The 113,633-nt window shown below is 43.9% G+C and overlaps 3 protein-coding genes across 3 annotated transcripts in view; 2 read left to right on the top strand and 1 right to left on the bottom strand.

Annotated features, from left to right (window-relative positions):
- The first annotated feature begins 5,706 nt into the window (after positions 1–5,706).
- Positions 5,707–65,813, top strand: SACM1L (SAC1 like phosphatidylinositide phosphatase). The gene is made up of 20 exons (XM_083188141.1): positions 5,707–5,934; positions 19,787–19,884; positions 24,777–24,851; positions 25,471–25,598; positions 25,777–25,926; positions 32,268–32,327; positions 39,226–39,259; positions 39,874–39,975; positions 42,784–42,869; positions 45,320–45,406; positions 46,465–46,533; positions 46,881–46,960; positions 52,680–52,778; positions 58,224–58,362; positions 59,770–59,839; positions 60,179–60,251; positions 62,335–62,428; positions 63,157–63,249; positions 65,031–65,088; positions 65,222–65,813. Exons 1-20 carry the CDS (start codon positions 5,906–5,908, stop codon positions 65,356–65,358), a joined length of 1,761 nt encoding a protein of 586 aa, XP_083044267.1. The 5' UTR covers positions 5,707–5,905; the 3' UTR covers positions 65,359–65,813.
- Positions 65,814–77,435: 11,622 nt separating this feature from the next.
- LOC146080654 (small nuclear ribonucleoprotein Sm D1-like) lies at positions 77,436–82,304 on the bottom strand. Its single transcript, XM_083188139.1, has 4 exons — positions 82,128–82,304; positions 81,338–81,414; positions 78,785–78,976; positions 77,436–77,669 (listed from the first exon to the last, which is right to left on the bottom strand). Exons 1-4 carry the CDS (start codon positions 82,139–82,141, stop codon positions 77,593–77,595), a joined length of 360 nt encoding a protein of 119 aa, XP_083044265.1. The 5' UTR covers positions 82,142–82,304; the 3' UTR covers positions 77,436–77,592.
- Positions 82,305–108,758: 26,454 nt separating this feature from the next.
- The window catches only part of LOC146079578 (thread biopolymer filament subunit gamma-like), a 17,281-nt gene continuing 12,406 nt past the window's right edge, over positions 108,759–113,633 (top strand). The window contains exons 1-3 of the mRNA XM_083186297.1: positions 108,759–108,910; positions 111,053–111,993; positions 113,572–113,632. Coding sequence (XP_083042423.1) covers positions 111,266–111,993; positions 113,572–113,632 — 789 coding nt within the window. The 5' untranslated portion in view covers positions 108,759–108,910; positions 111,053–111,265. The remainder of the gene's footprint in view (positions 108,911–111,052; positions 111,994–113,571; position 113,633) is intronic.

Genomic DNA, 113,633 nt, shown 5'->3' with positions numbered 1-113,633 from the left:
CAATGTAAGTGTTAGTGGCTTAGTTAGGCAGCCATAGCGGACAGACAAACTGTTCACCATCAGTATATCTGACACTTTTGTGTGATATGTGTTTTCTTAATAGCCTCTACTGGACCCTGTTAGATTAGACTCCACCGACTTGTGCTTTCTCCATCCTAATACTTCCCCAGGGCTCCCACCAAGAGCTCCCTCCTGAAACGTCATGCATTTACACTTTCACTCCGCGCTGTTCTAGTGTCCCATGGCAAACAGGGTGTTCGCTGGGTGCATGCGAATGTGTGGTCGGTGGGCCGGGCCATTTGCATATGGGAACGCCCAGCATTTCATAGGTGTTCCCATGCCGGGGCGGCAAGCTGACATCAACGGATGTCAGCTGCCTGCCACTTCCTCCTGAGCGTCCACGCATATATAAGTGATTTGAGAGTCACTTTTATATGCATGCACCTTTGCCATCATTTGATGGTCGCTAACCATGGAATGATGTGGGTGGATCCTTCTAGGCTGCAAATGGATGTTATTGTGTAATATCCATTCGCAGGCCCTGCAAGGGAATCACCCTTGCAAATGGGTGGTGGCCAGGCCACCATTTGCAAGATGGGGTTTGGTGGTCTAGCAAAGCTGCGGATTTGCAGCCTTACGAATCAACCAGAATAACCCCCATTGTCTCTGCTCCGTCTCTCATTGACATGTCTAGCCCCTTGACCACCAGCTCCATGACACCTGATACCTATGCCAGCTTACCATCTCCGAAATTGCAAACGTCTGGTGAGCCTGCAGTTCTGCCTAAAACTCCTGACTGTCATACAGTCATCCCCTGAAATTGAGCTTGTTTGCTGCACTCTACCTCCAGCCTGCCCGGGGCCCTCTAGTTGTTCACTATTCCTGATTAGCTGCTTTCCCCAACACCACAGCTTTTTCACTTGTCCAGCATACAGATAGTCTCTCGTATACATTTCACCATCTTTACTCGCACCCTGCTGTACCCCCTTTCTGCTTGTCTTGTGATGTGTGATTTTTTTAATTGACTTTTCAATAAACTGTTACAATATACATAACAAACAAAACAGACAGTAACTATGACTGTTATATAGCAAAGCGTATCCAAATAAATGTCACAAGATCATTTTTTTAAGTAACCAGAATGGGGGGGAGGGGATACACAAGAGGGAGTTAAGGTAGAAACGAAAGATAAAGAAACTGGTGAAGGAATGACCCCACTGAAAAGGTCAGCTATGTTGAGAAACACATACATGAAAGCATGATACATGAGATGAAGATACAGTGGAAAAATAAGCCAAGCAACAATAGTCACAGATATTAAAATAAATATATCAAATTAGAAGCACGTCTCAATCGATTTTAAGCAGTATTATCTTATAAAATATGGTTTTGGGTTGCCTCATCAAGCATGTTAATGAAGGGCTCCCATTTTTTATAAAACCTTTGACCCCTTCACTAATTGCTGGGATAGGCGAGAGTCTGTCAAAATACAAAACTTGTATCAATTTTTTTTTTACTTTGGATCAATAGATCTGCTCCTACAATATCCGATGTATTAAAACAACAAGCGCAACTTAATTTTTTTTTTCTGGACCTAGAATCCAATTCTTAAAATTCCCACAAGAGTCAGGGGATAAAGTTGTGGAAATCATAAAATTAACAAAATTAATTACCTTATGCCAGAACCATTTTTAATTTCCCACAATCCCAAGCACAGTGGAAGAATGCAGCCTGTGACATTTTACAGTGGGGAAGATACATAAGGAAGAATGGGCGAGGATACCTCAAACAAGAATTGAAAGACTCTTGGCTGGCTACAAAAAGCATTTACAAGCTGTGATACTTGTGAAAGGGGGCAGTACAAGGTATTAACTCTGCAGGGTGCCCAAACTTTTGCACATGCCATTTTTTGTTTTCCGTTATTTTGAAAGTGTAAATGATGGAAATAAAATCAAACTTTTTTTTGACATGTTATAAGAATATCTAATCTGTAATTTGATGCCTTTTGGAAAGTTTTCCATCTTTCCTTGGCTTCCTTTTGCACATTAAAATTAAATTTTGCCTGGGGTGCCCAAACTTTCCATCCCCACTGCTACATATTACCCTGATTCTAATGCAGTCACATGTGTACGTTGGGCAGGGGAAATGTACGCTCTATGAATTATCCTAATATGAACTTCCTGCAGGTAAAAGGATTTTAAGATTGGATTCATATTGGGAGAATAAATCTGGCAATAAATGTAGTGAGGGGATATCAGCAGATCATTTGGAAAAAGTATTTTTCCAAGCACCCGATGAGGAAAGGGATGGAAGTGGACCATGCAATAAGCTAATCATATAGGGAACAGTGGCAATTGGTTTAACATTAACATTGGTTAACATTTTACCTACCCGGAACATGTTCATCTTGGCTCATTGGCGTTCTCAAGGTGTCATCAATTTTTCTATTACTGAGGAAACCATTAAACTTGCAGCGATTCTGTTTTGCAGCAGCTCTAATACTGATACAGGGGAGGACACTGCCACTCTAGCCCCCAAAGCTCATATCTATTCAAAGTCACAAAAAGTGAGGAAACCATTAAAGATGAGGTAGCTATAGCAATGGATAGTTTTGCTTGAGTTGTTGAACTTGGTACCCGGATTGATTTGTCGCAGAATCTGACAAATGCCCTTAATGCGACTAAGCTTCAATCCCATGGATGAAGGATGACCTGTTACTAATCCTCAGATTCTTAAAGAAGCTAGGTCACAACCTTAGATCCAGTTCATTGGGACTCGATCACTAATATTTTGGTATTTAACCAATTTGACCCACCTTAAGCGCAGAGAGATGTGACACCGATCCTTCATCAAAACCAAATCAAGTTTGGATGTGGATTCCTTTTTTGCTTTCCCAAGAACACATGGGACTTTTAGTGGCTAGATCTTTAGTGGCAAGACCATACGCACTAAAGGTCCAGAAGAAGCAGAACTTTGAAAACTAAACCTTTCCACTGCTGTGACCTCCTCTCTTTCTGCTACTAGAAGTTTGCTACCCTACAACTTCCCTGCAACGAGTGTGGCAAGTGGTGCCTCTAGTATACTTTTAATCAGACCACCTTATCTTTGAAGCATTTTTTTTTATTTATTTATTCAACATTTTTGTGTATTCTGTTGTGCCTTATCCTCTAAGTTACATACAGTGGTTTTCTCCATTTAATCCTATCTGCAGACTCTTCAGTACACTACCACTGTTGATTTTCAAGCCAATGGCTGTTGGATACTATACTTTCAGGATTGACCACACTCATTGTTGCCATGCCAATCGCCAGGTGTGGCATACATGGCGATTGCTGCAATCCCATCGCCATGCTAGCGTGTCTAAATAGCTCCCAGAGGTAATAGAAATGCATTGCGTGGTGATGGCACAGCATTGCGATTCCATGCCGCAGGTGCGACATAGGCATGCCAAAAAGGCACAAGTGGCCATAGCACAGCAACAATGAGTGTGGCTATTTCTCTATAGAATGTTTTCATTTACTGAAATAGCTTTCTTTTTGCTTTTGTCTATATATTGTAAATGGTTATAAGTTTGCTAATATAGGATACATGTTCCACTACACTTTACATATATTACAATCTTTGATATCAATCACATCCCCAGTGGGGCTTACAAAAAGGAAACACGTACAAACTAGGGTTATTTCTTTTTGGGGGTCAAAAGCTGGTTTACTTATCAGTTTATACTTGGAATGTGGGAAGAAACTGAGGAAGCCCATGCAAAGACAAGCAAAACATAATTTGCCTAGCAGCTTACATAACCAAGGCAGCAGAATCCATTTTAATTGCACTGTGTACTAAGCATGGCAACAAGGAAATAGCTGACTGGCAACACTGTTAACCATTGCAACAGCAGCCGATTTGCTTTCAATGTGTATTAAGCATGGCCATCAAGAAATGACTGTTTATCAATGCCCAGAACCATAGCATAGCATAGCATTTAGCTTTGTTGTGTAACAAGCATGGCAAACAAGAAATGTGCCTATCATCACCCATAACCGGCATAGCTTTCAGCAACAGCTCTGCTGGAGGCGGCTCACCCCTTTAATGATGTAGGAGCCCCTGCTGATTTTAGCTTATCAAATATTTTGAAAACATACTATTTAAAAAAAGTTGGGGGAAAGCCCCCCCCCCCCCCCCCTCAAAAAAAAAGGTTAGTTACCTGGGTCACTACTCTGAGTCAAAGTGTAAACAGGTCACCCAACCTACCCAGTTTACAGCATGCTAAGAGCCCATACCTCTATAACTGCAGTGTCTTGTGGGAACATGGAAGCAGACAGTAGCGCTGGCTGTGTAAAGGGGGGTATGGGATGTTAGGTTGACATGAGTATTTAACTTTTTTGGTGTCTTTCTCCACATGAAGCTGTATAAGTGTACGGCAAGTGCAAGTTTGGCACTCTATTTAAAAATAAAAATCATGAATAACCTTTTCATGTCGATCTTTTGCTTGTCGACCTTTTGACCATGTCGACCCTTTTCATGTGTCAACCTTTTGACTGTCAACCAAATTACTGCATCCCGTGTTAAGGTGTGTGCCAAAAGCTGCATGATGTAGGCAATTTCCTTTAGTGGGCATGGCCTAATGGTTCCAAGGACAGGCAGCACAAGTCCCAATCTACAAGTTTTCTGGGCATTTAGAGATGATGTCCATTCCAAGCGCAGGCCAAAATGACAATGCACCGCAGTGGTAAAGTCCATCCCAATCTGGCCCAGCCTGGAACAACTGCATTCCAAATTTGGGGTCATACTCCACTCTGGACTTTGTTGGGAAAGGCAGGGCCGGTGCAAGCCACCGGAGCGCCACAGGCGAGTCGGGGTGGGGGCGCCCCGGTGCCGGGGGGTGGGGGCGCCCCGGTGCCGGGGGAGAGGGAGAGGGGGGGTACCTGTGTAAAAAAATTGCTGCCCCGGCGTCCCTGCACTGCTGGGGCGGTCAGGGGTGTCCGTGCCGTAGGGGTACCTGCGGCGCCGTCATGTGTATAAAGCTGGCTGCGGCCGGCGGGGTCCCTGTAGTGAATAGCAAATAACTAGCGCTTCCCGCGCCGCCGCGCGCATAGTGCTAGTTATTTGCTATTCACTACAGGGACCCCGCCGGCCGCAGCCAGCTTTATACACATGACGGCGCCGCAGGTACCCCTACGGCACGGACACCCCTGACTGCCCCAGCACTGCAGGGATGCCGGGGCAGCAATTTTTTTACACAGTTTGCTGGGGGTGAGGGGCGAACTGCCGCCCTCCAGGTGCCGGCGCCCTAGGCAAATGCCTAGAGCTGCCTAGTGGTGGCGCCGGCCCTGGGGAAAGGGGGTGTAAGTGAAGCACCACGGACAGTGCTTGTGCATGCTATCTCTCTCTCTCTCTAGATAATAGATATAGCTATTTAATGCATTCAACAAAGCCCTCTAGACTGAGGGTAAGAACACAGTAAACAAAACCATAAAAGTTATACTGCACAATTAATTTAAAAAGCTGGGACAATGTTATAAACTAACAACACATCTTCACTATTCGGGTGTGAATTGAAAGTATAAGCACCAATTGGGATTAGGGAATAGGAACTACTTGTACTGCAGTGCCTGCCTATTCACTTAGTACCCTTTCTCAGTTGATCGCTATATGTAGAAGTTTGAGTCCAGTAGCGCACCGTCTATGTGTATGTCCTTCAGCATCTGGCAGTGAGTGTGACTGTGCCGGCCGCCGTAGCGCTGGTGGAGATGTTACGTAGGAGGAAGTGGCTGTGCAGAATAATGTGACTTGCGCTGTATACGCTGGCCCTGTCGCTGCCATAGAGAGAGCAAGAGAGATCACAGGCCGGGTATATGTCTGACATTCGGCGTTGCTGAGTTACACAAGACACTACCAGCTTAGAGCCATGGCGCTGGTTTATGAGAACCTCAAACTGTGAGTGATCATGTGGAGACTAATGTTTAGCTAGTGCTCCTGCACCGTGACATGTTAGTGTGTTTACCTGCATTTGCATAATTTTTATTTTTTGAAAACCTATATTTCTATTTATTTTTCACCTAAATCCGGTCCTCCAGCTGATCGGTGCACGGGAAGCCGGTGTCCCCATCTTGCTTCATCAGCTATGTTTACCTTTTCCCAGTCCTTTTACCTTGTCTTAACTAATATACATCATGTGCTGCAGCCACACCTTGTACGTGGTACAATATGTTTGCACTGTTCACCTGTTTGTAGAGCAACATATGTGTGTTCGTGTGACATATATAGTTGTACATGCTACCACACTCCTTGTTCTGGTCTACACCGCACCACAGCTATTCCTGTCTCCACACTGTATTGAGCTCCGGTTACCGCACTTTGCTGCAGATGTACAAGCCGTGGAGAGACCTTTTCAACCAATCAACTCCTGTCATTTTTCGTACCGTGTCAATTTAGTTAATTGGTTCTTAATCCCTAAACTTCATTTATACCTGTTTGTGTAGGTTTTCACTCTGACACCTTTTTACCTAGTATGCCTTTAACCCCTTCAGTGGTATGCCCAGAATTTTGTAGTCATGTCACTAGTAAATTGGTGTGCGCCCCTCGCTCACCCCATAATCTTACATATGCCAGGCCCCCCGTCACCTATTGTCCTGTTGCCTGAAATTCGCGAACAGCCCATGCTCGCTGTCCAGGGGAGCAGGGGTTTCTACAGAAGAGCAACAGCCCCTTCAGTGGTTAGTTTTTCTGGGGCAGAACAAATGCTTGCCGCAGGAAAACCCACCACTGGTGGTGTTTTAATGCTTTTGACGCACAGCCACACCTCCAGCTCATGTCAAAGTACTGTCCAAAGGTGGTGAATCATAATGCAAATCTATTAGGGTACTTATATGTTAGTTGGGCGCCAACTAAGCTATTTGCTTAGTTTTCCACGTCCACTCGCGGGGCTCGGCACGCTTCGGGCTCGATGGCTCACTGCGCTCCCACACTATATAAAATCAACTCCATGCCGACATGGATAGTGGGGGTATGAATGTACTAAGTATAGTGGGCGCCCAACTAACATATAAGTACCTCTATTAGTATATGGACCATAATTATTAGGCTGCTATCTTCTTATGAGACTGAAAGTAGAAATAAAGCAATTACACTGGTGAACATGATTTTCACAAGAGAACTCAGTAGTGACTCTTGTGCAGTTTTAAATTCTGAATTCAGATATGTAATTAGGCTTTTTCCATCAGGCATAGTGTGTTTGTGACAGTTACTTTTCTTTTCCATATTTTAGTGTAAAGGTGCCCACAGACACACCGATCCCGGCATGCGTTGTGGGCTTAACTAGCACACATAGCATCGCATCGTATGCCTTGTGCATACGATGTGCATGCGATGCGATGCTATGCTAGAAAAAGCTAGTACAAAAGGTATGTGCAGCACATACTTTTTGTACTGTACGATAAGGTGCCGCGGGAGCGCGCACCCCATCGTATAGCATCGCACCGCCGGGATCGGTGCGTGTGTGGGCACCTTTAGCCTCTCATTGAGAGACAGAAAGACAGGGGCATGCAAAGACTGTCCCCCACTTTCCCCTCTCACCTCTGTGTGGAGCCTCCAGCAGTCTGCCTCCTCCATGGAGCCTGAACAACCTTTGTATCTCCAAAGGCTGGTCAGAGAATCAGAATCCGTTTTATTTGGCCAGGTATAACTGCGTATACTAGGAATTAGATTTAGATTGCTGTGCAACATCCAGGTAGGTAACAAGTGACAGTACAGATAAGTACCCTGTCCTGCTGTGGGGTTAGTGGTGGGCCAGCAGGTCAGGGGCCATGGCTGGTGGGAGAGCCAGCTTGTAAGGCCGTGTGTGTGTGTGAGAGGGGGGGGGGGGGGCGAGTCAGTGTGGCGTGGGACTGGAGTTGGGCCTTCTTTGGGCTGATGTCCACCGCTGCTGCCCCCTGATACTAGAGCCATAACTCCTTCCGAGGGGACATTGGCTGATACCAGTGTGTGCCTGGGGGCTGGGGATCCTGCTGGACAGGATGTACTTGGGATACTCAGGCCGCGTCTGGGGGTTATGCTAGGGGCCGTGGCACCGCCTGTCTCTGCTCGGAGGTCGCCGCTTCCTGTGCCGGGGATACTACGTGCTCCTCCGTACTCAGCACTCTCCCCCTCCGTCCTTCTCCCATCCATAAACCACAGCACCCCTTCTCTGGGGGCCGAGGATGGGAGCTCCGAGGATGGAGGATCGGCGCTCACATGGATGCAACCATCCCCGGCGCTCCTCCAAATGGGCTCAGCACATTGGGGCCAATTCAGACCTATTTGGCCAGGTCCGTCCGAATTTGGATGCTGACCAATGGTCTGGCCGCTGTGCATGCGTATTTTCCGTAATGCCCCAATTTCGCTTAAAACCTAGCAGCTGCTGGTGACTCCTGGGTCATACAGTAGCTGCGAGTGCCATAGAAAGGAGGAAAACTCGTTTGATGGTAAGTAGCCTTCGAATAATTTCTCCTCCATAGGCTCTGAAGACATGCAGCCCAGCGAGCAGGTTTGAATTGTCCTGTGGCCCCCGTGTATTAGTTGTTAGAATATTTTCAGAAATGCTAAGAATGCAGAAAATAATTTCTGCTTATGGTGAAAGTTCACACTACTATTAAAAAAGTGCTGTGTACTTTAATTTGGGTGTAAATAGGTGACCTGGGTCTCACAGAAAAATGTGTTAGATACGAGTTTAGTGGATCCTGTAAATGTTTATTTACCTCCACTGCATATTAAACTAGGTCTGATGAAACCATTTGTAAATGCAATTGGTAAAACTCTAGCATTTGAAATCTAAATTTCCAAAGTAAGCTTTGCAAAATTGAAAGAAGCCATTGAAATGGGAGATAAATGAGATCCGTACTGAATGATTACTTTTTTTCAGGAACTGTTAAATCCACTGGAAAAAGCAGCCTAGTTGTTATTCATTTTATAATATAATCATAAAGCAGAAAACTATTGTTATATGTAAGTGATTTAGTGAAATCATACATGGCAGTAAAGCATGCATTTAAATCGTTACTTCTTGGACTCCAGCCTAGACTTCTTCCCAGAAAATCTTGGGGCTATCCTTGGTGACCGTCGGCAGAGTTCCGCAATAGAAAAGAGGTACTGAGGCAAAGTTCCAGTATGCTGGCTGACTATGGGGGGTATACAATCTCGGTCCCAACAGTCGGGTTCCTGGCCCGTTTTAGGCCTGCTCGCCAGTGTATCGGCAGGTGGAATTCAATGTCCTGCCTGCCTATCGGCAAAAAGGGGGCGTGTTTGCGAAAACGGGCGTGGATTGTTGAGATCCGACCATGATCTCGACAATCCACTGTCGTTTTTGGCAAAACAGGCCCGACTGCTTTTAAAGTCGGGTCCATTCTGAATAGCTGCTTCTTCAATGCTGTAGACCAGGGGTACTCAATCTATTTTGCTCTGGGACTTCATCAAACAATAAAAATAATTACAGGACTCCAGCAAGTTACTGCAGAAGGTCATCACGTCACATGTGTAGTCAGCAGACAGCACATGCATGGCAGCATTGTGGAGGCACAAAATGATTTGAGGAGTCAAAAATAACAGACAATTTAACAGATTTTTCAGACTCCTTGAATCACTGGCTGAGATTAGAAAAGTCATCAGCCTGATGGTCAATAACATGGAGGGGGGATGAGGGGATCGTAGAATGCACACCCAATTTACATGAGGTGCTATCATGCTGGGACTTGTAGTTCTGCAAAGAAAAACACGTGGTGCAGATGCACACTCCATACTATTAATCAAATCAATCAATAATAGAGGTTCTTGGTATATTCATTGGCCAAGAAATATTTGCCCACCAACCAGCTTCACGGTGACCTCATTTCTGGTGGGTCCCTAATACTAAGTTTGAATCTGGGGTGCGGAACCCCAAAAAGGCCAGCATAAGCCAGTTACCCCAGGGCAGCACACAAGTGAAAAACTAGGCTATAAAAGTGTGTTAATAAGAAAGAAGCAGGAGCTAGAGGTTAAAACGTGTAGTCAGGACCCCATGCTGAAAAGGTTCAGAACCACTTTGGGGTCAGGACCCACAATTTAATAACCGCTTCTGTAGACTACGAATAACCCCATACATATTAAGCATATTTACTTTAAAAAACAAAATTGTCAGCACACTGTATAACCTCATACCAGTCATACTTAAGCGGATGTATTGGATTGGCATGTTTCGCATATTGAGCAGTGTGTATGCGCGCTCCCACGGTTGCTTGTGCAGATGCTAGGTTGGATATGCAGCATATCAAACCTAGCAACGTTGCATGCATGTTTAGGAAAGACAGGACAGTGAGCATTCTGTCCTTCATTAACATTATTCCAGTGTGATCTGCACTGATGGGGATTTCAGAAGGACTCCCCTTTGCTCCTGTGTTTACCTGGCAATTTGCATAGTGTTCATTCTAGCACCCGTTATATTTGAAAACTCATGCAGTTCCTCTTCCCTGCCTGGGGTGTCGCTGTCTGCTGTGGTGTTTCTAGCACAGGTCTGGTTTGTATATCAGTGCTGATATACAGACCATACTGTGCTAGAAGCACTACAGCAGACAGCGAAACCCCAGGCAGGGAAGAGGAACTGCATGAGTTTTCAAATATAGCTATATAGGGTGCTAGAATGAACACTAGGTAAGGCTGGTCATGCTGTATAGCAAATAAGCTATCGGGTCCCACTAGAAGGACAGTAACAGAACATGAATGGGAGCTACACCCCCTGTGTGAGCCCTGACAAGGAACTATGATAGCAGGACTAGTCCAGGCTGACCTCCCCACCCCCCTAGAGAATGTGTGTCCAGGACCCTCACCTCTTCTATACCGGGTGCTCCATAAGGGCTCCGCTCTGATACCCGCCGCGGCCACAACAAACAGCCTATGACAGAGAACCCACTAACTCTAGGCAACTTCCATCCTATTCCTCACACAAATCCTTGGTTCTTTTACCATCAACTTAAACATTGGTTTGACCAAATTAATATTGGCCTTAATACTTTTCAGACCCTCGATGTAAGATTTAGGCTGTCTGAAACATCCTCCTATGGCACTATATATCCTATTGGTACTGTTAAAATGGTAAACTGACCTCCAATGTACTGTTACCTTTAAGCAGTGGGAATATATTTGCATTTCTTCCATTGACTCTGAGTTACTTAAGATATGGGGCCAGATGCACTAAGCTTCAAAAGTGATAAACAGTCCCACAAATCTGCCAGTTATGTTCTAGGTCACATATAATATTTATTAGAGCCACAAATGCTCAACCATGGCACAACCCGATTTGCTAAAGTGGTATCTAAAACTCAATTCCACTGTAGTCTTCCATTATGACTAGAGAGGTTCCATACGCCACAGTCCCCTCTTCTCCTATCATGTAGTGTTTTACATGTCACAGCGGATAAGTCTGTTCCCCCCCCTGCAAACTCTATTTCATAGTCCCCCTCCCCTTTTTATTTAAATGGTGGACATGGATGTCTGAATTATCAGTACTGGAATTTGTTTTCTATTTATCTGTTGGCTGTAGCTGACCTGTCTCCCTTACACCGATTTTGTTTTTTGTTCCTCACTTGTTCTATCTGTTACCTCATGACATTTTCTGCATTTTCTGAATGTTTAAAAAAACCATAAGAACAATTGAGCAATTGTATGATTATTAAATGTGCATCTACAGAAACACTGCCCCGTGTTCTGCTGGCTCATCATATCTGCATCATGTTTCCTGAAAGTGTCACCAGATGAGTGGAGAAACTATCTCAATTTTCCTATTTCTTTTCCTGTTTACAGTGGAGAGCATGTGACCTTTTGGGAAAGGGGAGAGTAACTAAGGGATATCTGCAGCTTTTTAAAGTTAAAAATGAGTTCTGCAGTAGCTGACCTACTGTTTGATTGTGAGCCTGGGGGGTAGCAGCATTCAAATGTAACACATTCCTGAACATTGAAGGGTTTTATACTTCCTTGGAATTAAAATATATCCCCTGATATCCAGGGGCTGGCTGACAACTTTTAGTCCACAGCACCGGCCCATAAGTAACAGAGCATCCTTATTATTATACTTTATTTTTATGGTGCCACAAGGGATCCGCAGTGCACAGTTACAGAATACATAAATGAATAAGCAAAACAGAAAACGCTGAACCTGGGCATACACTTGAGCAGCCCGGGACCTTCATGGACAGCAGGATCGCATGCGATATATCACATGTGGTCATTTTGCATGCAATATATTGCATGTGATCCCAGCCAAGGCTTTGAAGGAATTTAGCAGATTGCTCATGCTGCCGATGTGACTCTCAGGCTCTTGTGCAATGTGCATTGGACAGTGCATCTCATCACAATAAACAAAAATTATAGTGAAGCACCCCACAGATGGGATCAATCAGTACACAAACATATGAATCATACCATCCAATTTATGGGGAAAAAATGTCCATGTCCATTAATCAATCAACCAATTTATGTGGAAGGGAATGTTCATGAATGTGTTCACCGTTCAGTGCTCAGAGACCATAAAATGAAGAAAATATATGGGTTCAGTCACAAACTGGTAAATAACAGTCCTGAATCAGATAATGATAAAGCCTCCTTTAAGACCTGGTGTTCTTTTGTATGCTTTTATGGTTCACCTCGAGCAGTCTGAAGAAGTGTAAACTCACATGCATAAAACAGGGGACATACTCATCAAGGTTTCTTAAGGGTGTCAAATTCACACCCACTCACACTTAACGTAAGACCAGGACCGGCGCTACCCACTCAGCAGCTCCTGCAAAGCAGGGAGACGCCATGCTGAAAAGGCGCTGTCTCCCTCCCTGCTCTGCTAAAGCTGCCTCAGCCCTCACTGTCACTGCCTCCTGCATGCCGCCCGCAGCGCCTGTCTAACAGCGGGCGGCAGTATGGAGAGGCTGAGCAGCTCCCTGCACCGTGCACACATTGTCCTCCTCCTGCAACCTACCCCCTCTTCCTCACGGACACTTGCGCTGAGGCATGTAGCGCTGTCTGTGAATGCCTGGATGACATGTCATGTCAGGATCCGCCCCCTACCAATTGCCTCCCCTTCCTTCCCTCTTCTCAGTGTGCTGTGCCAGTGCCGCTGCCAGTCCTCAACACTCCGTCCCCTCTATCTCCTCCCCTCTTCTTTCTTCTTCCATCTCCTCCTTCTCTCCCCTCCTTTCCCCCTTAGTCACGAGTGCTGCACATACTTTTTGTACTGCTTTCGAATCGCATCGCACACACATTGCATGCATGCCGTGCGATGTGATGCGATGCAATCTAGCCCATAACGTATACGATTCTCGCAGCGTGCATGGGCACATTTGTATGGGGCAGCAATGTGCCTGCAACATTTTGCGGACACAGCACTGAGATGGTGTATGCATACATGTACATGCACCCGAGATCCTCCATAGGATTGCATGTTGCATACACTCCCACAATCGGGCTGCAGCTTGTTGCAATGGCAATGTGAAAGGGCGCAAAATGTATGGTTTGCAGGAGGGTGCCGGACACCCTAGCACCGGCGCTGCGTAAGACCTCCAGGGTGCTTACGTTTATGCTTACTTTTTTTCCCAGCAGTGATCCTCTCTTAAAGGTTTATTTTGTGTCCAGGTAAAAAAAAAGATATTTCTCCATCCAGTGATAAATTAAACTTTTTTATTTCTTACACATACTTTTTATTTCTTACACATACCACAAGAACAGCAAAAATAAAAGCCTCCAACCCAACCAACCACAAAACTGAAGGAGAGCACCAGGGAAGCCACCGGAGCACGGAAGAACGAGCGGGACGCAGAGTGGTGGCGGCATCTGAGAGACCGCGGCGCAGAAACCTTACAGCCAGCGCGCCTAGACGAAAGCAATGGACCAGCGCCGGGACCAGGAGGAGGTGAGTTGGCTAGGTCCGTAGACAAGGCACCGAGGTGGGGAGGAGTGATCAAAAGCTCCACCTGCCCACGGCCCATGTCAGACGCCCCACGCCCCCCCACCCGCAGCATCGGACAGGGATACAACCGGACACCTGCTCTGTCGGTTGAACGGGAGAGAGGACATAAGGAGCGCCCAGACCTGCCACCACTAAGCCCCACCCGAGTGACGTCCGCCAGCACTACCCACGAGACGGCCCCTCACCCTCTGCAGAATCAAACAACCACTGAAAGCCGGCCAGTAACAACACAGCATTCGGGACGTAGCACAGCGGGATGCCGCAGCCACGGGAACTGCAGACACTTTATCAGCTACCTCCCTGGGCCCTTCCTATCGGACAGACACCCAACCCCAGACCACCCCCCTTGCCCACTTCAATTCAGACTCACAGGAGTCAGACCTACTTGCAGTATTTTCGGATTGTAAAAATATACCTGCATTTACTGTATCGCACTAACCTTTGTATATGTATATGTTCTTGCACCTTTATTGTATATGTAAGAAACCCCTTTTTACCAAGTAAAAGTTATTTGCACAGTAGTACCTGCCCATTGATTTTATTCGTCAGTCCACCAACCGCACCAACACTTTCTCGATTTAAAAGGGGTAGAGCGCTGCACTTAACACATTGAATACTTGCTCAACCCCAAACCGGACCAGTCACCCGGAGAGTGAAGCAGCTAACCCCGCACAACGTGGGTCAGTGCGAAGGAGCCAAAGTAAACTGAATATGTGAGTTTGCACGATGTGACCCTTTAAAAGCATATAAAAGAACACCGGGTCTTAAAGGAGGATTTATCATTACCCATTCCCTAATTTAGGGCTGTTATTTACCAGTTTGTGACTGACCCCATATATACATATTTCTTCATTTTATGATCTTGGAGCACGGAAGTGTGAACACATTCATGAACATTCCCTTCCACATAAATTGATTGATTGATGGACATGGACATTTCCTTCCCCATAAATTGGAGGGTATGATTCATATGTTTGTGTACGGATTTATCCCATCTGTGGGGCTTTTCACTATAATTTTTGTTTATTATGTATCATTTTAACCAGGCTGATAATACCTGGTTTTAGTGTTTAAGCTGACCCTTTTTTGCGCCGAAACAGTATATTTCTCTGTTTAGTGCATCGCATCAGACCTGCTGTCAGTCACATGCAAGTTGGGCACTTTTCATGTTATTGATCGCTGCAATCACGGGAAAAGTGCCCAAATAGCATGGAAATCACCCTAGTCACTAGTGTATGGTGGGGGGCTTTATAGTTCAAGACCATAAAGGGCAAGTATAGGGTATTTAACCAGAGTTGCATCAGCAGACGATATTGAAATAAGATTAGGGTGACAGAAAACCACAGGATTTGGTGCCTTTGAAGGGACTATGGCATTCTTTAAGAGTAGAGGAAGTACATTAGGGAAGAGGGCCCTGCTTGTGAGAGCTTACATTATCCGTAATCCAATGTGTTTTCAACCAATCGTGGGTTCATTTTTGTTTGATAAAAACATCTGCTAATTGGTACCGCTATCAACCAAAATGGCATCAGGGCAAATAGGATTTTCCCCTTAGTACTGTACCTTGTACATATCCCAAAATCCCTGTGTAGTGAGAGAGATTCCCATACAGGATCTACATACAATTTGTTTTCCACCACAGAAAATAAAAAAAATAAAAATTTACTGAACATACACCAACCTGGATTATTATTTTTTTTTTTTTACTGTTTTTCTCTGCTGTTCTCTCCCCTCTTTTCTTTTCCTTTAACTGGCTTCTTTCCTTCTGCTCTTTCCCTACTTCTTTTATACCCCTTTTAAACCGCCACAAAACCCCAGGTCAGCGGCGGTGTAAACGGGACTTCTACCCAGGTCCTGAGCTGGGTAGAGGGGCGGTGTAAATCGGTACCCCGGTTCATCCGACCCGGCTCCCATGTACATGAATGGGGGACGTGCAACCTACGGACCGCAGCGTCCACAGGTTGGACAGGGGGTCACAGACAGCCTGCACTGCTGTCTGCTATACTCCGCAGACAGCAGCGGCGGCAGCGGAGTAGGTGAATGGATGCCTGTGTACGGCATCCATTCACCTCCCCAGACGACGGCTGAGGGCAGCCCAGCAGCTTACCTTGGTGCTGGGCTGCCCCCAGCACGGCGATCAGTGTTTCCGGCGAGGATCCCTGCGGATCCGACCCGGCTTGGATCCTTCTTCCAAATTCCCGGGTCGGATCCGGGATTTTTGGTGTAAAAGGGGTATTACTCTCCACTTCCTTTTAAGATTCAGGATACAGCCAGCGGTGGGCTTTCCATGGCTGCCTATATGGGAGTCACCTAATGAAAGAGGCCACCAGGGGTGGGGAATAATAATAAGCTGCCCTCCAACTGCTGCTGAACTACATATCCCAGCATGCCTAACACATTTTCAGCATATCCGGATAGAAAACTGTGGCAGAGCATGCTGGGCCACTTATATCTTTTATTATTAATTGAATAATTATGGGAGCCTCCTTTTTAAGAATGGGACTCCCATTTTTACAACCACTTTTATGTTATTTCTTTTTATTTATTGATTAATGCCTAATGGGGACACAAAATTAAATCTGTGAGGGAGTGGTCCTGGTTGACACGGCCCCCGGCAGCATGGCGGCCGTATCACTAATAAACTGTTATTTCTGCTGCCGCTCCCTGACCCCCCGCAGGCTTGCTGTGTGCTCACACATTTCACACAGGAGCGGAGCACTCACCAGCTGTACACAAGCCATGCAGTAGTTCCCACTGTGATACAGCCGCCTATGCGCGGCAGCACGGCTATATCCCAGATTGCTATATAGTTAATTTTGGACCTAAATAGCATCCGTTGCCCTTGTAGGACACAGGTCTGCTGGTGAGTAAAAATTACATGACCGCGGCTGCCGCCGAAAGTCAAGTCTGAATGAAGCTCGGCTGCATCAGGAGTATACACTGCACCACCAGGGCCCTTTTGCTCTACCCGGCACCATGTCCCCCGGCACAGTCCGCCTCCGGTGATATCCTTCGGTCAACATCTGGGAAGCAGACAGAATAGGAAATCTAGATGAAGACTAGTATCAGATATGTCTTGGTTAATAGTCTTCCAGTTTCTTTAAAATCCTTGTACCACACAGAGGACCTTTCAGTGTTCTGTTTGTCCTTTTGTATTTTTTTTTTTTTGTGCTGTTGCTACTTGGAGGACCATATTGAATGGACCTCCTATACTGTCGCCTGGAGGAATATTTGTTTGTTTTTGTCTGTTCTCTATGGTCATTGGGACCAAATGTAATAGGGTGTGAGAATCAGAAGAAGAGTTTTTTTTTTTTTTTTTTTTAAAGCAGCAATCCTCTACACTGAAAAAAAACAGGTTGATTTTTGCCATGTAAATGATTGCTGCTTTAAAAAAAAAATGGGAAAACTCTCCCAAAATCCCTCACTTTCTAATTCTCACACCCTATTACTGTATTATGGCATTGCTTAAACGTTGAATGAAGTCCTCACTGCTTTACACGCTAAATATTTCTATGTATTGATCAACTTGAATAATGAAAGAGCCAGAACCATCACAATAAATTTTATATATATTTTTTATTCCCATTATGAAATACTTTTTAGGCGTATTCAGTTGGTAATCATAGCAGTAATGTTCCAGTGTACTGACCGTTTGCCTGCACCTTGTAACCACCAGCATCCCTTTTTTGGAACAGGGAATAAATATTCTAGTAAGAGTGTTGTATGAAACCCTAAAATGGTACTATTCTGACCATGGCTATACTATGGCTTTGATAGTAGAAGGGTGAGAAGAGTAAAATGGGAACTATGCTTTAATACAATTTATGTTATGTGCAAACAAAAATCGTGTAAAGTTTCATTTTATTGCAGACTATTCTGGAAGACAAAGGAATAAAATAAAGTGTGTGCTCTTGTGAATTCTTTCTGTTTAGTTAATGCAATAGGTTGTTTAATCTAACAGAATAGTTAATTGTTCCAGGATGTACAGTATATTAAGCACCAGGAAGTCTAATTTCCATACAATAACAATGTTGATACAGGATCTCCTAAGGTTTGAATACAATTACATCAGACTTTTTATTTGCTTGGGGTAAAGCAGTGTACACACGGGGTGATTCTTCTAAGTGATTTTGACTACATTGTCAAAATCTCTTAGAAGGTTTGCCTTAATTTCCCAATGTGTGCACAGCGGGCGATAGTGATGCACGGCCCAGGAATGTCGCTATTGCCCTGCCAAATATTATATTTATATGTATTCGGTTGCTGCTGGAGATGGCTGACCGCTTATCTCAGTCAGTGTCCTAGCCTCCACCCCTTAAGACACTCTGTTGCTCTTGCACAGCTGACGTGGCAGAAGTCCTGCTAAAGGACCATGCAGACAACTGAGGAAACTTACTGAAGTCTGCTTTTGCCCTTCTGTACTAAACCAAAAATGTAATAACCTTACTTATGGTCCAAGACTAATATTCAGTTGGCAGTAGTCTGTCAGGAAGGATAATACTACTGAGGGGGTGCCGGACGGCTCCCCGACAGTCGGGATTCCGACAGTCAGTACTCCGACGTCGGAATCCCGACTGCTCCCTCGTGGGGGTCCACGACCCCCATAGAGGGAGAATAAAATAGGTGGCGAGCGCAGCGAGCCGGCACGGGGCTTCATTGCGCTCCCCACGCTGTGCAGTCGGGATTCCAACGTCGGAGTACTGACTGTCGGGGTATTATACCACACCCCTACTGAGGTGGGTTATGTACATGATGTGACTCAATTTCCCATTTCAGTGTTGGGCGTTTAGCATAAGAACAGCAGATGGGGAAAAAAACAGTTTAGCATGGTAGAGACACCCCAATGACTTTACTAGCAGTTTTTACCACACGATCTAAAGTGGCATGCTCAGCCGCAGTACAGTTCCCAAACCATACTACAATCCCATACATTAAAACACTCTCCACTATGCCTCCAATAAAACCTAATTACAGTAGCTTACTTGTCTCTGAACACACAGCCCTGAGTCTTCTAAGAAAGAGACGCTGCTGGGCTTTCTTGATCACAGAGGTGCAATTCAATGACCAGGTTAAATCATCCGAAATATATAAACCTAAAAATTTAAAAACCTTAATGGGCACCCTCCATAAATGTGGGGAGTATTGGCCTACCACAACCTCGCCTAAAATCGATGATCATCTCCTTGGCTTAGAGTAGGGTACCTCGCTCTGCTGCCCTTGGCAGAGGTTACTAGTCCCAGTCATAGTACACATGGGTGGTAAATGATCACAAAGTAAGAATGAAAAGGCAGCCATTGTCTTGTTGACCTTTTGAACCTTTTGACCTTTAGCACTGTCTACCTTTTAACTGACCCGAGGATTGTTTCCCTGGAGCAGTGGTTCTCAAACTCGTTCCTTAGGACCACACACAGTTCACGTTTTCCAGGTCACCCGACAGGTGCACTCATTACTGAATTACACATTTTAAAGGATCCACAGGTGGAGCTAATTATTGCACTTGATTCTGTCAGGTGACCTGCAAAACATACACTGTGTGGGGTCCTGAGGACTGACTTTGAGAACCTGTGCCCTGGACTCAAAAACTTTTAAGAAGACATTTATCATTCTGGGAAATACTCTTTCTGGCAAATGTATTTCATGTTAGCAATCCTGAATGGAACATATTGCAGCTAGATAAATTGCATTTCATTTGTTTCTGTAATAGAGGAAGGTTTGGATATATTTGTGTATATCTGTGCATGCTTTCCTGCTAATGTTTACTGTACTAAAGCTTTTGATTTAATGAACAAAAATGTTTATATTAATCTTGTGTTTAAAATGTATCTTTAGACATACAACGCCAGAAAAGTTTTTTGTGGAAGCGTGCGATGATGGAGTTGACGATGTTCTTACAATCGATAGAGTGTCCACAGAAGTTGCTCTTGCAGGTACTCTTTACCCTAGAATGTCCAATAGTGTTTTCAATTGAATTTCCCAACTGAAGCGTTGAATGTTGTTGGTCTTGTGCCTCTGTATAATTGAGCGGGTGCTGGGCGGGGTCCAGACAGTCGGGATCCCGACAGGCATTTACCCAACGTCGGGATCCCGACTGTCAAAACACCCGACAGCCAGGTTCCCGACGGCCACCGGCTATTTTCCCACGTGGGGGTCCACGACCCCCATAGAGCGTAGCGAGCCACCGTGCCCGCAGTGTGGCGAGCGCAGCGAGCCCGCAAGGGGCTTAGTTGCGCTCACCATGCTGTCTGGGTCCGGCCAGTTGGGCTAATGACTGTCAGGATCCCGACTGTCGGACCCCTGTACCACACCCAAATGAGCAATATGCCTTACGGTGATTTCACATTTGCTAGTCTTCATTCTAGCACTGCTGTGGTGTTTCTAGCACAGATCTGGTTTGCATAACAGTGCTGATATATAGACCACACTGTGCTATAAGCACTACGGCATACAGCGACACCCCAGGCAGGGAAGAGGAACTGCATGCGTTTTCAAAGATTGCGAGTGCTAGAATGAACACTAATTTGCTATGGCAAGCTCTTTCTGTTTCACTAGTTTATTTGGTTTTGTTGACCAAACTGAAGAATCATAATCAAACTTTTTTTTCTATTCATATTTTATTATCTCTTTTATTATGTCTTTTATCTCCACCAAAAAGTTTTGTATAGCCTTGTGTTGATTATAGCATCCTGCATCTTTCAAAACCCATATTATGCTGTGTTCTCACTGCGAGTGAGAAAGACACTGCTTTTACCTGGCATTAAAATGCCGGGGACTTCCGCGCTGGACCCCCGTTCTCACTGCAAGGCAAATTTCCAGGTGAAGAAGTTCTACCCGTGAATTTGCCTTTAAACACGGGTTTTTCGGCAGTGTGAATGGGTCAACCCGTGTCTGCATACCCGGATCTCAGACACGGGTAAAAAGAAGGGTTTTACCCGTGTCTGAGATCCGGGTATGTGACCCGTTCACACTGCCAAAAATCCTGTGTTAAAAGGCAGATTCCCGGGTTGACATGCTAGACCCGGGAATTTGCCTGCAGTGAGAACGGGGTATTATTTATCTTTCCTGCCTGGGTTGTTGCTCTTTGTTTTGGTACTTCTGGCATGCTCTGGTCTATAACTCAGCTTTGGAATACAGAATAGTGTGCTTGAAACGCCACAGCAGAGAGGGACTCCTCAGGCAGGAAAGAGGAACTACATGGGTTTTGAAAGGCTATAGGCTATAGCCACACTATATACTTTCAGTAATGTTTCAATTTGCATTTAACAAAGAAAAAGTGTTTTTCCTAAATTTATGGGTTGATGTCAATTAAGTCCAAGTGTGTGTGTGCGTGTGTGTGTGTGTGGGGTGGGGTGGGGGGTTGAGTTGATGGAACAATGTAAAAGTGATGGTACAGGCACCTCATAGTGCCCCCATCTGACAATTACCCCCATATCTAAAAAATACTTAGGGAGTATTTAATTAGCTGCAGTAATTTTACTGCAGCCTACTGATTTGCCGGGGCTTGTCCGTTAGCCCCGATACTTGGCACTTATCCGGTATTTTGCATTGCGTGTCTGAAGTACACAAAACATGTTACTGGATAAGCCGCCCTCAGAGCTGCGATAACATGTTGGATCTGGAGACTTATGTAGGGTACACACCAGGACGCATCGTGAGCGGTTCGTCAGTGGCTCGTCCGACCCGCTCACGGTGACGCGGGGGGGCACGACCCGCTCACAATGTGCACCGTGAGCGGGTCTGATCCGATGGCGACCCGCACCCGGCTGTATGGTCGTCATTGAGATCCTACCTGCAGCAGGTAGGATCTCAGTAACGACCGACCCGCGGGACCGCGCATCGGATCGGTATCGGTCCACACCAGGACAGAAAAGGGCCCAATCAGCACACAATCTACATCCAATTGGTCGGAATTGGATCTAGATTGAGGGGATCGGGCCCTAGTCGTCCTGGTGTGTACCCAGCATTATAACGGATCCCATGTGTTATTGGCCAAACACTGGCCATTTTTAGGAGAAGAAAAATAACTGGCTTATTGAATACCCCCTGTATCAGCAGTGTTAATAGTAAGATCTTGGCAGTTACTGGACTCCATTTTTCAAGCGCATTTATGATCATATTAGTGCCGTTTTATCATGACATCACAGAAATATTTTTGACTTGATCGTTTCTGATAACAATATTTATTATTAGTTCTTATAGTAAACGCCAAAGTCTTGACCATCAAAAATGCAGACACAGACGAACCACAATGCTGACAGCTAAAATATTGACACAAATAATACAGAACACAGTTTTTATGTGTTTTAAAAAAAAAAAAAACAATTTACCATACCAACCCGAAGTGGGTGAGCGCAGCAAACCATTTGAAGAGACGTGGCACACTTAAACCGTGTCCACGTCGACATCACAACTGTTGGCATTTTTTTTTTCAAAAATATGTTTTATTGAGCCTCATGTATCAACATTGTTACAAACATCAGAATTAGATATATGACAGTATTTTATGAGGATCAATTCACAATTTTCAAAATTTTCCAAAAATAGTTAACATATAATATAGGTAAGGGAAAAAAAATGGTACAAAGAACATGGCATGGCAACTTCGGTAGTGGTAAAACAATAAATTGAGCAATGATTTGCCAAGAATAATTAGTAAAGCCTTAGCATTCAGATAAAAATGCAAGCCAAAAAATAGTAACAATACTAATTCGATAGTACCTAATAGATATCAACTTCGAGATATCCAAATAACTAACTAAACAAATAACAGCCCGCCTTTAGCACCAGGCCATCCACCCATCCATGGACCGATCCAGCCATCCAGCAGAGGATACATGGGAAAGAGAAAAGAGTGGGAACAGAATATGGAGTTAAAGTGCACAAGGAGAGGGGGTCTCAGGAAATATGGCATCTAAATGGTGACAGGGGTCTTATTCTGGAGGAGATGTAGGTTATACCATGAGGTGGACTGGAAGCATAATTGGATTGCCGATTTGGTCCTAGGTGGTAAGATTTGGATATATTTATCCCAGCATTGGAATAGGGTTGCGGTCATGGATTCCTTATGAAGGGACGTCTGTAGCCAATCCATGGTAAATAGGAAGAGCAGCCTAGACGTCGCCATCTCCAAGGAGGGGGCCAGGGTGTGTATCCACTGCTGCTGAATGGCTTTTCTGCCAACAGCGGACAGGATCACCAGGAGTTTTTTGTCGTGCTTGGGGACAGAGGATTGGTCTGCAACGTATCCAAACAACGCCCATGCCTCATTACACTGAAAAACCAGTTTCAATGAAGAGGTGGCAAAGTTGTGTAGGGTGTTCCAGAAAGCCTGGATATGTGGGCAGGACCAAAAGCAGTGAAGTAGGTCAGCATCATGGGAGTGACATTTGGGGCAGTCAGAAGAGTCAGCGGTGCCCATTAGGTAACCTCGCTTGGGGGAGAAATAGGCCCTGTGTAAAATTTTGTAAGACATCTCCTGATAGGAACTAGCCGGAATAAGTTTGAGGTTGGATAAGAATGTGTCTAAAATGGTTTCAGGCTCTAGAGTTGTGATCTGCGATGACCATTTGTGAAGTCCCTAGATATCCGAGACGGTACTGTTGGCATTTTAACATGTCGGCCACTTGATTGTCGGTAAATGATACTGAACCCCATTAAGTTAGTCATTCTTTAATAAATGAGAAATGGAAGGTACACATTGAATCCCACAGCAAGTAAAATCCAAAAGTCTGTGGGGAATATAAACTTGCTTTGCAATTTAAACATAAGGCCCTGCTCATTGCTATACTGGAAGATAAGCCCCATTGTTCCACCCTGTGAACCCCATGTCTTTCCTAAATCCTGTTTGTGCATGTGGGTGTATGCTGAAGCATTCATGCAATTGGTCTACTCAGTAAGGAATGCACTTGCGCCCATTGATTTTATTGTGCATTACCAAGTAATGAGGTTTTCACAGAACATCGACAGTCAGTAGGTTGACACCATATGGTTGACACAAACAAAAGGTCAACATGACAATGGGCAAAGCTTGAAAAGGTCGACAAATGTTTTTCACAATATTTTCCATTTTTAGATTTTTACATACTATACCATCTACATGTGGGAACAGCCGAAGCATGACAAGTGATACGATACACTAATTGGGGGTCCACAGTTGTCGACTCTTACATTGCTTGTGTTGACCTTTTTCCCCACGTTCTCCTTGTGCATGTCAACCTAGACATGCCACTTAATTACGGTCAGGTAATCCACACCCATTTACTATAGGGTACAGAGATCCTGAAAGTGGTTATTAATCTTCAGGGCAGCATGGTAGCACTGTGTTTAGTGCTTTTGCCTCACACTACTGACTAATTGGCTTCAGTTCCCACCATGGCCCTATGTGGAGTTTGTATATTCTCGAAATGTTTGCATGTGCTTCTTCCATGTGTTCCAATCTCCTCGCATGAACTCCAAAAACATGGTGGTAGGGTAGTTCTGTGCAAATTCCATTGAGTAATACAGGGGGAGAGAGGTGCTATAGAAAGTATTATAATGTTAACTAGACGTCTAGGAAAATGTTGGGAGAATAGTTAATTGGCTCCAAACAAAATTAACCCTAGAATGTCTGTGTGGATGAGAACAATCTCCACTGGGGCAGGGACTGAGGTGAATGTTCAAATATTCTCTGTAAAGCTCTGGAATATGTGTGTGCTATTTTATATAACTGTTAAATAAATATACTGGATACGCATTGGTGCTTTGCTTATTTACAATGGCAACATTGGAGTAGAAGAGTGTTGTGTGTGTTTTTCTTCTTAATTATCTGTATTCTCTCTTTCAGCAAAGAAAGACATCCCTCCGTCAGCAATCACACGACCTATATGTGGTATATTGGGTACAATTCGTCTAGTTGCTGGTGAGACAAATTATTACAATTTAGTGCCGATCTGTTTCGTTGTTACATACTTGTTAATAATTGCAGCATAAGACATACATTGTGATGGGAATATCACAAGTTTATACAAGGGATTCCCATTTTACATTTATGTCCACATGAATGGGTTGACCTTAGTGAACAGTGAAACCAATCTAGAGTTAAATGGCTCGTGGACCCCCACGAGGGAGAATAGCCGGTGGCCGTCGGGAACCAGTCTGTCGGTGTTTTAACAGTCGGGTAAATGAATGTCCGGATCCCGACTGTCGGGACCCCGTCCGGCATCCCTGTATTATACCTTTTTGTTACATGACAGCAATGTATGCTAAGGCAATTTTCATAGACATTGATATTGAAGCTGCACTTCAATTATTATTATTTTATTATTATACACTAAACCTAAATACACCCATCAGCCATATCATTAACCATTTTATTGGCTAATATTTTTTCTTCAAGAAAAATGCCAAGGAATTCAGATCCCTTGCTTTACAGATGTATGTATTTATTTAGTGATTTATTTATTTTTTGCTTCTAGGTGGAATTCCTAGTTTTAAATGGTTAAAGCATTGATAGGTTCTCTCTGATTTTTATTTACCAGGAATGTATCTGATTGTGATTACGCGAAAGAAGAAAATAGGAGATCTTCTTAATCATTCCATTTGGAAAGCCACAGATTTTGACATAATTTCCTATAAAAAGACCATTTTACATTTAACTGATACTCAGGTGAGTTTTTGTAGAAAATGTACAATTATTTAAAATACCATGTTTTGTAATTTGCTATGCATATCAATTGGAAGCCCTCAAGAAAAGGAGGGTACATGCGCTTCAGAAGTTTCAAGTTGAATTTCAAACTGAACGCCTGTAACCGGGAAGATAAATACTAACAGTGGCTGTTACTCAGTTGCAGGATAACAAAGCCTTCCTTTCCATGATCAGCCATATTGTCAGTGTGGACGGATTCTACTTTTCCACCTCTTATGATCTGACCCATACTCTACAGAGATTATCCAACACAAGTCCAGAATTCCAGGAAATGAGCCTGTTGGAAAGGGTAAGAGAACTATGCAAATAATATTACATTTTAAGTTCAAATGGATCACACATGTATTCATATAAAAACAAGCACCTCACTTTTGCTACAGTTTTTTTAGCAATACTAATACACCTTAAGGCAGGGGTTCCCAATCTTTTTCTAATCACGGCACCCTAGAGTATCAGAATTTTTCCAAGGCACCCCAGGCCCCAAAAAATATATATCAAATGAAGTAGATTGTGTTTATATGTGCTTCTTAGGGTCAGTTATGTGGTAAAGGGCAGGATTTCGTTCTGATTGTACACATTTTATGATTGGCAGCCGCCAGCACTGGTTTTGTCCAGAAATAATTGATCATAAATAATTTGAATTGGTCCTGGACAACCAACCCGAGGCACCCCTGCAAGTGTCCCAGGGCACCCCAGGGTGCCGCAGCACACAGTTTGGGAACCACTGCCTTAAGGGATATTTTATCCAAAGAGAGACATTTTGTTGGAATTTGTACTTCATTTAGGCAACAGTCATGGGTATTAATGGGCAAGATTAACTTGAGCTAAAAGACCACATGGTAACGGTTGTTGTTATTTTTTTAATGTATAATTATTTAAATGGTACCACAAGGGTTCCGCAGTGCCTAACAATACATAAATGAGTAAAGAAATATAAAATTGAATTTTAAAGGGAAAGGGGAGCCAGTGTAGGAGAGGGGAGGTGGACATAGGGCCTTATTCTAGTTCACTCTTAGAGGCAAATTCCTTCTTAGCTGGACAAAACCATGTGCACTGAAGAGGGGTAGATGTAACAGGTGCAGAGAGAATTAGATTTGGGTGGGTTTTTTCTTCAAAGTGAGATCTATATTGCAGTGTAAAAATAAAGCAGTCAGTATTTTCCCTGCACAGAAACAAAATAACTCACCCAAATCGAATTCTATCTGCACATGTTACATCTGCCCCCCTGCAGTGCACATGGTTTTGTCCAGCTAAGAAGAAATTTGCCTCTAAGAGTGAACTAGAATAAGGCCCATAGTACGTTTGGAGAGGAAGATTAAGGGCAGCAGCATGGAGGATAGATTGGCGTGGAGAGAGGTGTTTGTCAAGAAGGCCAGAAAGGAGGAGATTACATTAGTCCAGTCTGGAGATGACTAGTGAGTGGATGAGGCTCTTTGTAGCATCCTGGGTGAGAGAGGGTCTGATGCTAGAAATATTTTTGAGGTGGAAACGGGACTGTGAGATGTTAAATGTGTGGTTTAAAGGAGAGAGGAGTAAAGAATAGCGCCAAGGCAGCATACTTTATGAGTGAAATTGTGGGAGGTGAGGTTATTTGGGAGGGTGGGAAGATGATCAGCTCAGTCTTTAAGGCCCATACACACTGGGTGACTTTAAGCTGAAAGCCGCTTAGTTTACACATTTGAGCGGCTTTCAGCTTGAAAACCGGCCAGTGTGATGCGCGGTGATGTATGCTCATCGCTGGCCTGGCCACTCATTTGCTGGTATTACCAGCTGATGAGCGATGGAACGGGGACAGCTTTGCATAGCGTCCTGGTTTGGAAAGCCATCCACCCCAGGGAAAATCACTAAAAAGGGGGAAAAACCCTCAGTGTGTATGCAATGATCAATTTTCCACGTAATCGTAATGCATACACGCTGGGCAAAACACCTAGCGTGTATGGACCTTTTAGACATGTGAAATGTAAGAATGCACTGGGACATCCAAGAAGCAATAGGAGTGAGGAAAGAGGTAGAGAGATCAGAATCACTATTGCTGCTTCACCTGCAGATCCTCTCACAGGACAAAGTATCTCATTCTTCAAGTTCTGGATCAAGTTCAACATTGTCATGTAATCGAATCATACTGTAGCAGTGTCACACTCTCCTGTATCCTTCATTTTTCATTATTCCACTCACTCACCTAAGTGTGCAATGATGCATTCATAAACATACTTGAACACTTTTATCTGTTTTACAAGACTATCAATTATCAATCAGAAGCCTAAACACAAATACACTATGATCCTTTATGCTCCATTAACTACGGTTCTACTCTTTGCCGGAATGCCAGCTTGGTGTGTAGTCGGTGCAGATTTCATGGTGATTAGTACAGCAGCTCTGTACAAGGTCTGTGCTGATGTACAAGCAATAAAAGTCTCCTTAAACGCTTTCTTTAAATTGTAAGATGCCCCAAAATACTGCTTCTGCCCATTCTAGTAGCCTATACTCCTCACTTCTCTATGAACACTGTGTGCAACTGCTGCTCAGAATAATGGAATTTGTGCATTGTATGAAAATAAGCCATGCAACGGATTCAGTATTGAATCCCGGCGGTCGGGATCCCGGCGTTCAGAATCCCGACGCCGGAATCCCGACAGCCGAAATGCCGACAAGGGGGGGACGTGGATCGCCCCCCCTTGCGGGCTCGCTGCGCTCGCCACGCAGCGGGCCCGGTGCCTCGCTACGCTTGGCACGCTATTTTATTCTCCCTCCAGGGGTGTCGTGGACACCCCAGGAGGGAGAAAGTGTCGGCATTTCGGCGGTCGGGATTCTGAACGCCGGGATCCCGACCGCCGGGATCTTAACTGCATCCCCATGCAACATATCATTGTTTGAAACATTTTGGGCCAGATGTATCAAGCTTTAAAAAGTGATAAAATGGAGAGGGATAAACAACCAGCCAATCAGCTCCTACCTGTCATTTATTAAACCAAGCCTGTGACATGACAGGTAGGAGCTGATTGGCTGGTTGTTTATCACTCTTCTTTTTATCACTTTTTGAAGATTGATACATCTGGCCCTTTGGCTTAATTGCAGATGTGCTGTGGCGTCACCTGGTGTGATTGACACAAAAATGTCATTGTGGCTTCACGGGCCAGGGTGTGACTTCATGGGAGCGTACTGACCTCCACTTTCTGTAACTCCGGGGGTCCAGGAGATGCTGTATGTCTGCAGTGCCAACTTCTACACTGACTTGTATGTGTAGCACCCTGCTGGTACTGTGTGGTCTATCATCAGTGGGTGACACTTGGAACTGCAGATGTGTCTTGCTACTGCCTGCAGTGTTGCTGCTGTGGTGCGCATGCATTGTGGGAGCACTGCAGCCACGGCTTTCCTATCGAAGCAAATGTACTGTGCGTTTGTGTGCTTGTATCTGTGACTCTCAGGCGGCATTCTCATTGCATATGAATTACATATGAAAACTACTAATTGCACATATTTTGCACAGTAAATTTTTATAGTTTCAGCTTAAGTAACTAACTATTTTTTTTAAGGTTCTAATAGTCAATTTTTTTGTTCTTGCTTTACTCTCAATAGAAATGTAAGTTTTAAAATGTAACCATCAAATCATTACTATAAAAAGAGTGCAGTACAAAGGAACTACTTTCTTTGTTTGGCTGGTCAAGCCTTTTCATTTTTGACCTCTAAAAACCTACTATATTCCACAAAAAATCTTTGATAAATACTGTAGGCCTCATAATCACTTATTCCAACTTCTACCATAGCCAGCTACAGTATGTTCTATTCTTCAACCAGAATAAGGATACTTCAGTAATGGAATATCACAAAGCTTCATAAGCAAGTTTCTTACAATGCAATGTGCCATTTTTGTACTGAAAATAAGCATGGATGATGTCACCCGGAATGTTCTCCAAAGCATTCTCTGTGATCAAATGCATGCTTACCAACTCTCACTGGAGGGATATATATGGTCATTAGGTTGACATTGGTAAGGTCGACACAGGTTTTTCACAGTTTTTTTACAACATGTGCCGACAGGTGGTATTTCATGCTCTACCATACTCTAGGATATAAACCACGAACCACGCGAGGGGACGCAGTGTACTTTTTCGGTGTCCATGTTGACTTTGACATTAGGGACAAAAAAAACCCATGTTGACCTTTTAACTGTCAATCTTCCCTGTGTTGACCTAATGCTTACGTTGACCTCTTTCATGCGTCGAACTAAGGCCTGTCGACCTTCAAGGGTCGGTATAATGCATGTTGACCTAATGATTCACACACAGAAGGAATGCTACAGGCAGTCTACTACACTACAGTTCACTGCAAATTTTTGAAAGCTCAACTTTTGGTGGGAACTGGTGTTCCTGGGCGCCTCCTGTCCATGGGATTTGCAGTTTTGCAAAATGTCTCTGAATCTGGCCCATAGTCTCTACAATATAAAGCATTAGAGCACTTAGTACAGCCCAGTAAACTTTGTCTAGAATAAGTATGGGAATAACTACTGCACCATTCCAGCTCTGTCTGATACAGGTACAACTCTGATTTTCCGGCATCTGATGGTCCGGAACCTCTTTTAATCTGGACACATCAGATGCTGGGGAAATTTAGGATTTGGGAGGGTTTAGAGGGCAGCCGGAGGGAGAAACTTGCCCTGCGGGTATGAAAAGCGCGATGCTGACACAGTGGCAGGTATTCAATGCTGTTTGCGAGTGGTGACAGCGAGCAGGGCTTCCTGCTCGCTGTCACCACTCACCCTGACAGCATTCAACACAGCCTCCGCATCCGCCAATTCCCCCTCGCTCCGTTTTTTGAGCGAGGGGGAATTGGCGGATGCGGCTCCAGAAGCAGCGAGACCCACGGCTAAAAACTGCGAGTTTTCTGCAGCAGCCGCGGGTCTCGCTGTTTTGAGGAATTCTCGCCGTCCTGTGACGGCGAGGATTTCCCCAGTACATTGAATAGAGCGAGCGGCCGGCGCGGGGGTTAAACAGCGAGGATCGCTGGTTTTCAGCAATCCTCGCTGTTTAACCCCCTCGCCGGCCGCTCGCTGCGGCATTGAATACCCCTATGGCAGTCCTGCTGCTGTGTGTAGCAGGGTGGGGAGAAGCAGCGCTGCTGGCTGACAGTGAGTCACGAGGGGAGACGGCCTGCAGGAGAGAGCCGTGGAAGAACGAGTGCGATATAGCACTATTACATCAACAACTAAACTGTTAAGGCACACTCAGCTAGTAGATATTCTAGGCAAGGAAAGCTCAGGATATCAGCCATAGACATTTGTGGAGCAGCGACATCGTCTTCAATCAATGCTTTTAAAAGTCATTGGAGGAAATTTACTAAGGTGTGTATTCTACTTCACATGTGATGTTGCTATGGGCAACCAATCAGAATCTACTTCTTATTTATTTAGCACCCTCTAGAAGATAGTAGACCGGATCTGATAGGTTGCCCATAGCAACATCACATGTGAAGTAGAATACACATCTTAGTAAATTTTCCCCATTATGCTTTAGATATTACAAAGCACCGCCTAGAAATTTAAGGGGCATTAAATAATTGCGTTCACATCTTGGAATTTTGTCTGTGTATTTGCTCTTCCTGTATTAGCTTGGGTACATCCCACTGTGAGGCTGCCATGGAGTCAGAAGAAAATTTGTTTTTGCGCAGAGACTGATCTGGAAAAGCCCTCAAAAAGACACAGGGCAGCAGATTTCTAGAAGTATTTGTGTACGCCATTTCCTTCAAATGCCAAATGTTGGCCACTCCACCTTTCCCTTCCCTCTATCCCTATAATCTTCAATTTATCTGCCCTGTCCCTCAAAGGGGATATTTCCGCATGGTATAGCATACACATAGCTTCTGTGAAAACATGCAGTTATTGTTTCAAACCAAATATTAGGATGGTCTGCTAATCTAAAATGTCACTCTAAATACATTCATTGTTTAGAAATACTTGGCCAAAAGTTTCCTATTCAGAAATTGTGAAAAAAAAATTAAGTAAATTGTTTTATATATCATACAAAGGTTTAATTATGGATGAGGGACAGGATTAGCTTCTGTTCTTGACACATTTTATTATTGACAGCCCACCAGCAATGTTTTTGCCTTTTACATTGACCATAAATAATTTGAATTATTACCCCTGCAAGTGTCCTGAGGCACCCCTGGGAGCCCCGGCACACAGTTTGGGAACCACTGCAGTAGTGTATTTTATTGTTAGGCATTGTTAATTTCTTACAAATGGCCCGGGATTCTAGTTACTGTATGTGTTTACATATGATTGGCCCTTTCATGCATGGCAGTGTGAGGTCAATGGCTAGGGAGGCATTGGCTAGCATCACAGCCAAATTATAAAACGCACAAATGCCTGAAAATAATTAGAATAATAAGAGGTGATTACATTGTATATAATACTGCAGATACTATAAGTTGTTATTTTGTATCATTTGTCCTTTTTATGTATGTATGTCCTTACGTATGTATACTGTTTGATGTTACATGTTCTTTGGCTTTTGTATATCCTTTTTTCTGTCACCTACCTTTTTTCAAATAAAGAGATTTAAAAAAAAAAAATATATATATAGAACAGTTTCAGGAAAAAACTAACATCCTGTTTGTGTGGTTTATTTTCAGGCTGATCAGAGGTTTGTTTGGAATGGCCATTTACTCAGAGAATTTTCTGCTCAACCTGAGGTACTGTAATCTAAAACTTAATTTCTTATTAGATCATAAAGCATAAGTTATAGTAATAAAGTACATGTTCATTAATGTTCTGGCTAGTTAGGATTCGTGACCTGATTCTTAATAAACACATAAATATAGCTCAGTGAACCTTCCACAGTAGTAGTTCTGATATTTCTCTTTCCTCCACTAGGTGACACTGGAGAGTTACAGTGGGGAATAGAAGGTGACCACAGGGAGCTTGGGCACTTTAGAATAAATTAACAGTGACTAACTCCTCCCCTTCTACTTCCTCTCCTAGGCAGTCTTAGCATGTGCCCTGCGGGAGCTGGGTGCGTTCAAGGCTCACTCCTGAGCTTTATATATTTTTTAATGTAAATTGATACTACAATCAGCAAGAGGACAGGCAGGTAGCTCCCTGTCCCTACCTGCCTGCGACGCGGGCGCTGTCGGCAGGTCCGGTCGCAGCTGCATGCAGCTTGCCTCCGGTACCTGGCTACAGGATCCACAGATTCTGAGGTCCCGTCGCCGCTGCTTGCAGCGCGCCTCGAGGACCTGTCAGCATGCCGCACCCGGCAGCTAAGGCAGGGGTAAGTATAGCACTGATCTCCCGTTAGCGGGGGATTCAGTGTAAAAAGCCGCGGCAGCGCACTTTTCAAATACAGCGCCATTACTGAGGAGCGAGAGCGCGGCATGCTGGGTACTTCCGCTTCCTCCGTCTTTGTAGGAGTGGCAGCCATTGAAGCAGCAGCGTGATCCGCGGCTCCCTCGAGGTGTCTGGAAGTGCAGGTGACCCTGGTTCAGTGAGTCACAGCGGGACATAGGGGGTCAGGGCGGCTTGGACTGTGTCCAAAAAGGTCCCTTAGCCGGCGCAAGTTATATTTATATACAGTGCGCGTATCAGGCTTGTGGCAGACTCTGCCTTGTTTCTATACCTCCTCTCCTGTCCAGTATTTCCATCTTTTTCACTTTCTGTGTAAGATTGCTGAGTGTATGATGGCTGGTAAAAAGATTGCTTGCAAGAAGTGCAGCAATAAATTCGCGCCACACGCGGAGGGCGCCATTTTATATCCCTCATGTGCTGCATCCCCAGCCCCCACCCCTTCAACATCGGGGCAGGATATACCTGTATGGGCTTCCCAATTGTCTACAGTGATTTCTCAGCTAGCTTCTGAGTTATCTTCGGCTAGACAAGATAGGGATGCAGCCAGGGATCAGCAGGCAGAGTTAACTTCTGCTGTGGAGAGTCTGTCCAGAGCATTTCATGCAGACCCCTCTACACCCCCTCCCCCTAGACTGGCTTCTGCTAATAGGATGTTTCCTCAGGTCCCTCTGTTAGATGATACAGATGATGACATGCCAGCTCTAGAGGAGGGTGAATTTCATGACCCTGATGCTCAGCCTGATGCTCCGCTTATACAGGACACTGATGTCCCCTCTCAGGGTTTAGAGGACTTAATACAAGCAGTCAGGTTAACCCTCAATGTCACAGAGGAGGTGAGACCCGCTGCGCGTCCCTCAGTGTTTGCTAAAAAGCAGAAACAGTCTGCATATTTCCCAGCCTCAGAGGAGCTGGATGAACACTTGCAAAAAGCCTGGTTACACCCAGACAAAAAGTTTCAGGTGTCTCAGAGATTTTTCACTGCCTATCCTTTTCCTAAGGATGCTAGGAAGGCATGTGAGACGCCACCTGCTGTTGATTCTTCGGTATCACGCTTGTCCAAAAAGACAGTGTTACCCATTCCAGGAGCCTCTACCCTTAAAGATGTGTCTGATAGGCGGTTAGAGAGTGCTCTGAAGAACATTTATTCAGCCGCAGGTCTTTTACAACGTCCAGCACAAGTGGGATGTTGGGTCAATAGGGCCATGGAGGTATGGGCATCCCAGGTGGCCTCCTCTCTAGACCCAGGGGCAAGTGATACGTTGCTCTTAGTGGAACACATACGGGAGGCGGCAGGTTACCTGGTAGAAGCCTCTTCAGATGTTTGTATGCTTGCGGCTCGTATCTCTGCCCTCTCAGTTTGTGCTCGCCGTACTCTTTGGTTGAGACAATGGAATGCAGATGCCGATTGTAAGAAAGCGGTGGAAGCATTACCTTTTGCTGGTGAGGCCCTCTTTGGTCCAGAATTGGACAAAATGATTTCACAGGCTACAGGGGGTAAGTCTCAGTTCCTGCCCACTGCAGCCCCTCCCCCACGTAGGTCATTTCCTACTACTGGAGGGCAGTCCTTTCGGTCATTTCGTCCCACCCCCAGATTCAGGGGTAGGTCGAGGGGAGCGGCAACTAGCTCCAGAGGCTTCCGAGGAAGAGCAGAGGTTCAGCCAGCGCTCCAATCCTGGATGCAAAGGTTACCTCCAAGCCCTCGGCATGACTCTCCCAGCTCCTGTCCAGAACACAGGGTGGGGGGCCGGCTGCTGTTTTACCATCAGGTATGGGCCGGTTCATGCCAGGACGCATGGGTAAAGGACCTGGTAGCAGTAGGCTACAAGATAGATTTCTTGTTGCCTCCTCCTCAACGGTTTTTTCCCACAGGTTTGCCAGCTTCTCAGGAGAAAGGCAGGGCCTTGCAGGCCGCCATTCAGAAGCTCAGGGATTTAGGGGTGGTTATCCCGGTCCCGGAACCGCAAAAGGCAAAGGGATCTTATTCCAGCCTTTTTCTAGTTCCCAAGCCGGATGGCTCGGTAAGACCCATCTTGAACTTAAAGCAGCTCAATCCCTTCCTGCGGTTCACTCGCTTCAAGATGGAGTCACTGCAGTCTGTCATTGCAGGCCTGGAACCAGGGGAGTTTCTTGTATCCATCGATATCAAAGATGCATACCTGCATATCCCCATCTGGCCCCCTCACCAGGCATACCTGCGGTTTGCTGTCCAGAACTGTCACCTTCAGTTCCGAGCCCTCCCATTCGGGCCTCTCCTCTGCGCCCCGGGTGTTTACCAAAGTGATGGCTGTCATGATGGAGATACTCAGGGCTCAGGGAGTTACAATTGTCCCTTACTTGGACGACCTTCTGTTGAAGGCTCCGTCCAGGGAGGTCCTTCTGCACAACATCCACCTGACACGTCAGACTCTGGAATCCCATGGTTGGATGCTCAACATCCAGAAGTCACAGCTGACCCCATCGCAGAGGATCCTGTTCCTAGGGATGACTCTGGACACGGTCCAGAGAAGGGTGTTCCTTCCCATGGACAAGATCTTGTCCCTACAGGAAGCGGTTCGTCTGGTGCTGCAGCATCGAACGGTCACAGTTCTCCTTTGCACAAGGCTGCTGGGAAGGATGGTGGCCACGTTCGAGGCGGTGCAGTACGGGCGGTTTCGATCTCGCCCCTTCCATCTGTGTCTGCTCCGCCAGTGGACAGGTTCACACCTGTTTCTACAGCAGCGACTCTCTCTCTCCCATCAAGCTCGAGCATCACTGGCGTGGTGGCTCAACTCCAGCAACCTGCAGGAGGGGCGGAGGTTCGCCATACACAATTGGACGCTCCTCACCACGGACGCCAGCCTCAGGGGATGGGGAGCGGTCACGCTGGGCCTCCACTTCCAGGGACTGTGGACCCCGGAGGAAGCACAGATGTCCATCAACGTGCTGGAACTGCGAGCAGTGTATTATGCCCTGCTCCAGGCGGAAGTGGTTCTCCGGAACAAGGACATCAGGGTGCAGTCGGACAATGCCACGGCTGTGGCTTACATAAACAAGCAGGGAGGCACCCGCAGCCGTGCAGCAATGAGAGAGGTGAAGAGGATTCTTTGCTGGGTGCAGGAGCACGCAGGGGCCGTGTCTGCCATTTTCATACCAGGCGTGGAAAACTGGGAGGCAGACTACCTCAGCCGCCGAGACGTTTACCACGGAGAGTGGTGTCTGAACCCTCAGGTCTTCCAGACCTTGACTCGTCGGTGGGGTTGTCCGCAGATAGACATGATGGCCTCCAGACACAACCACCAGTTGCCCCGATACTGCGCTCGGACAAGAGATCCACAGGCAGTGGCAGTGGACGCTCTCACGGCACCCTGGACGGATCAGTTCCTTTACATCTTCCCTCCAGTGCCTCTCATCCCTCGGGTTCTGCAGAGAATCCGACGGGAGTCGGTGACAGTGCTGTTCATCGCTCCAGACTGGCCTCGCCGGTCGTGGTACACGGTTCTAACAGGCCTGTTAGTAGACGAACCATGGCCTCTGCCTCTCTGCGACGACCTGCTAACACAGGGTCCGTTCACCTGTCCCAACTTACAGCATCAACATTTGACGGCATGGCTGTTGAGAGGTCCATCCTGAGGAAAGCAGGGATCCCGCAGGCGGTGATTCCAACCATGATAGGAGCTAGAAAGCAGGTTACCTCGGTGCATTACCACCGCATCTGGAGGGCCTATGTGGCCTGGTGCGAATCCAGGAGGGTCTCTCCTGTGAACTTCAAATTAGCCAGATTGCTGCTGTTCTTGCAGAAGGGCTTGTCCTCAGGACTCCGGCTGGGGTCCTTGAAGGTTCAAGTATCCGCCCTCTCCATTTTTTTCCAGAGGAGGCTAGCTCTTCTTCCTCAGGTACAGACTTTCTTCCAGGGGGTGTTGCGGCTGCAACCTCCCTTCAGGCCTCCTACTGCTCCATGGGACCTGGATGTAGTACTGGCGTTTCTCCAGTCCTCTGTATTTGAGCCTATGGAGGAGGTGGAACTAAAATACGTCACTTGGAAGACTGTCCTACTGCTGGCCTTGGCTTCGGCTAGAAGGGTGTCGGAGCTGAGTGCTCTCTCTTGTAAGCCACCCTTCTTGTGTTTCCACGAGGATAGAGCGGAGCTGCGCACCTCTAGTGTGTTTCTCCCAAAGGTGGTCTCGGCATTCCACATTAACCAACCTATTGTGGTGCCGGCCTTTAGGGAGGACTCACAGAAGTCTAGAGCGCTGGACGTGGTCCGGGCCTTGTGCATTTACGTGGCCAGAACAGAGGCTGTACGTAAGTCAGATGCTTTATTTGTACTCTGACTCCTTACGTCCTGGTTGGCCCGCTTCCAAGCAGGCCCTGGCCAGGTGGATCAGATTGACAATTCGTCAAGCTTATGTGGCTTCCTCTAGGGTGCCACCTTCTTCGATTTCCGCCCATTCTACAAGGTCGGTGGGTACCTCCTGGGCGGCTGCCCGTGGAGTTTCTCTACAGGATCTATGTAGAGCGGCTACGTGGTCTGGTCAGAGGACCTTTGTCCGCTTTTACAAGTTTGACACCTTTGCGGCAGCTGCTTCGCGGTTTGGCCGTTCTGTGTTAAGGGGCTCTCAGCGTCATCCCACCCCTGTTGGGAGCTCTGGGACGTCCCCACTGTAACTCTCCAGTGTCACCTAGTGGAGGAAAGAGAAAAGGGGATTTTGTACTTACCGTTAAATCCTTTTCTCAGACTTCATAGGTGACACTGGACGCCCACCCGACGCTGTCTCTCCTGGTTACTGTTTAGTTTCAGGTTGGGTTAATTACCTGATGTTAAGAGACTATTATACTTAGTCTGAGTTCGAAGTTTTACTGAAGGTTTTATGAATGGGTTCATTCTGTTATGAATGCTATTCTTCAAACTATACGTTCACTCTATGGGAGTGTGTGTGTGACTGGTTATGTTATGTTTGACCTCCTCTCGGAAGTGTGTTGTTTTTCCTTTCTTCCAGCTCCCTCCGGGCACATACCTAGACTGCCTAGGAGAGGAAGTAGAAGGGGAGGAGTTAGTCACTGTTAATTTATTCTAAAGTGCCCAAGCTCCCTGTGGTCGCCTTCTATTCCCCACTGTAACTCTCCAGTGTCACCTATGGAGTCTGAGAAAAGGATTTAACGGTAAGTACAAAATCCCCTTTTTCTCCAGATGCATGGATCTATTATTTTTATAGTTAAGGGGGAGAAATCACCTGCACATACATCGCTGGAGTGGTTCCGAAAGGATGACCGTATAGCTTTCTCATTTATCAAGATTTTTTAGTGCAACTTTCCTTCTGAAAGGGAAGGCTATATCTATATCTAGTCCATGATAAAAAAAAAAAAACTAAAATCGTTTGCCCAGAAAAAGTGTAATGGATGATGGTGTTGGTTGAATCCACATCGGAAGAATGGTCTTCCTAGCAGCTGCAGAGACCGCAATGAGAAATGTATGACCTTCCTCTGAAGTATTACTACCCGGTGGAAAAATGGCACAAATACACTTTTAAAATAAAACTTAAATTTTTTTATTATTTTTGCATAGGCTATGGTGTTTAGCCACACTAACAGAGCGAATATACAGAAACCATTTTAAGCAATATTTTTAAGATCCAGTTCTGCTAAAAATCCTAACAGTAATGTAATTACAAATATAATCACACACAGGTTAGGGCTCCTCATTCACACTGTAACTATACCAATTTTTGCTCAATTATACCCCTTTCACATCGCACCTAATTACCGGGTTCGTGCAAGTTTCTTGCCAGTTCAACACTGTAATTGGTGCAATGTGAAAGGGGTTACTGGTTATAGCTAACCAGTAGCAACACGGCAATATGAACCGGGTAAGAAGGGTTCTTACCGGTTCGTTGCTGTGCAGTGTGAACGGGTTAATTGGGTTGAGCGACCCGTTTCCTGTTCACACTATGGAGGAGGCAGTGCTTGGAGCAGCGCCAGCTCTAAGCGCTGCCGCCTCCCCAGCCCCCAATGGCGCTCCGCTGTGCCCCCACATGACTTCAGTGAACCGGCAATATTGCTGATTCGCTGATGCGATCTGAACAAGCACCTGCAGGGTCACACTGGGACTGAACAGTTTAAAAGCCCCGGTGCATCCCTGCATTTGCGGTCTGAAAGCAGTATAAATAAAGTGACCTTCTAGAATGCATTCTAGACATTTATGAAATATGAGGTCCTGCTGGGATGGTTTTGACAAAGACACTTCATTTTTATTTCATTTTTTTTTTACAGATTCAGAAATTTGCTATGCCAGTCATTCATGGATGTATCCTTTTGAAATATTCCCAGTGAGCATTGTGTATGATAAACTGCAATGGATTACTTATGACTTGTTGCCTGTTTTAGTGGCTCTTATGCTACAGTGCATGCAGATGGGTTTTTCATCCTAAAAAAAATCAAGCAGGCAATCTTTTGCAAAGCTAAAACTAAGGCAGGTATTCAATCCTTTGTTTCCCCTTGTGCAGTGAATCCTGTTTTGGATTTGCTGCACAATCGCCGGGTTCCGGAGGGCTGCAGCATTCGCTGCCAGCCCTCCCTCACCCCCTATTCAACGCCTCAGGAGCTTGCTGCCCCAGGCGGGGCGAATTTTAACCCCCCCCGGCGAATGCCGCCGGGGAGCTGGGGGACGGCTGCAGGCAAGGAGATTGTTTTTTTGTTCAATGTTTTAAATGGCTCTGTTAATTCACCAACCCCATTTCCTTATAGAAACCTGAAAAGAAATGAGGGAACTGGATACCCTACATCAAACAGTAAAAAAAAAAAAAAATAGTGGAATTGTTTATCGCTCTGGGAAAGGAAAATTCTTGTTAAAATAAAAAATACTTATAATAATGTCGTAAATGTTATTTAAGTTATTGTTTTCCTTAAGTTAATTTACAGTTATTGCTATACATTCCTGTTCTATTAATGGAAAATATTTTGATTGGATTCTTGTCTCTAGAAGAAGCTGTTTCAGAGCCGGTGTACGATACTATGTTAGAGGTATAGTAAGTCTGTGCTCTCTACAAGAAAAATTGATTTTCTCTGAACTATGATATGCAGCATGTCCATATCAAATTGAATGAGGTAGTGCTGCGCTGGTCCCGCTCCATGCATATGTAATGAGTGGGACCAAGTGCAGTGAATACTAATGAGCGGGTCCTGCCCCCCCCCCCCCCCCCCCCCTGCTTACGTCGTGTTAAGAAAATAATAATTAAAAATGTATGTGCTGTATGTTTTTAAATAAATAGACCCTTCATAGAATAAAAAAAAAAACTAATTTTTTTTTTGTTACCCCCAAAAAAGGAATAGAAATCCTTTATTTTAAAAGAACACATTCCAGTTCACCTAAAAAAGATGTCAAACTTAAAATGTCTAAGACTAAACGGATTATCTTCCCACCCTCCCGCATAAAATCTAACCATCTTTCATCCTAACTGTCTATGCTCACTGCTACCCCTTCTGTGTTACCCTTCCCTTTAGAATGTAAGCTCTCACGAGCAGGGCCCTCTCCTCATGTACTTTTCTTAGAATATATACATCTCTGCCACCCTGATAATTGCTTCAGTGTCCTGTCCCTTGATGTAACTATCCTTATTTACCATGTACTTGTCCTAAATTGTCTTCTACTCTCATTCGTTATTTGTTTTTTGGTCATTTATGGATTGTTTGGTGCTTGTGGCGCCATATAAATAAACGATAATAATAATAATAATAAAAAAAAAAAATTTAAGTTGATGGAAAGATATTACTGGAGATCAGTCCTTTCCACATGCAATTTTACAAAATGGGAATTCTAAATCATTAAGGTCACAAAACTTTTGTCACCAGATTCTTCACTTGCACTTTAATGCAATTTAATAATAAAAACAAATCCTTCTATAGATAAATAAAACAAATGTGTTCTGTGTAAATATAAAGAGTAAACAGGAAGGTAATCTCCACTGTAAAAGAGATGCTACCACTAAAAATGAAGATATTTTTTTATTAAGGAAATTAACAAGCATTGACTATTCGCCCTATTTCTTGTGTTCCCCTGAGAGCTATTCAATTAGCCCAGAAGCTGGCTCTTATTTTTGAAGGACCTGTTGAGGGGGAAAAAAATGGGCTTTAATTGAAAAAAATTTTCAGGGATAATTGTATTCCTTTATGTCACTTATTTGCTGCTGTGTTTAAGTGTATAATGTAGAACAACTGCTTCTATTTTCCTTTATGCCTAATGTATCCCTTGGTAGAAAAGGCAGTCTATACATAATTTATATGTACTATTTATGTCCTTTGTCATGTCAAATATTGTTTGCCTTAAGGTGGCCATACATCAGAAAGATATTGTACCCAATCATACAATCTCAATTGATTGTAAAATGGATTGTATGCAGATTGTGTGCACATCTTATGTACACAATCAATCAGCAGATGGATTGTATGATTGATTGTATGATGGATTGTATGCAGATTGTGTGCACATCTTGTGTACACAATCATACAGCAGATGGATTGTATGACTGATTGTATGATGGATTGTGTGTAGATTGTGTGTCCAAAAACCACCAAGGACTGCCCGGGATTTCAAGAGAAATTGTACACCATCATGAGCGCAATCGATCTTAAGATCGATCTTTCTGATGTATGGCCAGCTTTAGTACTGAAAACTAATATAACCTTCATTTCTAATATTTGTCATTTTCCTAATATTTTCCCCCATATTTTCAATAGTGCAGTTGGTAGTACTTACCTCTCTGGAGCTTCTTCATTCCTGATCCAACGTAGTCCAATAACTGTAAAAAAACAAAACATACTGCTTACTGACAAGCAGCCAGTCATGAGCGATCTTTCATTATTTAGCCTGATGGGACGTTCCAACAGTCAGAATCATGGGCCCTTTTTGCTCAGCTCGACATTATATCAACAGCGATACTCAATGTTCCGCCTGTCCACTGTCAAAAAAAAAAAGTGTAACCTATGACGACCTTTTGACTGTCAACCTAGCCATTGTTGACCTAATGCTTGTGTCAACCTTCCATCTATTTTGATCTTAGACATGTCAACCTATTTCAGGTGTTGACCTAAGCCATGTCGTTCTTCAGTGGTCAACCCAATGCATGCCGACTAGGGTGGCCAATCTCGGGATCGGCGGGATCCTGGGATTTGTCCCCCAAAACACTGGGATTTCAATCCCGGTATTGGAGTTTCCAATCCCGGGAATGCGCAGTCTAATGCCGGGCAGCGTCTGAGCACTCAGACGCTACCCGGCTTCTCCAATACCCGGCAGTGCAGCACTGCGCAGCATGAAAAGTTCAGAGGTCACGCTGCGCAAGGCACAGCCGCCGCCCACCCAGCCTTCCCAGCCACCCCGCCGTAAGAGACGGCCTACCAAGTCAGCAGCCCTCCTACCCGCCCACTCAGCAACCCGGCTCCTAGCTGCACCAGGCCAGGGTGTTTTGGTCATCTACCATTACTGGGTTTGTGCGATTAAAGAAATAATATGTACAGCACAAAGCATGCGCAGCACCATTGCTTGCTACTAGGGATGCCAATCCCGGGATTGAGCATTTTTCAATCCCGGATCCCGGGATTGAAAAAATGCCCCGGGATTGGCATCCCTAATGCTGACTTTAGGTGTGGCGACCATATACCATCCTGAAGTACTGCAGTATTTGATTGTCTTGGTCAGCAACTTTAGGAATACAAATAATAAAAGGTTATATTTGATCCTCCACCCCCCTCTCACCCCTAATCCCAGTTAATAATCTGTTTTATTTATATTTTCAGCATTGTTTCCAAAGCTAATATGTTCTATTTTTGTTTTAGGTATTGATTCTGAAGGCCATGCTGCTAATTTTGTAGAGACTGAGCAAATTGTATACTGTAATGGAGGAAAAGCTTCATTTGTTCAAGTAAGATTTGTATTAATGCTGTGTATTCAAATACCCGTGATCATTGATAATGGTTAATTTTGTCGAAGGGGGCTATCCTGCTATCCCTGAGTCCACACAAGTTGCAGCTTAATGAGAAATAATTGTCCCTGCCTCAGCACCTTTGGCTCCCTGGTCACTTGACCCCTGCCAGGTCAGGGAACCCGAAGCAGGGGAAGCGGTGTGGATGTCGGTCACTGGGTGGAGTACCGGCTCCAGGGTGCCCTCCCTGCAGTCCTCAGCTGCTGCAGCGAATATGGGACACTGACTGGAGAGGTCAATGTGGCTTAATGATATATTTTTTAGCTCGTCTCAAGCAGGCATAACAAGAAATCCCTGATGGCTTTTTGGGTGAATTTTTTTTTTTTCGGGTGACAAAATTGGATAGCCACAAAAAAGTATTGACGCAACATTGTGAAAATCAGGAAAGAAATCAGATTTTTGCACCAATGTTTATTTGGGCTAATTGAATACCAGCCTTAGGGCAGTATTCAATGAGAAAAGTTCTCCGTGTTTTGTGGAGAACTTGTGCTTTGTTCGCCTTGGACGGAGCATTTTGCTCTCCAAAAGCGAGCAACCCTATTCAATGTGAAATGTTCTCCGTCTTTCTAAGTGACTTTCTCCATGTCTCTCTGTGTAGCAATTCTCCATCTTTTGATGGAGAGCTGGAATGTGAACTTTTAAACTAAAAGGTTTTTTTAAGAAATTTTGGCTTATAGCACATGAATATATATTTAATTTTTAAAAAAATATTTTTTTTAATTTTTTTTTCTTTTTTTTTTTTACACAGTGCAGCCAGCAGGGGGCCGGAGCGCTCGAGCCGCTCATTAGATATTCATTAGATATTCATATATTCACTGCACCCGAACGTAACTATGCACAAACGGGTGCAGTGAATACTGGGTCCCCCGCTGGCTATAGGGGGGTGCAGCCTGGGTCCTGGAGAGCCCCCCTCCCCTCCACAGTCCTCTGGAGCAGCCAGGGAGACTTTAATCTCTCTGGCTGCTTCCGGCTCCCTGCAGGGGTTAAGACTCTCCGCGAGTGGCGGAGAGCATCAGCCACATTGAATAGAGGGAGCAGGAGTGGCAGAGAGCCCTCCGGAACACGGAGAGTGCATGGAGAGCGAAATAAAACGCTCTCCATGCACGGAGAACTTTTTCATTGAATACTGCCCCTAGTCCTTGTAAGAGGAAAGAAATTCAAGTACTAACCATTCGCTAAATGTCGTTTTTAATTCTAATAAAAAGAGAGAAAAAAATGTGAAATGTACTTAATAATGTATCCTATTTCCAGGAGTGATCTGTTGATTGTAAATTATTTTATTGAGAAATTCCTTTTGACTTTTGCTATATTTAACATTAGTAAGTAAGTGCAGAATACAGAGGTGGTTTTGCTGGCAGAAAATGGACCTGAGCTTGCTGGAAAATACATGAGATCAGGTGTAGGTCCCCGATTCCATGTGTTATTGAGGATCCGACGGCTGCTTATGAGTCGTCATTATGCAAATCCTAATCTCCGAAAAGTGCAGGCGTCTAATGATAAAGATGCCAGCACCAAGTGAAACCATTACCCACAGTCAGTACCCAAGAGTATTTTGACACTGGTCTAAGTGTTTCAGCTATGTTAGACTGAGGATCGTATACATTCCATTGTCTTGTATTTTTTTTCTCCTTGGCGTAGAAGTGTTGGTTTCTGGAAGAGGAGCTGTTGCCCTTGGCAACCTATATTCTCAAATATGTTTGCTATGGGCAACATCTCCACTTCTGCATTTTAGTAACTATGGCCCTCATTCTGATTGACCCAGAAAGCTGCGAGATTTGCAGCTTTGCAGATCATCTAAACTCCGCCCGCATGAAGGTCCGTCCGCTGCACATACTGCGAATCTCCCTGCACGCATGGGAATGGATGGTTTGTATAAACATCCATTCACAGATTGCGCGTGGGGCAGAAATCATTCGATTGTCGGCGACCATTGAATGATTTCTCTAGTGCTCACAGATCTAAGACACTCTCTGGTGTCTTAGATCTGCGGTGCCCCTGTACAGGAAGAGGGCGGGCAGCTGATGTCAGCTGTCTACCCCCTGCACCTGCGTCATGGCCGCATTAGGGATGCCCATGAAGGGCTAGGCATTCCCATGGGCGCTGCCCATCCATGCCGTCCCCTGTCAGCACTTCTCTGTGCGAATGGCCCAGCGAATAGTCAATTTAACACACCTGCTCACATGCGCATAACTGCGTTTTCACATGTGCAGTCCCAAACCATCACTACTCTGTGCGAATGCATAGAGGAGCGTATGGATCAGAATGAGGGCCTATACCCCCTTGGGACTAACCAGGCCTGGTACAGTCCTCACTCCCTAGGAATGTTTTGTTTTTACTAACATAATACATAACCTTGTGAAAAAATGTAACAAATTTTTCTTTTTCTTTAGACTCGTGGATCAATTCCATTTTTCTGGTCACAAAGACCAAATCTAAAATACAAACCAAAGCCTCAAATCAACAATGCAGTTAACCATGTAAATATATATCTGTTTAAATTTGGATATGTTTGTTTGTGACTGTGCTATGCATGTCCCACACACTCTATTGCTGTAAGCATAAAAATATAATCCCTTCTATTCTAGAAGTGTGTATTCATTTTGTTATTAGTTATACATACTGAGCCTCCTAATAAATAGTTGAGATGCGAATAATAATGTCTGCTTTTAGCTAATGCCTTATTACACATGCTACTATATGCATTAAAGTATGTCTTTTTATACTTGCATTTTTACATATTTTAAATATGTGGAAGCATGATCAAATGTGTAAATTCAGTAAGAGTTTAACTAACCAAAATACATGTAAAAAGCCAATAGACCTCTTAGTGCTGTTTAGCATACCTCCCAACTTTGTGTCCTCAGTAGTCGGGACATCCAGAAGCGCGCCTCCGGCGCAGCAAACTTTTTGGGGGCGTGGCCTAATTTTTGGGGTGTGACCTTTACTCGTGCCTCCCGTGAGGCCACGCCCCCAACCCCCCCGGCAGCAGGAATAGATGCTCTCGTGATAAGCGGGACAGTTGGGAGGAATGTGTTTTAATGTCGTATTTGTTTATATGAGAACATTAAAAACACCTTTAAATACATAATTAAAATATCAGCTAAAAAACGTGCTCAGATGTGACTATAAACATCCTTGTTCAATTAAAACCATACTGTACCTTGTTTACCTTTATTACATCACTTCACTTGCGTTGCTGTATATTGTATTACCGAATGCTGCTTGTTCCGTTTCCATGTGCATGCCATGTTTGCTGTATGCCAGAATCAACTCTATGCTTTAATATGCATTACTTTAAACTACAACTACTGACGTATATTTTTGTGAAAATTATTATATTGTGTATTTTAACCATATGCACACGGCAATTCTAGGCTAGTTTTATTACATTCTAAAGAGTAAAAAAAAAAATGAACTTGGTTGCATTTCTCGATCAGTCATTCACTTTGATTAATCCTTTTTAAATATTTTTGTAATCTGAATAGCATTGAACAGTTGTATTAAAGTTTGCAGTCTCTTTATGTTTTATTTATAGATGGATGGATTTCAGCGCCATTTTGACTCTCAGATAATTAGTTATGGGAAACAAGTTATTATTAACTTGGTATGTCTTATTTCATTTTATATGCTGGTTTGAAATGTCTTAAGCTGTTTATTCTAAAACTAGTAAATTGTTATGCTTCTAATGGAAGATCTAGCATCACTTTTAAAATTAAATGTAAGAAATGTATATTTGATATTAATAATACATGTCAAGATGCCCTTGACATGTTCCGATTCACACTGTGCATTTTAAACTTATGGACACGAAATAGGTAGTCCTCTTGTGTACAGCTCCTTAACTTGTATTAAGTAATTTGAGGAAACTTGGTATCTATCTAAAATACTGTAAAAAAAAAATCCGGGATGTAGGATTATATTTATTTATTTTTCCTCTTTTGTTTGTTGCAGGTTAACCAGAAAGGTTCAGAAAAGCCGCTTGAACAAACATTTTCCCAAATGGTAAATGGCCTTGGAAATGGTTTGGTTAGGTAAATGGTTCTTTGCTTCTTACATCATTTCTATTTTTATTCATTTTGTTGTTTTAGTTCAGGCAGTTGCTTCTGTATTACTATTAAATCAAATATTGTGAAAGTAAAAAAGACGTCTTTTAGGACATCTAAGCAGACACAAAAAAATAAAGAAATGTATCTTGTTAGACAGAAGGAGATTAAGAAGGTAATCAGATGTGTAAAGGCACAAGTTAAGGATAAAATAGCCCAGTCAGTGAGTAAAGGAGGCAATACAATTTTTATATATGTAAGTGAAAAAATAAAAACAAACAGAGGAATAATAAGACTAAAGTCAAAGACTTGGGAGTATTGTAAAGGGAAACAATGTAATAGCAGATCATTTTAATTATTATGTTTGCTCAGTGTTCATTACTGAAAAAGAGGGTAAGGGTCCACAGTTTAGTTGCAGGGATATTCAGAAAAATGAAATAAATACATTTACAGAGGAGAAAGTCATAACCGAACTATCAAAACTACAGTATGTGGATAAATCAATGGGCCAGATGGGATACATCTAAGGATACAAAAAGAGCCGAAAGGGGGTGCTCGTAGCACCATTAACAGAATTATTCAACCAGTCACTAACTACAAGAGTAATTTCAGAGGACTAAAAAAGGGCGACTGTTGTACCACTGCACAAAATTAGCCATGTATTTATCTACTATTTAGCACGTCCTCTTGCTATAGTTTGGTAAGTTCTGCATATAACAATTTTTTAAGGATTTATGCTTATCCCAAAATTCAAGAGCCAAATGGAGAGAAAATGAGAGCACGTATTTTGCCCAACATAAAATGCCCAACTGTACCTGTTTTCTTAGTTTGCAGTGGTGTTTAAGTAGAAGCCATTAGTATCATTGTCTGGAAAATATCTAGTATCTGGAGAATGCACAGTAATTTTAGAGGCATCCAAAAGCTGTGAATGTGCTCCTTTGCTGAAATTTGAATACTTCCAAAGGACATCCGAGAGAGAGCGATTTTATCTTACCAGACAGCTTCTGTTTTCAGGCATCAAGATCTAGTATTAATGACCGTTGCTTCTAGTACTGACACACATATGTGAAATAAGTCCTTCTTTGTACTTGAAATCCGATAACTGTACCATATTTATTCATGTAAAAAAAAAGTAAATGGAAGAAATTTATGATGCATCCATTTGCCAAATATAGATCTATTTATGTGTCCTATTTAAAATGTTCTCTGCCTAAATACCAAACAAATGACTGTCCTCTATATTTCATGTTACCGGGCCCTATTCTTTATACCCCTTTCAGTTCACAAGCACGGGTCGCACCCAGGATCACTATCCCGGGTCGGACCCACTCTTACCCGGGTTCAGCGCATTCATATTAAACCCAGGTGGCCCATTATACAGAGGGTGACCCGGGTTTAACCCTTCGTATAACCCGGGTCAAAATCCAGGGTTGCTTTACATGAGTTATAAGGTTTGGTGCTTTTACACCACACCTCTACCCAGGTAGTTGGGTAATACCCCTTTCAGCAAAAGACAAATTCTTGAAAAGAAAAGGATGCCACTTTGTGATGCACCGAGAGAGAGAAAATTTAATAAGTAACCTTTATTTATAATTTTTTAAAAACTTTTGGCAAAAATATAAAAGACACAATACACACAGTAAACATAGACAAGTAAAAAAGGATGAAGATATCCTTGACTCCGTGGGGTCCCACTTCACAATGTTTTTATACGTATAAATGTCAACACTTTAATATGTGTTTAGTGCATTCACTGTTTCCAGAATAGGAACTGGTTGATATATATTTTCCCAGTTTTCAAGTACTAAATAGCGGTATCACTTTAAGCACCTATTAGGTTCAGGAGTGCCTGTATACCAATTTTGTCTGTGGTGTGAGGGTAACCAAAGATTTATGGTCTCACCCAGCAGGCTGGTATAATTAAAACATATGCAGATATGAGCGTTTATAATGTAGTATGCTCAAAAAAGTATCAGTGCCAGAGACAGCAATAAGCTGTGTGGCCACTGCAATACCAGGATGGTGCTTAAGTGAGTGGTAATTTCAGTGCTCTGAGTCCGGTCTGTGAGCCGGGACAGTGGGATTCACAGCGTGTAATTGAGAAGCGCTGCGCCCACTCTCGTCACTCCGGCTGAGAATGACACAGCCGGCTCACACTGTACTGCACGTGGGGGTCTGAGTCAGTCTGTGGGACTGTCTGCCGGTGTGCTGGGCATCAGAACTGCGGTGCGCACCGCGTCTGCCTGCCGTATGAGTGCTTGGATGCACGCCGCTGTGGATACTGCTAAATGGAGAGAAACAGATCAAAATGCATTCATGGGGGGAGAGGGAAGTGGGAGCACACTGCGGAGTGTACGGTCGGCATACGCTTCGCCAGTAAGCTTCGTCAGGGCCACCCTGATAGCACACCCTCAGCATAAATATTTACGTATATAACACTATCATTTGAGTCACCTAACACTAACTCTATGTATACTCTTCTTGTGCGATTAACCCTGTCCTCCCTTTGTTATTTTAATACCCCTTTCACACTGAGCAGCAAATTACCAGGTTAAAATTTCTACCCAGTAATTTGTTGATTAACATGGTATTTCTTCAGTGTGAAAGGGTCAACCCAGGTCGCCAACCCTGCTCTTTAACCCCTGGAGAAATACCAGTGGTGTTCAGCAAATTACCAGGTTGAAATTTTTAACCCGGTAATAAGCTGCTCAGACTGCACCTGGCAAAATGACCCGGCACTCTAAATGCTAGGTAATTGCCTGGTCTCAAGTCTGAAGGGGGGGGGGGGGGGGTATGAGTAACCCGGATCCGACAGGGTTATTTTGGAAATGTGACAGGTGTATTAGTGAAGGAGTGAGCATTAACAGTCTTAGGTAGTGGCACTTAAATACTTCTGCATATATTTTACATAAGTGACCATAGAGATTAGGGAAATCATTTCTATGATGGACTACTGTACGTGATATTAAGTTTCTATTCCTAGCCAGGAAAAATAAAGTATAGGTATGGGTGATTGATTCACCAGTTTAGTTACAATAATAATAGTGACTTGCTCATTGTTTGCAGGGATATAGGCTTTTGCAATTAGATATGTTTATTTCAATGCAAATTACATTGTCAATACAGTAAATTTGATTTTGTCTTTGGTGCATGATATGTGTTGTAAATATGGTAATAATGTTTCATTGACACTGTGCCTCTTAAAATAATGTAAAAGTCACCACTTATATTTTCTTTGTAAAACATGGTACTGCATGTGTTTTTTTAGTGTATTTTTATGTAATTGTATTTGCTTTTGTTATCCTTGCTTAACCATAGTTTTGAAGATTCAGATTTGATGTTCTAATTATGTGTCTAGTGTAGTTTAGTATCACCAGCAAATGGGCTTATGACATGGCTGGAAAACCAGCCTGCCTAACCAATAAAGTCAAACGCCTGAGCCTGTTTGGGATATCCAAGTCATATTGTATCTGGTTCAGGAGGATCCCATTCCAACATTGTGTTGATCAGGGTTTGCAAATACGCACTATAGCGCGTATTTTACCCACAAATGCCAGCCAGGGACTCACCTTCCAAAAACAGGTGGGTCCCCTGGGACGTGGTCCATGCAGATTGGTCAGCAGACAGTGAGTGGCAGGATGGGAACAGGCAGCAGGATGTCTAACTGTGGCGACAACAGAGGGGAAGGGCAGCAGAATGATTGCAGGCACGTGGCAGCGCAGGAGGTACTGGGGTGGTGTGCGAGCTGCAGACGCGGAGGGTGGCAGTCTTGTCACTGTAGACCCCCTGTCAGCGGCTTCACTCCCAGCAGCAGCAGCTTCCCGCAGACCTCCGGCTCCTTGTCTCCGCAGCCCCAGCATCTACTAATTAATCACCGCACTGAAGCAGCAGTGCGGGAACAAGCACTTCTGCTTTAGTGCGGTGATGAATAGTTGAGGCTAGGGCTGAGGCTGCAGAGATGAGCTGGAGGTCTGTGGGAAGGGAAGGGTCTTGTGGCATGCTGATGATTATAATAATAGGGTGATCTTAACCTGTACTCAAAAATGAATAAATTGAGTATGCAAATGAGTGCACTGGTATATTCTAGTGCAGTGGTAGCCAACTACGGTCCTCGAGAGCTACATTTTCCAGACAACCTAGCTGCTGCAAAGGTGCACTCATTACTAGCTGAAACATTTTCAAAGATCCACAGGTGGAGCTAATTACTTCACTTGTGATTCTGTGAGGAGATCTGGAAAACATTAACTGTTGGTAGCTCTCGAGGACTGCAGTTGGCTACCCCAGTTCTAGTGTATATGAGCCAGTATAACAATGTTCTTATGTAAAAGTCCGGGGGACCCACTATTTTTTGGGGTTTTCACGATCATTGTTGATTGTCTGGTTTTGGAGAAGAGGAGACGTTTGATGAGTGAGTACGGTATTTTACTGTCGTATGATATTTTGTGTAATTGGAGAAGAGGATCATCCCCTCTCATATTGGGACATATTATTCCCTCATTCAGACCCATTGAAGGGAACACCCAACATTGCTTTTTTTCTTCAGTAGAATACATAAACCTAGAGAAATTAGAGAGCTTGGTTTATATAAAATAGTGCAGGAAATGATGTGCCATAGTGGGAATCCAATGTTCTACAGGAAGTATAAAGACCCATTCCTGGATGTGCCCCCGCTGATCAACTGGAGAAAGGGTAGAGTAGTGTCTTCCAGTGGATGTTTTTGTAATCTGATAAAATTTCCGGGCAGCTAAGAGACTGCAAGCCTCTGAGCAGTATTTAGATTTAGAGCTGCATTGACATATTCTGTAGCACTTTACAGAGAATATTTGAACATTCACATCAGCCGCTGCCCCAGTGGAACGTACGAACTATATTCCCTACCACATGTATATGCACACACACACATTCATTCTAGGATTTTTTTGGAGGGGGGGAGCCAATAAACCTAGCGGTAGGTTTCTGGAATGTGGGAAAAAACCCACGCAAGCACGGGGAGAATATATAAACTCCATACAGTAAGGGTCATAGTGGGAATCAAACCCATGACCTCTGTTCTGTGAGGCAGTAATGCTAACCATTAAACTGTCCATGCTGCCCATTGAATGCTCTCTAATATACTTGCCATACATGCAATGATAATGCATCAAATATTTGGCAAAAATTGCATGTATACAGCTATATCCAATGATCATATATTCAGATGACCACAGTCATAGAAGAAACTTCTTATCTCCAAGTTTGAAGGAAGTTATCTTGCTGCTTGGTACAAGGAGGCAGATGTTTTAAACATGATAAAGGGATAAAGTGATAAGGTGATAACGCACCAGCCAATCAGCTATGTTTACAAAATGACAGTTAGGAGTTGATTGGCTGGTGCATTATCACCTTCCACTTTATTACTATACCAGGTGTAATACATCTGCCCCAAGGTGCCAAATGGCTAGACCTTATGGCTTCATAGTTTTGTTAGTTGGTAGTCCAGCTTTATGGTATATTCACATATCGAATATCGGCATTTGTGTTGTGTACAAATTGTTCTTCTAGTAAAGTTCAAGTTGTATTGTATAGCACTTAACAAAATGATTGAAGTAAAAATTGTTGGCCTGATTTTGATCTGAAATATTTATTTTGTTTGCCACTATTTTGAGAACATAAGTCCTTAATTGTTGTTTTCTTACTATCGGATTACTTTCTTATGTTTTTTTTCCAGATATTTTGCATTTGATTTCCACAAAGAATGCAGTAAAATGCGTTGGGACCGCTTGCAGATTTTGGTGGATCAGCTAACTGAAACCCAAGATGATTTTGGGTGAGTTGTTAAAACTAATTAGAATTCAATTTTTAAACTTTATTTGATGCTCTCAAAGACTCTGTGGATTTTGTTTTCCGTCAGCAAGTATGCAACATAAACCTATTGCAATAAATGTAAAAGGGAAAATGAAGCAGTAAGCAGTGAGGCTTTTCCGAATAATAATTCCTAATCACTGAATCTACTGGGGGCAAACTGATTTCTAGAGCTCAATATTATTCTAACCTTCAAATAATATGGGCATGATTTTGATTCATTCAGTCCCACGCGCGTTTGCATGAGGGACAGATGTTTGTGCCCTGCATATAATCATTTATGTGCATGTGCAGGGTTTCTGTGCGAGCGCCCTCACTGACCTGCACTGTCGGCGTGACGCTCGCACAGGGGTGGAGATCGGTGGCCACAGCAGAACATGGGAATGCCCAGCGTTTCATGGGTGTTCCCATGCAAGCGCTGGGCGTTTCCATACAAACGGTGGCATGATGCCAAGGGCGGGAGGCTGATGTCACATGTCAGACACCCGCCCTGTTTCAGCCGGAAGCCAGCAAATATAAGTCAGCCTCCACCGACGTATATTTGCGAGCCCTTATCTCCAGCAGTGAGACATGTGAGGGGATGGGTCTTCATGACCCATCCTATGCATGGTTGCAAGGGGATACAGCTGCGGGGGGTTGATTTGACAGGGTGGGCACTCTGACTCTTCGCAGCTTACAGAGTCAACCAGAATAAGGGCCTAAGGGTGTCAGATGTTGCATAGGCACTGAAATGACAAATTACTGAAAGCCAGTGATATTAACAAAAACCGAAGACCATTAATATATAAAGATATAACTACTTTACCTATAGAGCAAATTAATATGTACGTACGTACGTACGTACGTACGTACGTACGTATATACATAGTGTTCATTCTAGCACCCGCTAACTTTGAAAACTCATGCAGTTCCTCTTCTCTGCCTGGGGTGTCGCTGTCTGCTGTGGTGTTTCTAGCACATGTCTGGTATGCATATCAGTGCTGATATACAGACCACATTGTGCTAGAAGCACTACAGCAGACAGCGACACCCCAGGCAGGGAAGAGGAACTGCATGGGTTTTCAAAGTTGGCGGGTGCTAGAATGAACACTAATACATACACACACACAAATACAGAAGATGAAGCCGGCACTCTACTGCTTAATAGCACAATGTGCACCCCATGCCTTCCTCTGCTGTAGGCTGTTTCCAGGCTGGCATACATATACATATATAAGTACTTCAGTTTGTGTTCTGTATGTCTTGATAAAGGACTGAGGTCCGAAACGTAAAATATCAACACACACTAGTTGTGTCTTTCTTCATTTGATACATTTGTTGAATATTGGTCCGAGTGCTTGCTGCATTGCTACATATATAGCAAACAAAGATAACCCTTTCCCTGCGCTATGTATAATAGTGGGGCAGCAACTCTATAGATCCCCCTGTTAGTAGGGGAGAAAGAGAGAGAAAGATACAAGGAAAGATATAGAGTGCGCCACTCTATGTACCACCACCACTCTAGGGTACAATAGTAAAAGTCACTCTACAATTTGTTAAAGTGAATTATATCAGACATGTTTAATACAATCTTTAAAAAGACAGTTTAGACAAAATTATTTTGCGGCATAATATGGTCCAGTAATTCAAGAATTAATCACAAAGAAACCAGACGCGTTTCGTCAATAAGACTTCATCAGGGGTGAGAAAGTTCGATGATAGGATGAATCTATATGAATTGTAATTGTCTGGATCCTCTAGGACAGTGTTCATGTTTTGCTGGTAACCCAGCAGGTGCACGGGTGTACTAATTACTCAGACACATTTTATAAGGTCCGCAGGTGGAGTTAATTATTTAACTTGTGATTCTGTGAGGAGACCTGCAAAACATGCACTGCATGGGGTAATGAGGACCGAGTTCCCTGACCACTGCTCTAGGACTCAAAATGACAGTGCACAAAGTTGATATTGTGGTTTAGAGGAGGTAAAAAAATACCAGTCCCAGTGGTAAATGTCCTGTGTTGTAACAATGATCAGGTGTTCTTGATTTCTACACCCATATGCAGACTTTAAAAAGCACTCCGCTTGTATGGCAAGCTAGCAGCTCCACTTGTGAACTCAAAGTTCTCCCGAATCCAACGGGTCAATTTATTCTAAAATAAAAGAAGATGGGCGCTCCAATGGTGCATTACCACTTAAAAAAGACAATTTTATTCAGTAAAAGACTGACCCTTTGTTATATGTCTTTTACTGAATAAAATTGTCTTTTTTAAGTGGTAATGCACCATTGGAGCGCCCATCTTCTGTTATTTTAGAAGTAGCCAAGTGGCTTATTTGGAAAGGCATCACTGCTTAATTTTGCCTTTTACATTTATGGCAATAGCTATTTCATACATTAGCATGACTTCCAAGTCAAATCCTCAGGGAACTCTCTCACAGTGCATGTTTGCCATGCTCTGTGCTAGAGCGCATGTGGGTACTTGTTTCCTATCTGGGCGCCCACGATTTTAATCGCGGGCATCGGGGGTAAAATCGGGGCCATCGCGGGCATCGCGGCCGATAAAAAAATCGGGTGCGATGGGCCAGACGCGATGCCCGCGATTTTCCCATAGAGAACAATGTTAAATGCCTCAATTTACCCGCGATGACCGCGATTTACCATAGGAAACAATGTTAAATGGATCAATTTCCCCAAATTATCATAGGGAACAATGGGAAATGTGGCAAAAACACCCCTGAACATAAAAATGTCGACGCCACCCCGCCATCAACGTGAACCCGAAGCGTGGCAAGCGCAGCGAGCCCGCGAGGGGCGGCGGTACGCGTCCTCCGACCTTTCCATGCCCTACTATCCACTAGGGCGTGGAGTGAGAATAGAATAGTGTGGCGAGCGCAGCGAGCCACTGAGCCCGAAGCGTGGCGAGCGCACGCGGATACCTTCACAGGGAAACGCGTCCCTTCGCGGGCTTCCCAGGTGTCCATGGCGTCGTGGACACCTGGGAAGCCCGCGAAGGGACGCGTTTACCTGTGAAGGTATCCGCGTCCCCTCGCGGGGCTCGCTGCGCTCGCCACGCTTCGGGCTCGGTGGCTCGCTGCGCTCGCCACACTATTCCATTCTCACTCCACGCCCTAGTGGATAGTAGGGCATGAAAAGGTCGGAGGACGCGTACCGCCGCCCCTCGCGGGCTCGCTGCGCTCGCCACGATTCGGGTTCACGTTGATGGCGGGGTGGCGTCGACATTTTTATGTTCAGGGGTGTTTTTGGCACATTTCCCATTGTTCCCTATGATAATTTGGGGAAATTGATCCATTTAACATTGTTTCCTATGGTAAATCGCGGTCATCGCGGGTAAATTGAGGCATTTAACATTGTTCCCTATGGGAAAATCGCGGGCATCGCGTCTGGCCCATCGCATGTCATTATAATGACATGCGATGTGCCCGCGATGGGCGCCCAGATAGGAAACAAGTACCCGCATGTGTATTTATTTCTGACTGATACAGTTGTGGTGCTAGTTATTACTAGTTATGTACAAACCCCACACCCAAGACTACAGTGCTGTGTGAAGCAGTAATGCTAATCATTAGTTTTTTTATCATTCAGAATCCGCTTTATTGGCCAGGTATACTTGCTATACTAAGAATTAGATTTGGATTGCTGTGCAACAGCCAGGATAGGAACAAGTAAACAGTGACAGAACAGATATGTACTGTATCACTCGTACAGATATGCGCTAGATGTATCCTGATGAGGGACACGGTCATGGGGAACATATATTTACTGAGCTGCACAGCACTCAGGCAGCCATTCATCTTCACCACTAGGTGATTGCAACAGGCAGATAGGTAGACAAGTGTAACAGTACAGATATAGGACACGTACAGATATGCACTAGAGCAGGCATGTCTAACTTGCGGCCCTCCAGCTTTACATCCCTCTTAAATTGCCTATAGCAACCTCAACAATAAACTTGGGGTGTTGTATCAGTGGTCATCACGATTTATTTGTGGTCTCTGATCCTGCCAAACTGATACATTATGCAGGGTAGGGTAGAGGTGTGATTTGCCATTATCCAAAATATAACCGAAGGACCACTTGCCTAGAATAGTAAAGTAATTTTTTTGCCTTATTGTAGACCAGGCATGGGGAACCTTTAGTCCTCCAGCTGTTGTTGAACTTCACATCACATGCCAAAATTGTTGCAGGGAATGCTGGGATGTGCAGTTCAACAACAGCTGGAGGGATAAAGGCTTTCTATCCCTGCTGTAGACATACATAATGACAGGGATAGTCTAGAGCAGTGATAGCTGTAGCTCAGAGTATATCACAAATTCACCTCCTATCTTTCAGAATTGTTTTTAAATAGATCCATTACTTACCCATGCTTGTAGGAGAAAAAAGGGTACTTGTTTCCTAGCAGGGCGCCCAGTACGCTGTAAGCGTACAGGGCTATTCTCCGTAGTAAAATCACATTGCATCTCATGGGCCATTTTAGTGTCGTGCCATGCAATGCAATTTTTTTATGTAATTTATTCACTGCTCTGTTGGCCCCACAGGATCGCATCGCAACACACCTCCCGCAAAATCGCATGCGATCGCATGCAATTTTATAGGGTGCCATGCCATTATCTATACACTTGTATGACATACAATGAGGTTTTACTGACACCCCCCCCCCCCCCCACTATCCACGCCAATCCGAAGCATGGCGAGCGCAGCGGAATGCGTCTTCCCGACCTTTTCATAACCCCACTATCTACTTCGGTGTGGAGTTGATTTTATATAGTGTGGTGAGCGGACGCAGATTACTTTACATATATTCCGAGTCCCCTCGCGGGGCTCGCTGCGCTCGACATGCTTTGGGCTCGGTGGCTCGCTGCACTTGAAACACTATATAAAATCCACTATCCGCCAACGTGGATAGTGGGGGTATGAAAAGGTCTGGAGGACACGGCTGCGCTCGCCACGCTTCGGGGTGGCGTGGATAGTGGGGGGGGTCAGTAAAACCTCATTGTATGTCATACAAGTGTGTAGCTAATGGCATGGCATCGCACCCTAGAAAATCGCATGCGCTTTTGCAGGAAGTGCAATGCAATGCGATCCTCTGGGACCAACAGAGCAGTGAACAAATTACATAAAAAAATCGCATTGCATGGCACTAAAATGGCCCATGAGATGCTATGCGATTTTACTATGGTAGCGTACGTAAGAAAACTGAGCACCCTGCTAAAAAACAAGTACGAAAAGAGTTGCATTTTCACCTGTGTGAATTTCTGAGACCCCCGCAAGATCAAGTCTCGTGTGTCTTGGAAAATAAAGACTTTTATGACATTTTTTAGTTAGAATAAATTTAAGAAAAACAAGTCTAATGTGTACAGGGCTATTGAAATTTGGATATCTGAAAAATCAATGTGATTTTATTTCCTTTAGCTATTTCTTGGTGGACTCTGAAGGGAAGGTTTTAATGCAGCAAGATGGAATATTCAGAAGCAATTGCATGGATTGCCTGGATCGTACAAATGTTATCCAGAGTCTGTTGGCACACCGCTCTCTGCAAGCTCAGTTACAGGTGAGACATTTGTTATTTCCTCCATTTATAAAGAAAGTGTTAATGTCTCAAAATCCTAAACTTAGCATATCAAAAGTGAATGTGCAAACAGCGGTGTTAGTATGTTTTATTAAATAGACTTGGACCAGCCACACAGTGTATCCTTATATTCAAGTTTTTATTCAAATATCATAGTGTAACCACCACCATGTTTTTATCATGTAATGAATAATTGGCTGGCATCTGCCCCTTTATTACCTCCACAATGTAATGTAATAGGCAGTACTACTAAGTAATAAACTTAATGATTTGGAAAATAAACTTTTTTTAAAATAAATAGTAGAATATTGTCAATTTGAATTGTTAGGGACACAGGCACCTGTAGTCAGTAGTGTGATAAAATAAGATGGTACTTGTGTAGTTTCACGTCGCCAGCATGGCACCATGCGTCTGAATCCCCTTGCGGGGCTCGCTTCGGTCGCCCACGCTGCGGGCTCGGTGGCTTGCTACGCTCGCCACGCTATCTAAAATCAACTCCATGGCATGGAGATAAGTTACTTTATTTTACATAGTTTGTGGCGAGCGTAGAACCCGGAAGTAGCTACACAAGTACCAAAAAGATATATAGGTACTTGTGTAAATTCATGGCGCCCTGCTATTTCCGGGTTCTACACTCGGCAAACTATCTAATATAAATAAATTCACTCCATGCCAACATGTATAGTTCATACCCCCACTATCCACGTTGGCATGGAGTCGATTTTAGATAGTGTGGCGAGCCACCAAGCCCGTAGTGTGGGCGAGCAAAGCTAGCCCCGCAAGGGGACTCAGACACGGTCTGGTGTTCGTTTTATGTTTTGGTCATGTTCGTTATATGTTTTATGTTTTTCATTAATTAGAATTTTTTTTAAATATTAATCACTGATTAAAAATTATACTATCAGTATTGAAGAATCAGGGGGGTATTCAATCCTGGGTCAAGACTGTCGATCTGGCCCGACAACCGTAATCCTGGCCCGTTTGAGGTTTTGATTGACTGCAGATTGCCAGGTGCGATTCAGTGTCCCGTAAATGGCTGTGGATTGTCGATATTCGGCCGAATTCGTCAAAACGGGCCCGACTGCTTTGGGAAAGACAGCATTGAATAGGCAGTCGCCGCTATTTCCCCCATTGCAAATAGCATCTGGGATTGAATACCCCCCTCAGTCAGACAGAACAATATCATAAATTGGAACAGCGTTCATCTTCTTACTCATAACCATATAATTTAAAGGGTACATATTTAAGTTGCTCCAGGCAAAGAGTCACATATTTTTAACATGTAAATCAATGGTTAAACAAAAATAATGTTTTTTTTTTCTTCCAAGTTAAGTAGGTATTGAAATATAATATTCCATCTATATAATAATCTGTTCATTCGTAATTTAGAGACTGGGTGTGCTTCATATTGGACAGAAAATTGAAGAGCAAGTACAATTTGAAAAGATCTATAAAAATTGTGAGTTTCCTGCAAATTGTTCTCACTTTACATTGAATTTAACACAGAATATAAAAAAATATATATCAGCAAGTGCATACACACTTGCCAATGCCAGGCGCGAGGAGGGGGGCGGCGGCAGGGGGAGGGACAGACCTTAATGGAGGACCTCCCTTGTCTAAACATGTTAAGACAAGAGGGCGGGTCGTTCAAGATGCCGGGGAGCATGCATAGTTAACGACGTTGATCCTTTCTAAGTCGATAAGGTGAACAATATCGCCTAGTGAGTATGGGGCTTTACATATTTTGGCATGCATTAGTTTGAATTGATCTTTTACTCTTATTACATTGTATTTACAGCTTGGGCAGACAATGCAAATGCTTGCGCAAAGCAGTATGCCGGAACAGGTGCTCTGAAGACAGACTTCACAAGGCAAGTGGAAATAATTCTGCATGAGTAAAGTATGTACGTAATAGCGACATACATGACCAAAAAATAACAGTTTATAATACCCCCTGGTTGTAGAGAACTTGATTGATCTTGAAGGACTGTAGTTTACACAGCAATATTATTGAATGACATTACTATTTCATTAGCAGGTATTGCTACTAATGTTGATGGCAGACTAACAGAACACAGCAGTCTTTGGTGGCTAATGTGCGCTGCTTATGACATTTAGTAGAAGTAATTAATTAGGACAATTAATTAAGAGAGCACACTGAGGTGGTTTAATACATTTTAATTTATAATACTAAATGACAACTCTATTTGAAACATGGGTACTTGTTTCCTAGCACGGAGCCCGTCGGGTCCCATCGCATACCATAACTTAAGGTATGCGATGGGACCCGATCAGACCTGACCGACCCGATTTTCGGGGTTTAAAGACGTTCGCATACAATTTTAAAATCAGTCGCATCGCATGCCATTACAATGGCATGCGATGCGACCGACCCGATTTTACATTGTACAGCCACCCTGATGGCTGATTACAATGTAAAATGCCCGCCCCAGACCAGATTTTAAATTGTATACCCACCATGATGGTTAATTATTAGGTCAAATGCCCCCCCATTGTTAACGAGACGCCACGATAAACGCCAACCCGAAGCAAGGCGAGCGCAGCGGTACGCGTCCTCCAACCTTTTCATACCCTCACTATCCATGTCGGCGTGGAGTTGATTTTATATAGTGTGGCGAGCGCAGCGAGCCACCGAGCCCGAAGCGGGGTGAGCGGACACGGAGTACATGTAAAGTAATGCGCGTCCCCTCGCGGGGCACGCTGCGCTCGCCACACTATATAAAATCAACTTCCCGCCAACGTGGATAGTGGGGGTATGAAAAGGTTGGAGGACACGTACCACCGCCCCTCGCGGGCTCGCTGCGCTCGCCACGCTTCGTGGTGGCGTTAACAATGGGGGGGGGGCATTTGACATAGTAATTACCCATCAGGGTGGGTATACAATTAAAAATTGGGTCGAATCAATCGCATCGCATGCGATCTGGTTGCATGCGATTCGACCGATTTTTTTTCAGACCCGATGCCTTCCTGTTAATCGGTGGCGCTGTGCTAGGAAACAAGTACCGAAACATGTATAAAAATACCACATAGAATATAGATCTAATCATCTGATTGCAATTGCGCTGTTAAACTAGATAAAGGTTGTACTCTTTAATAGTGACTGTTTTTCATATAATTGGTTTCCCAGCACAGAGGAGAATTTTATATTCCACAATCACTGATGGTAGTAATAGATATGTGCTATGCTCCACCTCCCCTTAGTGTGCTTGTTAATACTGACAGTAACAATGACAATCCAATGTTTACCACCAGTTTATCTTCCCCTGCCAACTGCTTGCTATGTGGTAAGAACACGGAAAACTGAATTCAGCAGAGTGCAGGTATTTAATCAGTATTGCAGTTACCTATACACGGCCGAGGTCAGCTGATGCTCAGGGATTGGTGGCCTATGAATCATTACGCCTTCCCACACATTTGATATGGAGTGTCATTGTGATTGTCCATATTAACAAGCCCACTAAGGGGAGGTGGAGCATAGCACATACCTAATACTACCGTCTGTGCTTGTGGGAATGTAATATTCCTCTATGCTGGGAAACCAATTATATGAAGAACGGTCACTATTAAGAATACAACCTTTATCTATTTTTAGCGGCTTACAGAGCAATTGCAATCAGAATATAGAAACTGACATATGTACACCTTCTCAATAATATATAGTCCTCTGGAAGCAAACTAAATTATACAGGTGTGTACGCATCAAACAGCGAAAGATGCACACTTCTGCGGACCATTAATGACCTCCCCGTACAAATAGAGCATAGTTAACAATGCTCCCCATTGTCCCTCCCACCCATACTGGCATCGCAAGTGTGTACGCACTTGCCAATGAGATCCTAGTCTCTGGTGGTTAGTGTAAACTATAAAGTGTATATTCTTGTGACTAATGTTATAGATATATTTCTTATTTATATTTGTTGACCTCTTTGACAGAACTGGAAAGCGAACACAGTGGGGACTTGTAATGGATGGCTGGAACTCCCTTATACGATATTACAAGAACAATTTTTCTGATGGATTTAGACAAGTAGGTTTTTCTTTTTTAGTTGCTTATCCTGGTAATAAGCAGTAGTAGGGAGAATAATATTGATGGTGATCTGTTTTTCAAGCTATGAAGTGTTGCAAGCTCAAGTTATAAGGTGTAAAGGGTCATGCACATGGATCGGGGGGGGGGGGGGGGGGAATATCAGGTGCAAGGTTTTAGGAGTTAAGGATTTGCTGGAGAGGGTGATCTGCATTGTGAAAATCAGCAGAGCGGTCAAGGAGATTAAGCGGTGAGTAGTGGCCCTTGGATTTAGCAGCAAGGAGGCATTTGCAAACTTTAAGTGACTGCAGATATTTGGTGTGCTAGGTTTGGGATGTTGATATGTGAGGGTGAACAGTGGTTGGTGGAGCGACATAGTCAAGAGCAAAAGTAAGGTATACATTATATAGGGAAGTGGCTTGTTCATGAGAGAGAAGTGAGTCGAACAGGGAGGATAGAGAAGTGATGTTAATGGCCTCAATGTTATGCTCAGTGATGGTAGCCTTAGGAGGTAGAGATGGAGAAGCAGAAATAAATAAGTCACAAGAGCAGGTGATGGTCAGAGAAAGGAAAATGGAGAGTTGGAGAAATCATAAATATCACAATGGTGCCCAATTACATAGGAGAGTGAGGAGATCCACTAGGAGACACCAAACCACGATGTAAGGTTAGGCGTATAGAGGCATAAATGTGCCTATATACATGTATAAATGTGTATGTATTTTTTTCAGGACTCAATTGACTTGTTTCTTGGAAATTATTCAGTTGAAGAAGTGTATTCTACAAGTGCTTTACAAATTCAAAAGGATTGGAAATTTTTAGCAGTAAGTTTGTGATCTTGGCCAATGATGGCTAAGCCTTTTTCCTATTAATTCCTACTTACTATTAGAACTGTAAAGATCTGCATGGGATACTTGCATTTCAGGAGATTGTTCTCCCTGTAGGTACTAGTGCTGGTCACCTCATTCTTGCTGATAGCCCGGAGACCTTAGAAAGTAGCTGCAGCCATTGAATAGTTGATAATGGGCTGCAGCAATTCTCCATGCCCTCACCTTGTTGTCAGCTGAGGGGAAGTAATGGTTACTGTTGGCAGCACTAATAACCCATGACTTGTGGGAGAAATAAATGCCTCAATAGTATTTGCACATACAGTATGTATTTATATTAAAAAAAGAAAACCGCATTAATTGTTTTCACAATGAGAATATTAACAATAGTAAAAGCTTAGAGTACAAGTTAAACTGGGTACACACTGGAGCGACGGCATTAGTCACATCGGAATGAATGCCTGTCAGCCCAGATTCTGTGCACACACTGGAGCAACTTTAATGAAGAACAGAACAATCAGGTACCTTCCTTCATTAGCCTAGTACAGGGCCCTAATGATCTCGCTTGGCTAGATGTGCGGTAGATCAAACCCAAGCATCCTTTACTTGCCTCTGTGATAGTATACAATGGGGCAGACTAGATGGGCCAAATAGTTCTTATCTGTCTAGATTTCCATGTGATAAACACAATAATTTAGGTGCATGTCTCCCGGGTTGCCAGCGGAATCTGTTGGGACTGGCACTGACAAAATAGTCCCCCCCCCCCCCCCCCCACTACCTTTTCCATAATTTTTTTTATTTACATTTTTTGGCCACAGCACTCCATTCCTATATACGTCACACGCCATTTAGTCGCATGTAAGTGGCACGCCGCAGACGTGTAGGTAGTATACACAAATGGTTTATGTGCAAGGAAGGCTTGTTTTTAAGAAGTCCTCCTTGCGTTTTGGCTTGCTGTGTTGCACAGGTTGGTGCAGGTTTCCAGGTATCAGCAGGAGGATCAAGGGTGTAAATTAATACAATTCACTCTGAGGAAATATACTGTGTCCTCCCCCATCCCCCTGGATTACATCAATTTGCCAGATTATCTGTGGTATCACCACTGCAGCACGGCTTCTCTCTCCACCACCACGCCGCTTCTCTGACCCCTCCCGCTTTCTTTCTAAACCCTCCCTCAACCTAATTTACCCTGGCACATGATGTGACTGGATTAAACGAGGTGCCGGACTATCAGGTGCTGGAAAAATGAAAATTAGGGGTGTACCTGTGTTGTGGCCTATTGGATACTTTATATTCTTCATTTTTTTTAATTTGTGTATTGCTGAGCTCCTTCAAGACAAGTCACACATGGTTATGACCTGAAATACTGACACATGGAAATGTTAAACTGGTCCTAGGTCTCTTTTTCATGCAGTCATCAATTATTCAATTAGTGAATGTTGCACTGCTTACTTTAAGTTTGGTTAGACTATAGGTGCCCATACACGGTCTGTCCATTTTGTACTTTGAGATGCGCGCTCCCGCAGCATCTCATCATACAGTACAAAAAGTATGTGCTGCACATACTTTTTGTACTTGCTTTTCATTGCATCGCATTGCCATGCGATGCGATATGTGCTATATAAGTACAGAACGGATCCGATAAACGGACCGTGTATGGGGACCTTACCTGCTTCTTTCTGTTTATAGTAAATGTATTGTTTATGGTAGATCTATAAGCAAGTCATTTTATTTGTGAGTTATCTAATCAAATGTTGTGTAATATATTTTTATTTCAGTTGCCAATCATTATGGTGGTTGCTTTTTCAATGTGCATTATTTGCTTGCTTATGGCTGGTAAGTATTACTAATCCATACTGTATATGTTTTTCTGTCATATTCTGCATTTTTCTTTTATACTTTGTATACTCCTTCTAGTCCTTAAATACATAGATGAAACATATTAAAGTGAATGTTCTGCTTCTTAAAGGTGACACATGGACGGAGACATTGGCCTATGTACTTTTCTGGGGTACTGCTAGTATCGGGACTGGAACCATCATTCTTTACAATGGCAAAGACTTTGTTGATGCTCCAAAACTAGTGCAAAAAGAAAAGATGGACTGAACTTTAAATGGTCGAAAACCTCTTGGCAGCGATTGTTCCCCAAGTCATCCTTGGAGTCTCTATTAATCTGCTTTCAGTCATATCTACATCCTCTTCTAATGCTGACTTGGATTTGAAACCATGAATAATAATAATAATATTGATGATGAATATTTCTGCCATGGGCATGAAGACACATGTACAATGCTACATGACATGGAGCACAATATACTCTTACAGAATGATCTGCTTCTTGATGTACATTTCCATTGATTTGCAGCATATGTCAGATTTCTCCCCCATTATAGGAGATCAGACCAGAACCTATTGGAGCATTCTCTACTGGTTATATAATGCTTCAGACTTTCGTTTTGAGTCCCATGCCTTACTACTGTCTTTAATTCACTGACAATATTTTTTTTCCAATTCCTAGTTTACGATGACTTGCATGATTAATAAAGTAGCTATTCAGTCTTTCTAATGTGTTTAACAGGACTTTTTTTTTTCTTTTATTTGTATGCCTTAGCAGAATTCCTGATAATAAATTGTTTTAATATTACCAAAATATTGTTGCTCAGGTATTCTATAAATCATTTGACAATAGAGGTAAAAGTGCTAAGTAATGAAGCTCATCATGCACCTTAAAGTGTAGATTGTTTATTATTAACATTTAGAAGATGAGAACTTTATTTTATCATGTAATAAATGCACTGCTCCTGGACTTCTCACCTGTGTTGAACTAGTAAATTGACTAGAGAGGTATTATAACACAGGTGATGGCAATTACAATTTAAGGAGAAGTCCAAGGCGCTGAACATTTTGTACATGATGGAAGAGGCAATGTTGGAGGGTTTGTATAATTATATAAAGCCAGCTTATTGTGCTCCCTGGTGCTTCACAGTTGAGACTGAATTCAACAGTAGGTATTAACAGACTGATAAAGCAGTAAGACCTGCTCACAAGCTTGTGGTCTCTAGGGTAATATGATTTTTCAAACACAGCTTGTAACATTGGCGATAGGAGCGGATTGGCTGATACTTTATCCTTCTCCAAACCCCTAAATGCCACTCATTGGTGCAGTCAGATAGCATTGTCAAAAAGTGTTTAGTGGGGCTATGTGATTCAGTAAGTGGTCAGAGAGTTTTGAATATCGATGGAGAATACAGAAGTTTGAGTTACAAAATGCTTGTGGTCAAGTAGAGTTTGACGTTAAGAAGATGGCCTTGGATTTTCAGAAGCTTCCCCAAATAGTTGATTTTTTTTTTATGGAATGATCGATGCCTGTTTTTGTGACCAGATAACTTGCTCCACTGGCCAGTACAGATGGCGTGCAGGCTTACACTGTTCTTTAAATAACCGGAGGATGCTTTCCTCCGGTATCAGGACTCCCTCACACTGTAGTAGTGACTAGCAGGAGAGTAACTGGTTGCCACCACCAGTCTCCTACACTGGCACCTGGAACTGCTGGTATATGTGCCAAAAAAGGTTATTAGTGACAAACAAACTTAATTGCTAAACTTAGACCTGCTGCTCCTGGATCTCCAAAAATAATAGTTCAACTTCAAACTATCAAAAGCATAAATTTGTTCTGAAATTATGGAAATACACCAGAGCTCTGGACTTTTTGGTTCAGAAGATACTAGGCACTTTCATATACCAAATTGGACAACTCCTTATGCTCTCTGTAAAAAAGAAAACACACTTGTAGACAAACCGTATGAAAGTGAATGAGACCACTGGACCTTTGGGGTATTCCCGTCTATACTGCCAATCCTCCTCAAGGAAAAATATGTAATTCCCGGGAATCTCTGACCCCCAGATCGACCACTATATATCTGTGATTGTCTGTACCTGATAAAGGGGGTCACACCCCGAATGCTCTTATTTTAATACAGACTTGTCATTTTTCATCACACTTACTGCCTCCTGAGTGCTGCTTTTTTGTATATTTACATGAATGTACTTTGGGCACCGGGGCCTATTATCATGGAGTCATATTGAGTGCTGGTTGATTTGTCTATCTATCTATATATATATTTCTATATATCTCTATCTCTACCTAGCAGAATGTAGGGTGGCACTCCAGGAAGAGGTCATCTGGTGCTTTCCTAGGAAGTGGACAGTGTCGAGCACTCCATGTATAGCAGTGGGGGTGACTGCGGCACTCAAAAGAAAAAAAGACAGGACTGCAGCGGTGTGGATCGACGTTTCAAGGCTGTAAGCCTTTTTATCAAGGTGCTAAATAGAGAACAAGTTCTCTATTTAGCACCTTGTCAGGGTCCCCTGGAAGGAGGCAGCACTCTCACGGCTTAAGTTTCAATGGTTTTTATATAGTGCACATGGAGAAAAAGCAAACAATCGTCTACGTTTCAAGACCCATTTGGTCTTTTCTTCAGGACGTGAGTTTGAAAGTGCAATGTGCTGTGCAATATAGAGATAAAGATTGCACAGCACATTGCACTTTCACACGCACGTCCTGAAGAAAAGACCAAATGGGTCTTGTAACGTAGACGATTGTTTGCTTTTTCGCCATGTGCACTATATAAAAACCTTTGAAACTTAAGCCGTGAGAGTATGTTAAAATACATGCCTTAATTGGCCTCTGCTGGGGCGCAGCCAGGAGTGCAGGTGGAGGTGAAGAAAGTGGTTAAAATGGCGCCAAATACACTGGATTATTTAGATTTTTTTTTTCTTTTTTTAATATCATGCTTTTGTAGCCCACTCTATAACTGTAAATGGCTATTTACATGATCAATTACATGCCAATAAAATGCAGTGCTAGCAGTTCCTACATACAGACATATGGGCTACACCAGTGATTTACAGATGAACACTGAAGTCTCCAGCACATCTCAAGTGTACATACTGGCCAATATTTTAAATATCTCTTTCATGGACCATAATTAGTGAGGTTGTTTAAAATATTGCATAGTGTGTACGCACAAAAACAACAAGTGGCGCTTAAATCACATTAATAAGCTATAATGGTACTCTTTACCTAGCACGGCGCCCATCGCGGGCATTGAATGCACTAAAAAATCGGGTGCGACCGACGCGATGCCCGCGATTTCCCATAGGGACCAATGTTAAATTTCTCAATTGACCCGATTTTTCTGTTCAATGCCTCAATTGACCCGATTTTTCCATAGGAAACTATGTTAAATGGCCCACAGAGGCCAAATAGGCACCCTAAAGTGTGAAATGGCCCCCACAATTGTTAACGCCACCCCACGATCAACGTGAACCCGAAGCATGGCGAGCGGCGGCGGTACGCGTCCTACGACCTTTTCATACCCCCACTATCCACGTCGGCGTGGAGTTGAGAATAGAATAGTGTGGCGAGCCCGAAGCGTGGCGAGCGCAGCGGATAACTGTGAAGCCCGCGAAGGGATGCGTTTACCTGTGAAGGTATCTGCGTCCCCTCGCGGGGCTCGCCACGCTTCGGGCTCGCTGCGCTCGCCACACTATTCTATTCTCAACTCCACGCCGACGTGGATAGTGGGGGTATGAAAAGGTCGTAGGACGCGTACCGCCGCCCCTCGCGGGCTCGCTGCGCTCGCCACGCTTCAGGTTGACGTTGATCGTGGGGTGGCGTTAACAATTGTGGGGGCCATTTCACACTTCAGGGTGGCTATTTGCCCTCTGTGGGCCATTTAACATTGTTTCCTATGGAAAAATCGGGTCAATTGAGGCATTGAACAGTAAAATCGGGTCAATTGAGAAATTTAACATTGATCCCTATGGGAAATCGCGGGCATCGCGTCGGTCGCGTCGCACCCGATTTTTAGTGCATTCAATGGCCGCGATGCCCGCGATTTTTTTTACCTGCGATGCCCACGATCAAAATCGTGGGTGCCGTGCTAGGTAAAGAGTACCGCTATAATAAGTTTTATACCTTTAATACTGTGGGTCAACAACTATACATCACGTACTTAACCAGGGGAATCAATTGTACACTAAATGAATATAAAAAAACATGTACATAAACAGAGTAAACAAGTAGCTGACCATATGTTACACTAAAATGTCAAAAAGTCACTGATGAGAAGGGAGGCAATTTGTGTATGCACCTAATGTCCCTGGCTCACAAATTGAGTGATGTGGGTATGGGCTCGCTCAGTGACAGGAGCCCCGATAGCCACTGCAATGAATCACCTGCTTTAAACCCACATGAGAAATAAATAAGATTCTAGGTTTTAAGTATATTCATTCTTATCCAGAGATTACTTAATTAGTTAAATCTAATTCAACTAGGTACTATCTGCTGAGCCATGGATAGCTTTAAAATGTGAATCGTTAGTGCTGCTTGAGAACAGATGTTTTGGAACCGCTGTTTTAGACCTCCATTGCACATTGTAGGAGGGAGTAAATTTACCCCGGTGTGTCCATTCTCAAGTTCTCTAAGATGGGAGTTCTGTTGGATGTTGCCCATAGCAACCAATAATAGTCTAAGGGGGTGTATTTAATCTCCCGCAGCTGCGGAGCCCTATTCAATACTGTCTTCCCCAACAGCAATGAACAGGGGATCTCTCAGAATGAGAGAAAAAAAGGGTGTGTGGCCCCGGCTTACTTGGGCCAGATTCTCTCAGCTTCAAAAGTGATAAAATGGAGAGTGATAAACAGCCAGCCAATCAGCTCCTACCTGCCATGTCACAGACTGTGTTTGATAAATGTCAGTCAGGAGCTGATTGGCTGGCTGTTTATCACTCTCTATTTTATCACTTTTGAAGCTTAGAGAATCTGGTCCCCAGTGAGATGGGACCTGGGGCGCCTGGCAGGAGCTGTTCTTACCCAGCTGCTGCTCTAAAAAGGGATAGTCGGTCCTGTGGAAACAAAGGGCAAGACAAAACAAGTGAGCAGCGCTAAATGAAAAAAGGTTGACCTTTTTTCATTTAGCACTGCTCACTTGTTTTGTCTTGCCCTTCATCTCTCAGAACGAGCCTGACTTCACAAGCAGTCGGGCTCGTTCTGCTGAGAACATCCGGGAAGTGACGAGCTCCCGGCTGCAGCTCGCAGCCATGCCCCCTTCTCGTCCTGCTGCAGGCGGGACGTTGAATCCCTACAAAAAAAAAAGTAAAGGAACTGCGCTTTGAGGAACGAAAACAGTGTATTCAATAAAAGAATTGAATCCTTATGATAACATGCTAAAAATATACATATAACATACTTTCAATTTAAAAAAAATTAGAACGGTGCAAAAGTGTAATGTGAGTGATAAATACACTTTAAATAAGGGAATAGCACCCCTCTTATCTTCCTTAGTGTGGATTCTGTTCCAATTGGACTTGATGGAAATATGAAAGAAGCTTAATATGGACAGTTTATGCTCTACACTCACGTATGGTGGGGTGATTTGTTGCTGTTTTGCATGCAGCAGATTGAAAAGTCCCCTTTAGGAGTGTTGATGGTTATGCTGTCCTTTGGGCCGGCTTCAATCAGGCCCCGGAATGGGCAATGTCCAAAGTGAGTCCTGGTTCAGGTATCCGGTGGAATTCACCATGCACAATTGAAGAGGGTGAGGGGGTTCTGTGTGGCTGACGCGTTTCGCTGAGGGGCTCTCAGCTTTGTGTGTTCTTTCCCTGGGATGGGTCTCTGTATTTATACCCTGGGCCAATATGGCCGCTAATTGCACCAGCTGTTTCTAATTGTTAATACATGCTGTATAGACTAAAACATAATTTTATTTACAACCACAGCATATTTTAAAATCAAAATATAACATATCTCACCTATAATTACTAAAAATAGAAGGCAGACATATACAAAAACTAATACAGACTGTCAGAAATGATTAAGTCCCGACCGAGAACGGGACAGTGTCACGGCTGTCGAGCCAGCTTGACAGCCGTGACCCCACATTAAATACCCCCTAATTATTTATTTAGCACATTCTAGAAGATAATAGAAATAATCTGATTGGTTGCTATGGGCAACATGCCATATTCGGTAGAACTCCCATCTCAGTAAATTTAACTCACTGTGCTCAACTTCAGAATAGATGAACATTCTGCATGTATCTTAGCCTGGTTGAAGGTACTAGGAATATCACAGGTGACATATAATCTTAGAAGCTCAGATGATAAGCACATCATGATCATTTGGCATATATGTATAAAGCTGCCCATACATTAGCAATCAGTTGGGGCCATTTGACAAATTTGTAATGACTGCCCTAAACCATTGCTGATGTACGGACTTCCCCAATTGACTATTGTGATCAAAAAGTGATCGCAACTGCCATTGCAAATTGACCAACATGTTTACAATCTGCAATGGATAGGACTTGCGATTGCTAATGTATGGTGGCAATCTGTCTTTTGTGCGTCCGTTTTGACAATCATATTCTTCCACTGCTGACAATCACTGCTATAGAGATAACAATTAGGTCCTGTATGGGAATTTTCAGTTTGAAAATCCAATGTGAAGATCAAAAAGATGTGTAAATAACTGGTACATATCTTTAGTGTATGGGTGTTGATTGTAAAGGCCCCCATACACTAGTCCGACGCAGTTTCCTTTGCACTCCCCTGGAGAGCTACCTTACGATTTGGCGCTTGTTGTGCCATTTTTTGCATGAGATTTATCACATGTCAAGACTCCTGGGGAAGCGCTGAGCGGCAGCAGAATTAAACGAAAAAGAATTTGGGTTCAGCTTCAATACTTTGTTACACAGAATAAAGGTATCTATTTGGATTTACACAGCAATTCCGTTTCATTGGAATAACTATATTAATGGGGTATTTTCACACTTCTACTAAAGGGATACTCTCTGGTGTGCATTCATGCTAAACAATTGTTTTTACAATTTATAGTAAACTTTTTTTGCTGAGGGCAGAATAATTAATACATGACTCCGCATTTCAGAATGTCACAATCTGCAGAGGTGTCCACATACATAGCCTTGTTTCATGCGAACAGCCCTTGACTCGGTAGCGATGTTCTTCTTGCAAAGTTTTCCAATAAATAGTGTTAGAAGCAAATAGGCTGCAGAAGCAGCTATGCTGATTTAAATATGTGGCATGACTGTGGCTGTATCTGCATATGAAATACTATGTTACACTGTCTTCCAGGAAACCACTGTAGCTGTGCTGGGAGTGGGCAGACCTTGAGCAATAATCACTGCATAGCATTGTCATTAATGCACACCCCTTCCTGGATAATACTACACAAATGTTTACAAGGCAGGAAATAAAGTGCTATTAATGCTCCATCACCATCATCCTGGGAGCCACAGAGATAGCCTTATACCCCTTTCACATCACACCTAGGACCTGGGCTATGGCCGGCTTGGTTACTTATAAACCCGAGTGGAGGTGCAGTGTGAAAGCACGACAGCTTATAACCTGGGTCGACCAACTCGGTAACTCAACCTGGGATATAAGAAGGGTTAAACCTGTGTCACCCTCTGTATAATGGGAAACCAGGGTTTAATGTGTCAATGCCTAATTTTTTCCAGCATATAATTTCCATAATTAAGATTTTAACCATGCCCATAACATTAATATAGTCTGAGATATTATAATCTTTTATCCCATAAACCAGGAAATATTGCATATCAAGTTACGCATTTTAGCGCATACGCCATGTTTAGTCTCTAAATGATTGGAATTATATTAGCTATCAGATGACAGTTATTAGAATTTCATATCAAGTTGCACTCACATTTTATACAAATTATAAGTTCACACTATAGATTTAAGATACAGTAACAAGGGGCGTGTCTGCAGGCTATTGATAGAACCGTAAACAAAGGGGTGGGCCAGTGATGAATGGAGCCCTCCAAAGGGAGTTTTCTTGTAAAGGGAATTTAATCAACTAAGGCAGTGTGTTTTTAGCAGCAGACGGAAGGAGATATGGGACTGACTTCGCCAGGACATGTTGAGGAATAAGTATCTAATGTTATTTACTGTGTATCAGGCATGGCTCGGAATATTGATAATGGATAGAGCTTTTATTTATGAGAGTATGGTTCAGGTATGGAGTGTTGAATGTCTGAGAAGGTTAAATGATTGGAAGGTATGTGAAACGTGACTGTAAGAGATAAAGTGATGATTGGAATCTGTTATATATACATATATATATGGGTATTTGTAGCTGTTATGATTTGTGAGCAAGGACTTCCTTAGAATTGGTAGATATAGCCGTGTGCGTTTACATGTGGACAAAGTGAGGCCTAAGCCTGCTGCTGCCATGTGGCAAGGCAACGGCCTAGATCCTGGATCTTTTGTATGCAAGGAGTGTAAATAGATTCCTTTTGTTTGCTATGTGTCTGGATATTTAAACTAGCCAATGTGTGTCCAAGTGTAGTTGTGAAACTGAAAGCTTTTAAAGTATATTGTCTGGCTAGAGTATCTAGATAATCGGATGTAATAGGTCTGTAAGAAACATGTGCTGTGAGTGTAGTCCACTATTGTATGGACTCTTTGTATTCAAGTGTGTGTGTTTGCTCAAAGGGACGCATGTATTTGAAAGCATGTGTTAGGCTATGCGTGAGCATGTATGGATTCAAGCATTTGTGCTTAATCGAATGTGTGTCTACGTCCCAGAATGGATTAGCTCTGAGCTGTTTCTATCTAAGTGTGTGAATGCTTTGTGTAATATCCAGTGAGAATATCTAGATAAACTGGCGGATAAAACCAATTTATATGTAACAAGTGTTGTTTGCATGTGCTCGGATGGTGAGTGCATTTCCATGCAAAGTGATTATGGTATAGCCAGGCCTTGGATTGTATAGTGCCATTTAGGTGCTCTGTTCAGAGAAGTACATTGTAGCTTAATGATATTCAAATTGTGTATGCTGCAGGTTTAGTGTGTTTGATGAATGTGCAAGTTGTATTCAGGATTGTGAGTATCACATGATGCAGGTTAGAGGTAATTTGGAGTAAATGTTGTGGATAGAAATTATGAATGTACAGTCAGTTTATGTTTGGTTGCCATGCGGCAGTTTGAGTCCTAGATTGTTAAGGTTCCTTTGTGTGCCATGTGGCGGTATCTAAAATGGTGGACACAAAGACTTGGTTAATCTAAAATGGCTACTTCTTCATAGCCACGCCCCCCAGCACTGTATTCACATACACATATTTAACACTGTGGTTAACTGTATTTAAGGATGCTGGTGTAATTAATCATATTAATTATAATATCTGTATTGTTATATTGTGTAATCCATGATACAGTTTCACCTGCTTACATTCATAAATAATATTCATTGATTATAATTCTGGACATTCGCTTATTGGTTGCGTGCGACATGAATAAATTAGATAGACTTTGCATATATAAATAAATGGACTTCCTTAAATGTGAAAGAGTCGGACCCTGGATTGCAATGTGTATTATTTTGAATAGGAGTCTCCCCTCTTCAAAGTGCACCATAACACCCCTTTCACATCACCAAAATAACCTGGGTCAGGGTGCAGTGGGAAAGCACCAAAGTGAAATAACCCAGTCGAGCATCCCAGGATTAAAGCAAGGTTATACACGGGTTGGCAATATGGCAATATGAAAACCCGAAGTGTTGAGTACAAAGACTGTGGGTTAAAATGACCAGATATTCTCTATCCTGGCATGAATAAAGCTGGAACCCCTTTTTTAAGAGTCCCCTCTTATAATTGTGATCACCAGCCCATATCCTGTATACAGTACACATAGGATAGGGGAGGACACAATGTGTGCAAGCCCATACACTGTAAACTTATTGTATGCAATTTGGACTAGATCGCATCGCATACATTTTGCAATGCAATGAGATGTGCGGGAGCGGGCATCTCATCACACCCAGCAATTAGGATGAATACATCTGCCCCATTGTGCCATATAGCAATTATGAACATTTATGTGCTATATAAATTTGGCTGACAGCAGTTTATTACCATGAGTTTCTGCTCATTTGCCACTTTTACTATGAAACCCAGAAAATCATTATACTAGATTTAGAGGTAGCTTAGAACGTGAATAATTTTATTAATATAAATAAAAGAAGAAACACAGAGAAGGGGTCAACATAAATTGTTCTTGCTAGAAGGCAAGACCATGATAGATAATACCATTACACCCCTATCCAGAGGTGAATGCTAGGACCAACAAGAAAGGGACCAGGTGTAGTAAACACATTAAATTAGGAATTACATTTAAGATTATACTATCTAATTTATAATATACCGAATAACTGTTTAAGACAAAAATGACAACACTATATACCAGATAGTTTTAATTAGAACAGGCAACAGGAAACGACCACCTAATGCACCTCTAAATACAACCACTAAACCAGTAGTTCCCAAATGTTTTGAATCCGGAAACCCTAGAGCAGGCATGCCCAAAGTCAGGCCCGGGGGCCAATTGCGGCCCGTGCTGTCATTTCAAATGGCCCCGCAGCCTCCAGCTGGAAGTGGGCAGAGCATCAGATGTGGGAAGCACACTAAAGGTGAGGCGCCAGCGAGCACACCTTTACCTTGCTGTCTGCTGCAGTGAGGAGGTGCCGGCCGCCACAGTCAGATGTGTTTGGCATCCTACCCCTGCTGCTGCAATTGTATATCACCTTACTCCACAATCAGAGTGACAGCAGTGTTTGGGGAGGGGGGCAGCAAGGGGGAAGCTTGCTCCTGTAACATGCAGAGTGGAGGAGGGCAGCAGCGGGAGCCCAAGCATCTCCTGTCCTTGCAGTGCCTGCTTTGCCTCTCCTTCCTCTGGCTTAGACAAGAGGCTTGGAAACATACAGAGAATGGAGGGGGCAGAGTGGGGGACATACAGTGAAGGAGGGTCAGGGGGACATACAGTGAATAGGGGCAGTGATGGGGTACATAGTGAATGGGGGTCATACAGTGAAGGAGGGTCAGGCTTGGGGACATACAATGAATGGAGGCACTGATGGACATTAAGAGAAGGGGGGCAGGCTGTGGGACAGTGAATGGGTGCAGATTGGGGAACATACAGTGAAGGAGGGGCAGGCTGGGGGAAATACAGTGAAGGGGCAGGCTGGGGGAAATACAGCGAAGGGGCAGGCTGGGGGACAGAGCGAATGGGGGCAGAGTGGGGGACCATTCTGATGTGATTAATGATTCAAAGAATGTCAGGTTGAATGGTCGACCCCCACATTTTCACCTCACCAAATCTGGCCCTCGTCGCAAAAAGTTTGGACACCCCTGCTCTAGAGCTTTCCTTGCAGAGTTGTGTTGTGCCTTTTTGTCATTAAAGTCGCAGCCCCTTATCTCTGCATATCTTATGCAAAATGTTAAGAAATATACTGTACGTAGTGTATATAGGTAACTGTACGTAGGTAACTAACTCCACATGGAGTATCGATAATGTGTGTGAGACCACATTTGTTATATCAACATATAGATTATATTTGATCTTTACTTAACAGAATGTCTTGCCCATTGTAGAGATTAATGTAATCAAATGTATTGACCTTATTTAAAAAAGGAGGAAATATTACCATGCTGCTGCTGGGTTCTTGCATGGTAATCCATAAATTCAAGATTCAGATGTAAGAAGGATTATATGTGCCAGTACCACTTCTCCCCCATGTATGGAGGAGTAGCTTGCCATATGACATGGGACCTATATGTACCTTCCATTATCAACGCCGCTATCTACAAGAAAACACACCAATATATGGTGCAAGGTGTGAACATTCAAACCATTCTGACAACTGCAGTTATCGATTGCAACAGCTGAAGTTGTCCATACACCACAGCATGGACAGTGTTGTCCCTTACTGCGGCCACTGCCAAGCAGGGGCTGCACAGGAGATCTTGCAAGAGTAACAAGAGCTCATGCATGCCCAGTGAAGCCAGCTGTGAGGAAAGATGCAGCTTAACAGTACAAGGCTAAAACACTCTAGCAGAGATCACAGGTGGTGCTGGTGATGAAGAGAGCTCTGAGATGTTTTATCTTCAGCATCCATGATAACACAGCTCAAAGCTGCTGCTTCCTGTTACCATTTACCCCTCAGTACCTGAAGCTATTGCTTAAACACTCACAGGCAGTGGTAAGTGCTGCAGTTATTTGAATTTAGCCCAAAAAGTTATCTAGCTGCCAACTTCTCAATCCAAAGTGATCTGTTCTCTACCGAGTAAGATACAAAGAGAAGATTGCAAGATTCACTTAACAGTTTTATTCAAAAGACAAAATGTTTCATAAACCCCCAATATGGATGAGAACACACTCAAGATCCCTTACTTAAAAATTTAACAAAATCTGTACAAAATGATATTTCTTGTCCATAGGATTACGGCTTTTCTTCTTAAACTATCGCCTTGGTCCTCCTCTTCCCCTGCCACGTCCTCTGCCTCGGCCACGGCCTCTTCCCCTGCCACGACCAGCAACTGTGTAGAGAAAAAAAAAAAGAGAAAAGTATATTACCCTTACAGCACAAGGTAGTTGTAGACAATTTAAGGCACAATGGAGTAGATGTATTAAGCCTGGTACAGTATTGTTAAAGTGGAAGGGAATAATGCACCAGCCAATTAGCAGTGTTTGAAAAATGACAGTTAGGAGTTGACCTGCTGGTGCGTTATCACCTTACACTTTATCATTACTGTATCAGGTGTAAAACATCATCCTTAATGAGCAAGATGTACGAATTATACAAGTTTCTAACATGAGTTTTTACATAAACAACGGTGAATTAAAGAGTAAATGTACAAAGATGCAGTTAAACGGCTAATACAGCAGGATGCATCTCCAGTATAAAAAAAATTGCAACCTGCCATCATCAGCAAAAGATCACCACCCAGATGCTAACAGCATCAGTTATCTTAAGCTGTGTGCACATGGGCAAAAATCGCTGGCAATACGGTCGCTGAGCGACCGTATTGCCAGCGATTGTAGTGTGCACCAGCGATAAATCGCCGTGTGCGCGCTCCCATTTTCAGCCAACTAATGGGCTGCTCCTCTGACCAGACTTCCCCTCTTCTCCCGGCAGTGTGTCATTTTCATCAGCGACCATCTCTGGTCGCTGATGAAAACGGGACAGTGGGCATTACGATTGCTGAGCAATATATTGCCATATTGCTCCGTGTGTACACAGCTCGGCACGCTATTTTATTCTCCGCCAGTATTGCGGCGGTTGGGATTCCGGCGTCGGTATTTCGACTGCCGGGATTTTGACTCCCTCCGACTAAATATGTGGCAGGAGCTTCAGGTGTCAATCGAAGGGTGAAGATCATAGTCTTACCTTCTACATAAAGGAAGCAGCAAAACAATATTAAGACTATGCATCTGAATGGCTCTATTCACACAAATATTGATACAACACACCAAGTATCTACCTCAACTTGAAGTAGAACAACTTTAATAAATACAAAACTACTCAACAACTTCAAATCCAACTCCTTGGAGCTGAACAGATTAGCATGTAACAGTCACCATAGCAGTCAACAACAGACACCCAAGTCTTTGGGTTAACTTGAAGAAAATGGATACCCAATTTATAACTTACCAGCCTCTCTCTTCTTGGATTTAACTTTTGGTTCTACGTCAACAAGTAATGTGTCAAGGGGTAAGCTGTCTGGCAGGATAAAGTAACGGATATTATTCCCCCGAATACTTAATGTCTCCAACTGGACTGGCTCTCTATTCTTCACTGTCATTTTTACAGCCTTCAGATGAGTATTCATGCTCACATCAACCCCTGGAATTAAAAAGAAAATGAATTAGAAAGAAAAGCATAAAGTTATCCCACCACATTCATCTGAGCAAAAAAAATAATTAAAAAAAAAGAAAGTAAATTGTCAAATCTTATTTTCCGCATTTTGGAAATGTTGTAATTGCTCTATAAAAAAACAACCCCATGAGGGCATAGCTAAGGGGGGTTTTGTGAATGGTGCATAGAAAAAAAAATAGACCAAGTGCAACTGCTTCTGGTAAGGGTGCAAATATAAGACTTCCACCAATTACCACAGCCTTTTAGCAGTGGCCAGGGCTATTCTTTGGAGCCTGCACTTACTGCAAACTTCTGTTCGAGCCTCCTGAGGATTGACCAGAAAGCAGCACTAAGTAGAGCATTCTGCCCTTTTCACGGCTGCAGTGAATACAGAGTTTCCAAAATTCCATCATTGCAGTCCAATTCTAAGGATATTCATGCTTTAGTCCAGTTGGTTACATTAATTGACTGAAATACACAAGCTTGGATGTTCTTAGAACCTGGACTGTAATTGCAGAGTTTGTTAAACCCATAGCTTAGGGAACCTTATCCAGGAATCTGTAGGATAAAGCCAGCCAAATATATATGTACAGCACAAGGAAAAGGGCTTGTCATTTAATAGCTCCGGGCCAAGAAATGTCCTTTTCCGCAAATGGTAAATATCAATCCTAACTGAATCTCTCGTAGAACATTTTAAGTAGATCTAATGCCGCCCATACACGCTGCGATTCCCGGTGGTGCAATGTGTGCTTTGAGGTGCGCGCTCCCACGGCACCTCATCGCACAGTACAAAAAGTATGTGCTGCACATACTTTTTGTACTTGCTTTTCATCACATCGCATTGCATGCAATGCGATGTGATGGATGCTATTTAAGCCCAGAATGCACGCTGGGATCGGAGCGTGTATGGGCTCCTTAAGAATTAGTTTTCAGACACAAGTGTGATGCTTTTTTCTCCATCATTTGTAAGAATTCACTAAACACAAGGAAACAAGTATATAGAAGGCTGACAAAGAAATAAGAACTCACATCAGTAATACGTGAGAATGATCCACTTGATCAATGATCAAGAGCCATCTACTCCCAAAATCAGTATGCATGTTACCCTTAATATTAGGCACAGAGTATGGGATGCACGTCAACCTTCGCAGGGCATAAAGTAAACAATAAGAGTTGGGCTACCAGGGCATAGAGTTACAGACAATGCAGGGGTGTGTCAGGTGCACAGCAGTCACTGGTATAGGACTGTACCAGCAAAAGATAACATCCTTACAATAACATTTCAGTAGAAGCTTTAAACACAGTAAAATGTGCCAGGGGAGGAATCTGTATGAGGGGAGAGAAACAGCCAAGAAAATGATTGAGGATGATTAAAATGGAGAGGCGGATGAAGGCTCACATCTAAAGGGGGGGGGGATTCAATTGTTTTGTCACAGGAGCTACGCAACTGTTGGCACCTATCAATTATTGGCCATGTCAAATTCAACATGCAATGAATTAGCAAAATAAAACTACATTTTTCCCCCATCCTCAATCTAAACAAACAGTTACATTGCCCAAACGCCTTACTTTGGGCAGGTTTCTTCTTCCAAATCAGCAGGATGGGAGCTGTGACAAGTTACGGCCACTTGGGGCCCAAACAACTGAACAGCTTTTGTCACTTTAGATCAGTGGTTCCCAACCCTGGTCCTCAAGTACCCCCAACAGTGCATGTTTTGCAGGTCTCCACACAGAATCACAAGTGCTATAATTAGCTCCACCTGTGGATCTTTTCAAATGTGCCTGAATAATGAGTGCACCTGCCAGGTGACCTGGAAAACGTGCACTGTTGGGGGGTACTTGAGGACCAGGGTTGATAAACCAATGACCACTTTCATATGGAAGAACAAGGCTGCCAGGAATAGTGTGGCGATGTACAGTGGGAGTGTTAAGTGACATAACAAAGAATGCTCTCTCCACTACTTCTCTCCCATTCTCACGCATAATGGAACCAAGAGATTGTATATTTTAGACTAATCCAGCATAAAATGTGGGGGGAAAAATACATTTTTTAGTCTAATAAATAGATCAGTTTTAGGAATCATATCTCAGAATTTGCTTACACTTACCACATTTGACAAAAAGTACAATAGTTAACCCAAGATTAACACCTCACACCAACACTCCCACATACATATGCAAACTTATTAGATACAAACACTGATTTAGAAACCAGAATGGATATCATGACCAAAAAGACATGATAAAGGGAGGAGGGTGACAATATCATACTGTACACTATACCAACAAGAGATATTTCTTATATACAGTAGATGACAATAATCCACTGCATCATGTATGCATTCCTACCTGTGATAGTGCCATGGACCTGGGTCCCATTTTTCAATTCCACCGTCACAGTTTCATGGCTCAATTTCATCAAGAATCTGCGAAGACACAGATGGAATAAACATTTAACTATATTTGCCAAGTGCTACTTATCCACCATCCAATTCCAGGTTTATAGATATTATTCTGGCAGCACCAGGCAACCCCAGTGACCCTGGTAGCCTGCACACCCCCAAACTGTCTCCAGCCTGAACCCCTAACCCCCCTGCCCAGCATCCTGCACACCTCCATACTGCCTGCAGCCTGAACCCCCCTGCCCAGCATCCTGCACACCCCCATACTGCCTGAACCCCTGCCCACCCCCATACTGCCTGCAGCCTGAACCCATAAGCCCCCTGTGCCCAGCACCTTGTCCCCCCCATCATACTGTAAGCAGCATTAACCCCTAAACCCACTATGGCCGGCAGCCTGCACAACCCCATACTTCCAACAGCCTAAACCCCCTGTGTCCAGCAGTTTGCACACCCCCACACTGCCGCTAGCCTGAGCCCTACTGTGCCCGGCAGCTTGAACCCCCTAATCTTCGTGTGACCGGCAAACTGCACCCCGACCCCTTCTGTGCCCGCCAGCATGCACACCCCCATACCACAGGCAACACACCCCACTCCCACCCTATAGTGCCTGCCCTGCTGCCTGCACAGCCCCAGTGCAGGGCAGCGTACACAAGCCGGCATCTCTCCTACAGCAATCTAGGAGCTTTGTTCCCGCCGCACGCACAATCCGCAGCCATCCAGCCCACGCAAAGCCTCACCTAACCAGCTTCATGTCTGCCTGCGGCCGCTGCAGAACGGTCTCCCTCACACAGGAACAGACGGGGTATTAGCAGGATCGCTGCGGTATATATTCATGTACTAACAGACGATACTGGAAGGCGCCTAACTAGAAGCCGCAGTGAACCGGATGTTGCAGTACGAAGAGGCGGAAGTAAACACTGTGCACTAGGGGGTAGGAGTATGTCTCCGGCTCCGACGCCATTTTGGTGCAGACCTGGTTAATTGTCAAAACTGAAGGGGCTCTAGAGTAGAGACACTACTCTGGTTTACTCCGGCTCATTCAGGAAATTCGGACTCGGAGTTTCAGCGATTCAGATCAGATGCTGGCCGGACATTCGCTGCTTCTTGGTGGCTCCTTCATATTTGGCAGATATTAGTAATAAGATCCGTACGCCGTCGTCTTGTTCTTGGAGGAGTGACTGTGGCTGTATAACTTAGTGATGTATTAAACAAGCACGTGTTACACAAAATAATGTCACCACTACAGTGTCTGCGTGACTTTCCCAGCTATGTACAAAAACAGCTGTTACCCTCACCATCTAATCTATCTATCTATCGGCGTTATTCTAGTTCACTCTTTCTGACAAAATCCTTCTTAGATGGACAAACCATGTGCACTGCAGGGGGGCAGATGTAAAATGTGCTGAGAGAATTAGATTTGGGTGAGTTATTTTGTTTCTGTGCAGGGTAAATACTGGCTGCTTTATTTTTACACTGCAATATAGATCTCAATTTGAAGTAAAACCCCACCCAAATCTAATTCTCTCTGCACAAGTAACTTCTGCCCCCCTGCAGTGCACATGGTTTTGTCCATCTAAGAAGGATTTTGTCAGAAAGAGTGAACTAGAATAAGGCCCTATATCTCAAAATACAACATCATTTTTATGGGTATAAACCGGACGAAGGACAAAAACCCCAGACCGGACATCAAACTCTGCATTTTGAAGCTTGTAGCGTCCGGTCCGGGGGGTGTCCTGTCCGGGGGGCCTGCCTGTGACACCTGTCATCAGGTAGAGGAGGAGGGGTAGAATAAAGTGTCCCTGTATGGTCCAGGCATGTAGCAAAAACTGGACGGTCCGGACCACATGGGGAGGCTGTAATCTCCCCCATGTCACTGGTGAAAGCTATCACAGGGACACACACCCCCCCCCCCCCCGGACCAGACACCCCCGGACCGGACCCTACAAGCTCCGGACTGCAGATTTTGATGTCCTGTCCGGCGGTGCGGAGACTAGTACGGGTCCGGTTTTTACATAGTCCCCATCAGAGGGCGCCAGACACAAAGATTCAACAGTACTGTTCCCTAGGCAACCTAGCGAGCAGGAAAATACAGAGTGGATGCTTACACATCTACTCGCATGCGGCCGCTCACCATCAAATTATTTATTTCTCCTTTGCAGCTAAAAGTCAGTCTAAACTGACTTTTATCCTGGCTGGAGTTGGCCGAATTTGGCAGAATTGAAAAATCTTATTCAAAAGACTGGATGGCTGCTGTTTGGCTGAAAGAGCTCTGTCAGCCAATCAGCGGCCTCCTATTCGGGCAGCCGCTGAGAGAGCTCTCTTAGCTAATCAGAGTCCGCCAGTCTTTTGAATAGGACTTTTCAATTCTCCCCATCTCACCCCACTAGCATGAGGCACAGGCCTAGGGGCGGCACCTACTATGGGGCGGCAGCTGCTGGACCCGGCTGTACACCCCACTTTGCTGAATCTTGCAGCGCCAGCAGGCACAGGTTGCAGCGCATCTTGTTGTTTATTCATGTTGGCGCCGGAAGTGCTGCGCTGCTGTGTGCGCTTCAGTAGCGGGCATCGGCGGTAGTGGGCAATGGCAGCAGCAGCTGTTCCTGGTGATCGGCCCGCCCCTCCCTCCTTCAATCGGTGCTGCTCCGTGCGCATCGGGTCTGGTCTCGCTCCGGGAGACTGGCCCTCCCTCCTTCAATCAGCGCTGCTATCTGCGCCTTGGTGATGTCTCCTGCTCCAAATGACTGACCCTCCCTCCTTCAATCAGCACTGCTGTGTGCTCGTCGGGGATGCTTTGTATGTATATATATTACCATATAGATTTATGGTGTTCTGCACCTAATTACCATGTACTGTGTATACCTAGCTAGTGCCACCGGTCTTCATTGCTATATATATATATATATATATATATATATATATATATATATATGGGGCGGCCAAAAATGTCGTGCCTAGGGGCCTGACCCGTAAATCCGCCCCTGCTCACTAGCCGCACACAGTAACCTGCCTGCCACACTGTATCGGATGCTGACGGCTGCATATCAGATTTATCTTCTGACCCAGAGCCGGCCCTAGCCAATTTTTGTTGGTGCCCCCTAACAAATTAAGGCAAAAAATATAAAAAAATTGTATATGTGTCCAAAAAATTTCTGAATCTGTACTTAATTGTCTTTAGAGAACATCCAACTCAGTTATAAGTTTAATGCAGCGTCTCAATAAATATTGCAAGGTTAGCTGTAAAAAATAGGAAAATTTACCCCCACCAAGCCCGTCGCGAACCTATCATGAGAAAAATCACACATAGGCCCCATACGAAAATACAGATGTGTCTGTGTATATGTCATATACATACATATGTATATGTTACCAGACATGTAAAAAAATTGTATGTATATATATATATATATATATATATATGCACAATTTTTTTTACATGTGTCTGTTAACATATACATATGTATGTATATGACATATACACGTGCACACATACATAACACTTTCCATTAGTTTGCTACTCCCAATAACCAGCAATTGCTGCAGTCAGTGCCTCACAAAGGGCCTTATTCTAGTTTACTCTAAAAGGCAAATTCCTTCTTAAACTGGGTACACATCTATACAATCCCTGTTTTCTTGCGACCGTTCGACCGACCATAGACGCGTCGGACCATCCACAAACAACAGCCGATACGCGCGTACACACCTGTACAATTTTACTTTCGACGTCCGATGTACTCCCGTCCAAACAGTCGCAAGAAAAAGATTGTACCACCGTACACACTCTCTCGATTTGGGATATTGACACGATATATATAAACAGAATTATCATAATGGGCTGCGTTAAGGGCATACCAAAAGAAAGAGGCGTGATTACAGAACCTAAACAAAAGTGATTTCATTTTTTACATCAGTACTGGCTGCGACGCGCTGCTGCACTAGTGAGCCGGTGTCAGTTTTCTGGCTGAAACCAGAGGCTGGTATATGTGGATCTGAATTAAATATTAAAGCCAGCACTCTGTAATAGAGACATTAAAGATGAATGGAGAACGTAATAGAATAAAACACAAATACAGTGTCTGTCCCTAGTCACCCTGTCGGCTGCTATAAAGACGGGGGAAAGCGTCTACAGTCAGCCGGCAGGGTGACTATGGACAGATACGGCAAACTGACTGTAGTCGCATACCCCGTCTTAATAGTCACCCTGCCCTACACGGTACCCAGAGAGTCACAGGAGGCAGTGCAGGACTTCGGGTGATAAATGATGTCAGTGCCAAGCACACAGTACAGGGCACAGCTGGTATATTATGGTAACATGTAGCAAACACAGTACAGTGCTATATGATAGTAACATATAGCACCCAATGGGCTCCAGGTGGTCTATGGCAATGAATAGCAGCCAGGTCTCTGGCAGTAGTACACGGCTCTGTGTAACAGAATCCTCGGGCTCTTGCAATCAGCGACATGCTCAGCTGTATAACCTGCATATGTCATCCGGCGGGCAGAGGCTTCCTATTCCCGGGAGCTGGGCGGCGGTGCCTGTCCCCGGGAGCAGAGCGGCGGGGCACACTGAGCTAACCCTGCACTGAAATTACCCTGCACCGCGACCAGCACCGCGACCAGCCCAGCACTGACAGCGCTCCGTCATACCTGCTCACTACTTCTGCTGCAGATGAGTTGTGCAGTACACGATATCTCATTACACCCGGCGCTTTGCCTCATGTAAGCCGTGCAGCGCCTCACCAACCACTATGCTGCTGACTGGGGCACCGTGGACTGCGGGAGACACCAGGGCAGAGCAGCCGGAGCGGCGCGCTGCACATCACTGACATGCTCCCGGGGCTGTCCGCGGGCGTCACTGGAAGATGTCAGTGTACAGGGGCTGTAGGAGGACGGGCTGGACTGCGCGCACCAGAGTCCCCCTGTGTCTGTTCGCTATTCCATCTGAGCGGCGCTCTATCCCCCACTGAGGACCGTGCCCCTTTGATGCCACTTGGGTATTCTGGTTTAGACGACCTTATACGCTTATCAGCGATTCTCATTACCGGCTGGAAAGTTAGTGTTCCCTGATTTGGAGCGGCTAGCACCACACTGGTGGTTTCTGATGCCCCATAAGACTGACTGACCTGTTCCCCCCTTTAAGCACAATCAGAAGGCAATTATCCCTTAACATTAAATATCCAAAGTGCTGGCCAGCCACCCATGGTAGGGATTTTTAAAGTTTTTTAAGCCATTTTTGTCTGAGAGGATCAATTACTTTTGCTTTATCGTGGAAATGAGTGGTTAATGTTTTATATGTAATTGTGTATTTTTATTGTCCCTTATTAACTGTGCTGCTTTTCACTTTGATTTTTAATTGTAATAAACCATTTATTATTGAATTAGTGAGAGTTTACTCTGAGAGTTTACTCTCAAACTTCTTTTATTTCATCACAAGTGCCTGATAGTTTGCACTGGATACAATTTAAGTGACACGTTGGCTACTCAGGAGATTAAAATATTACTCTGCGGGTACGTGCTATAAAGACAGGGGAAAGCGTCTACAGTCAGCCGGCAGGGTGACTATGGACAGATACGGCAAACTGTCTCTAGTCGCATAGTCTGTCTTTATAGCAGTTTGCCGTATCTGTCCATAGTCACCCTGCCAGCTGACTGTAGATGCTTTCCTCCGTCTTTATAGCAGCCGGCAGGGTGACTAGGGACAGATACGGCGACCTGCTATAAAGATGGGGTGCATGTATATTATGACCGGCTGGGTATGGTCGGACAAGACCGTTTTTGCCAGTTTATCGATCGTACAGAGGGAATCGGGACAGCGTACACACCTATACAATTGAATGGCCATCCGACCCAGAACGGAAGAACGGCACAACGATTGTATGTATGTGTACCCAGCTTTAGCTGGACAAAACCATGTGCACTGCAGGGGGGCAGATGTAACATGTGCAGAGAGAATTAGATTTGGGTGGGGTTTTACTTCAAAGTGAGATCTATATTGCAGTGTAAAAATAAAGCAGTCAGTATTTTCCCTGCTCAGAAACAAAATAACTCACCCAAAGCTAAATCTCTCTGCACATGTTACATCTACCCCCCTGCAGTGCACATGGTTTTGTCCAGTTAAGACGGAATTTGCCTCTAAGGGCAGTATTCAATGAGGCCAATTCGCCATGTTTCATGGCGAATTTGTGCTATTTTCACTTTAGAAGGTGATTTTTTGTGTCAGAAAGTGAATCACCCTATTCAACGTGCACTTTCCGCCGATGGCGAACAGTGAATGACGGACAATTCGCCGTCTGATACTCTCCGCAATTCGCTGTGGTTTTTCAATGGGTTTTTCAATGTGATTCGCCGTGAGTGTATTCAATGATCAGATGGCGAATGAATTTCTTTTTTTTTTTTATTAATTTTTTTATTTTGCATTAGAAAAAAAGAACATACATACAGTTAAAAAGTAAAAGAATCACAATAGACATACATACTGTGTACATTACAACATCACGAATAGCGGGTCTATTATAGCGTCCGCCACCATTTTCTATAATCTTTACTACGATGTCCTTGTCCTTTACTTTGTGGCAAACGCCCACCGGGGCTTTGATTTGTGGTGACACATTCCTTTGGCTACTAACCCTATACATAGTTATACACTTTGCTCATTTATATCTACCAGCCCATTATGCAGTTATATATTATTATGCTCATCATTTTGTCTACCATTTTGCCTAGCAAAGCGGGGGGGGGGGGGGGGGGGGGGGGGGGGGGAAGAAAGAAGAATAGAGTGCATAGCCCCCTTTTTTTTTTCTACTTTAAGAAGAAGTGCAATAGTGTTCAAGGTAATTCTCCTCAGTGTTTATTCAGAGAATAAGGCTTAGCTATCCTCTATTTGTAATATTGTGTAATCTTAAATATCATTTCATATCATAAGGATAAAGGGACGGGCATGATGGTGCGGAAAGGAGGGAGAGCATACCTTTTTTTTTTTTTTTTTAATCAGAAAATAAAGTGCAGTAGTGCTTGCGGTGGGTAATTCTCCTCCGTGTACGTTCACAGATAAAGCATATCTATTATGTTATTATCCTGCGGACTAGTGTTTACTTATTTAGAACACGTGCATATTCTTTTATCTATATGTAACAATTTAAATATTGTGCATAGGCGTGTTGTTTCTCCAATGTGTGGAGGTGATCCAATGGTGCCATATTTTTTCATACTTCTCCATGGTATTACGATTTAAGTGCACAGCTTTCTCACACTTAACTGTATAATTTACGAGGGCCTTCCAGCTCTCAATTTCGGGGTCCCTGCTAGACAACCAGGCCCTGGCCAATATGACCTTTGCTAGTGAGCACAAATTTATTACGTACTGTTTTTCTTCACAATTTAAACTCCTATTGTCCACGATCCCCAGTAAACAACATTTAGTGGTTAGGGTTTCCCTTCCAATCCCTGAATCTGAGATTATCTGAATAATTCCCTCCCAATATGCAGCCATTATTCGACAGCTCCAGAGCAGATGAATATAAGTACCAGGTTCATTCTTACATTTGGGACATATGTCAGACCTATTTTTATCGAATTTTACCATTCGCGTCAATGAAAGGTATGACCTATGGAGGACATATAGCTGGACTTGCTGGTTACGCAGCGAATATGTAGCCTTAGAGGGAGATGACGTTGCTAACACCCATTCACTGGCGAATGAATTTCTAAGTGATTTTCGCCATGTGTCACCGTGTAGCAATCGCCATGTTTTCATGGTGAAGTGGAATATGAACTTTTAAAATAATGGGTTTAAAAAAAAAAAATTGGTTTAAAAAAATCAGGAATTTTATTCTGTGAAGGGGCATGCTATTTTTAGTCATGTGCTTACAGCACATGAATATATATTTAATAAAAAATATATATATATAGTTTTTTACATATAACAGCCAGCAGGGGCCGGGAGCCAAGAGCCACTCATTACATATTCATATATTCACTGCTCCAGATCATTATATATGCACGATCGGGAGCAGTGTTAGCGGCTCCTACCCGGTCCCCTGCTAACTCTCCCGGGGCGCAGCCTGGGTCCCGGGGAGCTCTCCTCCCACACACATACATTCTGGGGCAGGCAGGGGGACTTCCATCTCCCTGCCTGCCACCATCCCCCAGCTCAGGGTTAACATTCGCCGTCAGGGGCAGCAACCCCCTGCAGCATTGAATAGTGTGTCAGCGAGGGCTGGCAGCGAAGGCTCCAGCCCTCCAGAACAGGGCGACTGTGTAGCGAATCTTAAACAGGATTCGCTGCACAGTGCGATCAAAGTAATACTGCCCTAAGAGTGAACTAGAATAAGGCCCAAAGGGTCACTCTTTCTGACAAAATCCTTCTTAGATGGACAAAACCATGTGCACTGCAGGTGGGGCAGATGTTACTTGTGAAGAGAGAATTAGATTTGGGTGGGGTTTTAATTCAAAGTGAGATCTATATTGCAGTGTAAAAATAAAGCAGTCAGTATTTACCCTGCACAGATACTAAATAACTCACCCAAATCTAATTCTCTCTGCACATTTTACATCTGCCCCCCTGCAGTGCACATGGTTTTGTCCATCTAAGAAGAATTTTGTCAGAAAGAGTGAACTAGAATAAGGCCCAAAGTGAAATACAAGTGACCGCATGTGCGGCACTTCTGGCTTTTGAATGCGTACATAAATGCCTGGAGGTTCTTTATAATGTTTCAGTGCTTGTTCACTGTCTTTAGTTTACAGAAAACAATAAGAAAACATACAGTACATTAATGCAAGTAGATCACCCTCATGCATACATTGGCTCGTCAGTGGTTGTGCAGTTTTCTTTAATCTGAAGACAGTCAACAAGTGCTGAAACATTATTGTGTATATATGGCGGTACTCACATACAACAGGTATAAGGTCCCGTCACCCTCAGAGAGAGCTCCCCAGCCAGGAGCCCAATATTCAGCATGCAGAAGCAGCAGCAATCAGTAACAAATAGCACTGGCCGGAGTGCTCATTGAGCAGGAACAATGTCACCACCAACACTTTAGTGGAAAGAGCAGGGTCACTCCGGGACTTTCAATTCAGTATTGTGTCCTGAAGATGGGCGATTCCCGAAACGCCATAGACCCCATTAAAAGCACGAAGTGCATACATACTGTATATAGTGGTCCAGAAAATAAGCGTCACTCCGGGACTCCTCTTATTGTACAAAACGGTTGTATATAATGGTGTATACGGCATTTCGGGCAGGACGAAATGCAGCAGACGCCATTAAATACAGCCTTTTTCACAATAAGAGGAGTCCAGGAGTGGCGCTTATTTTCTGGACCGTTGTTACTGACAGAATCAACATCAAAGCAGGCACCCGGGCAAGAAAACATGCGGTTGGCATACAGAGTGTCAGACTTTTGCATATGTATCATTAGATACACTATATATATATATATATATATATATATATATATATATATATATATATATATATATTTATATACACACATACACATCCACTGTATGCTGACACTCGACACAAAACAGTTTTCACCCTCTCAGGGTCTTGACAAAGGTGCCTTGACAAAGTACCTGAGAGGGTGGAAACGCGGTGGCGGCAGCTGGGAGTCCTCTGTGTTACTGCAGCCTGATATAAGAACAAAGGGAGTTTGCAGAAGGAAAGAGGAGATACTTTTGAAAGTGGTGAGCTGAACAGCATCTGCAGTCTGCGGCATGCAGACGTGAGTACAAGTCCCGCATTTGGCTACCCACCCGCTGAAGTGAACCCGGCGGGAGAGCAGGAAAGGGAGATACCGCACAGCTGATTTCAGCTGTCAGTGATGGCGCACCCCAACCAGAGACACTGCTGTCTCTTGGTTCCTGCACCGTGCTGACTGAAAGATCACCGCAGGGCATAACAGCCTGAGCAGTCAGAGGGACTGGTGTGACAGGAGAGACCAGTGGCTGCAGGTGGGTGGCTTAGCTCAGAAGTTCAGGAGCAGATCGACCCGTGGCGGTGACCATAGGTGTGCGCACATTGAGTCCTATGGGTGCACAGGCACCCCCTAATGCTGTGCCCACCCTTATGAACATCTCCCTACCAACCGTACCTTTTACCAAAGACTTTTGCTTTTTAGAACTGTATTCCATTGAAACAAGCGCCCATCAATCCATTATGTGTGTTTTGCATTGTTACTTGTACCAGACCATTGTCATATCACTACATATCATCCATATATGTTTTTTTACTTTATTTGCATGTATTATTACACTGAGAGCCGTTTTATATTGTTGCGAATACCAATAGATGATGATAGACACGCCTGATTGGCACTGTTAGACATACCCAATGGGCGGAGTTATACATGCCCAATATGTGGTGCTAGGCACACCCCTTTGACGGAGCACCCCCTAATAAAATGTGCTGCGCATGCCTATGGTGGTGACGCTGCCAATCGGATTCCCCGCTGACCACCAATGTTACTGGTGCCGCCCCTAGGCATTAACCAATGCCCAAGGCCAGGGGTTCCCAATCTTTTCCGAATCACGGCACCCTAGAGTATCAGAATTTTTCCACAGCACCCCTAGGCCCAGAAAAATATATTTTAAATTAAGTAGATTGTGTTTATATGTGCTTCTTAGGTTCAGTTATGTGTTAAAATATATGTACAATCAGAAGCAAATCCTGTCCTTTATGATTGGCAGCCACCAGCACTGGTTTTGTCCATAAATAATTGATCACAAATAATTTGTATTGGTCCTGGACCACCAACCCGTGGCACCCCTGCAAGTGTCCTGAGGCACCCCAGGGAGCCACAGCACACAGTTTGGGAACCACTTCCCTAGGCAATGCCCTATGCCTAGGGCCAGCTCTGTTCTGACCTCCGATTTAATCACATCATGATTTGGGCTGATTTCACTCAATTTCTCAGCCTCATCTGCCAGAATCGAGTAAAAAAGGTCCCAAAATCGCAGTGTATGGGGGCCTTTACGTAAAAACAATAAATTATATTTAACCCCTTCCCGACACATGACGTATATATACGTCATGAGTCGGTTGCGGGGGAATCAAGCCAGCTCACGGAGTGAGCTGGCTTGAAAGAGAGCAGGTAATGGCTGTATATTACAGCCAGGTACCTGCTCTCACGGCCACGAGCGGCGAGTTCGCCGATCGTGGCCGTTTAACCCTTTAAGCACCGCGGGCAAAGCGCCCGCAGTGCTTAAATAGCTGATCGGAGGGGGGGCGCCCCCCTCCGGCGCCGATCGGGGCCCCCCGCGGCGAGATCGGAGGGTGCCGATCGGTTGCCATGGCAGCCAGGGGTCTAATGTAGACCCCTGTGCTGGCCATGTCAGCATACCTATTACATCCTGCCTGAGGCAGGATGTAATAGGAAGTGCTGAAAATCACTATGTTCAGCCATAGAGCTCTATGGCTGAACCTAGTACAGGCGATCGCGCCCCCTAGTGGTCAAGTACACTAGGGGGCCTTGTAGTAAAAGTAAAAAAAAAAAATAAGTTTAAAAATAAAAAAAAAATAAAAAAATATTAAAAGTTCAAATCACCCCCCTTTCCCCATTTCACAAAAAAAAAAAAATTAAACATATTTGGTATCGCCGCGTTCCTAAAAGTCCGATCTATTAAAATATAACATTAGTTATCCCACATGGTTAAAGGCGTAAACGGAAAAACATTCCCAACGCCAAAACTACGTTTTTTGGTCGCATCGCCTACCCAAAAAAATGTAACTAAAAGAGATCAGAAAGTCGCACATATCCCATAATGGTATTAATTAAAAAGTACACTTCAGCCCACAAAAAATGAGCCCTCACCCAGGTCCGTAGGTGGAAAAATAAAAAAGTTATAAGCCGCAGAACATGGCGACGCGACGCAAATTAGAAAAACCGTAAAATTTTCTATTTTTTTTTTAGTGGTAAAACGTAACGAAAACTATATAAGTTTGGTATCACCGGAATCCTAACGACCCATAGAATAAAGATAACCCATCATTTTAAACGAACTATGAACTCCAAAAAAAACGTAACCAGCGCAAAATTGTGGAATTGCGTTTTTTTTCCTTTTTACCCCACATTGAATTATTTCCTGATTCCCCAGAATATTATACGGTATAGTAAATGGTACCATTAAAAAGTACAACTTGTCCCGCAAAAAAAAAAAGCCCTCATGTGTCTATATAGCCGGAAAATTAAAAAAGTTACGCTTATTTGAACGCGAGGAGGAAAAAAAAAAAAAAATTAACAAAAAACGCCCGGTCGGCGTTACAGTGTAACTAGGTAACAGAGTATACACAACAACAGAAAAGTGCTCAATAAGTGGGTATCTTTCTGTTGGATGTGCAGGCAATATACGAATAACCTACACACTTGCCCAAAGGACTTCTTCAGGGATAAAAACTTTATAACTGAGTAATAAAGAATAAAATAATACAGTAGATGTACAAAAGAAGAAAACACCACCCGCCCCGGGTGGTGGATGCAGGGCTGATAAAATAAATAAAAAAATTAGATTAAAAAATATTGCTTTTTATAGTAGAAATACAAGTCACAGAAGGCCTCCCCTGCATGCTGGGATGTGGCAAAGCACAAGTCCCAACATTCGGGGCATTAATGGGCTCCTTAGACTTGTAGTTCACCTGTAAAAAGAATTTTAAAATAAAGACACACACAGAATAGTAAAACTTTAATGCTAACATTTTACACCAATCCATTTACACATTTACCTTTCCTTTCTCCCACGAAGCTGGTCCTCCAGCGCATCTCATCCCGCACTGACAGCAGAGTGAGCTGTGTCCCCGTCACTGAGAGAATTCCGCTGGCCTCCATGCTGGGGACCCGTCTCAGTCTGCTGTCAGTGCGAGATGAGATGAGCCAGAGGACCAGCTTCATGGGATTGAGGAAGGGTGTGTATGTGTAAATGGATTGGTGCAAAATGTACACAGTAAAGTTTTACTATTTTGTGTGTGTGTGTGTGTGTCTTTATTTTAACATTCTTTTTGCAGATGAACTACAAATTCAAAAAGAGAAAATAATATTCTACTAGAGAATATAGAGGGCGCCTTGGTATGGGTTGTTTCTCCCAAAGCTGCTGCTGGTTTATAGGGGTAGTCACTCCCTCTGAAGGATACACAAAAAACATACAAGGAGCAGCGCTAGAAACTACAATGAATAAATCTTTTTTCTTAGTTTTAACATTTTTTCTTTATATAAAAATTCAATAACAGTACATCAATTTTCATACATGTACAATATAAAGAATAAAAAATGTCACTCACAGGATATGGGTATTGAGCCTCTGATGTATCTGGCTCTTCATAGTTTTTACCCAAATTTCACTGGGTAATATTACCAGAGCTATTGCTACTTGTGCTACTGTTCTGGGAAACAAAGGCAATTGGGAAAGGGAATCACAGGTCCTCACTAGTTGTACAGTGTCTTGGTGTCAGCGCCGCTGGAGGAGTCTGTGAAGAAATAGCTGGAAGATGTTGGTCCAGCCCTAAACCTCTTTGGTAGCAGGGCCCACGATAGCCAACCTGGAGTGGTTGGCTGGTTGATTGGGTTATGTAAGTATTGATACTGCAGGTGACTGCAGGTGTAAGTACTGATCTTGCAGGTGACTGATAGATATTTGAAAAGACACCCGGAGGTACAGGGCAATGTAATTGGTTGAGGGCCACAATGGATCCTGGATAAATTCAGGGAGAAAGTAAACTCTGACAGGTGGCTATGGATGTTGTTGGCTCACCTGGAGAAATCTGTCTATGAACTAGAGGTTTATATAAGTTATAATAGTTTTTATCATGAATAACCCTCCACTTGATATATTGGTATCATTAAATGTGCTCACTGCCCGCCACCTTATTTTTAAAACACCTGTATTGTTGTGTGTTCACATATATGTTTGGTTTGGAGACCAAAAAAGAAAAAGTGTCCTGTGTCCTAAAAAATGCGGTCGTGCTTACTGTCAGGGCCGGTGCAAGGCACCGGAGCGCCCCAGGCAAGTCGGGGTGGGGGCGCCCCGGTGTCTGCCGCCCGGGTACCTGTCCTGCGGTGCTGTAATGCTGGCAGCGGGGGGTCCCTGCAGTCAATAAGAAATAACGAGCGCTATCCATCGGGCTATGCGGAAGCGCTTCTGTTTTGGAAACACTGGGCGCACGGCGGACGCTGATTGGCTGAATCTCAGCCAATCAGCGTGCGGCCAGTGTTTCCAAAACAGAAGCGCTTCTGCATAGCCCGGCGGATAGCGCTCGTTATTTCTTATTGAGTGCAGGGACCCCCCGCTGCCGCCGCCGCCAGCTTTATATACGCACAGCGCCCGCAGGACAGGTATCCGGGCGGCAAGGGGGGCGAAATACCACCCTCCAGTGGCTGGCGCCCTAGGCAAATGCCTAGATTTGCCTAGTGGTGGCGCCGGCCCTGCTCACTGTCCACTTAACCACGGACATGTGGACAAGTGGAAATGGGCAGACTAAAGACTATATGACTGACAGCCATAGGCGTGCACACGGGGGGTGCCGGGGGTGCACAGACACCTCCTAATGACCGGCATACCCCCCCGCACGATTGCAGCTCCCACTACTGGCAGCAGCAGTGGCGTAAAATACAGCTTGAGGGGACCCGACGTAACAGCAGACAATCCCCTGCAACCAAACCATTTGTTTTATGGTTTAAAATAATGTCCCTCGTCAGCAGCACAGTGAAGGGGGAGGAGCTGATCCATACTGTCACTGAGTCCCCTCCCCTCTCCCCCCTGATAGCGCCGTTGCTGGGGCTTGACGTCACAATCTAGTGACAGCCCCGGCGCTAAAAACAAATCCAACTGCTGCCAGCGCTGTGACCAGGGGAGATCCGGCGCAGTGACCTTTAAAGTTCCGGCATTGTGTACCCGGAGACCTGGCCCTGAGACAGCGGAGACCCAGCCCTGCGCCTGATGGAGACGCTGTGTCCGTGGCAGAGACGGAGCTATGTGCAGGAGATGCGCCACTACTGAAGGTAATTGTGCTGAATGGGAATCTCTCTCTCTCCTCCCCACCTCTTTCCCCTTCTCTCTTTCCCTCTCACTATCCACCCATCTTTCTCTACCTGCCGCTGTCTCTCCTTCTTTCTCTTACTGATAGCTTCTCTCTCTCTCCCTGTTCCCCCTCCTGTCACTGAGTTGGTCGCCGAGTGGCTAGCCGTCAGCACAGCAGTGGGCACTGGCAGTCCAAAAAAGATATCACTCACTACACAGCTGAAGGGGGTCAGGGCTGACACAGGGGGAGGGGGACAGGGCTGACACAGGGGGAGGGGGACAGGGCTGAAACAGGGAGGGGGGACATGTCTGACAAAGGAATGGGGACAGGTGTAATGTGTAATAGTCATTACGGTGTGTGACATACTGTGTTATTGGCATCACAGTGTGTCACTTAATCTGTAATGGGCATCACGGTGTGTGGCATAATGTGTAATGCGCATCACGGTGTGAGGTGTAATGGGCATCATGTTGTGAGGTGTAATGAGCATTACATTGTGAGGTGCAATGTGTTATGGGCATCACGGTGTGAGGAGCAATGTGTAATGGGCATTACGATGTGGCATTTGGTATACTATGTAATGGGTGTGTGACGTGTAATAGGCATTACGGTGTAAATTTGGCATAATGTGTAATGCGTATTACAGTGTGTGGCTTTATGTGGAATGGGCTTTATTTGTGATGGACATTACTGTGCATTATGTGTAATGAGCATTACAATGTGTGGCATTACAGTGTAAATTTTTGCAGCTCGCCTTCGGCGGGCACTGTCCCTGTTTCTAGTATGTGTTGGGGGGGGGGGAATAATTAATTCCGAAGTGCATATACATAAATAAGTCACCTTCTATTTAGTTTACATTGATGCCCTGTAGGCGGTGATGGACACGCCTAGTAGGTGGTGAAGGACACGCCCAGTAGGCGGTGATGGACACGCCCCTCCAATTGTGCACCCCCTAACAAAATGGGCTGCGCACGCCTATGCTGACAGCCCACTGGGAAGATGGATCACATTACGCAGCAACAAAAGCAGCGTCACCAGTAGCAGCATCTCGGAAGCGCCAGCTCGTTCCAAGGCAGGCTACGCTGTGTATCACCGGTTTCAGTAAGAGCCACACCAGCAAGAACCTCTTAGAGAAACTGAATTAAATCATCGCCAATGGCTTACCACACTTTGACTCTGGCGGGGATTTGTTATATCAGACAGTGGCCACTCAACTGCTGGTTCTGTGGTTTAGGGGCTTCACCAGGCATTCGTGCTTCACTGGCAACCATCTCAATATAAGTGTCTCTAAGCTGCTTTATCCAATGACAAAGCCAACCCTTTTTCAGCTTCATTTCTCCCTCTACTAGCACCAGAGAAAGAGCTTTTCTCAAATCTTCTCTGTTTATTAGAAGATTAGAACTATAGATCTATAGAAAAAGCAAAGCAAACAGTAACAGACCATCTGAGAAGGTGCGGTAAGTAGTATATGCATTATATCAGAATCAAACCATATATAATAATATGCCGCAGATTTTTACATAGAAGTCTGCATGAGGAATTCAAATTCATCAGTCCTGTTTTTTGCAAGTGGAAAATGCTTGTAGTAACATGTGCTACAAGTTTGATATGCACTATATCTGAACTTGCCCCCCGAGGCTTGTGTCCCTTAGTCTCTACACCACTGAGCTGGTTGGGATCTGTAAAAGCCCAGAGGTATAAAACTTGCAGAATTTGAAATGTAGTAATTATCAACTCAGCATAAAGACAGTTATTCAGTATCAGCTACAATCATTCAACATTACATAGTAAAAGCTAAGCTTAGTTGAATATTATTTTATTTGTTACTAAATTATATTATCCTGTCACGCCGGCAGCCATATCCCCCATAGGTTCTAAGGGGGCGGGCGTATGCAAATGAGGGCTCGACTTATGCTAATTAGCCGCGACCTCATTTTCATACGAGAATAGACGCTGTGCGCATGCGCACAGCGTCTATTCTACTAGATTGGGGGTCTCCCAATTGCCACCCCCCCGCAGCGGGACAATGCCTGCCGCGGGTGGGACAGCGGGACAGGACCCGAAAATCGGGACTGTCCCTCTAAAATCGTGACAGTTGGGAGGTATGCAGTGCGACCCCGGGTAGTAGATCCTGCCTAGATCACCTTGCATATGCGATCCTCTAGTAAATGTGCCCACAAGTATAACTATGATTTTGCATACATATATCTTAAAGGTTGTGTATTACTGAATAATATAATATACAGCTACATGTATATACCTTGCTCTCTTTTAGTTTTAAGCAGTAGTTTGCATACAGTAGATGGGTGTCATTAGATCCTCTTTAATGCAGAAAACACTGGTAACAATGTCATCTGAGCTTCCTGCACATCACCAGGGCATAACTGCATACCTCCCAACAGTACCGTTTTCCGCAGGACCGACCCGTTTTTTTTGGGATGGTGCCTGGGTCTGGCAGTGTCCCGGAGGGACAGCTGGGAGTCCCCCCATCCTGAACGGAATAGACGCTGTGCACACAGCATCTATTCGGAGAAGCAGAGGACGGAAAATGGGGGTGTGGCCAGATGGCACCTTCATTTGCATAGGCTGCGCTCTCATTTACACAGGCCACGTCCCCTTTTGCTAGTGCAGACGTTGGGAGGTATGTAACTGCATTAAATGAAGATGGCTATCCACCCAGTTCAAGTGCGACTTTACGTCAGGGATGGGGAACCTTTGGCCCTCCAGTTGTTGAACTACACATCACAGCATGCCCTGCTTCAGTTTTGCTATTTGGCCATGTTAAAACTGTTGCAGGGCATGCTGGGATATGTAGTTCAACAACAGCTGGAGGTCCACAGGTTCCCCATCCCTGCTTTACGTCAATGAGCTCCAGCTGACAAGGTATTTACATTGATAACCTGGTAAGTGTTTGGGAGTTACTGTAAATCCTGAAAGACCCACAGTACCTATTTGTTTTCTGAAAACATTGCACCTTAATTTTTACTCAATTGCTACATATTTATTGTAGTGTTTTTATTTCAGAAACAAATTTAAAGTTATGTGCATACACACCAATGGGACACTGACATACCTCTTATGCTCAGTTGCAGGATCCCATAGTAAAATTTAGTGGCGACCTAATGATTCATTAAGGGTGTCCATCTCGGCAGGGTAAATTTACTAAGATGAGAGTTCTATTGAAGATGGGATGTTGCCCATAGCAACCAATTAGATTCTATGTGTTATCTTCTAGAAGGTGCTAAATAAATGTAAGTAGAATCTGATTGGTTGCTATGGGCAACATCCCATCTTCAATAGAACTCCCATCTAGAGTAAATTTCCCCCAGCTTGTCTAATTAGATACTTTCAATTCTAGAACAAAAAGCCCAAACAGGACTCCAATTCTCATGTGTCACCTCCACATCACCTCAAGAGGGCATAGTGGAGGCATAAATAGCAGATTGGGCAGAATTGTGAAGCCCCTTTCTCCTCTACTGGTAGTTCTGCCCATGGCCATTGATCTTTCCACAAGGACTGGGTTCTGAGGGGTGCAACGACTAATCCAGGGAGTGTAGCTAATACTAAAAAAACAAAGTCAAATACTATGCATGATGCCACATGCTGCCAAGAGGGGCTCCCTTCCACATGCCTAGGTAATTAGTACCTGCCACCCACCTCTTGCCATTTGTGGTTCTGCCACTGATCCCTTTAGTAACCTCCAGGTTTGGACTGGCCCACAAGGATACAGGGGAAACACTAGGTGAGCCCTATTGCCTGTGGGCCCACCTCCTCCTCTAGGGATTATGTAATACACTAGTCAATTGAATTATATGTATGCATATGTTAATTTATACCACACTAGAATATGGTGTATTTTCTACAGTGCATTTGTATTATTAATCTGTTACTTTATCAAGGGGCCCAGAACATGAACTCTCTAATGAAAAGCCTAACCTAAACACCCCTAAATACGGACCACTACCACTGCATTCCCCTGGTTACCCCAATATACCATACAGTTTATTTCTAGTTTGAAACATATGTCTTGTTTGAATTTACATGAGGCCTGGAAAATGCTAAAGGGAATTATTATGTGTATGTATTTATGAAATATATCTATTGAATCTATAGCTGCATGGATAATGATCAAGTGTGTAATACTGATACTGATCTAGAGTATATCTATTAGGTGGCGACAATTAGGACAGTGCAGAAAAATAACCAGTGGATATCTGAAGGTCTAGTAATTTAGGAGGGCTATAGTTTTCGGGACACCCAATTGTCTAAGGTGTGTGGCCTGAAGGCATGCTGGCCGTAAGGGCCAGTATGCCATGGATATACACAGTGAGCTCCTGAAGTCCTGGGAGGCGCGGCCAATGCAAAAGAGCTTAGGCGGCTACCGCCCCCAGGTGAAGATGCCGCAGAAGCCCTGGGGGGCTGAGCTCCCCTGGGTGAAAAAAGAAGAATCAGATTAATAATATATTTTAAAACCAGTGTTTGTGTGTTTTATTTTAATATTTCCTTTACAGGGGGGCTATAGGTACCGGCGGGCCTTTAATGCCCCACATGCTGGTATCTGTGGTTCTCCCAAGTACCAGCATGTGGGGCAGGCTTGCTGGGACCTGTAGTCCTACTGTAAAAGACAATATTACTGTTAAAACAAGCTATCAACCCTGCACCCACCGCCCAGGGGTGCAGGGGATAGCCCCGGGCTGCAGCCCAGGCCTGGGGTGCCCTGGAGAGGGGGGACCCCCTTATTTGGGGGGTCCCCACCTCCCCAAAAACTCCCGGCCTGGGCTGACTAGTTAGGGTGGGTAATGCTTTGGCCACGGGACACCATCAAGCGTGTCCCCTGGCTATGGCATTACACCCCCTGCTAGTGGAGCCTGGTGCTGGTCTCCAAAATACGGGGGACCCCTATTCATTTTGTCCCCCGTATTTTGGAAACCAGGGCCAGCCCAAGAGCCTGGTGCTGGTCCCCAAAATCCGGGGGACCCCACGCACTTTGTCCTCTGGATTTTAGGAACCAGGACCACTCAAAAAGCCCGGGGCTGGTCATGCCTGGGGGGGGGCCCCATGCCATTTTTTTATTTTACAAAATGATTGTCTGTATGATAGGACGAGACGCTGGACCCCGGACTTGGTAAGTATTTTTTTTTATGTCCGTTCCCACTGTACCGCCAATGTTTAAAAGTTTGCATATGGGGGGGTCGGTCGGTGAAGGGGGAACCACTAGCCACCAATGATTAACTTTTTTTTGGGGGGGGGGGGGGCAATATTAGGGGGAGGTGAAAGAATACTTATTAAAGTATTATAAGTAATGTTCAGTAATAATAACATTTTTGTGATGAAGTGCAGTGTTTCACTTTCTGTGACAGATTTGAAATCTCCCGTGCTGAATCTCCCAATTTGAATCTCTGACATAAATCTCTCTGAATGTGGCTCATTGTCTGAAATGAGCCACAAGAGTGAAATCTCTTGTGCTGAATCTCCCGTTATGTATCTCTGGCACACATCTCTGCGTATGTAGGGCCCTTTACAGTAAACCACAATAAGGGAACTGTACAAAGTTTGTCTGCACACTACTTAACCCAATTCAATTAACTATCCAGCACTCAGGGCCATAAAGAACTGTGCAGGGCTGGGTAATATAGGGGGCGTGGTTAAATCACAGAGGCATAGCCACACCCTCTACAAAAAATTGTATTGTATTTGATTTATTTTTATAATATGGTTTTGACTTAAACTAAATATATTAGCTACTTATTTTCTGGTGTACTTCATGACACAAGGCAATTTTTGAATGACCTTTCACCAGGAATAAATTGTATGTTTTTGTATGGAAAATACTGTTGATTACCACTGTCATCCTCAGGATAAGATCACATGACAATGGTGTACTGTGCATTGGGGATTCCAAGCAGACATGAGTTGTGATTAAGGGGCAGATTTATTAAGCTTGGAGAAGAGATAAGCTGGAGATAAAGTGGAGAAAAGGTAAAAGGAGATAAAGCACCAGCCAATCAATTCCCAACTGTCTTTTTCAAACACAGCTGATTGGCTGGTGCTTTATCTCCTTTTACCTTTTCTCCGCTTTATCTCCAGTTTATCTCTTCTCCAAGCTTAATAATACCGCTTTCAGACTGCACTCTAGACCCGGGTTATTGCCGTGTTCTTGCGGCCCCAACACGGGTCATGGTGCGGTCTGAAAAGGCCACCACGGGTCGAGCAACACAGGTGTTCAACCCTGGTAATGACCAGGGTTGAACACGGCTATGACCCGTGTCATGTGCAGTGTGAATGGGTGCCTGGGTCGAGCGACCCGTGTCCCGTTCACAGTATGGAGGAGGCAGCACTGTCAGCTCCAAGTACTGTCTCCTCCTGAGCCCCCGATGACGCACCGCCGCCCAGCACCGCCCCATGTGACGTCACCGACTCGGCAATATGCCGTGTCGGAACTTTCAGACCGCATTGCCGTGTTGCTCTGGGGATGGGACCCGTGTCCTAATCCCGTGTGCGACACAGCATTTGCGGTCTGAAAGTAGTATAAATCTGCCCCTTAGTCACAGATATTCTCCAAATGGAATAGCAAAAAGTTTGTGTGACCCTGGAAGATAGACCTAGGCTATGTGCACAGCCGTGCTTATGTATGAGACATAATGGCAATACACATCTGTGTGCCTGTGACTGGTCCCTGTGTGTCATTTGGAGTTGGGGTAAGCTGCATGCTCTTATCACTTATGCTCTCTTGAGCACAGATGGTTAAATCAAAATAACTGAGGTACTAAATAAGTCACCTGTGTTCAAGTATGCCTATATTATATTTTGAAATGAGTTGTGTGTGGAATCACTATCTCAGTATTTCCAGATTTTGCTGTTGATGAACAAAAGCTAAATTTCTTCCTATAAACCCATTCGTAGAAGCTTATATAGGGGGTTATTGTGGTTGAGTCAGTTCGATACGTTTGCGGACAGAGCGCGGTTTTTAACCATTGCGCATGTGCAGCGATAGCACACCGCTTGCGGACGGAACTCACCGATCAAAAAGTCGTCCCCGATCACGGACAGACAAAGTGAGGGTTTTTATGGGAGAGGCTAGAAAACAGGGCGAAACTGGGCGTATCTCTGGGCGTACATGGGGGGGGGGGTACCTAAACTGCACGGAGGTGCATCCGCTGTGTTCGGCGAGTGGTCAGTACCCTTCCGCCCCAAAACCATGCATAGCTTTCTTAGACCTTCCGGCTCAGTAGGTCCGCAATCGGTCGGCTAATTAACGCGCACCACACCCAAAGTACTGACACCTGCATGTAATACTAAGCAATGCAGCACTCAATTTAGGGTGCATACACACTGTACAATTTTTTTGACCAATTTGGTTGAAAGACATTTCCATTGAACCCAGTGTCCTGGACTAAAGATGTTGACTAAAGATATTGACGACAGACGAAAGAAGAAAGATCTAGCTACAGTTTATAGGCTCTTTTTGAAAGATATTCAAATTGAGCTGCATGCACAGTTGACGAACAATCTTGATGAACAACTGGTGGGTATGCGCATCATCATTCATCGTTTGTTTGTTGACAATATCTTTTGTCAACATTTTTCGTCCAGGACACTGGGTTCAATTGAAATGTCTTTCAACCAAATTTGTCAAAAAAATTGTACAGTGTGTATGCACCTTTAATTTACCAATTGAGTAACTGCAAGCCGCACACACGCCAGATACACATTGGAAGGTTCACTTTCTACACTTGCCACCATTCCAAGGTAGAATTGTTTGCATTGTTTGGGAGCCCAAATACACATGCTGCAATATGTGGAATTAGGTCCCTTATAAACATCTACACTCTTAATGCAAGTGTGCCTGTCATGTTAGGACAACACTACACACAAATCACAGGAGTCAACATGTGTCAACGTTCACACTTGCACCAAAACATACACTTCACGTCATTAAATTACAGTACACACCTCTATCAGGTCTCACAACACCACTGATGTGTTTCTAAACCTCTTTTCCTTTCAATGGTTTGAAAATAGGTGCCTTTACTCTGTCCTGCTCATGTACATATGACGGGACACAAGTACCAAGCTTACTTTTTGTTAACTGGGAGAGTGATAATCAACCACCCAATCTGCTCCTAACTGTCTTTTTCTAACTGCATGTAACATGGCAGGTAGGACCTGATTTCCACCACGTATCTCTGGTTAAGGCTTCCTACATCTGCTCACCACTCTGTAACATGGAATTTGGGAGATATTTGGATGGCTGTTTAACACTCTCCATTTTTAAATTTTTGGAGGTAACAGACATCTGGCTCTCTACCACTCACTCTCACCATCCGTCACTACTGTTCGGGAACTGTGCACACATGTTTATTCCTCTCTTACAAATGTCACATAAACCCATTACTTCATCCACTTCAATACTCCTACACAATATGGGTGTGAGACATACACACAATTAATAAATTGATGTTGAACACTGCACAGAAAACATTTCACATCAAACTCGTTTACTGATTTTTTTTAGCTTTTATTGCTGTTATGCTTCACAGCAGAATTTCTGGTACTTGTGTACTTTCACGGCGCCATGCGTCTGTGTCCCTGAAGTGGAGACGGACAGGTTCCCCTCGCCCTGCCGCACGGAAACTGAGATGCGCGTCCGCGTGATACGCACGCGCGTCTCAGTCAGATGGAGAGCTGGACTGCTGGCGGATCGCCAGCGGTGACAGTCTGGTGATTCGCCAGCAAGAGGGAGCCCGGCTCCATCTGTAGGACAAAATTTGAGACAAGAACACAAAGTCAATAAGGTGGCACCACATTATTTTTTACAGCCTTTTTTGCCCTTGGGTGGTGGGGACTTTGGTGTGGCCGGTCTGCGCCCTCGTCGGCCCGTGGGGTTTTTGGGCTCAGCTGTTCGGGAAGGTGGTGGGAAGGTGGTGGTGGTGGGTCCCTTCTAGCAGCACGGGGTAGGGCAGCTGGTGGATTTGCTGCTTGGGCCCTGGTGGTGCCCTGGTGGTGCTGGCAATCTCCAGAGTGGTCAGAGCAGCAGCCATCTTATCCAGCACCACGATTTGGACTCCACCCCCTGCTGCCAAATGTCCCACAGCAGCTGGGTGCTGTCGGCCCCCTCTCGCTGTTGTTCCTGTGGCCCTGAATCGGAAGCTGCTGGCAATGGTGGAAACTCCGCCTCAGCTATGAAATGAAGAAAACGTCACCATCACATCAATATACAATGTATGTGAACAAGAACAAGGCATTTTGCACATTTACCTGCTAGCTTTGCAGAAAGCACCTCCACCGGGAGCTCACTGTCTATGTTCGTTACCCCCCTGATCTCTACCATATCGATGCAGTCTTGCGCCAAAAGATCCAGGGGGGTCAGCTCAATGTGGGATGCACCACCAGTCACTTAGCTTGTTCTTTAGGGCACACTGGAAGTCCTGCCACCTTAAAATAACAAAATTAAAACATGTAAATCAACTACATATGTATTGTGTAATGGTCTCAGCTACCACGCATCATTACTAGTGAAAAGTTTGCATTGTGGCTGGTATGATCTGAATCAATATAATTTTGCAGCTTCCTGATTGTGGACTCCATAACACAGCATCAAACTAGCAAAAAGTTTGCAAAAACTAGTTGCAAAAATCCAAAGACTAAATATAGTATAAATTGCACTATAATGGAAACTACTGAGGAAGAGAGGTATCAAGGTGTGACTATTTCAGGGGACTTAAAGGCAAGTAGGCAATGTAACAAAGCAATGAAGAAGGCAAGTCAGATGCTTGGTTGCATAGGGAGAGGTATCAGCAGTAGAAAGAAAGAAATAATAATGCCACTGTATAGGTCATTGGTACGACCTCATCTAGAGTATTGTGTTCAGATCTGGAGGCCATATCTCCAGAAGGATATAAATATATTAGAGACTGTACAAAGAAGGGCAACTAAAATAGTGCATGGCCTACATCACAAAACGTACCAGGAAATACTAAAAGATCTTAATATGTATACTTTAGAGCAGAGAAGGGAAAGGGGGGGACGTGCACTGAAACTAGAGGGAGGAAGATTCAGGGGAAATTTGAGGAAGAATTACTTCACAGAAAGAGTGGTAGATAAGTGGAATAGCCTCCCATCAGAGGTGGTAGAGGCAAATACAGTAGTACAATTTAAACATGCTTGGGATAGGCATATTGATATCCTTACAAAAAAATAAGGATCAAATATGGTTTGAGGTAACATGTTTAAAAAAGGGGCAGACTAGATGGGCCAAGTGGTTCTTATCTGCCGTCAAATTCTATGGGTGAAATTTAATAGGATGAGAGATTCAAAAAGTGAGAGATTTGGTAAGAAATCTGCATTTTTTTAAAGCGGTAATCATTTACACCACAATCCCAGTTTGATTTTGAAGTGTAAATGATTGCCGCTTTAAAAAACTGGAAATTTCTTACCAAAAACTCTCACTTTCTGAATCTCTCATCTTATTAAATTTCACCCTATGTTTCTATGTTTAGCACATATTGCAACCTATTGAAGGGAAACGTCATCCACATGTTTAACGGCAACAGTTTTGGACATGTTACAGTAAGGTGAGTTACCCCACATAACTTTTTTTTAACTTTGATCATTTCCCAAAATACTTAGTGGGTCATGCTCAAAATCCACACATTTTTTCTCCCTCTTTTTGGAACACACAATTATGGGTCTCACGTATGCCACAGGAACCCAATCGCGATCCTCAAGGCACCCCAACAGTCCAGGTTTTAGGTATATCCATAGCTCAGCACAGATGGTTAAATCAGGCTGACTGAGTCACTAATTTAGTCACCTGTGGCCAAGCATGGATATACTTAATACCTGGACCATTGGGGTGCCTTGAAGACTGCGTTTGGGAACCTATGACATATAGAATTGTTGACCATCTTGTAACACAAACAACTACATATCAATTAAAAGCACACACTTGCCTTTTTCGCACACTCTTTACATCCCTGTGCTGTGGTGCCACCTTATTAATTTCATCTGCGATTTGGCCCCAAATCTTGTCCTTCACAGAGGGGTTCAGCTTCCTGGTGGAAAACTCGATCCATTCCCGTGCTCAGGGTACCAAAATCTGAAGTTCACGCTCTAGAAATACAAGGTTCTTGTTTTTTTTTTGTCCTTGATGATGCAGACCCAGTCCTGGGGTGGGCAGTCACGTCAGCACGCAACTGTAATAGCACATCTTGTTCTCAAGTAATAGCACATCTTGTTCTGCCTGGTTGCTTGGCCCCTGTTCTGCCTGAGAACTTGGGCCTGCCTCTGGCTGTAAGCTTGCCCCTTGCTCGGACTGGGAGGTTTCGGGTTGCCTCTCTCTCCTCCTCCTCAGTACCTCTGCCATCCTGAGGACGTTCTACGTCATGGAGACCAGTTTAGCTAGAATCAGCTCAGGGTCTGAGGTCCCTCCATCTGAACCTGATTCAGACATGGTTGCAGCAAACTTTCCTTCTATATGCTAAATACCGCCCACCTGTGGGTTTAAAAAAAAACTCCCGCCGAAAATACAGCGTAGATTACGCAGAAGGAATGCACATGTGCAGGCGACAGATCACACACAGGCTGAGTTGAATGTGTGTTCCATGCCCCACTGTGTTGAAATGTCATTCCTAATTGAATATGTACTTTGAGCTTCTGTATATGTCTTTGTGTGCTTTGGTGTTATTTTGCAATCCGGATCAAACAGCCATGCCAGACTTTACCAAAAAGGTGATGTATATATATATTTATCTGTTTGAACAGCTTAAGTATTGCATGGGCCCTTGAGAAAAATGCCATTACCGGCATTGAAACGTCGGGGCTAAATCCCATGTTCTATGTATATTTCTGAGCAACTTTCTGAATATATTTGTACCAAGACCCTTTGAGTGCCGCATCGTTTTTTCTATTTGTACTTTTTCTATATATATATATATATATATATATATATATATATATATATATATATATATATATACTGTATATATATCACGGACTGTATATAGTAAGTCATCAAATGGAGTATACTGGTTGCTAAATGTTAGTTTGTCTTTGTCCAGGCCCAATGGGTTATGGAAATATATGTTTACATATATGCTGTTGTATGTTTTTTAGTAGTTTCTGCTTGGTCTTTGGCCAATTTGCAAGAAACTTTTTGTACAAGTTTTCCACGTTTTTTTATTAAGCACTGTCACTTTAAGTAATAACGTATTCTGTGCAGAGGGGCGCAGTCATCCATTCACAAATAGCAGATATGCACTAGTGTGTGATAACCTCGTTTTAGAAGGTCTTTCATGGTGTGAACAAAGTTTGATTACACGTTTTTTTGTATAATGTATTTATTTATATGCTTATAGGTTATCTCCGGATGCGTTCCTGAAGCCCGCGGCAGCCATGGCAACCGCTGGGTGCAGGTTCTGACGTAGCCGCCGGATATGATGTCGCGTGACGGAGGTCGGGGCCAGAGCACGCCGGAAGGGATGCCAGACACGGAGGACGGGGGAGGAGACGCACGGGGTAAGTGTATTTAATGTGTGCTGTGCTGTCACTTGTTATATCCTGACGAAGGGGGAGAGACCTCCGAAACGTAGATAATAAAGTTTCACTAAAGCTACCACGTTTGGAGTCCCTGAGTGCCGCCGCCAACAAGGAGAGTATATATATATATATATATATATATATATATATATTTGTATGCAGATACAAATTTTTCGCAGAACACACACTTATCAGCAGGGTAGCTGTTGCAGGTATTCCTCTACAAAATTGAATAATTCATATGTATGATTCACACACTACATGGACGATATGTGTAAGTACAGTATGTTATGTGTAAGTATGTGTACGCCCGTGTAGTTGTTAAAGTCTGGCGTAAAAATAAACGCTGACACACTGTTCATATTTGAAATATTAATAAAGTTTATACCAAATAAGAATGTTTGCAACCAATCAGTGAACACCTTAACTTATATATGTACCTGCATTTATTTGCTGTGCCATTGCCAATATGACTTCCCATAGGGCTGCATCATTCTCCCACAGGGAGCTGCTGGTGCTGGTAATGGACCAGCGCCTGGGGCCATGGGCCCTTACATAACAAATGCAGCAAAGCACCAGGCGTACACTGTGGCCCGGCGCAGAATACTCGCCTGCACAGGCGTTTCGCGGACCATCATCCAGCTGGAGCGGCGGTGGTCGGACCTCAGGAGGCGTCAGCCAGACCTCCTGTGTAGGATCCGACGCTATGTGAGGCGCTGTAAATAATGTAATATTCAAACAGTGTGTTAGTAGGGATTTAGGAGGTTATTCAGCCATGCAGTCAGGTGATTGCTGCAGAGCCAGGCTGCAAACCTATGTATACGGCCTGCAACAATAGCATAGCCCTGGATTTGGCAGCTGCAATAGACAAAGTCTGATCGGGGCAGGTGCTGAAGTCACACTCCTTCCCTTTAAATTCCTGGGCACACCTGCATTGACCCTTACACTTCCAGAACACTCTTTTTGTCAAGTTGCATATGGCCAGCAATAAAAAAATAGCAGCGTTTTATCTCAGGATACACAGCGACCAATGAATGTTTTCTCCTCCGTTTGGCCCCATGGGAAGGGATGTGTTTGCGTACATTCAGAGGTATTCATATGCCAAAGGGGGGCTGGTCGGTCGGCTGGGTGTAGGACGGCATTTACCTGTTCTCTAGGCTGTGATTACACGCAATGTAATGAACAGTTCTGAATCAGGCCCTGATTGCACTAATTAATGTTGGGTTTAGCCAAGTAAAGCAACTAAACCAGACTAGCTGGTGCAACATTTTCCTGGGGCTGCAAGCTGAAATGCTAGTGGGGCAACCGATCTTGCCCGACAGGAACAACAAGTAACTCCGTTGAGTACACGAGAGTGTCAACGCCCATTGTTTGTTCAATAGCCATCTCCTAGACCTAGAAGATAAAATAGAAGGAAAGAAATGCCCCCATACAGCTGCATGGAGGTTATGGTCATAGCCACAGTGTGAGGATATTGATTCAATAATAAAACAATGAATTGAAGAAAACTATGTCAGTGCCTCTCTGCACCAAAATCTAGGATCAGGGATTTATCATACAAAAACGTGAGACTGTCACCTACAGCTCAAGTTGCCCAAATCTCCCAAGAAAGGAGCTAATATGAAAAATTGTAATAGTCTACCATAAACACAGGTCTTCCATTGCTGTGGTTGCAGTATATTGCATGGTTCAGTAAAATATTAAGTATTACTTTTAAGAGTCTTGTACTCAGGATACAAAGCCAAATGCATTTAGGAAAAAAATCTAAGGTTAATCTGAATATGTGAAAGCAACTATAGGACGAATCAAGGAAAAGTAGTTTTTCCTATTTTGATGTCCGATATAATATCCATAAAATAAATATATATTTAAATTATTCTGAAATAAAACAGTTGAAATAAAATCGCTGACAGTTTCCAAAATCATATTTAAAATGCGCAATGTTTTATGGGGAAAGTACAGGTCCTCCAGTTTGAAAGAGTTAAACTGGAGAGCTTGAGTTATTGAAGAATTTTCCCAATGTTTCTGCAATGACAAGAATCTCCCTGGAGCTATAGATTACATGATTTGTATTTTCTGTAATTTGATGAATAGAAAGCTTTTATATTCATCATGTTTTAGGCACAGCTGCAAGCCAGACGCTAAAATCAACCTGTCCTGCAGAAAACTGGGACGCTGTCTTCAGGCATAGCAGGTGTGTCAGATGACAGGCAAAGTATATAAAAGCCAGCTGTATATGATTTCAGAGTTTTCATTTCAATGCCCTGCACACACAGGAGCTTGCACCTTTCTTAAATTGCTAAATCTTATATTGGGCTATCTCCTTGTGCTATCATGTCAGTCGCAGGTTCAAGCTCTGGTTGGGTGACTTCCTCCCAGAGGTCTAGCTATTCCCTCGGTGCAGGTGGTGGTTCTGGCGGTGGACTTTCTGCTCGTTTGGGTGGAGGGGGTATTGGTTTGGGTCTGGGAATTGGTGGGGGATTAGGTTCAGCTAGCCTTAGCTTGGGTGGAGGTTACGGTGCTGGTTTAGGTGGAGGGTCATATGGATTAGGTGGTGGTTTGGGAGGAGGTTTTGGAGGAGGTTTGGGTGGTGGTTTTGGAGGTGGTTTGGGTGGTGGTTTGGGTGGTGGTTTGGGAGGTGGTTTGGGAGGTGGTTTGGGAGGGGGTCTAGGAGGCTTAGGTGGCAGTGCAGCATTTTCTTTGGGAAGATCCTTGACTTCAGGGGGTTTGAGCTCAACTCTAAATGTAGGTGGCCCTCGTGCAGTACCTCAATTACTGTCTAGAGCCTCAGAAAAACAGACTCTAGCAGGGCTTAATGACCGCTTTTTTTCCTATGTGGAGAAAGTTAAGCACCTGCAATTTGAAAATCAAACATTACAGACACAGCTGAACCTATTGACAGGTGGCTCAGGATCTGGCCCCTCAGATTCCTCTACCACAGTAAATTTTGAGCTTCAGCTTACAGATCTGAGGAACACAGTTGAAAATCTAACACTGGAAAATGTCCGCCATGAAATTGAACTTGACAACATCAGAGGTGCGGCAGAAGAGCTAAAGACTAAGTAAGTATGTTTAATAATAAATAAATCACATTAGTTTAAATATTGTCCCATACCGTGCAATGGATGTTGTAACATGTTTCATAAATTGAATATCTGCTTGTGAACTGTTCCTACATAATGTTGCCTACTTGTGAACGGTTCTTAGTTCGTTATAAGGCATAATGCCAGTTGAGATGTCACTATTTTAATTTAGAAAAGTTTGATATGGAATCAACTGTTCCAAACTGCCTTTACTTTAAATACTTATAGCATAGTTGAACAAATGAGAATCTAAAACTCATTCATTGATTGCCTGTGATTTCATGCTGTGACATTGTCATGTGTGTGTGTGTGTGTGTGTGTGTGTGTGTGTGTGTTGGTACTTTATCTATCTCTACTTTATCTTCTTGCAAGCTTGTCCTACAGTGTCTTGCATTGTAATGCTGGGTACACACCTATACAATTGACCTAACTCCCAATCATACATTCTCCAAATACAGTTGATACATGTGTACAATCTTATACAATTTATTTTTGACATTCGATCGACATTCATACCGACTCTTTCAGGCTATAGCGACAGAACATTTATACAGAGTTAGTCGCTGACTTCTTGCTTTGCTCATTTGTTTATGTATTTTGCTAGGCATTGCAGCTCCCTTGTAAATAAAGGATAATAATAATAATGTCAGTAATTAACAAACTCTAGGGTGTTTTGGGACTTGCGGAGTTATCTTCGGTTGGTGGGAGAGGACAAATACAAATTTTATGGCTAATGCAGTGGTTCCCAAACTGTGTGCCATGGCACCCTTGGAGGACTTGCTGGGGTGCCCTGGTTTGGTGGTCCAGGACCAATTCCAACTGGCAAATTGTGCACAACCAGAAGTGAATTTTGTCCATTACCACATAATTGACCCTAATGACGAGATATAAAAGCAGTCTACGTCATTTCATTTTTTATCCTGATGTTATCAAAAACACACTTCTGCCCTAGGGGTGCCGTTAAAAAATTCTGATGCTCTGGGGTGCCATGATTCAAAAAAGTTTGGGAATGGGCTAATGTTATAGGCAACACCATTGCTGATGGCTCCCAATCATAAAATATATGGACAAACAGAAGCAGATCCTGTCTCTCACTACATGATTAAACAGAAGGATGACATATAAACACAATTTATTTAATTTCATATATTTTCCTAAAATTCGCAATAAGAAACTTTTGGCCTAGGGGTGCTGTGAAAATAACTCTGGGCATCGTGTTTAAAAAAAGGTTTGGGAATTCTTTAATTTTATTTGTTTATAAATTCAGCTTTTATGCACTTCAGTATTGCATAATTGTCGGAAACTGTAATGTGCTATATTCAGGCATAGCACTTTGAATTATTTATTATGAAGTTCCACAGCACATACTTCTTTAAGTCTTGTTTTAATTGACAAAATGATGCAGTCATATAAGTAAGATTTTATTTTCCTATTGAATAAATTATTACATCAAAGGAAAGTTATAGTGAAAAATTTTCAATATTTTTTATTTTTCTTATATTGAGAAGAGGAAAAAAAAAATCAACTTTTGACACCCCCCCCCCCCTTTTCTTTCAGATATGAATTAGAGTTAGGAGTGAAGTATCAACTGGAAACCGACATTGCAGCAATGAAAAGGG

This window comes from Crinia signifera, chromosome 5 (assembly GCF_055691185.1).
Source record: "Crinia signifera chromosome 5, ASM5569118v1, whole genome shotgun sequence".
Lineage (NCBI taxonomy): Eukaryota > Metazoa > Chordata > Amphibia > Anura > Myobatrachidae > Crinia > Crinia signifera.
This window is presented reverse-complemented; position numbering and strand designations above follow the sequence as displayed.

Coding starts and splice junctions, on each gene's coding strand:
- LOC146080654 (XM_083188139.1), bottom strand. Junction 78,977..81,337: donor GGTCCATGGCACTATCACAG/GTAGGAATGCAT, acceptor TTTTAATTCCAG/GGGTTGATGTGAGCATGAAT. Junction 77,670..78,784: donor ATCCAAGAAGAGAGAGGCTG/GTAAGTTATAAA, acceptor TTCTCTACACAG/TTGCTGGTCGTGGCAGGGGA.
- SACM1L (XM_083188141.1), top strand. CDS start 5,906: ATGGCGCTGGTTTATGAGAACCTCAAACT. Junction 42,870..45,319: donor GAAAAGCTTCATTTGTTCAA/GTAAGATTTGTA, acceptor CTTTTTCTTTAG/ACTCGTGGATCAATTCCATT. Junction 46,961..52,679: donor CTTGGAAATGGTTTGGTTAG/GTAAATGGTTCT, acceptor TTTTTTTTCCAG/ATATTTTGCATTTGATTTCC.